A 144,179-nucleotide genomic window follows, 5' to 3' on the forward strand; every position below is an offset into this window, starting at 1 on the left:
TTTATTGACTATAATAGGAGCGGTGTAGTTTTGAAGACTATAATAGGAGTGGTGTTTTGTTGACTATAATAGGAGTTGTGTAGTTTTGAAGACTATAATAGGAACGGTGTAGTTTTATTGACTATAATAGGAGTGGTGTTTTGTTGACTATAATAGGAGCGGTGTAGTTTTGAAGACTATAAAAGGAGCAGTGTTTTGTTGACTATAATAGGAGCAGAGTAGTTTTGAAGAAAAAATATAGCAGCGGTGTTTTTTTTACTATAATAGGAGCAGTGTTTTATTGACTCTAATAGGAGCGGTGTAGTTTTATTGACTATAACAGGAGCGGTGTGGTTTTGAAGACTATAATAGGAGCAGTGTTTTGTTGACTATAATAGGAGCGGTGTAGTTTTGTTGACTCTAATAGGAGCGGTTTTGTTTTATTGACTATAACAGGAGCGGTGTGGTTTTGAAGACTATAATAGGAGCAGTGTTTTGTTGACTATAATAGGAGCAGAGTAGTTTTCAAGACTATAATAAGAGCTGTGTTTTGTTGACTATAATAGGAGTTGTGTAGTTTTGTTGACTATAATAGGAGCGGTGTTGTTTTTTGACTCTAATAGGAGCGGTGTAGTTTTATTGACTATAATAGGAACGGTGTAGTTTTGAAGACTATAATAGGAGCGGAGTAGTTTTGAAGACTATAATAGGTGCAGTGTTTTGTTGACTATAATTGGAGCAGTGTAGTTTTGTTGGCTATAATAGGAGTTGTGTAGTTTTATTGACTCTAATAGGAGTGGTGTTTTGTTGACTATAATAGGAGTTGTGTAGTTTTATTGACTCTAACAGGAGAGGTGCAGTTTTGTTGACCCTAATAGGAGAGGTGTTGTTTTGTTGACTATAATAGGAGCAGAGTAGTTTTAAAGACTATAATAAGAGCTGTGTTTTGTTGACTATAATAGGAGTTGTGTAGTTTTGTTGACTATAATAGGAGCGGTGTAGTTTTATTGGCTCTAATAGGAGCGGTGTAGTTTTAAAGACTATACTAGGAGCTGTGTTTTGTTGACTATTATAGGAGCAGTGTTTTGTTGACTATAATAGGAGTGGTGTTTTGTTGACTATAATAGGAGTTGTGTAGTTTTATTAACTCTAACAGGAGAGGTGCAGTTTTGTTGACCCTAATAGGAGAGGTGTTGTTTTGTTGACTATAATAGGAGCGGTGTAGTTTTGAAGACTATAATAGGAACGGTGTAGTTTTATTGACTATAATAGGAGTGGTGTTTTTTTGACTATAATAGGAGCGGTGTAGTTTTGAAGACTATAATAGGAGCAGTGTTTTGTTGACTATAATAGGAGTAGAGTAGTTTTGAAGAAAAAATATAGCAGCGGTGTTTTTTTTACTATAATAGGAGCAGAGTAGTTTTATTGACCCTAATAGGAGAGGTGTTGTTTTGTTGACTATAATAGGAGCGGTGTAGTTTTGAAGACTATAATAGGAGTGGTGTTTTGTTGACTATAATAGGAGCGGTGTAGTTTTATTGACTCTAATAGCAGAGGTGTTGTTTTGTTGAGTATAATAGAAGCGGTGCAGTTTTATTGACTATAATAGGAGCGGTGTAGTTTTGAAGACTATAATAGGATCGGTGTTGTTTTGTTGACTATAATAGGAGCGGTGTAGTTTTATTGACCCTAATAGGAGAGGTGTTGTTTTGTTGACTCTAATAGGAGCGGTGTAGTTTTGAAGACTATAGAAGGGGTGGTGTTTTGTTGACTATAATAGGAGCGGTGTAGTTTTGAAGACTATAATAGGAGTGGTGTTTTGTTGACTATAATAGGAGTTGTGTAGTTTTGAAGACTATAATAGGAACGGTGTAGTTTTATTGACTATAATAGGAGCGGTGTAGTTTTGAAGACTATAATAGGAGTGGTGTTTTGTTGACTATAATAGGAGTTGTGTAGTTTTGAAGACTATAATAGGAACGGTGTAGTTTTATTGACTATAATAGGAGTGGTGTTTTGTTGACTATAATAGGAGCGGTGTAGTTTTGAAGACTATAAAAGGAGCAGTGTTTTGTTGACTATAATAGGAGCAGAGTAGTTTTGAAGAAAAAATATAGCAGCGGTGTTTTTTTTACTATAATAGGAGCAGTGTTTTATTGACTCTAATAGGAGCGGTGTAGTTTTATTGACTATAACAGGAGCGGTGTGGTTTTGAAGACTATAATAGGAGCAGTGTTTTGTTGACTATAATAGGAGCGGTGTAGTTTTGTTGACTCTAATAGGAGCGGTTTTGTTTTATTGACTATAACAGGAGCGGTGTGGTTTTGAAGACTATAATAGGAGCAGTGTTTTGTTGACTATAATAGGAGCAGAGTAGTTTTCAAGACTATAATAAGAGCTGTGTTTTGTTGACTATAATAGGAGTTGTGTAGTTTTGTTGACTATAATAGGAGCGGTGTTGTTTTTTGACTCTAATAGGAGCGGTGTAGTTTTATTGACTATAATAGGAACGGTGTAGTTTTGAAGACTATAATAGGAGCGGAGTAGTTTTGAAGACTATAATAGGTGCAGTGTTTTGTTGACTATAATTGGAGCAGTGTAGTTTTGTTGGCTATAATAGGAGTTGTGTAGTTTTATTGACTCTAATAGGAGTGGTGTTTTGTTGACTATAATAGGAGTTGTGTAGTTTTATTGACTCTAACAGGAGAGGTGCAGTTTTGTTGACCCTAATAGGAGAGGTGTTGTTTTGTTGACTATAATAGGAGCAGAGTAGTTTTAAAGACTATAATAAGAGCTGTGTTTTGTTGACTATAATAGGAGTTGTGTAGTTTTGTTGACTATAATAGGAGCGGTGTAGTTTTATTGGCTCTAATAGGAGCGGTGTAGTTTTAAAGACTATACTAGGAGCTGTGTTTTGTTGACTATTATAGGAGCAGTGTTTTGTTGACTATAATAGGAGTGGTGTTTTGTTGACTATAATAGGAGTTGTGTAGTTTTATTAACTCTAACAGGAGAGGTGCAGTTTTGTTGACCCTAATAGGAGAGGTGTTGTTTTGTTGACTATAATAGGAGCGGTGTAGTTTTGAAGACTATAATAGGAACGGTGTAGTTTTATTGACTATAATAGGAGTGGTGTTTTTTTGACTATAATAGGAGCGGTGTAGTTTTGAAGACTATAATAGGAGCAGTGTTTTGTTGACTATAATAGGAGTAGAGTAGTTTTGAAGAAAAAATATAGCAGCGGTGTTTTTTTTACTATAATAGGAGCAGAGTAGTTTTGTTGACTATAATAGGAGCGGTGTTTTGTTGACTATAAAGCGGAGCGGTGTAGTTTTGAAGACTATAATAGGAGCTGTGTTTTGTTGACTATAATAGGAGTTGTGTAGTTTTGTTGACTATAATAGGAGCGGTGTTGTTTTTTGACTCTAATAGGAGCGGTGTAGTTTTATTGACTATAATAGGAACGGTGTAGTTTTGAAGACTATAATAGGAGCGGAGTAGTTTTGAAGACTATAATAGGAGCGGTGTTTTGTTGGCTATAATAGGAGTTGTGTAGTTTTCAGGACTATAATAGGAGCGGTGTTTTGTTGACTATAATAGGAGCGGTGTAGTTTTCAGGACTATAATAGGAGCGGTGTTTTGTTGACTATAATAGGAGCGGTGTAGTTTTCAGGACTATAATAGGAGCGGTGTTTTGTTGACTATAATAGGAGCGGTGTAGTTTTCAGGACTATAATAGGAGCGGTGTTTTGTTGACTATAATAGGAGCGGTGTAGTTTTCAGGACTATAATAGGAGCGGTGTTTTGTTGACTATAATAGGAGCGGTGTAGTTTTCAGGACTATAATAGGAGCGGTGTTTTGTTGACTATAATAGGAGCGGTGTTGTTTTTTGACTCTAATAGGAGCGGTGTAGTTTTATTGACTATAATAGGAACGGTGTAGTTTTGAAGACTATAATAGGAGCGGAGTAGTTTTGAAGACTATAATAGGAGCGGTGTTTTGTTGGCTATAATAGGAGTTGTGTAGTTTTATTGACTAACAGGAGAGGTGTAGTTTTGTTGACTATAATAGGAGTGGTGTAGTTTTCAGGACTATAATAGGAGCGGTGTTTTGTTGACTATAATAGGAGCGGTGTAGTTTTCAGGACTATAATAGGAGCGGTGTTTTGTTGACTATAATAGGAGCGGTGTTTTGTTGACTATAATAGGAGCGGTGTAGTTTTGTTGACTCTAATAGAGCAGTGTAGTTTTATTGACTATAATAGAAACGGTGTAGTTTTGAAGACTATAATAGGAGCGGTGATTTGTTGACTATAATAGGAGCGGAGTAGTTTTGTGTAACTATGATAGGAATGGTGTAGTTTTATTGACTCTAATAGGAGCGGTGTAGATTTACCAGATTGAAAATTAATAATACTGATTATCTCTTCATCACGGCACCTGTTAGTGGGTGGGATATATTAGGCAGCAAGTGAACATTTTGTCCTCAAAGTTGATGTGTGCAGGTAAAATGGATGAAGCTTAAAGATTTGAGTTTGACAAGGACCAAATTGTGACGGTTAGACGATTGGGTCAGAGCATCTCCAAAACTGCAGCTCTTGTGGGCTGTTCCCGGTCTGCAGTGGTCAGTCTCTATCAAAAGTGCCCCAAGGAAGGAACAGTGGAGAACCGGCCACAGGGTCATGGGCAGCCAAGGCTCATTGATGCACGTGGGAAGTGAAGGCTGGCCCGTGAGGTCGTATCAAACAGATGAGCTACGGAGCTCAAATTGCTCAAGAAGTTAATGCTGGCTCTGATAGAAAGGTGTCAGAATACACAGAGAATCTCAGTTTGTTGCGTATGGGGCTTAGCTGTAAGCCTGTCAGGGTGCCCATAATGACCCCTGACATAAAAAAAAAACACCAACAAAAGCACCAACAGTGGCACATGAGAATCAGAACTGGACCACGGAGCAATGGAAGAAGGTGGCCTGGTTCTGAGGAATAAAGTGGTTGGCCAGGTGTGTTGCTTACCTGGGAAACACATAGCAGTTTGGGCAATGTTCTGCTGGGAAACCTTGGGTCCTCCATCCATGTGGATGTTACTTCTAGACGTAACTCCTACCTAAGCATTGTTGAGACCATTTTCAGCCTTTCATTGAAACGGTATTCCCTGGTGGCTGTGGCTCTTTCAGCAGATAATGCTCCTGACACAAAGCACGAATGGAATGGTTTGAGGAGCACAACAGCGAGTTTGAGGCGTTGACTTGGGCTTCAAATTCCCCAGATCTCAATCCAATCGAGCATCTGTGGGATGAGCTGAACAAAGAAGTCCAATCCATGGAGGCCCCATTTCACAACTTACAGGACTTAAATGATCTGCTGCTAACATCTTGGTGCCAGATACCACAGCACACCTTCAGGGGTCTAGTAGAGGCCATGCCTCAATGGGTCAGGGCTGCTTGGGGGACCAACACAATATCAGGTCATAATGTTATGGCTGATCGTGTATGTGATCGTGTATGTGTACTTTCAACTGTTATATTCTAGGAGGAACTTAAAACAGCACTGAAGTCCTTGCAAGAGAAACTGAAATGTAAAGAAGAAATGAAAGGAGAGTGCAATAATATTTATCAACACATCAAGGTAAAGATCGTGAATATTTCAAACACCTTGTGAAAAAGAAGTCCTGCTTCTGTCTTTAAAATGTACTAACATTTAAATTATTTAATAAAATCAACCTATTGTGTACATACATGTTTTGCATCGACTTTGCATGCAGTGCGGCGTGAATAGATCGTGATGTGGAGTTTCTTGATTTTTGTTGACTTTATGTGCTGCTGAACTTATTTTTGGTTTGCTTTTAGCAGTTTGTGTTGCTTATTTATTGTGTAATGTTCAGATCTTGATTCTTGTGTTGCAAAATAATGCCACACCTATCAAATATAAATCTCAGCAGCTACTTTCAGTTACTGCTACTGAATCAGCTTCTGATTCTTGAGAAATATTATACTGTTAAATCTTTATGCTGAATTATAAGAAAATTACCCACACTGTTAAACCTTGCTGTAAAAAATGGCCAAATTTGGACAGTAACATACCATTTTCCACAGAGTAAAAAAAAAAAAAGTAATATACCATGGAAATAATGCATTCTGGTTAATGTCATTTTCAAAAAAATAGCCTACAGGAATATATCGTGAGTTAGCACGATAGTGTTAGTCTCTCTGTTTATCCCGAGGTTTATCCCGGATCTGGGCCCTGTCCGGATCGGATGGTGAACCTGCCTGGACATGACCAGCTCATCCTGGAGTGTCTGCTGAGCCGTGTCAAATGAGTGGAGTGTCAATGGAGTTTGGGTTCCTTGCCACTGTTGCCTTTGGCTTGGCTTGCTCAGTTGGGGACACTAAAATTATGATTAAAGTTATTCAACTAATTATACAAATAAAATTTATGAATTAGGTTTTATTTAATTCTATAAACTATAATACTGATATGCCAACATTTTTGCTATATGATAAATTAAAATAAGCTGATAACATCACTGTTTTCTCCAGAACGACTGTACAGCCAAATCTAATTTTGTCGCAATATTATCCTGTTTGACACTGTGAAGCTGCTTTGACACAATCGCGATTGTAAAAGCGCTATATAAATAAAGTTGATTGATTGATTGATTAGCAGCTCTCAAAGTCGACACTCAGAGGCTGTGATATAAATCACACACTATACCTTCATTCACTATTCCCTATCAGTTCACTTATATAGTCCAATTGACAGAGTGATTGAAAAGAAGTGATTGAACAGGAACACCTTACAAGCAGAATCACTGAAACAAGAACAGAAAAAAGAAGATTTTAACAGACTTCTTTCTGTGTTTAATCTTTACTATGGGTCTTTCAATTGTGTGTTTAATGATTATAACATATGTGATTCTACAGCATAATTTCCAACAGTTTCTTTCATTAGTAATTAGAATTTTAAATTCATACTGATCATTTTGAGCTTGTTCGACACTTAGACACACACAGACATCAACAATCAGCATATTAATCTCAACAATGGTAACAATCAAAAGTTTTATGTCAGTCATGCTGGGTGGCTGCATGCATTGCAGCGTGAATACATTATACAGCTGAATGGTCTTTTTTTATTGCCAAAATTGTTGCAATTCCTGATTTGTTTAAAAGTTGCTGTAACTATTTCATTGTGCATGATTCATTTTCTACATCTTTGATAACTGATTGCTGCAGGAGCTCTAGCTGTAGTGGTGATAGTGTAAAATATGAATCTGTTAATAAAGTAATGGTTTAAATAAAGGATTGAACTTAAGATGAGATCAGCTAATCAAAAGACCACCTGATCAATGCATAACAATCACCATTAAAAGATTTTTTTTTTTTTTATCATAACAAATATGGTTTTTCAAAAAAAATTGTTGTTAGAAATTCAAGGGTCAAAAGCTCAAAAAAATTCAAACACTGATCACCAACACGGTGACATCAAACAAACAAACAAACAAAAAATCTATTAACCACATGTCAGAGAACTGCCCTTAATTGTAAAATAATACTCTTTAAATACTTTTTTACAGCAGACTTAAGTACATATTTATATAAATTTCATTTCACACAGTAATTACTTCTTATATATATATATATATATATATATATATATATATATATATATATATATATATATATATATATATATATATATATATATATATATATATATATATGGTAAAGCGTAATGCCGATTGTACTGGCAAGCATTTATGGTAAACTAAAATACACTTTAATGTAATAAATTCACTTTAATACACTTTAATGGAATTTCTAACGCTATGCATTTAAACATATTTGTAATTACACATTTCTAATGATGAAGTTTTAATTAAGAACATTTAAAATATATTAACTTTAAATGTAATATCAACTAACAACACACTACAGTTAAAATTATAATCAAGTACTTTACTGTACACTCTCAGAAAAAAAAGGTACAGTTGAGGTCAAATTGTGTTCCTTGGGGAACAAAACATATACACAATTGGTCCTTAGGGTACAATTATACTATTGTTTTTTTTTCTCTACACTCTCAAAAAAAAAAAAAAAAAGAGTACAAAATTGTACCTTTCAAGGTACAAGTGGCCGTCTCTGGGGCGGTACTCTTAAGGGTACATTTTTGTACCTCTAAACCAGGGGTAGGCAAGTTCAGTCCTAGAGATTTGATGTCCTCCAAAGTTTATCTCCAACAGAGTAAGCCTCCACAGAGTAAAACTCACGGCTCCCAGCATGCATCGCAGCATTAAGTATGTCACCATTGTTGAAACTCATAAGCTGATTCTTGATATCTGTGTGCATCTAAAGAAGCCATAAACAAAATGTAAGAGGGAAAATGTTTAGATGCACACAGCTATCAACAATGGTGATATACTTAATGCTGCAATGCATGCTGGGAGCTGTATGTTTTATACTGTGGTGGCTTAGTAGGGTTGGAGATAAACTCTGGAGGACATCAAATCTCTAGAACTGAACTTGTCCACCCCTAGAGGTACAGCCCCACTGATGGCCACTTGTACCTTAAAAGGTATAATTTTGTAATTGTAATTGTATAATATAATTTTTTTTTTTTTTTTTTTTTGAGTGTGTACGTGTAGAGTTAAACTTCAGTAATACACTATCAGCACATTTTTAAAATATACTTTTACTGTTTGCTGTACACTACAAAATGTATTTTCAGGACAACCAAGCACACTTCTTTTTCACAAGTGACATTTAATCATGGACTTGAATATCATGGAAATGCTGTCATTTGTTGTGTGTTAGTGCAGAGCGGATTGAACTGAATGTGATGTGATTTCAGACTCAAGCTGATCAGACAGAACGTTAGATTAAACACGAGTTTAAGAAGCTTCATCAGTTCCTCATAGATGAAGAAGAAGCTACAATCACTGCACTGAGGGAGAAAGCGGAGAAGAAGAGTGAGAGGATGAAGGACACTTGAGGCGATGAACAGACACATCTTTCACACACAATCAAAGACATTGAAGAAACAATGAAATCAAACTCTAAGGACTCCAAGGACTTTCGTTATTCAACTAAATATACAAATAAAATTAATTAATTATGTCTTATTTAATTCTATAAACTATAATACTGATCTGCCAACACTGTGCTATATGATAAATTAAAATAAGCCGATAACATCATCGTTTCTCCAGAAAGACTGCGCCTTTTTGTTGCAATATTATCCTGTTTGACACTGTGAAGCTGCTTTGAAACAATCAGCATTGTAAAAGCACTATATAAATAAAGCTGATTGATTGATTGACTGTTTGAGAGTTCATGCAGGAATGTATGAGGTCCTCCTGTCCTTCTGAAAGGCGTCTAGAAGTTCTCCAAAGGATTCTGCAGCGCTGAGGCATTCTGAACCTGTACTGACATCTGAATGTTTCTCCAGAGCACAGAGCACAGCCTGATCCAGAGATGTGCGGTGGAGATTTGATTACAGTTTTTCTCAATTGTTTACACACAAATTCTGGTACTTAAGACACAATGACCAGAACATGTAACTCATTCACCAACCTCCTGAACCAATTCTGCTAAACTACAAGCACAGTTCCTGCTTTACACTCAAACTGCAGCTCTTTTTTCAGAACACTACACACAATTCTCTGATTTTGGCACAATTTTAATGCAGAAAATATCTTGTTTTCACAAGGAACACACTGCCATTCAAATATACACACTCTCTCATCACAAGGGCAAACACCCGTCACAGATTTACAATCAGCAATCAGAGCTTTAGCATAAAAGGGCAACAGGTGAGCCAGACCGCAGCAGAAGAGAGGATGCAGCATGGGTATTTATATATATATACATTGTTTTTGCAGGAAAAAAAAAAAATTCCGTGTATTTGTGTGTTCTGAGTATAAAAACAATATTCTCAAATATTTTACAACACACTTATGTTTGTACTGTCTGTAGTAAGTGTAACACTGAACCAAAAAAAGGTCTTAATCATGATGATGACTGGAGAAGTGTTTTACATTCATCATAGTGTTTTACATTGAGCACATCAGTGTTCAGCTGGCTCTTATAAATGTCTACTTATGATGGTTTGTGTGTGTCATTTGAAAACAAAATCCCATTTTGAGAAGAAATAACATTGTTTTGAATGTAAAGTTTCATTTTGCAGGAGAATTGAGGGGTTTGCCCATTGTGTGTGTGTTTTTGGTGTTTTTGTTTTTAGTCTTTCAAAATGTTTAATAAAAAGTTTTTATCTTTATCTTAAGTGAAAATTAAACTCATAGTATAGAGAATTTTGCTTTATAGTAAATTCCGTTGTTAAATTTTGTATATATATACAAAATTTAACAATTTAAGTACAGTGCATCGTAGGCTGTACAATGAACAAATTGTGTGGCCCTGAACTTTGTGCTGAGTAGTACTGATTGCTCAATAGATTTTGACTGGTTGCAGATTTGTTTTAACAAAGATAAATAATTACAGTATATACTCTTGAACAAAATCTTAAGACCATTGCAAGTTTTACACATTTCGCATTTGTGAATCATAGCCGGGTTGTAAGTGCTGATTCAAAATGCCAAAAGAAGAAACAGGAGCAAGAGACAAAAAATAGAGAGTAGGCAAATTTATTGAAAACTGCATTTAAACTGAAACAGGCCGTTCATCAGCTGATCAAAAGTTTAAGACCATAGCCCAAAAATAAACGCACAACAGTACTAAAAGTGTCAAAAAAGGACTCAGTAGTGAGTAGCCCCACTGTTCTTGTTGATCACTTCAAAAACTCGTTTCGGCATGCTTGATGCGACTGTTTCCAGGAGGCTGGTGGGAACGTTGCTCCATGTGGTGAAGATGGCTTCACAAAGGGCATCCACGGTCTGGAACTGATGTCCATTTTTGTAAACTTCCCTTGCCATCCATCCCCAAATGTTCTCAGTGGGATTTAGATCAGGACAACGTTATTCTCCTGGTAGAAGTCCTTCGTCAGGCAGGCTTTGTGAATTGCAACGTTGTCCTGTTGAAAAGACCCAGTCATTACCGCACAGACGGGGGCCCTAGGTCAAGAGGGATGCCCGCTGCAACAGATCCACATAGCCAGTCGCCGTTTGACGCCTCTGCACAACCTGAATGATGCTCCATTTTCCCATTGAAGGAAAAAGCACCCCAGATCATGATGGAGCCTCCTCCACTGTGCCACGTAGAAAACATCTCAGGTGGGATCTCCTTGTCATGCCAGTAACGTTGGAAGCCATCAGGACTGTCCAGGTTAAAAAAAAAATTGTCAGAGAATAAAACTTTCTTCCACTTTTCAATGTCCCATGTTTGGTGCTCCCTTGCAAATTCTAAACGGGCAAGTTTGTGTGGTGGGAGGAGACGTGGCCTTTGGAGTAGTTTTTTGTTCTTGAAGCCATTCTCTAGCAGATGACGTCTTATGGTTATTGGGCTGCAGTCAGCATCAGTAAGGGCCTTAATTTGGGTTGAGGATCGACCTGTGTCTTAACGGACAACCCGTCGGATCCTGCGGCTCAGTGCAGGAGAAATCTTTTTGGGTCTACCACTTGACTTTTTTGTCCCATAACTCTCAGGATTTTTTAAGAAATGTAAAATGACTGTCTTACTGCGTCCAACCTCAGCAGCGATGGCGCGAAAGACCTTGCTTGTGCAGCTCAACAATCCTGCCACGTTCAAAGAGAGAAAGCCTTTTTGCCTTTGCCATCAGGAGATCTTGACAGTATGACTGCTTGAAGGACAATGCCATGAAAGCTATATTTTTGTGCAGATTTGAACTTTTTATGGCTATGGTCTTAAACTTTTGATCAGCTGATGAATGGCCTGTTTCAGTTTAAATGCAGTTTTCAATAAATTGACCACTCTCTATTTTTTGTCTCTTGCTCCTGTTTCTTCTTTTGGCATTTTGAATCAGCACTTACAACCCGGTTTTGATCCACAAGTGCGAAATGTGTAAAACTTGGAATGCATCCCCTGGTCTTAAGATTTTGTTATATATATATATATATATATATATATATATATATATATATATATATATATATATATATATATATATATATATATATATATATATATATATATATATATATATATATATATATATACTGTAATTATTCATCTTTGTTAAAACAAAGAGCAGTCAGTACTACTCAGCACAAAGTTCAGGGCCACACAATGTGTTCATTGTACAGCCTACGATGCACTGTTCTTATATTGGTTGTGGCACATCATTTGAAACAGGTTAAATCAGTGACATTGTGTTCTCCATTTGTATTTGAGTGTTGTCACTTGTGTTTACCGGTATGGATGACGTGTGCATCCATATGAATGTGTCTTGAGAATGAAGATGTGTTTAGAGTTTCGCTGTAAAATCAAAGTGAGATCTGCAAATTGTGTTTTAAGTATTGACAGCAGACTGCACCAAAATGGTTTAAGGTATTGACAACAGACTGCACAATTAGCTAACTAGTTCAGGCAACTGAGAACTTTGTTCATAATTCATAAGCATAATGTCACGAGAACAAGCTTATTAAATGTCAAGTAAAGTCAAGTCAACTTTATATATATAGCGCTTTTACAATGCCGATTGTTTCAAAGCAGCTTCACAGTGTCAAACAGGACAATATTGCAACAAAATCTGATTCGGCTGTACAGTCATTCTGGAGAAAACAGTGATGTTATCAGGTTATTTTATTTATCATACAGCAGCAACAATGTTGGCAGATCAGTATTATAGTTGATCAACCCGTAATTTATTTTATTTGGATGTTTAGTTGAAAACTTAGGTTGAAATTTTAGTGTCCCCAACTGAGCAAGCCAAGCCAAAGGCGACAGTGGCAAGGAACCAAAACTCCATCAGGGCGTGATGGAGAAAAATAAACCTTGGGAGAAACCAGACTCAGTCGGGCCAGTTCTCCTCTGGTCTATTAACACACCGTGTATGATTATTATTCTGGCAACCTTACAGGTCAGAAATCTTATTAGATGTGAATATTCAAAAGTTCTGAGTAACACACAAGAGACGGGTTTATTAAGGATGGCGTGTCGATTACACAAAAATATGAAAATTTGAAATATCGGAGTCGTCATGCCGGAGACGGGTTTATTGAGGATGACGAGCAGTGAGGCAAATTCAGAGGAGACACCAATTGACATGGGCTCAGCAGACACTCCAGGATGAGCTGGTCATGTCCAGGCTCAGGTCCACCATCCGGGATAAACCTCGGGATAAACAGAGAGACTAACATTAGTGTTAGTCTTCTTGTCACTTGTCTTATGATGTAACGAGTACATCAGGTCCCATATGGAAATGTAATATATGTGTATATAAGAAATATCAATATATGCGATATATGTGATACATAAAGTAAAAACATATATGAAACATATTAGAAATTGGAATAATTCCATATATTAACATATATAATATATGGGATACATTTATATGTTTATGTATGTATAATACATATTTTGACATATAGGTCTCATATATGAAATATCCTAATATGCTCATTTAGAGTAAAAACATAAATGCACATATATGCACAGAATCAGAAATTCCATATATTGACATATATCTTTAGTCCACATATATTATATATGTTTAAATTATATATGTGACAAATCACTATCACTGTCAAATGTCGTAGTCTTAAAATATACTATGTATAAAAATACTTATACTAAAAATATTTATAATGTTATTTATTGTCAGGTGAGGCAAGAGATGAAGAAATCAAGGGTGCAGAGGTCAATGGGCTTTTTATTAGACTTCAAAAATAAACAATCGAACCAAACCCCTTCATGCTTGTAACTGGGAAGTGTTCAATTGTCAATTGATTTGAATAATGACAGTTTAAAATGTTCTATGTGTATGTCATAGTAAAGAGATGTGTTTTTAGTCTAGATTTAAACTGACAGAATGTGTTTAGGAGCTAAATAGGAAAAGGATCGACCGCCTGCAGCTGATTTAGATATTCTAGGTATGATCAACTGGCCAGAGTTTAGAGACCGCAATCGACGTGATGGAGTATAATGTGTAAAGAGCTCGCTTAAGTACTGCGGAGCTATACCATTTAGTGCTTTGTAAGTAATAAGCAAGATTTTAAAATAGGGTTTAATAGGGAGCCAGTGCAGTGTTTACAGAACTGGGCTAATAGGATTATCAGAGGCGGACAGTATTGGAGTATTTTTATTTTCTACTCAAGTAAATTTTTATGTATACTTTATCAGTTTTTTTCTTTGGAAAACTTTTACTTCACTACATTACAAAGCTTAATATTTAATTTCATACTATGTTGGAATTAAATAAGTAAATGTTGGAATACTAAGTAAAAATGTAAAACTTTGAGTAGTACAGTACTACATTTTTAATTTAATTAATTATTAAATTATATTTAATATGAAATGTATGGCAGTAAAAAGTACAATATTATGTTTTGGAATGTTGTGAAGTAAAAGTTTTCCAAAGTAAAACACAGATAAAGTACATATACTTGAAAAACTAAATTACTTGAAAAGTAAAAAAAGTTCAATACTGTCCGCCTCTGATGATCATACTTCCTGGTTCTAGTAAGAACTCGAGCTGCTGCGTTTTGGACCAGCTGGAGTTTGTTTATTAAGCGAGCAGGGCAACCACCCAGTAGAGCATTACAATAATCTAGCCTTGAGCTCATGAACGCATGTACTAACTGTTCAGCATTTTGCATTGAAAGCATGTGCCGTAATTTAGATATATTTTTAAGATGCTAGAATGCGGTTTTACAGATGCTAGAAACGTGGCTTTCAAATGAAAGATTGGTATCAGAGAGCACACCCAGGTTCCTCACTGATGAGGAGGGCTTGACAGAGCAGTCAATTTACACAGTATTCTAGGTTATTACTTGTGGAGCTTTTTTGTCAAATAAAAAAATAAAATAAAAATCTGAATTAAGTTGCAGGAAATTACTATTCATGCTATTTTTTATATCAGCTTTGCATTCCGTTAATCTTGTGAATTGGTCATTTACGCAGGGCGTGAAGAAATAGAGCTGAGTATCGTCAGCATAACAATGAAAACTAACGCCATCTCCCAGTGGCAGCATATACAGAGCAACGGTCCTAACACTGAGCCTTGCGGTACCCCAGACTGAACTTGTGATCGGTGTGACATCTCTTCATTTACTGCTACAAACTGATAACGGTCAGATAAGTACGATTTAAACCATGCCATTGCTATTCCTCTAATGCCAACACAGTTTTCTTGTCTATTTAGAAGAATGTTGTGGTCGATAGTATCGAATGCAGCGCTAAGATCGAGTAACACTAATAGAGAGATGCAACCACGATCAGATGATAAGAGTAAATCATTTGTAACTCTAGAGCAGTCTCAGTGCTATGATACGGTCTAAATCCTGACTGGAAAATCTTACAGATACCATTTCTTTCTAAACAGGAACATAATTGTGAAGGCACAGCCCTTTTTTATTTCATATTCATATTCTGTACTTAAACACGTGATTTCAGTTGTGTGTTTGGATTTTGGAGGTATCACACACCCCTAAACTGACAGGAGTGCAGGAACAGTGTTTGCTCACAGCTTCCAAAGATGAAATATGGATTTGTCTTTAGTTTTTATTATTTTTATTCTTTTTATTTTTCCTTTTACTGAAACACTAAAGCATTTTGCCTGTACTGTTGTCTGTACCTCTCACTGAGAGAAAGCACATGTTATCAGTATGTTTTAGGGCTTTATTTGTATAACTGTACAACAGTATAACTGTTAGGACAATTGTATGTACGACAGAATGGGAGAGGGGGAGTGCGGCCTACAAACGCCTTGTGAGACTTGAAGCCGGCTTCTGCTGATGAGACTACAAACTATTTTTCAGTAAAATGTTTTTTAAGTCAAGTCAACTTTATTTATATAGCGTTTTTTACAATGCTGATTGTTATTGCAGGTTGTTATTGCTGGTTGTGATTGCAGCTTCACAGTGTTAACAGGAAAATAATGCAACAAAATATGATTCGGCTGTACAGCCGCTCTGGAGAAATAGCTCATATTATCCAGCTCATTTCAATTGTCATAGCGATATTGTTGGTGACAGAGTAAGGACTTCTTCACTTCACTTCAATTTATTTGTTTATGTCCCCGAAGGGCAATTTGCTTTGCAAAAAGATCAGCACACATACATAAAAAAAACACCTAAAAAATAACACAAGACCACAGCAGCCCGAAAATCCACCTACTCCCCAAAACTTCTCCCATACCAGAATTTAACAAAGAAACCGCAGTAGAAATACATTTGAATGTTTATACCGATTTCTACTAACAGTAAGAAATTTGAATTTAAGTACAGAAGGTAGGAGATTAAATTCAGACTGTAGTGGATGGGAGGAATTCACAACCTGTTTCCGGCGCAATAACTCCGATCTTTCAAGTATTAATTTTCTTGTGTAATCGAAGCGCCATCCTAAAAGAACCCGTCTCTTGTGTGATACTCAAAATGTGGAATATTCCCATCTAATATGATTTATGACTTGCAGGGTTGGCAGAATAATAATTATACACTGTTTAATATTAGGCCAGAGGAGAACTGGCACCCCGACTGAGTCTGGTTTCTCCCAAGGTTTATTTTTCTCCGTCATGCCCTGATGGAGTTTGGGTTCCTTGCCACTGTCGTCTTTAGCTTGGCTTGCTCAGTTGGGGACACAAAAATTAAGATCTGAGTTATTCAACTAAATATACAAAATAAATTGATTAATTAGGTCATATTAAATTCTATAAACTAGCCAAATCAAATTGTGTTGCAATATTGTCCTGTTTAACACTGTGAAGCTGCTTTGAAACAATCATCATTGTAAAAGCGCTGTATAAATAAAGTTGATTGATTGATTAAAATGGATTGGGCTTTCCTTATGACCAAATAAGTCAGTAGGGTGACTCTGATGAGCTCCTATAATTTTACCTCTGGTATTCACTATTTTCACCACCGCACTTCACCACTTAGCTTTAGCACTAAGCATAATATCAGCATATAATGCATAATAATGATACATTAGGAGATGTGTTTTTAGTCTAGATTTAAACTGACAGAGTGTGTCTGCTTCCCGAACAGTGCTAGGCGGCTACGTGATGGAGTATAATGTGTTTAAGCTTGCTTAAATATTGGGGAGCTAAACCATTTAGTGCTTTGTAAGTAATAAGCAGGATTTTAAAATGTATGCAATGTTTAATAGCGAGCCAGTGCAGTGTTGACAGAACTGGACTAATATGATTATACTTCCTGGTTCTAGTAAGAATTTGAGCTGCCGTTTTGGACTAGCTGGAGTTTGTTTATTAAGCGAGCAGGGCAACCACCCAGTAGAGCATCACAATAATAATACATGAGCCTTGAGCTAATGATCTAACTGTTCAGCATTTGTCATTGAACGCATGTGCCACATTTTTAAGATCGTAATTAATTAATTGCACTTCTGACTCTTGGTCTTCCTTCCCACTACTGGTCTTGGGTCATAGACTGTTACCCCTAACAATAGTGTAGTAAAGATAGACTTTAATAGTGATATAAGTGATACATGGATTTTTGTTTAAGATTGTGAGCAAAATTAAGTCGATATATCTAATGTATAAAAATCAAAGTAAAATTCATTAAATTCTCACAATGAAGGTCTCTGCCAATGCTACGGAATAAATCATTAATTGGACAATATGTGAATTTTAAGAAAACAAAAAAGCAATCAGGTGATACTTAGTATATTTAATGTTTATTGATCACATGCTGCAAAAAGCACAATGTAAATAAAGGCTGTTCTCAAAGCACAAGCTATTATTTTTTTGGAGGGAGGTAGACAGAAGAGGAAACACAGGATAGACAGAAGAGCAAACACAATGAGGCTCAGAAGTGGTTACATAAACAGATAGAAACTCATAGATTATGACAGTTATCACAATTCCTCATCTTATTCAGTGCAGCAGTTCTGAGTCACAATATGGCTCTCGCTTACAAAGGCAGATACTAGAAGAAAACAAATTATTCATTAAACATTTCTGTCTCACTTAAACAGGCTCACAAGGCTGAGGCATTTATTCGGTCAAAAATGGTCACAATCTTGAATCTGACTCAAACTCACAGTAAAAGAATTATCAGTATCTATTGTAGGACTTTTGAACAGCAAATGCTACTTCACTGATTACTAGCCTGTCGTTTCAGAACCACATTACATTTGCTAAAGCATTGGAACTGAACTAAGCCCTTAAACATTTTTAACATTCACATCAATTCACATAAAGAAGCTGCACTCAACTCAATAATTCTTCAAAATATTAAAATCAATATTAAATGAAACAACTGGCCATTTGTTTTTTTTGCAGATCAAACACTTGTATAAGAGCACTTTGGACGGGATCAGTGGTTGCACTATTCACACAAAAACATGCTACATAATCACGCCTCACATTAGTTTTTAATGGTTGTCCTGAGCTTCAAAGAAAAAAAGACATACATTTAACATCACAACATATATCAAGCTATGAAAACTATTGGAAAAAACTTTATGGAAATTATAATAAATGAGAGCACACATCAAACACTTAAATAACCAAACAAAAAGCAGACAAAACTATGCAACCCTGACATATTCAATCAGATATGATGCAGCATTTCAACAAACTTGGATTCAAATGAAAAGCTATTGTTTTAAGCATAAAAGCAATAGTTTCACAAGTATTTTCCAACACGCTTATGCTCCTGTATTCAATGGTAAGGCACTTTCTACAGTCTTCAGGTGGAGACGGTTCATCTGGAGTTGTAGTCTGGTGAATACAAACGTAATCGTGGGCTTCCCTTCATGTCTGAAGACGCACTGTTGTTGAAGGGGCTCTCAGTCAGCTTAGCTACACCTGAAAAAACAGCAGGATTTACAATTCAAAGTCAGTAATCGAAATTTACAGGAGGTTACAAATATTCCTAAACATCAGAAGAAATAGTAATAAAAGAAAATGTGGTGAAGTCTATCAGATCAGTTGGCATTTCTGTCTGTGTACAGGTGAATCTGAACAACAAGCGTGATAGATTCTGCTGTCGGATAAAGATGTTGAGTAAGATGTAAAGATGTCAAACTCAGACGTTGCTCTGTCAGTGGATTTAAAGAAACAATGGGTTACTGTTCATACCGTTTCTCTTAAACAGAGGAAGGGCATCCATACCTGGCATTTGCACCAAGTGTGACTATGACAGACAGAACCGCCCATTAGAGTGCATAAAGCACCTGCACATGCTACATTTCCTCAGTGAGCACATTTGTTTCTCAAGCAGCAAGTGATGCAAGCTTGGTTGGATCCCTCTAGTCAATGTTTCAGAGGTTAACAAACAGTAACCTCCCCTTTCATCAACTTCTGTTCGAGATCCACCTAGGGGACATACGGACAGCTCCCCAGTAGCCCATAAACTCACAGCAAGGCTCTGAAAGCCAGAGGATGGTCACCTGGTAAAGGAAATGCCTGATGCTACGTTCACACCGAACGCGAATAGAGCGCCAAAATCACGTTAGACACTAGTTTGACGTGTGAACATTTTGAATCCATCCGCAGCGAATTGGACACGCATAGAAATTAAGCATTTGAAGCGAAATAGACGCAGGGATCATGACGCTCCATGTTCATAAAAAAAATACTAAGCATTAACAGCCACATAAATGTAAATGTAAATGCATTGACGTTAACTGGATTACCTGGATCTTCACTGCATGTATATGTTTATATCCTTAAAAAATATAACGTTTTCAAATTTATATTTTTCAACTTTCAACTTTTTTTTGACACTTCACTTTGCCCTCAGTTAAAATGATTTGGGAGGCAACAATAGACCACAAATCGTCCATTAGATGTACACAAGACAAATTATATCTCATGTTTAACCACTACAGAGCCAGCGGCAAACGGCAGAAGGACTGGCCGAGGAAAGGCTGCTCTCGCCGGGGTTAGCGAGCTCACAACTCCAAAAACACAAGATTTTTTTTTTTTAAATAGGCGCTGTCTTTATAAATAAACCACATATTTTAGCTTGAAACTACATTATCAACTGAAAAGCATTAAAACTACATTTAGTGACAAAATAACAGTATTTTTTAATTATGCAGGGTTTCTCATCACGTCACTTTATCACATGACAGCAGCAAGCAGGCTCCTCATTGGTTAACGAGGCGCGAAATGACTCCAAAGTTCACATTTTCAGGGACATACGGACAGCTTCCTAGTAGCCCATAAACTCACAGTTGCGTCATATTCTCGCGCATGCCTCGAGTTAACGTCAATAACTTAGTGGATAAAGTCGTTATTTAGATTTTTGTGCGCACAAAAACTATTCTTGTCGCATTGTAAAATTATTGTACAGACACTGTAGTGAGATGGACTTTGTAATGTCGTCTTTAGTGCCTTTATGGGTCTTTTTGAAGCCTTTCTCAGCCATCAACTTTCAACAAAAATATCTTCATTTGTGTTCTGAAGATGAACAAAGGTCTTACGGGTGTCCAACGACATGAGGGTGAGTAATTAATGAAATAATTTTCATTTTGGGGTGAACTAACCCTTTAAGCTCACGCAGCCTTTTATTTCAGCCGGCATTTTTAAAAGTCTTTTGCTAGGTTGCGAGTAAATATCAGTCTTGCTCTCTGTCTGATGGCGCGTGTTTGTCTCAGCCATCTCACGGTCAATGTAATAGCTGATGATAATATACATTGTCATTTTAAATCTAGCTTTACAAGTTTCCAGAATACGCTAGTGCTTTTCTGCCTTTTTGTTAATTACCTCTTTATTAAACCAATACATAACCAGCAAAAGCAGCTCAGCTTGAATCTCTTCCATACTTGTTATTAATTTCCCCAAGTATTTTTGTCCTGTAATTTTGGCGGAAAACGAGGCTTCTGTGAGGGAGACCAGACTGCTTTAGCCACAGCATGAACTCTCTATCAATACTGTAGAAAGAGCCAAAGAACCCCTGCTGACAACAATTTCCTTCCAGACCTTTTCTCCAGCTTTTCTGGAGAATGGAGCAGCATTTATTTGTGTTATATTTGGTTACATTATTGCAGGAGTATTTTCCAGATGCATGTACCTGTGGGAGGCGGAGTCTTCTGGATGAATGCAGGATGACTGACATTATCTCTTGGAGAAAACAGCACATGACACACTATAGAAAAATACAGAAAATTGTTGAAATATAAAAAGATATTTAAAACAAAGGAATAATCAGTCATAAAGCCCCTTATCCATGATATTAAAAAGTGTTGCAGGATATGGAAGCATTTACCGATGACGACAACAGCAGTGGCAGCCAAAAGAGCGAATAAAGTGAAGAACATCACTTGATAGGAGTCAATAAACTGCTGAAGAATATTGGGCCCATCTGTTCCATCTACCATACGTGCTACAAGAAAAGGTGAAGCAGCATGCATTTAGGAGCCAAACATTCAAAACAAACAGAAAATATTCAATCCTCATTCTGAATCCTCTGTTAGGACAATCAATTTTAGGGTCTTCTTTGAACCTTGGCCAGATTGGCTAATGTCAATGCATCCAATGCTCCATTTTGCTATTTGCTATCCAGATAAAACCATAATTTACAGGCAAACCATTATCAAATTGCTCACACTTAATTTTTCACAATTTTTCTTACGAACATTATGAAATAGAAACATCTAATTCTCAGACACTTTGGGATGCCAGTAAAAATAAATAGAAGTATTTGTTTTATTACAGTGTAGTATTAGACAGCACTATAATACTATAGTCTCATATTTTGTGCTTAATGCAGCTGCGTTCATAAAGCTGTTTTATAAGAGATGCCGTGGCTGTGGAATGCACGGTCTCAATACTATCTGCAACCACTTACAAAGCATTTAAAGCTGTTGTTGGTTATTTAAAATATCTAAATGGATGAACTAACACCTCAGTTGGAATAATTTATTTAATAAAGTGCTGTCAATCACTGTAAAACTTCACGTCATGTGACACTGTGGCTATGTAAGAGTACTGGCTGTAGTCCTTAGCCTTAATAGCTCCTCTACTGGGCTGTAGTGTTTAGCCTGAATAGCTCCTCTACTGGCTGTAGTGTTTAGCCTGAATAGCTCCTCTACTGACTGTAGTCTTTAGCCTAAATAGCTCCTCTACTGGCTGTAGTCTTTAGTCTAAATAGCTCCTCTACTGGCTGTAGTGTTTAGTCTAAATAGCTCCTCTACTGGCTGTAGTCTTTAGTCTAAATAGCTCCTCTACTGGCTGTAGTCTTTAGTCTAAATAGCTCCTCTACTGGCTGTAGTGTTTAGTCTAAATAGCTCCTCTACTGGCTGTAGTGTTTAGCCTAAATAGCTCCTCAACTGGCTGTAGTCTTTAGCCTAAATAGCTCCTCTACTAGCTGTAGTCTTTAGCCTAAATAGCTCCTCTACTGGCTGTAGTCTTTAGTCTAAATAGCTCCTCTACTGGCTGTAGTCTTTAGCCTAAATAGCTCCTGTAGTCTTTAGCCTAAATAGCTCCTCTACTGGCTGCAGTCTTTAGTCTAAATAGCTCCTCTACTGGCTGTAGTCTTTAGCCTGAATAGCTCCTCTACTGGCTGTAGTCTTTACCCTAAATAGCTCCTCAACTGGCTGTAGTCTTTAGCCTGAATAGCTCCTCTACTGGCTGTAGTCTTTAGCCTAAATAGCTCCTCTACTGGCTGTAGGCTTTAACCTAAATAGCTCCTCTGCTGGCTGTAGACTTTAACCTAAATAGCTCCTCTACTGGCTGTAGTCTTTAGTCTAAATAGCTCCTCTGCTGGCTTTAGGCTTTAACCTAAATAGCTCCACTGCTGGCTGTAGGCTTTAACCTAAATAGCTCCTCTACTGGCTTTAGGCTTTAACCTAAATAGCTCCTCTGCTGGCTGTAGGCTTTAACCTAAATAGCTCCTCTACTGGCTGTAGTCTTTAGTCTAAATAGCTCCTCTACTGGCTGTAGTCTTTAGCCTAAATAGCTCCTCTACTGGCTGTAGTCTTTAGCCTAAATAGCTCCCTCTACTTGCTGTAGTCTTTAGCCTAAATAGCTCCTCTACTGGCTGTAGTCTTTAGTCTAAATAGCTCCCTCTACTGGCTGTAGTCTTTAGCCTAAATAGCTCCCTCTACTGGCTGTAGTCTTTAGCCTAAATAGCTCCTCTACTGGCTGTAGTCTTTAGTCTAAATAGCTCCTCTACTGGCTGTAGTCTTTAGCCTAAATAGCTCCTCTACTGGCTGTAGTCTTTAGTCTAAATAGCTCCCTCTACTGGCTGTAGTCTTTGAGCCTAAATAGCTCCCTCTACTGGCTGTAGTCTTTAGCCTAAATAGCTCCTCTACTGGCTGTAGTCTTTAGTCTAAATAGCTCCCTCTACTGGCTGTAGTCTTTAGCCTAAATAGCTCCTCTACTGGCTGTAGGCTTTGAGCCTAAATATCTCCCTCTACTGGCTGTAGTCTTTAGCCTAAATAGCTCCTCTACTGGCTGTAGTCTTTAGTCTAAATAGCTCCCTCTACTGGCTGTAGTCTTTAGCCTAAATAGCTCCTCTACTGGCTGTAGGCTTTGAGCCTAAATATCTCCCTCTACTGGCTGTAGTCTTTAGTCTAAATAGCTCCTCTACTGGCTGTAGTCTTTGAGCCTAAATATCTCCCTCTACTGGCTGTAGTCTTTAGCCTAAATAGCTCCTCTACTGGCTGTAGTCTTTAGTCTAAATAGCTCCTCTTCTGGCTGTAGTCTTTAGCCTAAATAGCGCCCTCTACTGGCTGTAGAGGCTTAACATCTAAACATCTAATCGGTTTAGTAACCCTTTAACCACAAACAATATTTCTCCCTATCAGACTGATGTGACAGTAGTCTTTAGTCTGTAGTCTTTAGTCTAAATAGCTCCTCTACTGGCTGTAGTCTTTAGCCTAAATGGGGGAGGGGGGGGGGGGCACGATAATTTGAATATACTCATGGGTTTCTACTGATACAAAGCCCCATCTAAACATCTAATCGGTTTAGTAACCCTTTAACCACAAACAATATTTCTCCCTATCAGACTGATGTGAAGGCACCAACCTTGCATAGAAGTGCCGCTGGCTGCTAGATGCATGACAGACACTGGGATAAGCAGCACCTGATCACTAGCCGCGCTGCTTATAGACACAGAGGCAGTCAGAGCTCCCTGCGGGTTCACCACACTAACTGTGTATCTGATATAGCTCGGAAAGCTCTGGGAAACCTCCTTCTGCTCGATCACAACTGCAGGAGAACTGCTCTTCACCTGTCAGAAAGAGCCAATCAGAGTCACATGCATGTTTGGTGAATACAATAATGCTTATTAAAGCAAGTGTATGTAAGATTGTGGCCAAAACTGCAATCCCTTTCAAAAAACTGTAGAGCGGTGTATCCCCATCCCCCTCCCCCAGACTTAAGGTTGCCAGATTGGCTGCAGGATCAGCAGAACGTTTGTAGATCTGCAGCTGTGGTAACTAGAGCAGATCTGGCAACCCGAAACACTACTGACTTCATGATTGGTCGATAGATGAAGGGCGGAGCTTCAGGCCAATGCACAACATGCCAATATTAACATCAGCTGAGGGCTGCAACAACAACTTTTAAATTACAATATCCTGGCCGGACTACTGTTGTCAGTGATATACAGGTCCTTCTCAAAAAATGTGCATATTGTGATAAAGTTCATTATTTTCCATAATGTAATGATAAAAATTAAACTTTCATATATTTTAGATTCATTGCACACCAACTGAAATATTTCAGGTCTTTTATTGTTTTAATACTGAGGAATTTTGGGTTTTCATGAGCTGTATGCCAAAATCATATCTCAAAAAATTAGCATATCATGAAAAGGTTCTCTAAACGAGCTATTAACCTAATCATCTGAATCAACTAATTAACTCTAAACACCTGCAAAAGATTCCTGAGGCTTTTAAAAACTCCAGCCTGGTTCATTACTCAAAACCGCAATCATGGGTAAGACTGCCGACCTGACTGCTGTCCAGAAGGCCATCATTGACACCCTCAAGCGAGAGGGTAAGACACATAAAGACATTTCTGGATGAATAGGCTGTTCCCAGAGTGCTGCATCAAGGCACCTCAGCGGGAAGTCTGTGGGAAGGAAAAAGTGTGGCAAAAAACGCTGCACAACGAGAAGAGGTGAGCGGACCCTGAGGAAGATTGTGGAGAAGGAGCGATTCCAGACCTTGGGGGACCTGCGGAAGCAGTGGACTGAGTCTGGAGTAGAAACATCCAGAGCCACCGTGCACAGGCGTGTGCAGGAAATGGGCTACAGGTGCCGCATTCCCCAGGTCAAGACACTTTTGGGCCACAGAGCAGCAGCACTGAACTGTTGCTCAGTGGTCCAAAGTACTTTTTTCGGATGAAAGCAAATTTTGCATGTCATTCGGAAATCAAGGTGCCAGAGTCTGGAGGAAGACTGGGGAGAAGGAAATGCCAAAATGCCTGAAGTCCAGTGTCAAGTACCCACAGTCAGTGATGGTCTGGGGTGCCATGTCAGCTGCTGGTGTTGGTCCACTGTGTTTTATCAAGGGCAGGGTCAATGCAGCTCGCTATCAGGAGATTTTGCTTCCATCTGCTGAAAAGCTTTATGGAGATGAAGATTTGGTTTTTCAGCACGGCCTGGCACCTGCTCACAATGCCAAAACCACTGGTAAATGGTTTACTGACCATGGTATTACTGTGCTCAATTGGCCTGCCAACTCTCCCGACCTGAACCCCATAGAGAATCTGTGGGATATTGTGAAGAGAACGTTGAGAGACCCAAGACCCAACACTCTGGATGAGCTTAAGGCCGCTATCGAAGCATCCTGGGCCTCCAGAACACCTCAGTAGTGCCACAGGCTGATCGCCTCCATGCCACGCCGCAGTGAAGCAGTCATTTCTGCAAAAGGATTCCCCACCAACTATTGAGTGCATAACTGAACATAATTATTTATTTGAAGGTTTTCTTTTATTGGTCGGATGAAATATGCAAATTTTTTGAGATTTTGGGTTTTCATGAGCTGTATGCCGAAATCATCAGAATTAAAACAATAAAAGACCTGAAATATTTCAGTTGGTGTGCAATGAATCTAAAATATATGAAAGTTAAATTTTTATCATTACATTATGGAAAATAATGAACTTTATCACAATATGCAATTTTTTTGAGAAGGACCTGTATATCACTGACAACAGTAGTCCGGCCAGGATATTGTCATTTAAAAGTTGTTGTTGCAGCCATCAGCTGATGTTAATACTGGCATGTTGTGTATTTGAAATGAACATGATTTCAGAATGTCTAGTGACATATCAGGGCCAGTTTATGATTAATTGAAATACATTTCTTACATCCAGTTCCTTTAACAAAATGATTGTCATTTAACTTTTCAAACACAAATGGCAGAGAGAGACGAAGGTGCAGACATTACATCTAGCTGCTGCAGAGCGCCTGGCGTCCCATAGATGGTCAGATCAGCAGATGTGTGCTGATTACTCAGGATGATGTCCGTTTGATCGGCGTAGATTCCTGGATTGACAGGCAGGCGAGCGCCGATCTGCTGTCCGGTGAAGTGACTGCCCTGCACAACGGCAGACACCTCCACGTCAGTCATAGACATGCTCAACACCTTCACCTGCTGGTCACTCATGGGCTTAAAGCTCAATGCACAGCTGTAGAAACCTGACGTTCACAGAAGACAAAGATGACAGATTTAAAACATTTATTTATTCATTTAAATGCCTGAAGGCCAGTGGGAAAAAAATGCAAAGCTGTATCCGAGAGACCTGTGCTGGTGTCAAATGCGGTGTGAGTGTGGTAGATGTCATGAGCGGAGAAATCCACAGCGCTGCTGGTGAAGTGGAGGCGGCAACTGATGGAGGACTCTGGGTGAAGCAAAGCAACACTGTCTAACTGGGATGAGGAGCAGCTTCCTGTGGACACCAAACAACAGTGAGTGTTATGATGTTGTGAGGAAAAGTATTGTGATCAAATAACGCATTTAAGGAATGTTTACATTTGGCAGACACTTTCAGTTCATTGATAGAATAAAATAATTCAGCTTTTGTGATTCTTAGGAATCAAACCTGACTTAAGTGTTGCTAGTCCCTTCGAAATCAGTTTTTTTATTCCAAATTCTGCGTTTTCTGTGTAAAGTTGAATGGTTGCATTTGAACATTTTAATGATCAAAAAGATATCTAATGAATTTAATTCATAAAACAATAACAGCCTAATTTATCTCTTGAAAACGTAATAAAATAAAATTCAAACAATTCCTTTCATTTTCTGGCAGACAACGTGTTTTATGGTTTAAATAAAAATATTGATTAAAAAAAATGATATTCCTCAAGAAACTATATCATAATTACATTCTACCATACAATAGATACACAAAATAAATATCTGTCATAATTTACGTTAAAGTTCAATTTTATTTTGGTGTTTGGTCATGAAGAGCTTAGCTGTGTATGAAGATAATCCCTCAAATAAAACAGTGAAGTGTTGGTGAAGTGACTCTGAGCAACTCTGGAGATGAACTTCATGTGTTTGTGTCCTCATATATATTGAGATGGCAGAAAAGTGTCACACGTGCTTGAGTTTTTTTGTAGCAGCAAATCAAACTGACAAATGCACAACATGCAAACTTCAGATTTAAATAATTTTGTGGTTAAATATTTAGAGACACGATTTCCATATCACGATTTAAGTGTCCTACTTCTAAATTTTGCCAATTTCCTTGACATCCTATACAGTAAATTGTATTTTTATGACTATGTCTTATTACATGTAGTGTGTGTGTGTGTGTGTGTGTGTGTGTGTGTGTGTGTGTGTGTGTGTGTGTGTGTGTGTGTATATGATGCCACAACAACAATTTGGACTCTTAGGTCACACTTAAATGTTTGACTGTACCTACATTAGATCCAAAATATCAAAGCAAGTGATATCGGTCTTCATTCTTCTGAACTATTTTTGCAACATAGATTTTTTTATATAAAAATAATGATGCATTTGATAACCAAAATACTTAGTTCTAAACTTAATTTTTAACAGTATTCTATCTATTGTTTTATCATTACAAACATCCACAATTGAGAAAATGAAATCACACATTTAGTGTGACTTGCATGTTACTTTTGGGGCCATTATATAATTACAATAATAAAAATATCATATAAGTTGATATAATATTTAATGTTTTTCAAATTATATAGATTTCTGTAGCTAATGAAAATTGCAACAAACAGAGATCAGGTGTTTATTATGACAAGCACGGATTAAGTCTCTCTTGGGCGTGTGAAAACAGTGTGAAAACAGATTTGAATTACGTCATGCACTTAATGCTCTAATCACACTGACCAGAAGGTTAATATGTTAAGGCAGGATACAAACATATCACAAACACAGCACATAAGCATGACCTTCAATGAGCACCAACGTGAGGACTACAGAAATTAAAGGAGTGATCTGTACCAATGAGGTTGCTTCCTGTGTCCCTGGTTGACATCAAGACTTTAGAGTCTCTGTCTTTCTTCACTGAGGGAGTCACGACAGACGTCCGAGTTGCATCTTCAATAAAAACCTAAAGAAAACACAATGTTGTCTACAATTTAATAAGGATCACATATTTAGACCATTTAGACCTTTTCATGATTTTCCCTATTTATATCTTATCAAAATATCTTTAAATTGAAGGAACTCCTTGTGATGAGTTTGGATCTATATGATACTAGCGTACAGGTGCTCACCTCTATGTAAGTGTGGAGTTGGCCTGGTATGTCGTAGAAGACGGTGACTGTGCCCTTGTTTCTGGCCACTGCGGCTCCAGTCCTGGGTTCAACCTCCAGAACAGAACTGGATGATGAGCTCCACACACCTGACGCACCTGACCATGACAACAGGACATTTCTCAGGTTTTCTTCAAGTTTCGGGCTGAAATAAGTATGCCAACAGTTTTTCCCTGTCTAGTTTTTTTTAGAACTCTTTTTTAGGTGTCTTTGTCATCCCTTACCCTCCTGATTAATAATCTGTGCCGAAAAACACACAACATCTCCCACGACCAGCCGCTGGGCTTCTGCTGGATGAATGGCATATTGGACAGGTAGTGCGATGAAATCTGCGAGCCCGGCCTGCTCCGAGTCCCAAACTCCTAGAAGAGTCAGACCCACATTGACCGTCCGTACCATCAGCGTGCCGTTACTCGAACCCTTACCGACCTGCACCAAATCATCCCTGCACACATAATATAGACGGTTAAATTCATAACAAAATAACTCATCCAAAAAATAAGCATAATCATTGATTTAGCTTAATATTCTAGGATAAATATGATGCTTAAATGATCTGCAATTTCCACATTTAATACTGTATAATGTTCTGTTGTTTTATTGACTTTAATAGGAGCGGAGTAGTTTTGAAGACTATAATAGGAGCGCTGTAGTTTTTATTGACTATAATAGGTGCGGTGTAGTTTTATTGTCTATTTTAGGAGCGCTGTAGTTTTATTGACTATAATAGGAGGGGTGAAGTTTTGTTGACTATAATAGGAGCGGTGTAGTTTTGTTGACTATAATAGGAGCGGTGTAGTTTTGAAGACTATAATAGAAGCGGTGTAGTTTTGTTGACTAAAATAGGAGCGGTGTAGTTTTGTTGACTTAAATAGGAGTGGTGTAGTTTTGAAGACTATAATAGGAGCGGTGTTGTTTTATTGACTAAAATAGGAGCTGTGTAGTTTTGTTGACTATAATAGGAGCCGTGTCGTTTTGAAGACTATAATAGGAGCAGAGATTTGTTGACAAATAGGAGTGTTGTTTTATTGACTAAAAAAGGAGCGGTGTAGTTTTGTTGACAAATAGGAGCGGAGTAGTTTTGATGACTATAATAGGAGTGGTGTTGTTTTATTGACTAAAATAGGAGCGGTGTAGTTTTGTTGACTATAATAGGAGCGGTGTAGTTTTGTTGACTTAAATAGGAGCCGTGTCGTTTTGAAGACTATAATAGGAGCAGAGATTTGTTGACAAATAGGAGCGGTGTTGTTTTATTGACTAAAATAGGAGCGGTGTAGTTTTGTTGACAAATAGGAGCGGAGTAGTTTTGATGACTATAATAGGAGTGGTGTTGTTTTATTGACTAAAATAGGAGCGGTGTAGTTTTGTTGACTATAATAGGAGCGGTGTAGTTTTTTGACTAAAATAGGAGCGGTGTAGTTTTGTTGACTATAATAGGAGCGGTGTAGTTTTATTGACTAAAATAGGAGCGGTGTAGTTTTGTTGACTATAATAGGAGCGGTGTAGTTTTGTTGACTTAAATAGGAGCCGTGTCGTTTTGAAGACTATAATAGGAGCAGAGATTTGTTGACAAATAGGAGCGGTGTTGTTTTATTGACTAAAATAGGAGCGGTGTAGTTTTGTTGACAAATAGGAGCGGAGTAGTTTTGATGACTATAATAGGAGTGGTGTTGTTTTATTGACTAAAATAGGAGCGGTGTAGTTTTGTTGACTATAATAGGAGCGGTGTAGTTTTATTGACTAAAATAGGAGCGGTGTAGTTTTGTTGACTATAATAGGAGCGGTGCAGTTTTATTGACTAAAATAGGAGCGGTGTAGTTTTATTGACTAAAATAGGAGCAGTGTAGTTTTGCTGACTATAATAGGAGCGGTGTTTTGTTGACTATAATAGGAGCAGTGTAGTTTTGCTGACTATAATAGGAGCGGTGTTTTGTTGACTATAATAGGAGCAGTGTAGTTTTGCTGACTATAATAGGAGCGGTGTTTTGTTGACTATAAAAGGAGCGGTGCAGTTTTGTTGACTTACATAGGAGTGGTGTAGTTTTGAAGACTATAATAGGAGCGGTGTTGTTTTGTTGACTTACATAGGAGTGGTGTAGTTTTGAAGACTATAATAGGAGCGGTGCAGTTTTGTTGACTTACATAGGAGTGGTGTAGTTTTGAAGACTATAATAGGAGCGGTGTTGTTTTATTGACTAAAATAGGAGCGGTGTAGTTTTGTTGACTATAATAGGAGCGGTGTAGTTTTATTGACTAAAATAGGAGCGGTGTAGTTTTATTGACTAAAATAGGAGCGGTGTAGTTTTATTGACTATAATAGGAGCGGTGTAGTTTTTTTTTACTTAAATAGGAGCCGTGTCGTTTTGAAGACTATAATAGGAGCAGAGATTTTTTGACAAATAGGAGCGGAGTAGTTTTGATGACTATAATAGGAGCAGTGTAGTTTTATTGACTAAAATAGGAGCGGTTGTTGACTATAATAGGAGTGGTGTAGTTTTGAAGATAATAATAGGAGCGGTGTTGTTTTATTGACTAAAATAGGAGCGGTGTAGTTTTGTTGACTATAATAGGAGCGGTGTAGTTTTTTGACTAAAATAGGAGCGGTGTAGTTTTGTTGACTATAATAGGAGCGGTGTAGTTTTATTGACTAAAATAGGAGCGGTGTAGTTTTGTTGACTATAATAGGAGTGGTGAAGTTTTGTTGACTATAATAGGAGCGGTGTAGTTTTGTTGACTATAATAGGAGCGGTGTAGTTTTGTTGACTATAATAGGAGCGGTGTTGTTTTATTGACTAAAATAGGAGCTGTGTAGTTTTGTTGACTATAATAGGAGCCGTGTCGTTTTGATGACTATATTAGGAGCAGTGTAGTTTTATTGACTATAATAGGAGCGGTGTAGTTTTGTTGACTATAATAGGAGCGGTGTTGTTTTATTGACTAAAATAGGAGCGGTGTAGTTTTGTTGACTATAATAGGAGCGGTGTAGTTTTGTTGACTATAATAGGAGCGGTGTCGTTTTTTGACTAAAATAGGAGCGGTGCAGTTTTGTTGACTATAATAGGAGCGGTGTAGTTTTATTGACTAAAATAGGAGTGGTGTTGTTTTGAAGACTAAAATAGGAGCAGTGTAGTTTTGCTGACTATAATAGGAGCGGTGTTTTGTTGACTATAATAGGAGCGGTGTAGTTTTGTTGACTATAATTGGAGTGGTGTAGTTTTATTGACTAAAATAGGAGCAGTGTAGTTTTATTGACTAAAATAGGAGCGGTGTAGTTTTGAAGACTATAATTGGAGCAGCGATTTGTTGAAAAATAGGAGCAGTGTAGTTTTGTTGACTATAATAGGAGTGGTGTAGTTTTATTGACTAAAATAGGAGCGGTGTAGTTTTGTTGACTATAATAGGAGCGGTGTAGTTTTTTTTTTTTACTTAAATAGGTGTGGTGTAGTTTTGAAGACTATAATAGGAGCGGTGTTGTTTGATTGACTATAATAGGAGCGGTGTAGTTTTGAAGACTATAATTGGAGCAGCGATTTGTTGACAAATAGGAGCAGTGTAGTTTTGTTGACTATAATAGGAGTGGTGTAGTTTTATTGACTAAAATAGGAGCGGTGTAGTTTTGTTGACTATAATAGGAGCGGTGTAGTTTTTTTTTTTTACTTAAATAGGTGTGGTGTAGTTTGGTTGACTATAATAGGAGCGGTGTAGTTTTGAAGACTATAATTGGAGCGGTGTAGTTTTGTTGACTTAAATAGGAGAGGTGTAGTTTTGTTGACTATAATAGGAGCGATGTAGTTTTGTTGACTTAAATAGGAGCGGTGTAGTTTTGTTGACTATATTAGGAGCGGTGTAGTTTTGTTGACTATAATAGGAGTGGTGTTTTGTTGACTATAATAGGAGCGGTGTAGTTTAATTGACTAAACTATAATAGGAGCGGTGTTCATTTGAAGACTATAATAGGAGCGTTGTAGTTTTGTTGACTATAATAGGAGCGGTGTATATTTATTGACTATAATAGGAGCGGTGTAGTTTTGTTGACTTAAATAGGAGTGGTGTAGTTTTGAAGATAATAATAGGAGCGTTGTTGTTTTATTGACTAAAATAGGAGCGGTGTAGTTTTGTTGACTATAATTGGAGCGGTGTAGTTTTATTGACTAAAATAGGAGCGGTGTAGTTTTGTTGACTTTAATAGGAGCGGTGTAGTTTTATTGACTAAAATAGGAGTGGTGTAGTTTTATTGACTAAAATAGGAGCGATGTAGTTTTATTGACTAAAATAGGAGCGGTGTAGTTTTATTGACTATAATAGGAGCGGTGTAGTTTTATTGACTAAAATAGGAGTGGTGTAGTTTTATTGACTAAAATAGGAGCGGTGTAGTTTTGTTGACTATAATAGGAGCGGTGCAGTTTTATTGACTAAAATAGGAGCGGTGTAGTTTTATTGAATAAAATAGGAGCAGTGTAGTTTTGTTGACTATAATAGGAGCGGTGTAGTTTTGTTGACTATAATAGGAGCGGTGTAGTTTTGTTGACTATAATAGGAGCGGTGTAGTTTTGTCGCCTATAATAGGAGTGGTGTAGTTTTGTTGACTATAAAAGGAGCGGTGTAGTTTTATTGACTATAATAGGAGCGGTGTAGTTTTGTTGACTTAAATAGGAGTGGTGTAGATTTGAAGACTATAATAGGAGCGGTGTTGTTTTATTGACTAAAATAGGAGCGGTGTAGATTTGAAGACTATAATAGGAGCGGTGTAGTTTGTTTGACTATAATAGGAGAGGTGTTGTTTTATTGACTAAAATAGGAGCAGTGTAGTTTTGTTGACTATAATAGGAGTGGTGTAGTTTTTTTTGACTTAAATAGGAGTGGTGTAGTTTTGAAGACTATAATAGGAGCGGTGTTGTTTGATTGACTAAAATAGGAGCGGTGTAGATTTGTAAACTATAATAGGAGCGGTGTAGTTTTGTTGACTTAAATAGGAGCGGTGTAGTTTTGAAGACTATAATAGGAGCGATGTAGTTTTGTTGACTTAAATAGGAGCGGTGTTGTTTTGTTGACTATAATAGGAGCGGTGTTGTTTTGTTGACTATAATAGGAGCGGTGTAGTTTTGTTGACTATAAAAGGAGCGGTGTTGTTTTGTTGACTATAATAGGAACGGTTTTGTTTTGTTGACTATAATAGGAGCGATGTTGTTTTGTTGACTTTAATAGGAACGGTTTTGTTTTGTTGACTATAATAGGAGCGGTGTAGTTTTGTTGACTATAAAAGGAACGGTGTTGTTTTGTTGACTTTAATAGGAACGGTTTTGTTTTGTTGACTATAATAGGAGCGGTGTAGTTTTGTTGACTATAAAAGGAACAGTGTTATTTTATTGACTATAATAGGAGCGGTGTTTTCTTGACTATAATAGGAGCGGTCTTGAGATGACTAAAATAGGAGCGGTGTAGTTTTGTTGACTATAATAGGAGCGGTGTAGTTTTATTGACTAAAATAGGAACGGTGTAGTTTTGTTGACTATAATTGGAGCGGTGTATTTTTACTGACTATAATAGGAGTGGTGTAGTTTTACTGACTATAATTGGAGCAGTGTATATTTATGAACTATAATAGGAGCGGTGTATATTTGTTAACTATAATAGGAGTGATGTTGTTTTGTAATGATGCTGTCTTGCATCGTTGTGTAAGTGTTTGCAGGTCTCATTTCCTGATTTTGCTGCACCTGTTGGTGGAGAAGCTGAGCATTGAGTTGTGGCTGTGTAAGGTTTCTCCTGTGCTGTCGTGATAATGAACTGTGAAGGTCAGAATGGCTCCCAGCGGGATGGCGGACACAGTCTCTCTGTTAGACGTGTACATCACTGGACTAGTGCTGAGACGTAGGTATGATACGGTCACCACCTTAAACAACAACACAAACACTGCTAATTTTGTATAATTGCTAAAACATTCAGTTAAGATCTACTATGAATTACAAAATATATAAACATATATACAGTAGAGATCAAAATTAGAGAACATACAATTTCCTAAATTTCAAGGTCACTCCTTAGTCCTTTTTAAAAATTATTCTAACAGGAACAGAAGGGCAGTTTGTAAGCATATTTCACAAGTTAAATATATTCTGAAGTACAGTATATGCAATGTAAATAAGACAATTGAAAAATAACAGTGGCCAAAATTAGAGAACACTTTCAGATACATTTAAGCTTTGGGTGTTAATCTGGCACTTGGTGCTAACTTCCGTAATAATCTCACAGACCCTATTTAACTTGAAGCAAACTTTCCAATTTTCAGTGACTTTGCAAGATGGAAATCCACTCTAAGGTTACTGAAACCCTACGACACCAGGTTGTTCAGATGAATGCCAAAGGGATGACCCTTTCAGCTATTGCAAAAAAAGTTGGTCATTCCAAATCTGTAATTTCTAGAATATTGAAGCTTTACAAAGACACTAATTCAAGTACCCAAAAAGGTACGCAAAACCAATGCATGAGAGGACAGGACAATGCGGAGACTTTAAAATGGGGAATCAGTTCAACACTGCAGCTAGAATTACTCGCCAGTTCAGAGCTGAACACAGTAAGTCTCGCCATACAGTGTCTTGTCATTTAAGAGAACGGCTCAGCAGAAATAATCAAAACACTAGACTAACCAGCTGTGGAGCATGTTGTGTGAGCAGAGGAGAACTGGTCAAAAGTTCACTTTAGCAATGAATGCAAGTTCAATGGACCCACTTTAATATTAGGTGGCCACTGCTCTTGATGTACTAACATTTTAATTAATCAGTTGATAATAATGTACTTATTGTGTACATACATGTTTTTACATTGTGCTTACATTAAAAAAATACCTGCATGTAATTACGTCTGTAATTAATTTCTGTAGTTACATTTTTAATTACACAGTTGGCACTTCCCTTACACCTAACCCTACCCTTAAACTTACCCATACCACCACACTGGTCCCTAACTCTACCCGTATCTCACCTCAATATCAACAAGTGCTTTGCACTACAGCATGAACAAAAGTAAGTACATTGTACTTAAGGCCACCTAATATAAAGTGGGGCCAGTTTAATTTATTTGTGTCTGATGGGAAACATTATGTTCGGCATCAAACTGGAAAAAAGATTGAACCCAATGTGCCCAAAGAAGTCAGTGAAAGATGGAGGAGGAAGTGGCATAGTTTTGCGGATGTTTCTGCAGCAGGAGTTGGGCCTGTTATACAGCTACATGGCAGAACCTCAGAACCTGTTTATCAGAACCTCCATCAGCAACATGTGCTTCCTTCACTGCGAGCATCTCCCAATCAGCCCGCAATTTTTATGCAAGACAATGCCCCCGATCACACTGCAAAACGGGTAAAGCAGTTCCTTGAATGTGAGAACATTGAAATAATGAAATGACCGGCCCAGAGTCTGATCTAAACCCCATTGAAAATCTATGTAAAAACATTGGTGACAAAGTTATGGCTAAGAAACCCACTCCAGTTACCGAACTGTGGAAGAGACTGGAAGAAGAGTGGACCGATCACAGCGTAGTAGTGTGAGTATCTACTGATGTCCTGTGGCCGCAAAGCAAGGGCCTCTATACCTCCTACTAATTTTTGACTGCTGTAAGCATCACATTTTAGCTGTAATGTTTTTTTGTGCTGCATTGGTTATTTTGATCTCTGTGTTTTTGACTAAATAAAGGTTTTTGTTGAAGTACCTTGGTATTTTGTAAAACATGCTAGCAGAACAATGGTATACCCACAGCTAATCGTCCTTCAAACTTCAAGCAATGAATGTCAACAATATTTCTGAAAATGTTTCTAAATTGTTCTCTAATTTTGATCTCCACTGTATATATTAGGGATGCCACAATACTCAATATAATATTTAACCGTTCAGTACGGTATTCACGGTTCAATACACGCTTTTTCGGTTTTGCATTTAATTAATTATTTCTATTTCTCTTCGTTTGAAATATTTATCTCAGTTTATTTCAACTCTTTTTGAGTGAGCCTGTCATATATATATATATATATATATATATATATATATATATATATATATATACACACATACACACTATTTCAAATATGTTGAAAAGCACAAACATTTTAAAATAAAACTTACAATAGAGAAAAACTGTTGACTCTCATCTTTAAAAAAAAATGTTTTAATTTGAACGCACCAGCAGATCGCATCCATGTGCAGTGTGAAAGCTCTAACCGGTTAAATGGATAGTTCACCCAAAAAATGAAAATTGTCATCATTTACTCTCCATCAAGTTGTTCCAAACCTTTAAGAATCTATTTGTTCTGCTAAACACAAAAGAAGATATTTGCAAGAATGTTTGTATATAAGCAGATTTTGGGCCCTATTGACTACGATAGTAGGGAAAAATATACTATGGTAGTCAATGGGGGCCAAGATCTTCTTGGACACAAACATTTATCCAAATATCTTCCTTTGTGTTTAGCAGAAGAAAGAATTTTTCATTCAGAAGATTTAATTTTTAAGTGAACTATTCCTTTAACATGGTTATAGAAGAAAAAAAAACGGTGTGTATGTGTATGCGTGAAACAGCCGTTATATGTCTGAGAGTTACCTTCACAGCGATGATGATGGTCTGATTGACACCGAACGTTTCCTGAGAGCTAATCTGTAGGGATGCTGTTCCTGTCAGAGACCCAGATGTCAGATGACCTTTATCATCCACTTGTATGAGAGCAGCTCTGTCCGGACAGTCCAGCACACGGTATGACAGTGACCCCTGTCCATCTCTACAGGAAATAACACACACACATTCACACACTATACAGTTGACAAAGAAATACAAAAAAAAAGACCAGAAAAAACAAATCCAATTTTGTCTGTCAAGTTACTAAATATTATTTAATGTTCAGGTCTGAAGCTCTATGTGGTGATCTGAATTGAAGAACCTGTTAGTTTGGAGCTTCAGCAGGGAGTTTGGGGACATCAGTATCTCCTCTGCTTGAACTTCTGGGTTTAACAACTGCAGTTTCTCATAGACCTGAAATACGATGTATGGTAGAGTCAATCTTTGCTCTCTGTTTAGCAAATGAATGACAGAATGAGTTTGAATCTACCTGAATCTGTATCTCATCATGGAGTTCAATAGCATTGTCCTCTAGATGTCCAGCCAAAGGAACGCTGGCCTTCATCACCACCCTCAATCCAGTGCGGCCTTTACTCCTGCCAAACACACTCATGGCAAAGTTGTGCTCAGCACTGAGCTGTACAGATGCCTGCAGGAGAGATATCACACAAACACTGCTTAAACTGAAGCACAAGTGGAGTGAACTGGAGTGAAGGTTCACCACAGAAATGATAAACAGCTTTTCTTCTGAGGTAAATTATTCTATGATTATTCCTCACCGAGACTCAAAACGATGTAAAGTACATGCACTAAACTTGATGTGTTTATTCAAGTTGATGTGGGCGGGAAAATACTCGCATGGATCGCATCAGTACTTGACTTTCAATAGATCTCCATGGGCGTGGCCGCATTAACACTAATGAAGAGGCTGGCGAACGACTGACATCTCTCTCTTAACAGATTATATAAACAGAGAATGTTTGTTTTCGATTTACAATATTTAACACATGACATTTCATTGTTTCTTCAGACAAAGACCTCATGTTTGTGTGAGAAATAATATTTCTCACACAAACATGAGGTCTTTGTTCATTTTCTGTAAACATGAGTTCAGATTGAAGAGTATCAGAATAGACTTCATTGACAGAGGCTGCATCATGTTTGCTTTATTTTGCAAAAAGCACAACATTTTGTATTTATTGTGACTGTACACAAATAAAAGTAGAACAGTGTATAATGATGTATAAAACTTGCCTGAACGACCAAAATCGACTGAGTATCTCTTTGAGACTAGGGCTGGGTGATAAAATGATTTTTAGCAATTAACAGTGTCGTTTATGTCGATTTGTGTGAATGAAAATCGGTTTTCTCTTAAACACATCCGCCGGCGCTCCCCTCTGGGCTCCCGAAATGGCTCAGCCCTCCCTAGCACATTTGCCATTAGAGATACACAAACAACAAGGACAGTGTCTTACAACATAATTGGTTCGATTTTTCTGAGAACAATTAACAAAGTGTGCAAAGTGCAAAGCGTGTTTGAAGTCTGAATGGAACCGTGCTACCCCGGGTACTCATTTCCTATCCATAACTTGGGTCTAGCTCGAGTTCAAATGCTCTCAAACACTCCTGTTAAAATAATGGAAGCTAACGATACTGCAACATTAATCTCTTACATCCAGTCTGGATTTTGTTGTTTACGATAATTGGGAGAATTCGCAAGTTTCAGACAGAGAGCGCACACTGAACACAACTCTTGGTTTCAGTGATGACTAATCTGAATGCTTCTGATAGGCCATCATGCTCCACAGAAACGCGTGTGATTGGTTATAATGCTCAACGCTGCAAAAGGAAATCTGACGGAATGCAGCAGTCGGGTGGATCGAAGGAACGGAGTATGCTTACAAAGTTTGTTTAACCAATATTATCACTTAAACAGATCTTCTATTACATACATATTTTTAAATAAATTTCTATGACTTTTCCAAAACTTTCTGGTTTATTTGTTTTTCCAAAACTTTTCCAGGCCTGGAAATTACTATTTTAAAATTCCATTACTTTTCCAGGTTTTTCATGACTGTACAAACCCTGTATATAAAATATCGTCAGTATTTGGAAAAATACTGGGATACCAGCACTAATTGTGACTAAATTAAAATCAACACATGAATAGTGAAAACAAGCACTGTGCAACAGAGAAAGAGTTTTATTCTGACCTCTGCATGGCGTGTGTGGACGTCCAGAACGTCCCTCTTAGTTACAGACCAGTGGAAGGTCAGTCCAGGAAGAGCGTTCCCAAAAGAGAAGGGCGTCTGACTGCTGCTCAGGCCCATCACATACACCGGCATCTACAGCAAGAGACCAAATCTCTGTAAAAGTCTAAAATACTCTAGACAAAGGTTTTGAGCAAATCATAATGTGTGCATACCAATGTTCCCGTCTTCATTCTTGTGATGGGAGCTCTGATTCTAATGGCCTTCAGCTGCACCACCTCAACATCAACTTGATCCTGTCAATATAAACAAGATACAAACAGTTAGTAACAAAACTTCTGTCATCAACTTTCAGAAGAAGTCTTTTAGGTGTGGAACAACTTGAGCGAGAGCAACTGATTGAAGTGATATTTGGGTGAACTCTCCCTTTAACTTTTACCACACAGATCAACAAATCTCCACATCTGTTTGTAGAGTAAAGGGGAGAAACAGGAGTGGATATTCAAACCTCTCCCGGCCCACTCCCACACAAAAAAATCCCGTAACATCCTAGGGCTGTGTTGAAAAAAATCGATTCACCAATTCTGAATCGATTTTCATATTAATTTCTAAAGATCGATCCGTGACTCAGACGATCGATTTAATAACAGGCCTACATTTTCCCAGTGAATTTTAATTTCCCTGCGTCATTGAATTCACGCAAGCGCGTGAGGTGGAAGGACATTAAAACAACGAATATGGCAGCTTTGAAAACTCCAGAACCGCCGCGGACAGAGAATACTAGAGTAGGTAAACAAACTCAAGCCGAAGCTCTCGTCACTATACCGCCGCCGTGCTGAAGAAGCGCCGCAGACAGACCGAGTTTTCCCTCACACTTCCTCTTCTCTCGTTACCGAGGCGGACAGAGAATACAAGAGTAAGGTAGACAAGTAAACTCGGGCCGCTGGATATGTCGAGAACGCGGCTTACGTCACAGCCGTTCTCACTGCAGCGCGCGCTTACTGCCAAGGAAGTATAATGGCTGGCTTGTCATGACAGCACGCGCCCTCTCCACAGCGCACAGTTGTTCTTTACAACCATCAATACTCCATTCATTTGCAGTTGAATGTCTATAATAATAGTATCAATATGTTGCATAACTACAGTCCTGTAATATTCAGGTAACAGCTGGAAAAAATGCTTTCTTTAAAAACACTTATCTAAATCTCAAAGATCAGATCGGATCGGATTGAATAATGATAATCGATTCAAGATATTGAGAATCGGAATCGAATCGGTTCTTGAAATTTGAATCGATACCCAGCCCTAACCAATCCCATGAAAAAAACAGGACAATTCCTGTCCCAATCCCAGAAGGATGACTCCCGCTCCCCCCACTTCAGTGTTGTTTTTTTGTCTGGAATCTGTCAGTTGCAGTAAAAGATTCAGTACTGATAAGCGTTGAATAAAAACCCAAAATGTCGTTTTTGTTTAAGATGGCTTTCAATTCAATATAATAATGATGCACACACATTAAATTCCACGTAAATCACCTATGCAAACACAGGCACACGCGTGCACAGTAAATGTCTTGCAGCTTTTGCTTTTTCGCATCTTCTTTTTGGTTACTTCAGACTGCCCTTAAATGTTGTTGAACACACCTGAGGTATCATTTTACCAAAAGTAGTCGTTGCAGCGTAGCTTTCATGTCTGACTCAATTTTGACGATGATTTTCTCAGCTAAAAAGTGCATGGGGAAGCCTCCTTTCACTTTATTAGTGGTTGGCATTGGCCACCAACTGTTACGAGTGTGGAGCACGTAATTCAGTTAACCAGCCACACCAAAGCAAACAGGAGAGCATAAAGAGACAGGGCAACACTAGAATTGAGTTTTAAAATTAAATCATAGTTAATGTATATAAACAGTATATTTGTTTAGATGTTATCATAGTGTTATTACGATTCCCGGTCCCGCTTAGCCTGGATGCCAGCCGAACTTAGCCCCGCCCACAACATTTTTAGGTCGAGCAGTTCGGTCTGGCCTTGCTCCATAGAGGAGTAATTATCCCCGAACAGAAACTGTTCGGACCAATGAGATCATCAGGGTGGGCTTTAGACGATGACGGACAGATGATCAACAGTAACGTAATCATGCACGTCATCAAAGGGGCTTGGGTTATATTTGTTCTAATCCCAAACGGAGAGCTTATTTGTATCTGCATTCACCTTCACTATTTCTCTCAGAAATGATAATCATGTTGGGTAAGTACTCTGTGTATCATTAAATTATTTTATTTTTTTACAACACCGGCAAAGATCGTGTATTCCAGCCTGATTTCAGCGCGTGTGCAGACAGGGTTGCCAAGTTTTTACAACAAAACCTGTCAACTACTAGCCCTAAACAATAGCTTCTCGGGGGGTTCTCCGGGGGGGAAATGGCATTTGAAAAATGTGTCTTATTTTGGCAAGGTAGCTGCTAAAATTCGCACTCATGGGTCTATATATCACATTACAGTCGCTCCAACCCGCATACATAGAAAACAACCCGCGGGGAAAAAAACGCGGACTTGGCAACACAGTGCAGTTGAACTATGTTGACATTTGACAATGCGTTGCTTCGTTGCTCTGATTGGTTGTAGGTCTATCCAATTGATGTCTTTTCTGGTTCGGTTGAAACACGCCCCACAACCACAGCCCAATGAAGCAGTTTCAGACTCATATTCTGACTAGAATTGAGTTTGACCACGTCAGGGACCACTAGGTCCCGCCCACTCCCGGTAAAAAAAATTCCCCTCCCATCTCAATCACGTGATTAATAGTGATTTTGTTTCCCATCCCATTCCCCCAGGATTCCCGAAAAAATGTCAGCCTCTATTGTCGATCCTCACCTTTGACACCACCACTAGTTTGCCTGTTTCTGTGTCGACCGCCTGAACCACGCCGGTTACGGTCATGTTGCCCACCGACAGGCCCTGAACGTGACCCAAGCTGTTGACAGAGGCGATGTCGTCATGGGACAGAGAGAAGAGGATGTTTGACTGAGGCTGCGGTCCGCCCTCTGATGTGATCTACAAAAGAAGAGGTGCAATTCATCCACACATCAGAAGACCAATCATAGACATGCCATTTACATGACAGACACACCTCTTGTCCTAATGAGCCAGATGTGTGCTGTTTGAGGCGGCACATTAAGACAATCGTTAAAGAAACACCTCAAAGTTAAAAGCTGAAATAAGGAGATTATTATTAACTGATTAATTATGGTGACTAAAACACTGAGAGAAATAACAGTTGATAAACCTGCTCAATTATGGCAAAAATCATTATTAACGCTTATTTGTGGTCAATATTAAAATCACGATTATTGTTGGGTGATTTGATCAATCTTTCATAATATGAATCATTCTAAATATCAGTGAAATTGTGCAATTATCAATACTAGTAGTTAAACAGTAAAGAGTCAGTAATACAAAAAGAACAACAAAAAAAACAAATTGCATTTTAAGTGATATTCAGATAAGTAAAAGCCTACTAGAGAATTTAAAGGACCAATCCACTTTTTTGGAAATATACTTTTTTCCCGATCCCCAAGAGTTAGAGAGTTGAGTTTTACCGTTTTCGAATATCTAGGTCTGACGGTAGCACTTTTAGCATAGATCATTGAATCTGATTAGACCGTAAGCATTTTGCTCAAAAATGACCAATATATATTATTCATATATTATAAAACTGGATTCTTCAGTGGTTACATCGTGTACTCAGACCGACGGAAAATGAAAAGATGAAAATGAAAAGTATACTCTCAAATTTGATTGAGAGTATAGTTCCTAGCCATTTCAGCCTAGAAATTTGCAACTTTTAATTTTCCGTCGGTCCTAGTACACGATGTAACCACAGAAGAGTTTTAAATAGGAAAAATATTGAAACTCTTTTTTGAGTGAGATGCTAATGGTCTTATTAGATTCAATGATCTATGCTAAAAGTGCTACCGCCAGACCTAGAGATCGGCTGAATGGATTAAAAAATGGTAAAACTCAACTGTTTAACTTTAGGGGAGTTGGAAAATGAGCCTATTTTCAAAAAAAATGTGGAGGGTTCCTTTAATAATCAAATGTAAAATAACACTGTACATAACACTGCAGTCTTACCACACATATTAACCATAGATTAAACCTTATTTACGCTACTTAAGTTAGTCACAGTCAGTGAGTGATTTTCCTTTGTCCGTTGTTGTTTATTTAGGGGCACGATCGAGATACACCCCTAAAAGGGGGGGTGAAATGCTGTTTCATGCATACTGAGCTTTTTACACTGTTAAAGACTTGGATTCCCATCCTAAACATAGACAAAGTTTCAAAAACTAATGTTGAACGTTTGATGGAGTATTTCTGTGTCAAAAATACTCCTTCCGGTTTCTCACAAGTTTCGGAGTTGTTTTTTTCGAGTATGGGTCGCCTTGATGTCGATAGAACGGAAGGTCCTTGTATGGGCCGTACGGCTCTTCTCCCGGTTTGGTGTGCGCGCACGCGTGACTAGAACGAGAGAGGAAATGCACGCCCATAAACACTTGCTCAGGTGCAGATCCAGTCGTCCGTGAACACTTATGTCGTTATAGTCCGCGCTCCACTTTATTCCTATGGGTGACATCAAGCGACTTCAACGCTTCAGCACAGCATTCGGGGAAGGCAGCGCTGCATTTGAATCGACTTGAACGCAGAAATGATGGGAAGCTTCACAACATCGCTTCAGTCGCGTCTCAAAGTGGATCTCCACGCCACTGCTGTCACAGGACTTCACCAAACCATACCAAAGAAGTCTGTTTTTGACGGAGCGGTCCCAGCGATAAAGGTTCGGTCCTGCTTTGGAAGCAGCCGGTGAGTAAAACTGCTTCAAATGTCTCTGCTGTTAGCTATCGTCGTGTGAGTAAACATCAGTAAACGACACGATCGCGTGCTTCGTCATTCAAATGCGCTAACGGTTACTGCATTGCTGTTCTATGTATAACGTTACACTAGTCTGATGTGCAAAACCATTTTGCTTGCTACTGCTAAGGTTTAGTCGCATACAATAGTCCATAAACCGAATCATGTCCTCATAAACTGCGAGTAAAGACACACAATTGTTAACAGGCCACTAAATACAGTACATACCACAGAGACGGACATCCTGCTGTTGCCGTTTCTCCTGTTCAATTTATTTCAGCCTCCGGATCTGATTCTGGATCATATCTATTAGCTGAATCTGATCAATAGCCATGGTCATTCTTTAGCTCCGCCCACACGATACGCCCCCAGCCGCTCGTTTTTTTCCGGAAAGACTCGGTACAGCCCATATTTCTTTTATAAATATAATAAAACTAAAGACTTTTCGGAGATATGAAGGATGCAATACTACTCTAGCCTAGAACTCTAGATGCAACCTAGCGGCAGCAAATTTAATCTGCCCGCAAGTGTCGTCTAGGAACTCTCAATACCCTTCTGAGCTGTATTCCTCACAATCTGGACGGGCCAATCACGTCGTGTATAGAGTCGGCGGGCGGGGCCATAATGACGACGGCCGAGTTGCGTTTGCGTGCTTCTAGTGAACACAGAAACTGGCGAACAGCGGCGGTCTTTCGAATCAGCTTTGACAGCGACTCTGGTAGACTTGGAGTTAAGCTTTTTCTCTGAGAAAAGAACGGCACTGAAGTAATTTTTAAAAAGGGAAGATGTGTTCGGAGTTTAGCCGACCGGATACGGCGAATGTTTAATCTATCAACAAGCTCTGTTTCACCTTCGTTGCTCTGGTTGGTGTAGCGCTATCCTATCGCGTGCAGAGGGAGTTTGAAAGACAACCGTTTATCCGCCCCTCGGATTGAGCTGTCTATGGTGAGTTTCCAGACCAAACATCTTGATGTGGGTCTGGCTTGTCAGGCTAATAGCTAATACTACTCTATAGGTACTCAAGATTGATATGAGATTGACTGAAACTGAGTGTTTCACCCCCCCTTTAAGAACAATGGATTTTCTTTTAAACTGTAACATATTTAGATATAAGTTCAGCATGTGCAGGATGACGATGCTTCAGCCAATGTGTTATCACAGGAAATAAAGAGAAACATTTGCTAATTTAGTTGTTATAAGTGCAAAATATCAAATATTAAAACAGGGGTAAGTTGGCCCACTACTGGGGTAAGAAGCCCCACCATATGAACTTTTACTGAATGTATAAATTGCTTTTGATATAATTCTTATTAACATGTATATATTTTAAATATATAATGTTTATATATTTTAAATATATATATATATAACGTTTATAAGTGTCTAATGTAAAAAAAATGTAAACTATTGTATTTAAAATTTTATTTTGACAATTTAGTTGATGTAAAGCGATACCAACTCTGGAACATGTTGCCAAATAAGTTTAAATCAATACATGATTCATAGTTTTTTTTTTTACATTGATGGTAAAGCACTGGTTTAATATGCATATTTCAATTTAATAAATGTTTTAACTAGCTATTCATGTTGCCAGGATTGGAAGTATCTCACATTTAGGTATGTATTTGTATATGCTACATTCCCTGAAAGCTTTATTCTATGATAAGCAGCTTTTTTTCCTTTTGTATTTATTTTATTTTTAAAAAAGCCATTCTAGGGAGCTCAGATGTTATACTCTCTATGTGAAATACATATTTTCAAATTTTCAACTGTATATTTTTTTGTTGTACTGTCCCTGTTCAAATAAACAGACAGTCACTGGGTCTCATCACTAATTGTTGTGCATACTGTTCATTTTTATATCCACAGGAGAACATGCGTATGCACAATTTGTTCATAATAAATTTGCAGTATTCAAAATGAGTGACTGCATGCTTGAGGGTAATCATTTGCATCAAATGTATCCAAGCATTCTCAATTTAAGGGTTTTCTGCACAACCTTTGTCATTCTCTGCAAACATATGGCACACAGAAAGATCCTCGAGCAATGCCAAAAGTGCCATCCGCAAAACCAGTCTAAACACAAACACATTTTACACAGACCTCTCATTAGACAGCTGTTTTTACAGAGAAACCTCACAGCTGACATTTTAAACACACCTTTCTAACTGCTTATGTAGAAATATATAGCATAAAAAATCTACACATAAAATTTCATTGTACATTTCTGAGTATGATTTTCGCATGTGTTACTTTTTTGTGTTTTTTTTTTACATTTAGAATACATTTTAGCACAAAAAGTTATGACTAATTAATAATGATTTGTTCATGAAAACACAAATTTCACACACTCACGGTTAGTGTATGAGACCCAATGGCTAGCACATTATTTGTGTATGTATGCAAATCAAAATATTTACTCCAATTTTTTTTATTATTTTTTTATCTTCTTGATTACTTTACTTTGCAATCAGGTTAACAGATTTTTCATCAACCTGAATTATTTAATTCTAAACTAAAAAAAAAAAGGTGTCCATGTAAAAGTAGCTACTTCTGTTTTGTTTTGTGTGTTCAACAGCTCATTTACACATCAGGTCTGAGTGGATTAGACAAGAGGAAAGTAAGTGAAATGTACTGGAATAAATACAAATTTGAGCAAAAGATTTACACACCTGCATCATTGCTCCAACTATTAGAGTGACTTTCCTGGGCAGCAGTCTGAAGGGGGGAAAGACCTAAAGGGCATAAAAACACACATTAGGGAAAACAATTTAATCATCATTAAGGATCTGAGGATACAATTTGAGTTTTCAGTAGCAATTTGTGTGTGTAGCTTCAAGAAACATACGTTTGTGTTTTTTTCTATTTGCTTTATTTCTTTAGCTATTATTTACATTATTTCAGTTATTCAATTATTTATATATCAAGTATTAATCAGTTTTAGCATTTATCATCCATAATCGTTTAACCGGGTTTTTTGTACATTTTATTTTACTTACTATTGTTAATTGAAATGTAATTAGTTTGTCATTTGTATCCTATTGTTTTTATATGCATTTGCTTGAGTATCTTGGTTCATTTGCTGTTTGAAATCAATTAAATCATCGGGCGAAGTGATATAAAACTAATGCGATAATGAAACTGGAACTACTTTAGCCGTGTGTTTACTAGAAAATAATTGCACACCTTAAAACGTTCAGTAATCAGACTCAAATATTCAGCAGCCCTGTAGTATAACTATAAAAGCTAAGCAATCCATTCAAAAAGCTGTAGGTGAGGTCACAGAAGAGACTTACTTCAATTTGCTGGGGTGTAGAGCTGATTTTTCTGCCGTTTTTGTCAATGACAACAGCAGACACACTGGTTTGTCCGATTACCAGACCTTTAACCAGAAATGTAGCTGTATCTTCTTCTGATGAATCGGGCAGAGTTCTGACAAACAACAGAAGTTTATTAGCTTTCACAGAAGCCAGGACATCAAGTAAAGAAGATCTGGAATTGGTTACTCACTGCAGAGATATAATGGACGACGCTGCCCTCAGCTTCAGGTTCATGACAGAGAAATATTTGGACAGGAAAGGCTTCTTGTTTCCATCCAAAACCCGTACATATGCTTTGACTGACTTGCCGATCTCAACCTGAAATGATTGTCATCTAAATTTCACCTCAAAATTGTTTGTTTACAGGTTGTGAAATTCCTGTAACATTTATTTTAAAGTGCCACTGTTATGCTATTTTAAAGTTCCTAATTTTGTTTTGGCGTCTTCTACAACAGGTTTACGTGTATCAAAGTTCAAAAAACACTTTAATTTACTAATATACATTGCTATGATTGGTCTACCGCATACAGCGCATGTTACGAAAGCTAACGGCCATTACTATTACTGCACTTCAGCTCCGTCCGGAGGCTTCCTCAGCAAAATTCCTGACACGGTAAAGACTAACAATGACGTTAAGTTTACCGTATCAATCCGAACGCGAGTTTGATGATGAAACATTGGAAGAATTTATTCAACCAAAACCTCCATCACAACTTGACTTGAGCAGGAAGTTTCTCAGTGATAACCTAACACTGCATAAAAGGAAATATTGGAAAAAACATAATAGGGACACTTTAACACATATAAGTTTTGTTTTTGTTGTTGAGTGGCTGTCACTAACCTTGTCGACCACACGCACATAAACTTCCAGAATATCAGAGATGTGAACTGTAGCCGTAGCGGGGGAAGGGAAGGTCAAACAAAGGTCGTGAACCATCACCTGCAAGACCCCCGCCTGAGCTGGGACAACCTGAGTTACAATCAAATGTGATTAGAATAAAACTGATTTTACAGTGTGCAGAAAAAACAAGTTCTCCAATTTATTTTGTGCAGTCAGCTGTAGTGCTCACTAACAGAACAGTCCACAAATGTCATTGAAGCAATAACAATTAAATCTTTTTTAAAGCATTTTAAAACACAAAGATCAGACGGCAATTTCCAGCATTGAACAACTGAAAATACTTGAAAATGTAAATAATGTGCAGTTTGTCAAATGAATATTCAAGGTTAAACACAAGTTAAGCGTTAATGGCTATTTCACAGGAAATATTAATTAATTCCTCGATTCCTTGATGGAAATATTAAATAATTAAGAGTGACCTCTGACCTGACGCTGTGGGCAGTAGGAGTAGCGTAAGCTTAGGTGAGAGTAGAGCCGGCTGGGCAACAAACTCAAACTCCTCCCACATTTATCTTTAAAAATTCTCTTTTTAGGCTTCTAAAGGGTTTTGCTCTATCCTCTGCCTTCTGATTTGCTCAACGCGTCATGCGTTGGGTCAGAGGTCACAATTCTGCCGTTACCAGAAGCCAGTGATTATTTATAAAGTTATTATTTATAAATATTGCTTATATACATTTCACAGTTACTCTCCAAATTAATAAATAAACTAGTTAAATACAGTATATTTGAAATATTTGTTGTAATGGCATCGATGTAATGGCACTTATACTAATCTGCCTGCATTGACACTATATGATAATTGAACTGAGCTGAATAACATCACGGTTTTCAACAGAGTGACTGTACAGCCGAATCAAATTCTGTTGAATTATTTTCCTGTTTAACACTGTGAAGCTGTGACTGGACTTGACTGATACTTAAACTGCTACTGATAATTTCTTTTAATTTTGATGATTATAATTGACAATTATAACTGTCAGTTATAATCATCAAAATTAAAAGAAATAAACATTTGAAATATATCAGTCTGTGGGTAATGTATGAATAGAATACACAAGTTTCACTTTTTGAATACAATTAGTGAAATAAATCAACTTTTTGATGATATTCTTTTTATATGTCCATCACCTGTATGTGTGTATGTTTGTATATATATATATACACACGCTTTGTTTCATAAGAATAATTACAGGTCTATAATAACGTAAACCGTAAACTCTTTTTCTTGTTAAATAAGGTGATTTGAAACATAGTGCATACAGAATTGAGTTTTCCTGTACTTGAAAGGACAAATACACACAACCCTATCCACCCCTAATGTTTGGTTTGTAGTTTGTTTTTTGTAGTAAACCAAATACCATCAAAACCAAGTGACAGAGCTCATCTTCTATTGAACCTAGAACAGTCCTTTGAAATGTTACCTGAGCAATTCCCTGGGACTCCAGAAACGTGACCTCTGCGATGCCACCAACGCTTGCATTGACGAAGAAATATCCGGAGCCCTGCTGCAGAGTCAGATCCGCCTGCAGAGGAGCATGTGTCAGGCACACTATACAAGCTCTTTCAGACACAATTGTGTGTGTGTGTGTGGGGGGGGGGGTGGTTATTAACATGTAATAAAACATTATTTCATGTTTTTGTGAAATACAAGGACCCACAAAATAATGTAATGACATGGGTATGATGACACCTTCATGAGAGGGTGAAATATGAGGACATTGGCCATGTCCCCACTTTTCAAAATACTTATAAATCATACAGGATGAGTTTTTTTTTTAGAAAGTAAAAATGCAGAATGTTTCCTGTGATGGGTAGGTTTAGGGGTAGTGGCAGTTTAAGGGGATAGAAAATACGGTTTGTACAGTATAAAAACCATTATGACTATGGAATGTCCCCACCTTAATTCAAAACAGTGTGTGTGTGTGTGTGTGTGTGTGTGTCCTTACCGTCACATCGGGATGGTTGTATATGGTGATGGTGTCAGGGGTCACCCTCACATCCTCTACTAACAGAAGGTCAAGCGTGGCCGAGACAGCGGTCAAAGGATCAAACTATCACACACATGTAAACATAACACACATTGATCAGAGCTTCAATTCAGACGGAAGTTAAATAATAAACCAATATGTATGAGTAAAGGGGCAGTGGTCCACCGATATTTTCTGCTGGCCGATATCTCAGAGAGCAGGGCGGCCGAGATAAAGCCAATATATATGATGCCAGACTATTTTATTTGTCAAAAGTAAATATCACAAGCATAATTATTGCTCTTATATTTAGATTTATTTTACGTAATATTTGCTATAACATTTTTTATTTGAATATCGATTCCTTTGAAAAAAAAGTTATTTACCTTAGAGACTAAACCACTTGAAGGGGTATAAGAGTTTATTCACTCCCATAAAGGAGTGTATAAGTGGACCAGAAATTAAGATATTTTGATGAAATTCGAGAGCTCTCTGACCCCTTCTCCATAGACAGCAATTTATGAAAGACAGTAAAAACATCGTTAAAATAGTCCATGTGAGGGCAGTGGCTCAATCTTAATTTCATGAAGCGACGAGAATAATTTTTGTGTGCAAAAAACAAACAAAAATAACTTTATTCAACAATTTCTTCTTGTCTGCGTACATATTAAAAAAGTTTGCTTAGAAAAGCTGAAAAATCTGTTAAACAAACATGGTAAACTAATGAAGAAAAAAATGTGTCTTGGTTCTCAGTCAAAATAAAAGTCCAGCCCACAACTGTCGCCTCTGGCTTGGCTTGCTCAGTTGGGGACACTAAAATTATGAAGTTATTTAACTAAATATACAAATAAAATTAATTAACTAGGTCTTATTTAATTCTATAAACTATAATACTGATCTGCTATCATTGTCGCTATATGATAAATTAAAATAAGCTGATAACATATGGAGCCAGAATGGTGACTTTAAAATTTGGCATCACAAAATAAAATTGTCATTGAAAACAAAAGCAGAACTGAAAAAGGAAACATTGGCATTGAAACGTTTCAATGCCAATACAACTGTTTTCAATGCAAATGTTTCAATGCCAATACAACTGTTTTCAATGCAAATAAGTATTGGCACTGAAAAAATAAAATTATTAAAATATTACAATCGTATTCTTTTATTGAATTGGGATTTATTTGTATTTGTCAATGACAATCTTCAGATTTTTTCTTCATGTCACTCTTTTTCAGTGACAGTTTTTTTTTACAATGTCAGTTTTTTTTCAATGTCACTGATTTTCAGTTTCAACTTTCTGTCACTGTTTTGGCGTGGAGAGGGGCGGGGTCTGAGGGGAGGGGTAAGTAGAGCGTAGTTTGCATATCATTTGCATATAGGTATACTGAAGCCGTCACCAGCTCTGAAGCTGCATGACTAATGTCCAGTTTACCGGGAACTTTAAGTTTAAGTTTAAGTCTTTTTTTTATATTTTTTATCTGCCATTTATATGTTTTCTCGTGCAACCTGGCCGGCTTAGTTAACTTTTAACGGCCTTTATGCTGTTTTGTTTTTTCCGACGTCGACTGGAACATGTAAATTAGCCTACTAACATTAGCCGTGTTGGTTAACTTAACTGTGGTTAATGCGGCTGTGTAAGTTACACTACTGACATCCCCAACCACACACACACACACCGGAGACAGACGTTACTCCTAGGGCCGCAAGTGTGCTTTTATCTGTATTTAATTTAGTTGTGCTGCTGCACAAGACCTCATAAACGTGCTAACGCAAAACGTTCAGCAGTATCACACCAGCACAGCAGAATCCAGTGCCGTCACATGAGCACCATTAAATACAGATAGAAGCACATTCGCGGCCCTAGGAGTTACTGTGTAACGCTGCGTTTAAGCCGACCTAGCGGCTCTCCTGTGTGTGTGTGTGTGTGTGTGTGTGTGTGTGTGTGTGTGTGTGTGTGTGTGTGTGTGTGTGTGTGTGTGTGGTTGGGGATGTCAGTAGTGTTACACAGCCGGCGCCCTGCTGATTATCATGTGTTAACGTCACAGGCTATGTTACTGTTAGCCACTGTTGTGATGTACTCGACAGATATGGAGCCAGAATGGTGACTTTAAAATTTGGCATCACAAATTAAAATTGTCATTGAAAACAAAAGCAGAACTGAAAAAGGAAACATTGGCATTGAAACATTTGCATTGAAAACAGTTGTATTGGCATTGAAACAAGTATTGGCACTGAAAAAATTAAATTATTAAAATATTACAATCGTATTCTTTTATTGAATTGGGATTTATTTGTATTTGTCAATGACAATCTTCAGATTTTTTCTTCATGTCACTCTTTTTCAGTGACAGTTTTTTTTTACAATGTCAGTTTTTTTTCAATGTCACTGATTTTCAGTTTCAACTTTCTGTCACTGTTTTGGCGTGGAGAGGGGCGGGGTCTGAGGGGAGGGGTAAGTAGAGCGTAGTTTGCATATCATTTGCATATAGGTATACTGAACCCGTCACCAGCTCTGAAGCTGCATGACTAATGTCCAGTTTACCGGGAACTTCCAAGCCGCAAGTTTAAGTCTTTTTTTATATTTTTTATCTGCCATTTATATGTTTTCTCGTGCAACCTGGCCGGCTTGGTTAACTTTTAACGGCCGTTATGTTGTTGGAACATATGTCGACTGGAACATGTAAATTAGCCTACTAACATTAGCCGTGTTGGCTAACTTAACTGTGGTTAATGCGGCTGTGTAAGTTACACTACTGACATCCCCAACCACACACACACACCGGAGACAGACGTTACCCCTAGGGCCGCGAGTGTGCTTTTATCTGTATTTAATTTAGTTGCACAAGACCTCATAAACGTGCTAACGCAAAACGTTCAGCAGTATCACACCAGCACAGCAGAATCCAGTGCCGTCACATGAGCACCATTAAATACAGATAGAAGCACATTCGCGGCCCTAGGAGTTACTGTGTAACGCTGCGTTTAAGCCGAACTAGCGGCTCTCCTGTGTGTGTGTGTGTGTGTGTGTGTGTGTGGTTGGGGATGTCAGTAGTGTTACACAGCCGGCGCCCTGCTGATTATCATGTCAGTGTTAACGTCACAGGCTATGTTACTGTTAGCCACTGTTGTGATGTACTCGACAGACACCTAACGTTAATTATTTTTTGGCAAACCGGACTTTTAGCCTTATTCTGTGCATATGGTGACCGGTGTTTATATTTGACCCTGCATTAACCACAGTTAAGTTAGCCAACACGGCGTTAGTAATTTACATGTTTCAGTTGACGTCGGGGGTGGGGGGTGGGGGTGTGTGGGGGTGTGTGGGGGGGGACAGCATAACGGCCGTTAAAAGTTAAGCAAACCGGCCAGGTTGCACGTGAATAAACATGTAAATGGCAGATAAAAAAACAGACTTGCGGCTTGGAAGTTCCCGGTAAACTGGACATCTGTCATGCGGCTTCAGAGCTGGTGACGGGTTCAGCAATGATATGCAAACTACGCTCTACTTACCCCTCCCCTCAGACCCCGCCCCTCTCCACGCCAAAACAGTGACAGAAAGTTGAAACTGAAAATCAGTGACATTGAAAAAAAACTGACATTGTAAAAAAAAACTGTCACTGAAAAAGAGTGACATGAAGAAAAAATCTGAAGATTGTCATTGAAAAATACAAATAAATCCCAATTCAATAAAAGAATACGATTGTAATATTTTAATAATTTAATTTTTTCAGTGCCAATACTTGTTTCAATGCCAATACAACTGTTTTCAATGCAAATGTTTCAATGCCAATGTTTCCTTTTTCAGTTCTGCTTTTGTTTTCAATGACAATTTTAATTTGTGATGCCAAATTTTAAAGTCACCATTCTGGCTCCATAGACAGACACCTAACGTTAATTATTTTTTGCCAAACCGGACTTTTAGCCTTATTCTGTGCATATGGTGACCGGTGTTTATATTTGACCCTGCATTAACCACAGTTAAGTTAGCCAACACGGCGTTAGTAATTTACATGTTTCAGTTGACGTCGGGGGGGGAAAAAAAACAGCATAACGGCCGTTAAAAGTTAAGCAAACCGGCCAGGTTGCACGTGAATAAACATGTAAATGGCAGATAAAAAAAACAGACTTGCGGCTTGGAAGTTCCCGGTAAACTGGACATCTGTCATGCGGCTTTAGAGCTGGTGACGGGTTCAGTATACCTATATGCAAATGATATGCAAACTACGCTCTACTTACCCCTCCCCTCAGACCCCGCCCCTCTCCACGCCAAAACAGTGACAGAAAGTTGAAACTGAAAATCAGTGACATTGAAAAAAAACTGACATTGTAAAAAAAAACTGTCACTGAAAAAGAGTGACATGAAGAAAAAATCTGAAGATTGTCATTGAAAAATACAAATAAATCCCAATTCAATAAAAGAATACGATTGTAATATTTTAATAATTTTATTTTTTCAGTGCCAATACTTGTTTCAATGCCAATAACTGTTTTCAATGCAAATGTTTCAATGCCAATGTTTCCTTTTTCAGTTCTGCTTTTGTTTTCAATGACAATTTTATTTTGTGATGCCAAATTTTAAAGTCACCATTCTGGCTCCATAATAACATCACTGTTTTCTCCAGAACGACTGTACAGCCAAATCTAATTTTGTTGCAATATTATCCTGTTTGACACTGTGAAGCTGCCTTGACACAATCGTCATTGTAAAAGCGCTATATAAATAAAGCTGATTGATTGATTGACAACATTTGATCGCCCAAAGAGAAAAACGGGCCAATGCCTAATATTAGCTGAAATATCTAATGTGTGACTATTAAATGAGTTGCTGCCCAAGAAGAAACTTTCAAATGAACCTAAAGTTTTTCAGTTAGAAAGTACCTGCCAGTCACTGGCTAGATGTTAGAACAGAGCTAGCACTTTGACATTTTTGCTTCCTGTGCTGGTTAGCTTTGTTGTTGGCAACAGTAACTGTAGTGATGCCGTGAGGTGATGTGTGTGGTTAGAGAGAAGTCGGCCATTTCCTGCTGAGGAAACGAAACGGCTCTTCTTCTCCAGAAATGGAGGTTCAAGCCCTCTCTAATCCTCAAGCTGTTGATCGCTCAATCTAAATCAGAGGCTCTGAATATCCCTAGTTTCAGGGTCAACTCTAGCACAGGAACGGACTCTCGTTGTTGACTCTGTTGCTGATATCACGCACATGCTCGCTCAATCACTAATTCCTACATAACACATGGCAGTTTAGTGCACAATATCCAGCATAAGTGAACGAAATGCAGCAAGCATTTCGGACACTGACATATACACTGTGCTGGAGCTGTACATGTAGCTTACTTAAAAATAAAAACAACAGCCATAGTAACTTTACATTGTAATTATACACATTCCTGCCAACTTTGCAATTTCACTGATGTAATATTAATACAATAAATATTACTTTGTTTTACCATGGTTATCTTTTTTTTTTTTTACTTGCCAACAAGAATAAACTCATAAGCAAGCATCATTGTATGTTTTATTCATTATGTTTTATCTTGAACTCTGCTGTCAAAGCAGCTTTTTGCACTAAAACAAGAGATGCCGATGGGTGCTTAGTGCCCTGAACCTCTAAAGCTTTATGTCAAAGGAAAGAATACACATAACAACTGCAATCTTGTATTCTATTCCTGACTATGTTTTGATTTGAAGTTAATAGAGTGATTTATTGTGGATAAAAAACAAACAAAAAGGAACTCACTCCACTCAAAACTGCAGCTGCTTCTAGGTGAGATGTTTGATAGCCGACTGCGGTCACAGTGATGGCTGCAACGCCTGATTCATGATGGACAAGAACCGTCTGATGACCTGCAGAAAACATCACACACACATTATATACATGTATCATTAGGGCTGAGCGGTATGACTGTGTGACATTAGAAATATGTGAACCAGTAGATTAATGTAGAAAAATGGAATTCAGTACCACTGAATTCATTATGATACTACAGAGCATCCGCAAAGTATTCATAGCTTCACTTTTCCTACATTTTATGTTTACAACCTTATTCAAAAATGTATCGAATTAATTATTTTCCTCAAAATTCTACAAACAATATCCAATAAATACAAAGTGAAATAAGTTAGTTTGAAACCTTTGCAAATTGATAAAAAAATAATTTAAAAAAGCTACATAAGTATTCACAGCCTTTGCTCAATATTTTGTTGAAGCACCTTTGGCACCAATTACAGCCTCAAGTCTTTTCGAGTATGCTGCTACAAGTTTGGCACACCAATTTTTGGGCAGTTTCTCCTTTTTTTCCTGGCAGGACCTCTTAAGCTCCATCAGGTTGGACGGGTTGACCCTAGTCTGAGGTCCAGAGCGCTCTGGAGCAGGTTTTCATCAAGGATGTCTCTGCACATTGCTGCATTCATCTTTTCCTTGATCCTGACTGATCTCCCAGTTCCTGCTGCTGATAAACATCCCCACAGCATGATGCTGCCACCACCATGCTTCACTTTAGGTATGGTATTGGCCAGGTGATGAGCAGTGCCTGGTTTCCTTTTGTTTCTCGTGGTCTGAGAGTCTTTTAGACACTAAAAATATGATTAAAGTTATTCAACTCATTATACAAATAAAATGTATGAATTAGGTCTAATTTAATTCTATAAACTATAATACTGATATGCCAACATTGTCGCTATATGATAAAATAAAATAAGCTGATAACATCACTGTTTTCTAAAGAACGACTGTACAGCCAAATCTAATTTTGTCGCAAAATATTATCCTGTTTGACACTGTGAAGCTGCTTTGAAACAATCGTAATTGTAAAAGCGCTATATAAATAAAGTTGATTGATTGATTGATTTTAGGTGCCTTTTGGCAAACTCTAGGCGGTCTGTCATGTGCCTTTTACTGAGGAGTTGCTTCCGTCTGGCCACTCTACCATACAGGCCTGATTGGTGGAGATGGTTGTTCTTCTGGAAGGGTCTCCTCTCTCCACAGAGAAACGCTGGAGCTTTGTCAGATTTATAAAGTCCTGGTGGTTCCAAACTTGCTCATTGGGACCTTCAATGCTGCAAAGATTTTTCTGTACCCTTTTCCAGATCTTTTCCTTGATACAATCCTGTTTCGGAGGTCTACAGACAATTCCTTGGACGTCATGGCTTGGTTTGTGCTCTGACATGCACTTTAGGACCTTATACAGACAGGTGTGCGGACACCAATCAACTTTTAGAAACATCTCAAGGATGATCAGTGGAAGCAGGAGCACCTGAGTGTCATGGCAAAGGCTGTGAATAGTTGTGTGTGTGTTTTTTGTAATTATTATTATTATTTAAATAAATTTGCAAAGATGTCATTATGGGGTGTCGTTTGTAAAATGTTAAGGAAAATAATGAATGTAATCCATTTTGGAATAAGCATGTGGAAAAGTGAAGCGCTGTGAATACTTTCTGGATGCACTGTATATCGGCATGTCAAAATTGACACTATGTACACAATTATGTTTATTCTCATTCTTCAATACTTTTGATACTTTCTCGCAATGTTGTGTTAATATTGTCAACTATTCGTTTCAGCTGTGATCTTATGTATATGTTTCAATGTTTAAATTAATATATTGTGATTAGTGATTGACCTGCATTGTTTTTTCGATGGCCGGTGGCGATATCTTAGACAGCAGGGTGACAATGGCCGATATATAATGTACATAATTTATATTCATTTTAATTCATTTTTAATCAATTAGAAAATGAGAATAAATACATTTTTAAAATAAACATGCTTATACTTTAGATGGCAACTTTAAATTTACAGTATTTTTCACAAATAAAGTAATTGTTTAAAAATCTATGAATAAAAGGAAGTAAACACTGTAGGCTAACAGGGCACTCAGTAATCTGGTACGTTTGTGCACACTGGTATTCATATTTCTTTCAAATACAGACAAGTAGGGCTGGGCGATAAATCGATTTTATGGATTAATTCGAGTTCGTAGTTTCATGTCGATTTTTGTGAATGAAAATCGTTTTTTTTCTTTAAAATCCACCGACGCTCCCTCTGGGCTCCCGTAATGGCTGAGCCCTCCTCCGCGCGTTTGCCAGTGCCACAGAGATACACAAACAACAAGGACAACAACATACCGTGTCATTGGTTCAGTTTTTCACAGAACTATTAACAATCCCCCGCTGCAAAGTGTGTTTGAAGTCTGAACGGAACTGCGCTCATTTGAGCTGCGCGGACAACGAATGCAGCGCGAGCTCATACACGGGCCGATCTCGTGACAGACACGATACACTGCGCTGGAGATCCAGTGAGAGAGCGTTTAAATTCACCACAGAATTAATAACATCGCTACTGTGATCTAGTGGAAGCGTTCGGCGCAGAATCATCTCTTATGAACCACAGATATCAGATCAAACAGAGCTGACATGGAGACAACATGAGCGAAGGTCAGGGGTTTCAGTCACAAATCACCAACATTCACCATGATTTACTGTAGTAAAACCACATGGATTTAATGTTGTTGTCATTATTTATCTTAGGATTCGTACAACCTTTTGAGATTGAAATTCAAGCACTTTCCAATGGTTTCGTACACTTATTTGTACACGTACTGTCTGCACTTATTTCCAGCACTTCAAAGCTCTAAATATCTGAAATATGCTATTTTTAATGTGATGGTTTGTAAAACTAAGAGTTTAAAGGGGTTTTGTGAAAGGAATAGTATTTTAGTTTTTTTAATGTTTAATCCATTTTGTGGCAAACAAGCATTTTTTATTAAAAAAAAGATATGCAGTGCCCACCACTATAACCAGCAGGAGAAGAGCTCTTATTAGCCTTTCCACTCCCTAATATATGGAGAAAAGTATGAAGTCACAAAGTCTCATGAAAAAACTAAATTACACAGAAAGCAAGTAAAGAGCTCATTTTATAATAACTGAAGCTGTCGGTCAGTTCAGTGTGAGAATATTGAAGAACAATGGTAATCTATATTTAATAATAACATTAGCATATTATTAAATAGCATAACATTTACATTTTCCCTATACTTTTTTGCACATTACTGTTGTTAATAAAAGTTAATTTGATTTGCATATCAATTAATAAACCTTTGATATGTATACTGTATATTGCAAAAAATATGGTGCCCATTTATACTGTGGAATGGTCTGGGTTATTCACATGCTGAATGTTTGGCACCCCAGGTAGGCACTCTACCAAGCCGCAAATATTTTACCTAAACAAAATAAAGTTAAAACTTGTTTTTAACAATTTCTTTGTCATGCAGATTGATTTTAAGTAGGAGGAAAAAAAAAAAAAAAAAAATCGATTAAAATCGTAAATCGAATTTTTTGGCAAAAAATCGGGGATTTATTTTTTGGCCATATCGCCCAGCCCTACAGACAAGGCACACATTTTACATACAGCACTGTGTAAAAGACATTAATATGTGAACAGAGAAATTAAATGTTTATTGGATATTCAGATATTTGTTTTAATGATATAGATGCGTATTAGCTGAATGTTGATGGTAAATGAAAAAGTATTATAGCCTATTGTTTGCCTTTCCATTGCTAATAATATAAACACAAACGCCATACTTTTTCACAAACCGTTTTCTTTCTTTTTTTAACAGGTCTATATTATAATGTATTAGATATGAATGTTTAACAGAGGCTGTAAACTAATGAAGACAGAGAGGAATGTGAGTGCCGTGTGATCAGGCACTGGTTTTCAGTGTCAAAATAAAAATCCCATTTCTATCACACTGGTCACTAATTGTGATATATGCTATTTCTCAGTGATTTTTGTCATATTGTCCAGCCCTAATACATTTTTATAATGATCTGAGTATTCATTAATAGGTACCGTGAAGTTTTTTTTGCTTGTTGTCATCCTCATGTACGTGTAGTTCCATGGGCATGGTTGGTTCGATGCTCGCCAGGGAAACTTTGGAGGATTCCCAGATCATGCTCAAAGAGCTGAAGTTATCAAACTTCCTGCCGTGCTGGTCGAAAGCTGCCACATCCAGCTCTGGGTTGTGATAATTTGAAACGGGCACCTACAGAACAAGTACAAATGCTACTGAACTTCCTGTCATTTTAAGACTACAGATACAGATAGTTTGACTGCTCACCACTTGCTTGTTCTGCTGAAGCAGAGGGCAGGACACATCCAGCTGTGGGCTCATGTAAATGGGGGTCAGTGTGAGGCGAGATGGAGGTGCACACACAAATTTCACAACAGCTGGTTCCACAGCTGGGAACGGGTTCGTCATGGTGGGCTGGTTTCCAACAGTCACCGCTAAGACCTAAAAAGACACAATTATGCGAACATTTCAAACATATCAATCCACATTCCTAGTGGACAGTATAAAGCAGTGGTTCTCAAATGGAGGTACGTGAGATTTTAAAACATGGCCTTAAAAAGTAGGATTCATGCAAAAATCCTTTTAAAATAATTATTTAATAATTATTTCAGGAAAATATAAGTATAAGTTCTTAAAATACATTTTATATTCAGTAGGCTATTCAATTTCATTATCCTAAAAACCCAGAATTTCCCCCATACTAGGATGGTTTGACCCAACCTGTTATATGCCACCTGGCATCACCTGTCAATCATTTGGACATCCCCATTCCTAAAATCCTAATAATAGAACTAAATCATAATAATTATTAATGTTAATAAATATATAGGGACTCCACAACAACAACAACATTCAAAATTGTGTTGTTTTTTAATGTTTTTTAATTAAAATATAATAACAAATGTCCCACAAAAGTCTCCAGTTTCCATTTCAGAAATACATCACTGTTTTCACTACATTAGTTTGAATCACTACATTTTAGTGATGAGAAATATTTACAAAACATTTTGTCATGGATTATTATAATTTAAAATATTCTAAATAGTTAATTTTTTTCCAATGTTTGAATTTTGTATATTATTTATTTGATCCAAAGTTTAATAAATCAGACACTGATGGCACAGTACTCAGTTTTAATGCTTACAAAAAGGCTTTGTGCTGGTTAGGGGGTACTTGATTGAAAAAATATTTCATGGGGGTACATATTGTCCCATCACTGAAAAAAGGTTGAGAACCACTGGTCTAAAGGATATAACGGGCGTCTCTACCTGTTCTCCCAGAGCTCTGCATGTGGCTCTGACCAAATGTCTGGAGTAGGATCGTGAGGCAGGTCCGTGCAGAGACAGCGTAACGCTGCTATGGTCCTCAGCGGTCAGGTTTCGGAAGAACCGGGATGGTTCTAGCACCCAGGGCCTGGGGCCTCCTTCAAACAGCATGTCTTTGGAGGAGCCCAACGTCACCACAGCCACAGACACAGGGTCCACCGGCTGCCAAACACAATGAAGCATCTACAGTTCACTGCTCACGGCAACATTGCTCTGCCATCTTTAAACCACAGCATATTAAAACATCTTACCTTGAGAGGCGGGTAGGCAGCAATGGTGATCTTCGCACTGAGGTGAACATTACTATGGGTATAGCTAACCAACAGGTTGGTGTAACCGGGAGTCAAGGCCTTAACACGAACCCCGCTGCAGTGGCCCTGACCTGGAGGAAGTCTACCTGAAGACATTAACACACAAATGCTCAAAAAATACGGCAGACGTAGAACTGTACACAGACTTGGATTAATTACATAACACTACTGTTAAATCTAGGGTTGGGAACCGAAACCATATAACTGGTGCGGAACCGGACAGAATCAGAATGCAGATTTGGGTGCCACTTAAATTTAAACGTGCTTTTGTGATTTGGCTTACACCGAGCCAGAGACAGATGTGCTCAGTTTTCAACCACATAATGTTTATTTTATGTTTCAGCCATTTAAATGCACATAAGTACTGGCAAAAATATATATTTTGTTTGTTAAATACAAACTGATGAAAGGATAACAATCCTTTCAGTTATAATTTGACTATATGTCTTATTTATATCAGATACACATTATATAGTTAATTATATAGTTTACTCTATTCTTCTCCCATTTTTAGCAGTCACTTACTTTCATGCATTTTGTGAGAAGTGAATAAATTCCATTGATGTAAATCCAACAGATACGATTCTCTGAATTGCAGTGCAAACTAACATGGCGGAGCCCATCATGCATTACAGATCAACTAACAAGATCATTATAAAGGGTTTTAAATGAAAAAACACATTCACTTAAAAAAAAAAAAAAAGCCCTTCTTTAAAAAAAAGCATTTCAGGCACTGGTACTAGTACTGGTACTGGTAAAGTATTGATTTTGCACAGGTATCCTAAAAACCCAAATAATACCCAACCCTAGTAAAATCTGCTACTATTAACACAATTAAATCATATTTCTATCGCTTAAATCACACAAATGAAGTATTTGTAATTTGCACCACGCAGTGTTAATTTCGTTGACAAATAATTTGTCGTCATATCTTTCATCAATGGCCAAAAAAGGTTTCACTGATGAAAACGAGACGATATAACTAAATAAAAACCAGTTTTGGATGACAAAAACTATGATGAACTGTTTTTGGTTACACAATAAACTGTATTTAATTTAATTCCCATTTAATTTATAATCAGGAGGAAAGACCAATAACAGTATTTGACACATATAATTCAATAAAGTACCAGGGTTATAATGGTTAACTAAAACCATTAAAAAATATTAATTACTTGAAATTAAATAAATTTTAGCTGAAATCAAATAAAAAAGTAAACTTATTTGAAGCTTTAACTTAACCTGATATACTAATTAAAATAGAAATACAACATTATAAAAACTATATAGATGCTTTTAAAAAACAAACAAAAAAATGAATAGGGCTCTCTTTCGTGTATTTTTGTGCTTTTATGACAATTTATTAAAATTTTAAAACACAATTATGTCAAAATGTCAGATTTGACATGTATTCAAGTAACAGTTGGATATGTAATGCTTAAATGCTAAATTAATGCATTACAATTTAACTTATTAGTTAACAATTAAGACTTATTAGATTTTTAAAGTAAAAAGTGACTTCCATTAGTATAGAAGAAGATACTATGGAAGTCAATGGGGCCCAGGAACTGTTTGGTTACCCACATTCTTCATGGGTTTTGTTCAGAAAAAGACAAATTCAATTTTAAATTTTCAGAATTTTCATTCATCTTGCATGTAACCAAAATCCTTTAAAAGTTGTTTTGGTTACATGCAAGAAACAAAATCCATTCTTTTAACATCAACTCACCCTCCAACAACTGAAAGACGCCGTGACTCTCCATGTCCACCTGCATATCAAAGTGTGAGCAGTCACTGAGCGTCACTCTCTCTCCGCCCAGCTGACCAAAGATTCGCAGAGGCAGATCCAGATTTAAGCCCACACGGGCCTCCACCGCACACGGGCTGAACTCCATCCCCACCGGCTCAATCACATACACCTGCAGGAACAACAGAAAGCAGATCATCTAAGACAAGAGCTCAATAACTCTACGCTCAAATGTCAATCGGTTATATAAAAAATAAAAAAAAATATTAAAAAATGACCAAATCAAGAACAGAAAATACTGTGTATTTGTACTAGGGATGCCACAATTCTCAATATAATATTGAACCATTCGGTACAGCACTCACGGTTCAATACGCGCTTGTAAATTTAGTTTTTTTCGGGTTTTGCATTTATTAATTATTTCTATTTCTCTTCGCTTGAAATATTTCTCTGTTTATTTCGTCTCTGTTTGAGCGCTGATACGAGCAAATATCCAATTATGCACTAAAGTTAGGGGGGTGTTTAGCTGAATTTTAAAGCCTTGCTGGTTAAACATTTCATTTGTTTTACATGTGCTGAGCACTAAAGCCTGTCAAACACACATGATTACTGGATTAAGTCGTCTTACTGCGCTAATACTGTCAACTACACACAAGGTTAACATATATAAACACAGTCGGTTATGTCTAAAATGAAAGTAAAATTGCGTGTCTGTATATGAGATACTAGCAGGTCGTGAACACTTGGCCTTAAAGGGACAGTTCTCCTCTAAAATTATGTTAATAAAACAACAAAAAACAAAGAGAAAATCACTCACTGCTCTTGAATAAATTAATAATACAGTAGCTTTCAATCAAAATATACTGCATATTAAAGACTATGTAGTTTTAATTTTAGCCTACATTTATTCAATTTCATACTTAAATGTTGCTGTACATCTCTGAGCTGCCACTGTAAATCTTTATATATATTTATTTCCAGGAATGTGTACAAGGGTTTTTTTTAAGGTAAAGTTAAGTTTCAAGTCTTTTAAGTAAAATAAAGAAAGAGTATAACAATAAAAACATTTTCTTTTTAACCTCTCTCTGTTCCTGTCGCCTAAGAATAGAATAGCAAAAAAAACGAAACGAAAACCGTGGTTAAAAACCAAGGTATGTATTGAACCGTGGACTAACTGTATTGCTGCATCCCTAATTTGTACAAGCATGGCCGATGGCATCACCTTCATGTCTCCATAGTGCAGTGGATTCCTCACGTCATGGGCATAAATCACACTGACTCCAACGTCCCTGACAGTAGTCATCACTCCTTTCACTGTAACTGTGGCGACTGCTGAGCTAGTGGAGGACCAGCTGAAGTTTCCACTTCCTCCAGTCGCCTGAAACAGACACAACATCACATTAACGAACAGATTCCACAACACATAGAAGACTATATTCAAACTTTATTTGCTCTTATGTGTTATTGAAATTTACAATGCTAAATCGTTACAGGAAGTGTATGTAAGGTTGTGGCCAAAACTGGTACTGCAATCACTTTCAAATGACTATAGAACGGTGTATCCCCATCCCCCTCCCCCTGACTCGAGGTTGCCAGATTGGCTGCAGGAACGTTTGTAGATCTTCAGCTGTGGTCACTAGAGCAGATCTGGCAACCCTGAACACTACTGACTTTGTTATTGGTCGATAGGTGGAGGGCGGAGCTTCAGGCCAAAGCATAACATGTCAATATTAACATCAGCTGAGGGCTGCAACAACAACTTTTAAATGACAATACCCTGACCGGACTACTGTTGTCAGCGATATAAGTATTTGAAATTAACATGATTTCTTAATGTCTAGTGACATATCAGGGCCATTTTATGATTAATTTAAATACATTTCTTACATACAGTTCCTTTAATGTTCATCAAAAAAGAAAAGTAAGCCAGAAGACACCTTGATGGTATACTGGTACGCTCCCTCTTTAGGCTGCCATGGAAATGTAAGGATGGCGGGTTTGAGAACTATAGGGTCATAGATCTCCACATCTTGCTCATTACGCACAGGAACAGAGAGTGCGCGGACACTTCCTGCCTGAAGACACAAATAAGGTTACAATAAACTAGAAAAGTGTCAACAAACAAACACTGAACACTAGGAAAATCCATGTAACTGGAGTAAATTTGATTTTAAAAGCTGAAGAAAACAAATGTTAACCTTGTAATGATTTAAAAAAAACCTACTTGATCAACGACTGCTTTCAGTGTGCCATCAATGACGGTCTGACCGCGTTTCAAAGCCTTCACGTGGTGGTAAGATCCATTAACAGACGATTGCAGAACCTCAAAGTACTCGGGAGGGAACATGGTTTCTATACGGATATTCTGTGAAAATGAGTTTTCCATTTAATTTACACAAAAAAATATAAATTGTAAAAAGAGTTGGTTAATAAAGAACCATCTCATATCTTCAAAAGAACAGAAGCATCACTTCACATTGGTTGGCATTGAAGAAACCACTGTTGTTGTTTTTTATTAAATGTAATAAATGACTTATTACATTACAGTTACTAAAACTTGCTTGCGAAAGATTGGTGGGAAAAGCCTTATTTCCGGGAGCATCAGAGAAACTTACGGTACTAGTAGGTCAAACGAGGCAAAAAAAAAGGGGTTTTTTTAATGCACGGCTAGTTCTTTATTCTGTAGTTGTGTAGTTGTGATAATGAATAAAACATTTATCAACCTTAAAGGGTTAGAACATTTTAATTCTGTCATTTACCCTAATGTCATTCCAAACCCTCAAGACTTTCATTCTCCATCTCCAGGACATGAAGATATTTTTAAGATATGTCCATCCATTTAAAGTCAATGCAACCATGCATCAAAAAGTAAAAAAATTAAATTAAATAAAAACATTGAAAAGTCTTCCGATAACTTAACACAATGAACAGATATAATTTAGAGTTTTATTCACATATTAACATTGATCAGCAAACATACTTAGAGCACATCAAATATGGTAAACGGATGATCAAGCCTGCTTATGTGTCACGCAAGAACAATCTGTTTTTATTTTTGGGTGAACTAATCCTTTAAGCGAGTCCAGTAGTGTTGTCAAAATTACCAACTTTTACACCAAATCAGTACTGAATATTAAAAATGTGATGTTTTGAGCGCTGTTGATTATGAATGGTAAACACCTCTGACTGGCCAGTGTGCTCACACACTCATCGGATGTGCCTGTGATTGGCTCCAATGATCAACACAGAGGATCGTTTGAAAGCACAGGGAAGTGATGCTGAACCAGAAAATGAACTGAGAAAAATATTTCAAACGAAGAGATACTCTTGTGGTCCAGCACAATGTTGGTGTGTCAAAGTGTTTTGAAAGCACAATCAGGCGTCGACCAGCGGATCAGTAGGCTGATAGACGTCTGCTCACTCATTTTAGATAATCTAAGACATATTTGATGATTTATTTGATGTCAGCACAATCACGTTCAGAGGCGTTTACGAGTCCACTCAACAGCGCTCAGTGTCACATTTTTTTAAATTTCAGTACCGACTTTGTATCGTGTTCGGTACTTTTGACAACACTAGGGTGCAGTGATTAAGTAACTTTATATGAACTTTTCAGATACCTCTACTCACAATGAGCAGAAGATGCATTTAATGACACTGAAAAGAATCAAAAACCAAAGGCACATTTTAAAAGTCCAAACAAAACTTACATTAGACAGATAAATCTTGTGGCCTGATTTATCAAACACTTCAATGAAGATCTCATATTTCCTCTGTGTCTCAAGGACCCAGCGATCCTCAGGATGAATCTTGAATGCTAGTAGAGAAGACGATAAAAATGGTTTCAATCAACTATAGTAAATCAACTATACTAAAACATCTTATTCAGTTGCTTATTAATCGATCAACTTAAGATTACAAGTTGTCAAAAATGCTGACATTTTGGGGTGTAACGGTACACAAAACAGGCGGTTTGGTACGTACCTCAGTTTTGAAGTCATGGATCAGTACAGCAGGGGAGAGAAAACTAAATATAAAATCGCTTTATTTCTTTTTATTTAACAGTGGTTTACTGAACAAATTGTGTTCGTCCTTAAATGAATTCAATTATAAATAAAAGATAATAATGCTGTAAACTATAGGGAGCCCTTACTTGCACATTACTGTCCTATTAAAGGACAGAGCCCAAACTATTAGCCTAAATTCAGCTGCTATTTATGTTTAGATATAATAATCAACACTCAAATAAAACATTATATGCAAACATGCAAAGGCAGTTTATGCATTAACTTCTAAATCCAGTTATAAAACTAAGTTTATACTCCAGTTCGTTGTTGAAATATAATCATTTATACAGTGGCTGTCATTTTCATCAAGACATCACTAACAGGTTAGGTAGAATATAATGACTATATAGGCTAATATAGGTCATATATTTAGAGAAAGAGTTGATTTCTGTAGTGAACTAACAGCTGTGGACACTGAATGGCTTCTGAGGTAAATGTGATGATACGGGACATTGTTCTCAAGCTGTTTTATTGACGTCTTTCCACCGATGAAACACTGATTAAGCGATTACACCACATATGATATGTTTCAGTAAGTTGTAATGCATCCTTAACATACCTTCAGATGTTAATTAATGTTTATTATTTAGGAAGAGATGATCTTCCACTCGCTGCCGCTGGAACTGACGCGTCTATACAGTGACCAGTCACGTCACATTAAAGAGCATCAAAACGGCATTTACGGTTTGAGTTTTCGTGATAAAATGGACAGAATACTTAATATGTTGGTGTGAGAACTCAGATTGAAGTGTTCTGCCCGTAAAAAACAAGCCGAATGTTAACTGTTAAAGATTGCATTCGGTACACATGTGCACCATACCAGAAGTGCTGTACCAAAATGGTTCAGTTCGAATACGTGTACTGTTACACCCCTACTGACATTTCTCTCCATGCAAAGCTAATAAAGAAACAAACCCAAGTATCCAGGCTCCACAACATAGATGGTGCTGTTGGGAAGGCGAGAAACGCCCTGCATCCCAAGACCTTGACATTCAGAATGAAGGAAACCTCAGAGTAAAGTAATCAATTCCTGCAAACACAATCAATCATGTCTGAACATAACATCCCTTTCCTTATGAAAGACTCGGTTTTGTTTAGAGCAGTGGTTCCCAAACCTGTCCTGAAGGACCACCAGCCCTGCACATTTTGTATGTATCCCTCATCTAACAAACCTGATTCAGCTTATGAGCTCATTAGTAGAGAATACAAGACTACTGAAATGGGTGTGTCAGATATTGGGAGACATACAAAATGTGCAGGGCTGGTGGTCCTCCAGGACAGGTTTGGGAACCACTGGTTTAGAGGAAACCTCAATGTCTTTTTGAAGACTGGGAAAACAAGTCAGTTTAAAGGTGATGTGAAGGATACTCTTGTGGTCCAGCACAATGTTGGTGTGTCCATGTTGAAGAGCAAGGACTGTTGAGCTGCTCTGGTCCAAGAAAGCGACAGGAGCCTCTGGGTTTCCATTTGGGGTGACTACACTGTTCTGAAGTTGAAGTTCATACTGATCACAGGGCATGGAGAGCTCTGAAATAGAGGAGGACACTCTCGGCTAAAGTATACACAAAACATATCCACTGCTAGAAAACACAACATGGCCAACCCATATGGACATTTTGAGTCCATTAGCTTTTTTCCCAATATTTATATTTAAAACTATAGAGATTATTAAATCCTTATGATTATCCCCTTAAGGGACGCACGCCTCCAACAGTGTGTAGATGGCAATACAGAGGCCAAAGATCAATAGTGCAGCTTTAATTTAAATAATTAAACCCTTTCTTAAATCTTTCTTGGTAATGGATTACTAAACTAAATATAAAATTGCTTTATTTATTTTTATTTAACAGTGGCTTACTGAACAAATTATGTTCATTCTTAAGTTAATTAAATGATAAATAAAAGATAATGCTGTAAACTATAAGGAGCCCTTATTTGCACATTACTGTAATAATAAAGGACAAATCCCAAACTAAATTCAGTTGCTATTTATGTTTAGATATAATAATCAACACTAAAATAACACACTATGTGCAAGGCAGTTGCATTAAAAAAGGCAGTTTTTGCATTAACTTCTAAATCTAATTATAAAACTAAGTTGTTACTCCAGTTTGTTGTTGAAATGCAATCATTTATACACAGTGGCTGTCATTTTCATGACAGATTTATTAAATAATCAAGACATCACTAACAGGTTAGGTAGAATATAATTCATATATAGGCCAATATGGATCAATAGTGCAGCTTTAATTTAAATAATTAAACCCTTTCTTAAATCTTTTTCTCGGTAATGGATTACAGCTCTAAACATAAAAAGCATTGGTTTTGTTCAGAGGAATCTCAAAGTCTTTTTGAAGCCTGGGAAAACAAGTCAGTTTGATGTTTATTTAATTACAGCCTGATTAGTTTGTCATTTGTGGCCAAAAACCTTAAACACACCTATAAATAACCTATAAAGAAAAAAAAACGTATTGATGAATTAATAAATGCTTACCTGTAATCTTTCCTTGACGTATTTTCTGGACTTTGTATTTGATGGAGGTGCCAGCCAGCAGATAAACATCATAAGCAGGACTCAAGAGAATGTTTTCCAGAATCAGCAATCTGACCTCAGCAGCACCAACATCCTGAAGAAGTCAACCAAAGGTATGCCACATTCAGAAACACACACTCAATCATGACAACAGAACTTTTGCTAACATATTCACATGGCCAAAAATCACTTTATATGAAGTATAAAATCAATCACACATGTGATATGGACCTTATAGATTGTCTCTTGTATTTTGGCTTTGAGTTTGGCGTGGCCGGTTTTGATTCCTGAGACTAGGATGATATCTCCCTGATGTCCCACTCGCTCCATCTCAGAGATATACACTGGAGGAGTGTATGCTGACTCCGCAAACCTCAGGACCCTGGAGACCGACATGGCAAAATTACATGTGCAGTCGTGGTAGATGCCATATTTTTTTGTGAATGTTAAATGAGGTTGTGAAGGTTAGATCTAGTCACTTCAAACAAATGGTACTATCTTATGGTTGTCTAATATTTTGTCACAAGGAATGTTTTTTTAAAGATATATCTTAAAACAAACATGCTTAAGACAAATATTCAAACATTAGGGACAAAGCAGGACTAGCAAAAAAAAAAACAGCATAATTCGGTCACAGGAAATGTGTGGTCTTACTGCAGGGTGTTGTATGAATCAGGGAAAGCTGCCATTTCAGCATCCTTCACGATAGTCCACTCGAACAACAGACTGGCTAGAGTACTGAAGGTGTTTCCTGAAGGCAGAATGAGGAACACTTTTACCCAGAATGCACTTCAATGACACATACAATCCTTCTTCACTGTCAGAGTTATCCTGAAAGCTTCAATTCGTTATTATTTCCATGAAATATTAAGAAAATATTATACCAAACTCCAAAAGATTTTATTCTTATCATGATGCTCTCTTTTTCATTATGATATCCAAACAGCTGTATCACCCTGCCCAAAACATGACATCAAAATTACTTTTAGTTTAAAGGGGTGGTTCTGTGGTTTTTTTCCTAGGCTTGGCTGTGTGTATGTGGCGCCGTATAACATGTCTTATTACTTTTTTCTTTTTTTACGCCGTATTTTTCTTATATTCTCCCTTTATTCCACACCACTGTCTCCACTGTCCTTTGAATGGCTCGTTTGCTTCCTGCTTCTATGAAGCCCATCCCTCCGAAAAACGCAATGGTCTTAGACTACCAGGACATCTAGGTCCACAAGTCGAAATGACTGCAGATTACCTAATAGAAGCTCTGCCTTTGCACAGACAGCCTTTTCATTCAAAGCTGTTAAAGAATGGAACAATCTTCCAGATAGTCTGAAATTATCTTCTGATCTGAGGGACTTTTCGCATAATGTTAGAAAGGTATTATTAGATAATCAATTATGTCAGCATTGACTATGTTTATGGTTAGCAAGTTTTTAATGTAGAAATTTTAAAAGGTTTATTGTTAACAGTATGTACGTATAGGGTTAGTTTAGGCTGAAGTATGACTGTAAATGTGGTTGTAAATAGATAGTGAGTTATTGATGTTTAGAAACATATTTTATTGTTTTATCTTCCCAGGGACTGCGGATGGAAATTAGCTGTAGCTAAATCTGGTGTGAAGTATCTTTTCTCTTGTAAGATTAATGTACTTGCACATGGTCCCTGTCAAATAAATAATAAACATAAACATAAACATTGGTTAGATGGCCAAATGTAGTTTGCTGTATTTTTATTGGCTGAAGTGCCAAGCACAGGTTGCTGGAAACGCCACGCCCCTTCCCATTACGGGCAGAAGTCACATCTGCGGAGACTAGCAAGGGTTTATGATGTCACCAACCCAGGAAGAAGCTTGTTGTAGTCCAAACCGGCCATTTTTGTAGGCAATAAACTGCCGTAACTTTAAAAGACAATATTTCCGTTTGCATTGAACTTTCAGCGCTGTAACTTTGCAGATACTGTTTATGCTCAAGCAGCGACATTACACACTAATTTAAGTCAAAAAAGTTAAATTGCATGCAACCACCCCTTTAAGAAATTTAAATAATTTTAGTCAGAGAATGGGTGTATCCAAATCATTATATGTATAAATTACATATACAAGCAATTTTAAAGGGGTGGTTAATAATTATTTCACTTTTTTACCTTTAGTTAGCATGTAATGTTGCGGTTTAAACAAAAATCTGCAAAGTTAAGAAGCTCAAAGTTTAATGCAGAGTGAGATATTTTCTTTTACAGAAATGTATTTTTAAGGACTAAAATAAACGTCTGGTTGGGACTAAACAAGCTTCCTCCCGGGTTAGTGACATAACTAACCCAAAATTAACATAAATCCTGCCCCTGGGAACATGCAACAAAGGAGGCGTGGCCATGATGGGCTGCATTAGAGAAGAAGAAAACTTATGTAATAGTGTCGTTGCTGGGTCGTCAAAATGGTTTGCAGGTCCTCTTTGTTCGGCCTTTCTAGAGACACTAAACTGGCAACAGGTCCAAAAAATGTTATCTACACTGGATGCGTCTCGAGAGGTAAATCTTCAACAATAAACTGATGCCTCGTTCTAGTATGACGCACTGACACGATGGACAAATGCTTTGCAACAGTCACTTTGAGTTCGGACAGCCTTTAGTTTGTTCCGACGCGAGCAACAAACTTATTTTTAATCCCAACAGCGAACTTTGAATGTTGGTGTATTTTTTTAGCGTTTATATGATCAGTGTAAATTATTCTTTGATTAGAGCTTTTATAGTGTTTACCCACATGCTCATTTGGCTACAACCACGCTAAACATGGTTCTGTGTAAACATGGTTCTTTACTGTAGTAAAGCCATGGATTAGTCTTCATAATGGCCTTCATTTATCAAAAGTGCGTACACCAAATTTCCAGCGTACACCTTGCGTACACCCAAACCCACGGTGACTTTGAGATTTATCAATATGGACGTTGGCATACGGCACGCTCAAATCCTACGCCAGCTCAGGAGGTGGTGTACGCACGTTTGAGTTAGTGGGAAAATGTGCAGCAAAACAATTCCTAACACCACAAAACGCACTGACAAGATATGCTATATTATGACCCACTGTAAAAAAACACAACAACAACATTCAGTGTTATGCATATGTATTCCTCCAGTCACGAGCCTGTGCGCTTTATCTGACGTTTCAGGCCTGCCTGGCCCGGCAGCTGCGCACGGACTGGGACTAAAATAATTCAGACTGACAAAATAATAAAAATGACCTTCTTCTTTTAAATAATAATAAAATCAATAAAAACGACATTCTTCTTCTAAATAACAAGCGTCATTAAGAAGAAGAAGAAGAAATGCTAATTGTTTCAAAACGTGCTGTAAAATAATGCACTGTGATGGTAATTTATCATCCAAACAGCTATTTAAACTGCTGGGGTGCACTTCTCAACCCCCACACTATTAACAGTACTCCTAATTTGGGTCCATATTTTGTTTTTGTGGGTGCCTTTATTCCCACTCTTTATACTCTTAGATAAAACGTTTTTTTTTTTTCACTTCCCTGGTGATGGTCTCGATGACGCGCGTCTCAATCATCTCATTAGTTTTATTGAAAAAGGCAGGATTGAACCTCTGATCGACCTGCATCAAATCTTTATGCAATGCGTCTTACCACTACACTACAGCCACTGTAAAGAATTTAGTGAACACAGCATATTTGTGTTTAATGTAAATAATATGGTATCTATCGTTAGGCTGCTCCAGTAAAAAAAAAAAAACGAGAGGCCGTATTTATTTCCTTCCGACGCCCACGTAGAGAGCGTTTGTACTTTTTATAACTAACGTGCATACGTTATCCATATTCATAACGAACTGGACTTTTGATATTTAAATGACATCCATGCAGGTTATTGTAGATTATTGTCAGTGAAGTTATGTTTGCAATACGTATAGTAATTATGTAGAAAACTAGCAATAGCTTGGTGACAATATTAATAATATTTATAAAATAAATATTAGTTGATAAGATTGATACTAAGTAATTTTATTTAGTTTGACATCTTATTGGCTGAGATAAGAAGACTAACCTCTATACTGGGCTCTTTCGATTTTCTTCCTTTCTCTTTTTCTCTTTTTCCGTCCCTGTGCACCCGCGGGTTTAGGCGCCTCATTTTTGATGAACGCACTTGCCTGACCTAACGCCTGAACTAATAATCAATAATCACCATCAATTCAATCCAATAATCAGGTTGATAAGTAATTAAACGTGTGGCTCAGGGGGCGCCCTATGATGATCATGTTTCATGAACATTATGTTGTATTTCGCTTGTTCCGATTATATGCTTAATGGGAAGTAATGGGCGGCACTAGAGCGCGCGCGCGCCCCTAACACAATTGTCGCCTTAGGCGACCGGCTAGCTCGCCTATAGCAAACGCCGGCCCTGCCTATAATTTCCGCGATCACGGAATTGGCATATTAACGCGAAATCTGCATATTAGCGCGGAATCTGGTGTTAACGCAGATTTTCCCGGAATTTTACATATTTCTAATGAAATTCTGTTTTGGGAGGAGAACGTATGTCTGAGGAAAATGCAGACCGGGGAAGCAAATCTTGGCGACACAACCCCTCCCGTCATTTCAGCTCACCCTTCAAATCAATGAAAGCATGGCGAAGTTGGTTTCCACGGCTCTGCTTTCGTCAGCGAAAAAGTTAAGAAAGTCGACGCTAACGGCGGTTTCACACTGCACGCACAGGCAGCGCAGAAGCTTTGTGTATGGAGAGCGGGAGCCACACGCCCGTTGTGTTTATACACAGGCAGCCTTGGTCACGGAACTGCGGCTGATGTATTGCAAATACAGACAAATATAGTCCATTCTGTCCGATTTTTCGTGTTCTGCTCGCCCCGTCTTTCTCGTGCTTTGATTTATGATAGGCACATTAGGCAGCATATCTCTTGCAAATGCGACCGTGTTTCCCTGTTCCAAACAGATATGCATATAACATGCTGTATATGGTTAGTTTACATGATAAAAGTAACCTTAAAGTTAAGATAAGCCTCTAGTTTTAATCATTTAAAGGGGTCTTTGAATTTGGGGAAAAAACTGTGTTGTGTTTTCATGTATTTTATTTTTCACAGCTCTGGATCATAATGGTTATTGTTAAACACACAGAACATTTCACTATGATTTCATGGTGAAATGTGTTGTTTTTTCATGTTCATTTTCAGCTTCAAATGTTTTACTTAATAGTAAAAGATGATTCTTATGAAAAAACATTTAGTTCTTTTAAAAAAAAAAAATTACTTGAAAGAAAAAGCTAATGGAGCACTTTCATTTTAACTTATATAATCGAATATAAATGTATTTTAGCAGAAAGTTTAAAGCTAATAACCATTAATATTTGAAATACCTGAAGTGCAGTGTTATGCTGCATCAAAAAGTAAAAAAAAAGTTTGTGCTAAAAAGTAAATGTGATGTTTGTTACCTCAATAAATTTAAGGTCATTCCTATTTTTTGTTTTATGTTCTATTATATTAACATTAAAAGCACACTTTTTTCACCCAAATAACAGTAAAGGGTAAAAAAAACTGAATTCCCAAAAATTAAAACTGAAAAAATGGAATTTGGGAAAAAATAAAACGGAATTTGGGGAAAAATAAAACAGATTTTATAGGGCCCTACAGATGTACATGATATGTAACATGAACTACTGAGGATTTTTACAATCTTTTTACAAGTCCCATTTAATTTGAAAATGAAACAGGAATAGACAACACAACAAAATTACTTAGGTTTTAAGTTCCAATTACCTAATAAAACAGACAAAGTATTGTTTTTACTTTCCGATACATGCTAAACAAAAACAAAAATTGGCAGTTTCAGGGCTCCAGACAAAAAAAAAATCAATTAATGAGCCATTGCCTCCTATAAGGGAAAAAGTTAGGCCCCAATGTTCTTTTAAAGTACCACAAAAGAATAAACGCGTTTCATTTTTCATGTGCAATTATATGTGCGGTATTACAAAACGTACAAATAACGTGAAGTTCAGACAATAACAGAAAACAGCCAGAATTAAAATATATTGAAAATATGAATCCATTTCAGTATCAATTAAAAGTGAGAAATGGTGCTGATTAGCTGGAGTCCACACTATATGTCTATCTGTTGTGGTTAACCACATTGCGTGCACTTGCCTTCCTGCACTTTAACAGTACCTGGATGTTCATTCCTTGACACATCACAGTCGTTTTTCTCTCTATCTCATGCTGGCACAGCTGTCAGCGGTGTGGCTCGATAGAGATGAGGACTTGATATTTTACGTTTTGACATCCGTTTTTGACGAGTATTTTGGCGCTCAAACTCATTGAGGTTTTTTCCACTGTAACTTTGCTGCCCGTTGTCTACTTTTATTACATCACAACATTATTACAACACAACAAAATTACAACACAACAAAATTACAATACAACAAAATATGTGATGGACTACTCATCACAGAACAAAAGACATGCCATTTTTAATCATAACATGCAAGTTGATATGGTCACAAGTGGCGATCTCAGTGAAATTATCACTCACTGATGAACATTTTTCCCTGCCATTTCCCTGTATGTGTGTGAGATCTGTAAGAGGTGCTCCACTCACCCTCTGAATCGAGCGCGTGAATCTTCAGCTCCAGCGGCGAATCCTCCAAGTGAAGTTCTCGCGTGGTGGACTCAATCTGGATCTCACTGATAACATCCACTATAGCATCACAGCGAAGCACCTGTCCCGTCACTGAACACAGACCAACGGCACACATTTAGAAGGACTGAACTACAGCCATTTTCCACAGATGGACAATTTCTCTGAAACTAAATTTGCTAATAATATGGTCTAACAACAAAAATATGCACTAAGACAAAAATACAATATTTGCATGTTCTCAATATAATGAAAGGTAAGTCAGAGGTGTCAAGGTCAAATGACCATACGCACGTTTTTACGAACAAAGCATGATTTACAATAATTATTATTAAATTTTCTAAATCTATGAAGAAATGTCAGAACAACTGAAACCACATCTGCAAAATCACAACCTCTTAGCTGACTAATCAGAGGTCTGTGATCTGGGTGTCTATTAAATGTGTTTTGAGACTGGCACTTTTGGCTTTACTTAAATGCGTGTCTGTAGAGAGAGCCATGTTTGCTAAGAGTGGCAAAAGGAAAGAGTGTGCGGAAATGCTTTATATGGATTTGCGCTTTATGTAAATTACCATCCTCAGACAGGTGGTTGCTCATTTAGAATACTCCAAATTCATTAATGTTCGAACAAAGTTAAGAACAAATGTTTTTTCTGTGACATAACATGACATTGTTCACTAGCTGTTTTATTGAAGTCTTTTCGCGATTGAAGCACTGATGGGCGATTACATGAGACAAAAAAGGGATTTTGGTAAGTTTTATTGTATCTCTGAATGTTTATTTCACACTGTAACTGGTATTAAAATGGAAATGATCAGCTCATGTGAGCTGCGCTGTCGCTTCTCTTGAACTGAGGCACTATAGTGATCTACCAACATTTCAGTGATTTGGCCTTTCCCGACTAGTTGATACTACTTGACTAGTTTATCCGATCATTTTTTAAATTTGGGTCACACAAACTTACACTGCCCGGTCAAAAAAGTGGCTTTTTGGATTCTCAAAAAGACAAATGCTTACGAGTCAATGATCCTTATTTCAGTGATTATTATGTTTCTAGCATGTTATGTGCAAGGCAACATTTCTTCTAACCATGATCGATGGAGTGTGTAGATTTTCATTTCTTAAACAACCATGTAGGAAGACTCATTACTGCCATATTCCAGGATGACAATGGCTCTTGATGGAAATGAATGCTGGGATGTTAATTTCCATCAAGAGGTGCATCAGTTTTTAGGTCCGGATCTTGTATTGCCAATGCACGAGTCCAGCACTCTGTAAAGTCTCCTCCAGCACACCCCAAAGACTTTCAATGAATTTAAGGTCCAACTCATGTGTGAACATTATTCTTCGTGCACCCTCCCAACCATTCTTTCACATTTGAGCTGATGGATCTTGACATTGTCATCCTGGAATATGGCTGTGATGTGTCTTCCTACATGGCTGTCTAAGAAATGACAAACTAACACTCCATCAATCAGGGTTTGAAGAACTGTTGCCAAACATATAACATGCTTTCGGCCGGGCAATGAATATCATCATTTTAGATTGCTTGTAATACTGCACCCAGGTCATTTTGACAACTTTTATACATTTACGGTGCTTATTTGCATAATTTGTTAAGCTAAAAAACTCCAGTTCACTGTAAGGCCGGAGACACACTGCAAGTGTAGCGTGAGCATCTCGGCTGTGTGGCGTGTTCGTTTTTATTTCAGCTCCCATATTAACAGGTTAGAGCTTGCACTCAGGCGTGGCTCGAAAAACTCAGAAAACGTGTGCATGCTAGAAATAGAAACAACGGCTATTTTTCACGCGACACGCAAACGTGTTGGAAGCGTTTCCAGGCAAAATAGAATAGGAAAAGCTGTTGTGATGTCATTTTGACACGAATACATATTAATAAATGACATTTTGATGTTTGAAAGTCTTTAGGTTTTGACATAAATGCAGATATAACTGTAAATTAAATAAATAATAATTATCGCTTTTCAAATAATGAACGTCAATAAAGAAACAAAATATTCTGTAGCCTATTTTGCCGTCAATACCATAGATATGTATGGTCAATACTGCTGAGTTTTTCTGTATCAGTAGGCTATATATTTATGTTTAACATGAAGTATAGGTCTTCCCTGTACGATAACTAGAAGCAGCATCAGACATGCTCCTGGTTTGCAAACTGCAAAGGCATAGAAAACGGCCCGCGTCTGACAGAAACTCCACAGAAACTCCACGCTCACGCCACACTTGCAGTGTGTCTCCGGCCTAATTGTGAGGGAGATATGGGTTGTTAACTGATATAAGAGTGCATAGCATATTGTCTCTGCAATTATCAGTAATAAGTACACAAACTAACAAGGAACGACAAAGCTACATCAACAATCGCAGAAAGTAATGGGTGACACTCACAGATGTCCTCAGCGAGTATGATGCTGGTGAGCCGGGACGGCTGAGTGGAGCGGGCCTGCAGGACGGCCCTCTGAGAGCACTGCCGCTCATCCACATCCACCGCTTCTATACTGGCCACCTCCGGCCTGTTGGAGGACCTGTGGAAAGCACACACACACACACACACACACATTAACTACTGGCTCATAGGAAGCTCTGGAGAGTGACCTTGGGTTCTAGAAATGTATGCATTTTGACAGGATGTTACAGTGCATTTAGGGCATACATTTCTGTACTGAAAGAAATGTTGGTGCACTGTTGGTGCTTTCGGCGGGGTCAGGGGTCAGCATGGGCACCCTGACTGGTCAGCGGCTATGCCGCCCCATACACACCAAACTGAGATGCTCTGTGTATTCTGACACCTTTCTATCAGAGTCAGCATTAACTTCTGGAGCAGTTTGAGCTCCAGTAGCTCGTCTGTTTGATCGGACCACACACGCCAGCCTTTGCTCCCCACGTGCATCAATGAGCCTTGGCCGCCCATGACCCTGTGGCCGGTTCCCCACTGTTCCTCTTTTGGAGCACTTTTGATAGAGACTGACCACTGCAGACCGGGAACAGCCCACAAGAGCTGCCGTTTTGGAGATGCTCTGACCCAGTCATCTAGCCGTCACAATTTGGCCCTTGTCAAACTCGCTCAAATCCTTACACTGCCCATTTTTCCTGCTTCTAACACATAAACTTTGATGACAAAATGTTCACTTGGTGCTTAATATATCCCCCACCCTCTCTTCATCACAGGTGCTGTGATGAAGAGATAAAATATAAAGATGCACCTCATCTCATATATATATATATATATATATATTATTGACAAAAAAAGTAAGGTAGGTTAGCTTGGCGAAAAATAGTGCTATTGCTATATTTTATTATGTTAAAATAAAAAATACTCTTCACATATGAAAAATTAGACATTTACTTAAAATACTGTATTCTCTACAAAGTATATACATTTAAAACGTGAGATATGCGACTATGGCTGTCAGAACAAACACATCACAACAGCACCACGTGCTTGACCTTTCTGCATTCATTCATCGTTACAGTACATGTGTGCATTGCATATAACGTTAGTTGCTCTTTATCATATCAACCGGGCAAGGTGTTCTCTATTACATTACATTAGAAGTGCATTAGTATTTCTTAACTAATTTACAAATATAAAGCTATATTTAAAGTACTCACCAGCGATAACATCCTTCTGATGCTTCCAGTGTAAAATTGATTTTTGTGCTTCTGGCAAGAGGTAATAAAACTTTAGGTATGTTGAGTTTGGCAGCGTTTGTCAGACTGCAGATGAACGCATGTGTGAGAATAAAGAGCCCCGCGAGAGAACGAGCGCTCACCATCATCACAGATATTTCAAGTTATGGTTATTATGAGAGTATTCGTAGCTACGTTAGATGATGAAATGTGCCGATTTCTCCATCAGCCTCCTGCCTCATCCCTCGCGCGAGCCACTAATCCGATGTGACAGTTTGACAGATGATTATATGCAGTGTTTCTAACGTTAGTCTACAACACGCGCTCGAGCTGCACAGTCACTGTTACTTTCATTATTGCTTCTTTCCAAACTCAGTGGTTAGGATTTTCAAATAAGAACAAAAACACGGATATTAAAAAAACATAAGTCAGTAAAAAAGTCAAAACCGTCAACGACGCAAGCCGCAAATATTATACTTTTTGAATACACATATACGCATGGAAATACCCGCCGAAGGTTACTACTACCGAGGCGGAGCGAGGCATGCTGGGACTTGCTCTCCGTCATTCAAACAAACAGTGACGAGTTTTCTTAAAGGCACAGGCGTTTTTTTGTTTCCGGTATGGTATGTCTGTATAAATATTTGTTTGTATATTGATGGTTTTACATAACCTAGGTTTTACACGTTTGTACCCAAAATTACCTTCAATAAAAAATAAAAATAAAAAGAAATTAAATTAAATTAAATTAAATTAAATTAAATTAAATTAAATTAAATTAAATTAAATTAAATTAAATTAAATTAAATTCATTAAAGTGGATTGTAGTGTTTCTGAACATAATATCCCGCTTGTGTTTCCTAATCGAAATGTAATTGTTGATATACATGAAATAGAGATACAGACACATTTTTAGACAACATGTTTTATTTACGTCAGGTTTCACAGTACAGGGCTTAGATCTATGCTTAGATTAAGCCAAGAGTCGACCTGGGATCAGTTAGGACATTTAAAGGAATAGTTCCCCCCCCCCCCCCCCCCCCCAAAAAAAAAAAAAAAAATTACCCCATGATTTACTTGCCGTCATGCCATCCTTGACGCTGCCATTCACTGCTATTATAAAGATGAAAAGTAAGTAAGTAGGTACATTTTATTTATATAGCACATTTAACCAGCAAAGCTATCCAAAGTGCTGTACATGTAAAGAAAAAAAAGCAGACTAAAACAATAACGATAAAACAACATGAAAAACAATAAATAAATAAATCAAACAAACAGTCAGACAGAAATATAATACTATTCAAATGCTAGGGAAAAAAGATTACATTTTGCTTTAAAAGTAGTAATGGAAGGTGCAAGGCGGATGTCCAGAGGCAATTGATTCCAGCGACAGGTGGCAGCAACAGAAAAAGCTCTGTCTCCCTTAGTTTTTACCCACGAGATTGTGGGATGGATAAAAGAGCCTTGTCTGAAGATCTTAAAGGTCTTCTTACTCCACAGTCGTCATCGAGATCTTTAAGATAGCGAATTTCTTTTACCTTGGGTAAAATTGTCCATTTAAGATAACTACTGTAACTTGATCATCTGTTATCTTTATTTCCGTTGGCTTTTGATATGATAAAATAGTTTTTCTTTAAACACACTTCCAAGTATTTTATTACATTTTCTTTCTCCAAATTTCAATTCACCAATTTTTAATTCAGGAAGTTTAACAGTCACATTTGAATTTGTGAGGATATTTTTAATCATGAATTTTAAGGGAAGTGGAATAGGTTAAATTCTCTATAAGAGCATTTCAAATTAAACTTATTGACAAAGGAATTAAACTGCAACAGACTGCCATTTTTATCCATCAAGTCCGTAACGTATGGAACATTTTTATCCTACCATTCTTGTTTAAATAGTGTCTTTCTGTTAATTAATATGGTTCTATTATTCCACAAGGTGGAACTATGAGGTGTGAAGTTGTGAGTGAACATCATTTTCCAGTATAGCAGTATTTATTTATGGAAGTCAGACAGTTTGATTGGAAGTTTAGTTATTTCAAAGTCACACCTTAACAAAAATTCTAATCCACCAACATTTTGGAAAATATATTTTGGTATGTGAAACCATATGGAAGTTCATACTTCTTTGTCCTGGTCAGCAGCCTTGCAGCTGCATTCTGACCCATCTGGAGTCGTGTACGTGACGACTGAGGAAGACCCGGATACACAGAATTACAGTAATCCAAACGGAAAGTGATAAATGCATGAATAACCTTCTCCAAGTCTTGGAATTATAAAAAAATAAATAAAATAAAAAACGATTTAAGTTTGGAAATGGTTCGCAGTTGATAAAAACTATTCTTAACAAAAGAATTAATGTTTGGATAAGCATAATTCTGAATCCAGAATGACACCAAGGTTCCTAAGGGAAGTGATTACCCAACTCCTTAATAAAACTGCTCCTTAAATTTGGAGGACCAAAAACAAATGTTTCAGTTTTGTCTAAAAAAAAAATTGCCAACCATTCTTTAATGCCAGGGAAGAGCCAGGGCATTTTTTAATATAACTCTGATTGTATTCATCTGAAAGAAGAATGTCATATACACCGGGTGAGTAAATCATGGGGTAATTTTCATTTTTTGGTGAACTATCCCTTTAAGTATAGCTTTTCTTATCATGACTAGGAAAAAAAAAAACTTCATTGGTGTCCATCTTTAAGACAGTAATCCACACCTTTGTTACCACTCAGCTGGATTACTGTAATGCACTGTGGGGGTTTAGTGGGTCTTCTGTCGCCCGTCTCCAGATGGTACAAGACGCTGCAGCGCATCTTTTAACTGAAACATGTAAACACAAGCACATTCCCCCCTAGTTTAGCCTCACTCCATGCCTGCCCATACATTTTAGGATCCACTTTAAGGTGGGATGTTAAAAAGCAAATCCCCATGTTTCATGAACACCGCTCAGTGTCATTAGTGACGACTCCTGAAATTATCACTGAAGTGGAACAAACATTTGAAGTCACTATTATGGTGATCAGTGTTTCCTGTAGCCCTGACCCGTTGTTGATTTGTTATTTTGTCTCTGGCTGTTGTATTAGTGTGTTTACAAAACACACTAACTGTGTCAGAAGAAAAAGGCCTGACTCACATCTGAAGTATAATCACTGCTCAAAAGCATATTTGATCAATTTGTTTAACACTTTCATGCATAGTGGTCACTACAGTGGACATCTGCATTTTTTTGCATATGCATGGGTTTTGATGCATGGTTGCACATTAACCTCTACAGTGGACGTTGCCACCAAGTGGCAAGCCGTTATCCATTTCCCCCCTCCAAATCAAGATGGACAATGGCCAGTCAGAAATGCCAAGTTGCTCCAGAATATCCATCCATTCCTTCTATTCTAGAGAGTCTTGCAGGTAAAACGTTTAGCATCAAGCAATATCTAATGTCATATCACAGTTCAATTTTCCAAGTATTGATTTTAGATTGGGAGAAAAATCTGATTAATCATCTGTCCACTATAGTACACAAACGCTCTATTTCAGCCACAATTCATATTATTACTGTGACTGTTGTTTTTGAAAATACTTAATCTGCAGTAACTTTGTCTGTCCATATATAGACTTCCCTCATCCAATTCAGGAAGTGGACTGCACTTTAAAATGGTGGCGGGGATTCCCCAGAGGGGAAGTGCTTAGGGAAGTTTGTCAGTGTGTGTCTAAAAGTGGAGTGAAACGCAGCCAATAATCAGAATGAACAGATAATAGGGCTATAACAGCTAACTTCTTAACCTGTTAATTCTCAGTAAAAAAAACTTCTGACATCATAAAGTCAAACTGGTTAGTAATAAGTGAAGCTGGAAATGATGTTTTTGGATTTGTTTAATCCTCCTCTGCTAAGATCTTGAGAGATTTAATCTCTTTTATCTTTAAGGTGGCAGGGGGGCAGTTGTAGTTTCTGCACTGTACATTGTAACAAGTTTAGTTTACTTAAAAAAAGTTTGGAAACCGATTGCCTTATTTTTGCAAAGCAAACTTAAAGGGAAAACTGAAGTTAATTTAATATTCAGATAAAAGTAAAGAAAACTAACACCTCCCAAGTAAATTAAGTAATACAAGAATAAATTAAGATTTATTCGTAATAATACTTGAGCTGATCCATTTAACTAACAGTGTTATATTATATTATGCAAACATCTTAAATACTATTATACTCAACATAGTTTTAATCTGTCATTTTCAGCTATGGCAACTTTAAAAAACTATGTGCAATCGGTTTCCAGGTTTTCTTCAAGTAAAGTGAACGTATTTTTAGTAGTTCACCTAGCATGAATGCACTTAACACTCAATTAAGTAAGCTTAATTGCATCAAGTTGTGCTTACTTAAACCATTCAAGTTGTGTCTACATAATTCTATCTGTGAGCTGAGGAAGTGTACTCCCAGAATGCATTGCAGAACGAATAAATTAATCGCAGGGCAATTGTAACTTTGTTTTATTATTTTTGGCTTTATTTGACCATTTTATTTGCTGTATTTTGTCAGTATAACCACAATAATGACAGCATATTAACTTTTAAAGGTTGTATTAAGTGTACAAAAAAATAATAATAAGTGTTTTACCATTGTTGTGTTTTGCATGCTGAATGTTAAAGTCTGTGTGTGACTTAAGCATGGTCATTTGTTAGATATTTTCACAAATATAAAAGCATTATATCAACACAATTAAAAGATTGTCATAAGTGTTAGCAATTAAATGTTAATAGATCATTAACTGGCATTACATTTTTATATATATACATGCATGTATGTATATATATGCGTGTGTGTGTGTGTGTGTGTGTGCGTGCGTGCGTATGTATGTGTATATATATATTGTAAAATCTAACCTCTGTGTCTTAAATCCATTTATAACCAAGATTATTAATAATTCCCTCCAGGCTGGCCTTGTTCCTTCATCTCTAAAAACTGCTGTCATCAGACCACTTCTAAAAAAAAACTACTTTAGACCCAGATGTTATTGACAACTACAGGCCCATCTCCAACCTCTCATACCTCTCTAAGGTGCTGGAAAAAGTTGCTGCTGCACAGCTTCAGGTCCATTTGAAGCATAACAATATTTTTGAGAAATTTCAGTCTGGTTTCCGCTCAGGACACAGCACAGAAACAGCTTTGGTCAGGGTCACAAATGATCTATTGATGGCGGCAGATACTGGTTCCCCATCCCTTCTCATCCTCCTGGACTTAACTGCAGCTTTCGATACAGTTGACCATAACATCCTCCTTCACCGTTTACATTCCACCATCGGTCTCTCTGACTCGGTCCACAAGGTTTTCTTCTTATCTCACTGGGAGAACTGAATATGTTGCGTTAGGAGAAGCTACATCCCTGTCACACAATGTCACCTGCGGTGTCCCTCAAGGCTCAGTGCTCGTTCCCCACATAGCAACATTGTGTCGGCCCAGATCTGGCCCTCATCTTGCACATGTGGAATAAGGATCTGGCCCACATGCTGCGATGAATTATGGCCCTTGAGTGGCCCACTCCTGTTTGCCAGATCTGGGCCACAAGCAGGCCATAACAATGCCACATGTCAGCCAAGAGCAAAGAAATAAACCCGAACTGGACCTTATCTGAGTCACAAAATCTGTGTATAATAAATATGGAGTCATTTCAGCATTAATAAGCCTGTTAACAAGCAGAATTAAAAGTAGAGGAAAGTAGGAAAGTAGAGGACAGAAAAAAAGACGAGCAGGAACACAAGAACTACAACTGACTTCAGCCACAGCTTTAGATGAAATCAACTGAAGATAAAAGAAGACATTAAATCTCTGAAGATCTCAGCAGAGGATTAAACAACTCCACAAACAGCATTACCAGCTTCACCCATTACTAACCAGACTGACTTTATTTCTGTCAGATGACTACAGAAGCTCTTATTGAGAATTAACAGAGGTTTAACTCTAATGTGTTTCATTTGAAGTCACCATAACGGTGATCAGTGTTTCCATTAGTTGGGCTCTTTACTCTTATTATACATTTGTCTGTTTTTGGCTGCTGAGAAAGTCTACAGCAGCAACAGAACCTAAAACAAACTGACATCATTAAAACATTTTGCTTTATGATGAAAGCAATATTGTTGCTTTCACAACAAATTAACTGTTTTAAAAAACACAATTGCTTAAATCACAAACTGACCTCAGTAGCCAAGAGGCAAACTGCCCAACTAAAGGAAACACTGATCACCATAATGGTGACCAAACATTTCAAGAAAACAGCAACATCTTTCCTTCAGTGATTCTGCTCATTATCATCAGGTGTCATTAATAATCAAGCAATCATCACACAATTAATCACTTAAGTGTCTTATTAACTCTAACACTGCTTCAGTGTTACTTTAACACCCTGCTGGTGGTTCCCATATAAACACCGACCGGTGTTAATTCAAAACCGTGGAATTTACTGTGTAGTTCCAAAAAAGGATGGAGGGTTGCGCCCCATATTAAAGCTTCGTCGTCTGAATTGTACAGTCAGGAAACTAAAATTCAAGATGCTGACGCTAAGTCAGATTGTGACCCAAATCAGATCTGAGGATTGGTTTGTCACGATAGATCTGAAGGACGCATACTTCCATGTCTCCATCCTTCCTCAACACAGGAAGTTCCTGAGGTTCGCTTTCGGGGGCAAAGCGTACCAGTATCGGGTTCTTCCATTTGGTCTAGCTCTCTCACCCCGCACGTTCACGAAATGCATAGATGCAGCTCTGGCCCCGGTCAGGCTGCAGGGCATACGCATTCTGAACTATATAGACGACTGGCTGATTCTGGCACAGTCGCAGGAGATGGCGGTTCGGCATCGAGATGTCGTCCTCGCACATATTCAAAAGTTGGGGTTGAGGATGAACGCGAAGAAGAGTGTGCTTTCTCCAGTACAGAGGACCACTTTTCTAGGCGTGGTTTGGGATTCTGTAGCAATGCGGGCAGTGCTTTCACCCACGCGCATTGCTGCGATTCTGTCAGCTGTAATGAGAGTAAAACTATGCCAGTCATTCACTGTCAAGCAGTTTCAAAAGTTGGTGGGGTTAATGGCAGCGGCGTCCAACGTGATTCCTTTTGGCCTGCTGTACATGAGGCCCTTACAGTGGCTCAGGACCAGAGGGTTTTCCCCGAGGGGGAACCCTTTTCGTATGATCAAGATCACGTGGCGGTGTCTCCGCGCCTTGGTCATATGGAAGGAAGCCTGGTTCCTGTCCCAGGGTCCGGTGTTGGGGGCACAATGTCGTCGAGTCACCCTGACGACGGATGCCTCTCTCACGGGCTGGGGAGTGGTAATGGAAGGCCGCTCAGCCCAGGGTCTGTGAGGGGACCATCATCTTTCGTGGCACATCAACTGCCTGGAGATGATGGCAGTCTTCAATGCATTGAAGTTCTTCCTCCCGGACCTTAGGGGCCATCATGTGTTGGTCCGTACGGACAACACATCGGTGGTTTCCTATGTAAATCGTCAGGGCGGTCTGCGTTCACGCCCACTGTGCAAGCTGGCGCACCAGATCCTCCTGTGGTCTCTGGGGAAGTTACTCTCCTTGAGAGCAATCTTTATCCCGGGGGCCCAGAATATAGGAGCGGACATCCTGTCAAGACAGGGGCTGAGGCCAGGGGAATGGAGACTTCACCCCGAGGTGGTGAAGCTCATTTGGGAAATTTATGGCCAGGCGGAGGTGGATCTGTTTGCGTCTCAGAATACGGCGCACTGTCCACTCTGGTTCTCTTTGACACATCCAGCTCCTCTGGGACTGGATGCCATGGTGCAGATGTGGCCAAGGCGGCGTCTGTACACATTTCCCCCAGTTGTTCTGCTCCAGGGAGTTCTGGAGAAAGTTCGCCGCAAAGGGATAAGTCTACTGCCAGTAGCTCCTTACTGGCCGAGCAGGATTTGGTTCTTGAACCTTGTAACACTGCTCGATGGCTCACCTTGGAAGATTCCCATCAGGAGGGAACTTCTATCTCAGGCGGAAGGCTCAATATTTCACCCCCGCCCAGAAATGTGGAACCTGTGGGTTTGGCCGCTGAGGGGGCTGAGCTCATAGAGTCTGGTCTCTCTACCAAGGTAGTGGAGACCATTCTTAGCTCCAGAGCTCCATCCACGAGGAGACTATATGCCCTGAAGTGGAGGTTGTTCACTTCTTGGTGTCAAGAACGACAGTTAGATCCAGTCAACTGCCCTGTTGGTTCAGTGCTAGATTTTCTACAAGATCGTTTCTCTTCCGGGTTAACCCCTTCTACACTAAATGTGTATATGTCAGCCATATCAGCTTACCATGCCCTTGTGGATGGTATCACTGTGGGGAGGAACCCGTTGGTAACTCGTTTCCTTCGTGGCACTAAGAGGCTGAGGCCTGCGGTGCGCACTAGAGTTCCTTCTTGGGATTTGGCTATAGTGTTGGAAGGTTTATCTGCGGCTCCGTTCGAGCCACTTGACATTATCTCAGAAAAGTTTCTGACTCTGAAAACCATCTTCCTTCTTGCCATCTCTTCTATTAAGAGAGGAGGAGACCTTCAGGCCTTATCAATATCTCCTTCGTGCTTGGAGTTTGCACTAGGGATGGTTAAAGCTTTCCTTTACCCTAGATTAGGGTATGTTCCGAAGGTGTTAACCAATTTTCCACGGCCTATGGCCAAGCTCTCTGTCCTCCTCCATTTTTTAATCCAGACCAGGAAAGATTGAACCTTGTATGTCCAGTGCGAGCACTCGATGCTTATGTCCACAGAGCTGCCCTGTGGAGGAAAGCAGATCAATTGTTTGTTTGTTTTGGACATCATAACAGGGGTCTCCCTGTGTCCAAACATACAATGAGCAAGTGGATAGTCGAGGCTATCTCACTGGCTTATGGGTCTTCTGATCAGCAGTGTCGATTAGCTGTCAGAGCCCACTCTACTCGGAGTATGGCGGCCTCTAAGGCCTTGGTATCAGGGGTTTCCCTCAACGAAGTCTGCGACGCGGCCAGTTGGTCCTCGCCTCTCACTTTTGTGAGATACTATGATCTTGACCTGGAGTGTGCTCCAGGTTTTTTAATGCTCCTGTCTTGAATGTGCCACAGTTTCACAAGACAGGCATTTGGTATTACTGCGTTTTGGTATTTCGTTCCCAAATCTGTCCCTAGTGGACGCAGTGTGAAGTTCCCTCGAAAGGGAAAGTCTCAGGTTATATCTATAACCATAGTTCACTGAGAAGGGAACGAAACACTGCGTCCCTTTGCCATACTCCCTGCATCCCTGTGATCCCTTGCTTCGGCAGTTTTGCTGAGGTCTGATCGGATCGGAGGTATATTAATCCTTTCCTGGTTGTGTCGTCACCTGCCCGTGACGTTCACGTTTGCCCTTGGCTGAGTTGAAATACATGCATCAGATGCTATCACGCTGGGAGCGTTCCTAAAGCTGTCCCTAGTGGACGCAGTGTTTCGTTCCCTTGGAAACTATGGTTCTAGTTATAACCTGAGACGATTTTTATGATTTTTTGAAAATTGGACTGTAAGTGCTTGAATGAATTTTGGGAAGAGTTTGACTGTACTTTTCTCCAAAAGTATACAGTAGAATGACTTGTAAATAAATACAGTAATAGTCAGGGTCGCTCTGAACAAATATCAAATGACAGAAAGGGAAAACCGGACACAGTGTAAGTTTTTGAATAGACACATTTTTTGCAGTTTGACTGCACTTTTCTCCAAAACTATACAGTAAAATGACGTGTAAATACACACAGTAATAGTCAGGGTCACTTTGAACAAATATCAAATGACAAAATGAGCAAACCTATAAAGGAAAGATTTTATGAATTGTTGAAAATTGGACAGTACAAGTGCTTGAATGAATTTTGGGACAAATTTGACTGTACTTTTCTCCAAAATTGTACAGTAAAATTACTTGTAAATAAATGAAGAAATGACTTGTACATAAATAAAGTAATAGTCAGGGTCACTCTAAACAAATATCAAATGACAGAATGAGCAAACCTATAAAGGAAATATTTTTAAGCATTTTTGAAAATTGGACTGTAAGTGCTTAAATGAATTTTGGGGAGAGTTTGACTGCACTTTTCTCCAAAACTATACAGAAAAATGACTTGTACATAAATACAGTAATAGTCAGGGTCACTCTGATCAAATATCAATTGACTGAATGAGCAAACCTTTAAAGGAAAGATTTTTATGAATTTTTGAAAATTGGACAGTGTTTGAATTCACTTTGATTTTTGGACAAGTTTGACTGCACTTTTCTCCAAAAATATACAGTAAAATGACTTGTAAATAAATACAGTAATAGTCAGGGTCACTCTGAACAAATATCAAATGACAGAATGGGCAAACCTATAAAGGAAATATTTTTATCAATTTTGGAAAATTGGAAAGGGCAAGTGCTTGAATTAATTTTTGGGGCACATTTGACTGTACTTTTCTCCAAAACTATACAGTAAAATGACTTGTAAATAAATACAGTAATAGTCAGGGTCACTTTGAACAAATATCAAATGATCGAATGGGCAAAGCTATAAAGGAAATATTTTTATGAATTTTTGAAAATTGGACACAGTGTTTGAATAGACATATTTTTTGCAGTTTGACTGCACTTTTCTCTAAAACTATACAGTAAAATGACGTGTAAATAAATACAGTAATAGTCAGGGTCACTTTGAACAAATATCAAATGACAGAATGAGCAAAACTATAAAGGAAAGATTTTTTATGAATTTTTGAAAATTGGACAGTGTTTGAATAGACATATTTTTTGCAGTTTGATTGCCCTTTTCTCCAAAAGTATACAGTAAAATGACTTGTACATAAATACAGTAATAGTCAGGGTCACTTTGAACAAATATCAAATGACAGAATGAGCAAACCTCTGAAGTAAATATTTTTATGAATTTTGAAAATTGGACTGTAAGTGCTTTAATGAATTTTGGGGAGAGTTTGACAGCCCTTTTCTCCAAAACTATACAGTAAAATGACTTGTACATAAATATAGTAATAGCCAGGGTCACTCTGAACAAATCTCAAATGACAGAATGAGCAAACCTATAAAGGAAATATTTTTATGATTTTTTGGACAGTGCAAGTGCTTGAATGAATTTTGGGGAGTTCCCTTTATCGAGGGAACTTCCCACTGCGTTGGAACGACGAAATGGGGATGCTCCCTAGACATCAGCAACTCTGAAGTCTGAATAGAAACTAGACCAATCCGATTGGCGTGCGTGATGACGTCATTGTGACGGCGCACCCGGAAGTATAAAAGGGGAGCCGGCGCATAATGGCGGCAGTCTTTGCTCTTCAGCAGGCGCTCTGTGTTACATTGTCTGTCTATTTACTGTTGTTTTGTCCAGTTGCGATTGAGTGTGTGTTTGAACTAGTTTAAAAAGTGAGAATGGAGAGAGAGTTTAAGCAGCGTGTGCATCCTTGCCCTCGTTACATCTCGGGCTCGGATACACACATGCTTTGTGTGCAGTGTCTGGGTGTTCAGCACGCTCGGGCGGCTCTCGAAGGAGCCGCCTGTGAATACTGCGAGCGGCTGACACTCAGATTGCTCCGCTCTCGGCTGGCCGTGTTCGATGAAACCGGCCAGCCTCGTGAGCCCCGTGGTTCTGGACCCGCGGTCGCTGATGCGGCTCGGCGTCGCAGATCATGGGGCTCACAGCGGGACTTGTCAGAGGGTTTTGGGACTGCTGCGGCACTTTCCCAATCCTCCTCTGACAGTTCTGATGATCTTCCTCCCCGTGTGGAAGCCCGCTCTGCGGCATCTTCCCCCGGGGTGGAGGGTCAGATGCTCGTTCTCTCCGGTTCTGAGGAACCGGAGGGCGCGGGCATCGAGGCGGGGGATCAAGCGGGAAATTGTACGTTTCATCCGCCCGCCCATGAGGAGCTGGTTAAGGTGTTGACCCGGGCGGTGGCCAAATTAAAGATCGAGTGGCCACAAGAAGGTGTGCAGATCGTGGAGGAAGCCCTACTCCTCGTGTGTTTCCAATCCCCCGGTGTTGGATTATTCCAATGTTCTGGGGGCACGCGAGGCGGGCTATGGGGCGATGCCGCGGGTGGAGGATGCTCTCGCGAGCTATCTTTCGCCCGAATCGGCATTGTTCCTGAAAGCTCCGGTGCTGCCCACCAAGCCCTGTCGTGACACCTCGGCTTTGGTGGGCAAGGCTTATATGGCGGCTGGGCTGGCTGGTAGTTCCCTGCACACCCTTTCCATTCTGCAGGCCTACCAGGCTGACCTCCTGAAGGAGTTGGACGAGGGGGAAGGTCCCTCTCCGGAGGACATTTTAGAGCTGCGGAAGGCCGCAGATTTGTCTCTCCGCATTACCAAGGAGACGGCCCGTGCCATCGGCCGCTCCTTAGCTGGCATGGTAACTGTGGAGAGGCATCTCTGGCTGAATTTGTCGGGGATAAAGGAGAAGGATAGACCGTTTCTCCTTGACTCCCCGATCTTGCCTTCTGGTTTGTTTGGGGACGCGGTTAACATCGTGGTCTCCAGACACCAGGAGGCGAAGAAACAGTCAGCGGCCTTCCAGCAATTCCTCCCTCGCCGCTCTAAACCAGGGAAGGCTGGCCCTAGCGGGCAGCCTCAGCCGTCTGCCAGCTCCTCGCATCGGCAGATTCAGAAGACGAGCGTCGCCTCTAGAGCCCCTCCTCCGGGAGCTTGGCAACAGAGGCGGCACTCTCACCAGCAGCCATCCGCTCCTAAGGCCGATCTACGAACGTCCTTCAGGCGCGGAAGGCTGCCGGGAAGAAGTCCTAGCCGCGGCAGGGCTTCTAAGGGCGGTCCCTCCCACGAAGAGACAACCGAGGTTGTTTTCTTCGTGGCGCCCTGGGGAAATCGATGTGGTAATCCCGCCATCTATGACGCGTTGGGCCACATCGGTTTCCCCCGAACGCATGCTGCCCCAACCGCCTCTGGAAAGACCTGCGGTGGGACAGCTCGCGCGTCCGCACATAGAGACTCATTCCCAGCTTCTCCCTGCCGGTCAGCCGCTTCAGGGGGTTGGGGACGAGCCTCGTGTAACACCCGACGCCAGCCTCGAGAGGCTGGTTCCCTTAGTAGATTATCTTGGCGCATGTAAATGCCTTCCGAGTATTTCTACATGGGTCCTGCGTACTGTAGAGACAGGTTACAGACTGCAGTTCGGTCACCCTCCTCCGAAATTCAGGGGGTTGAACTGGACTGCAGTGGTACCAGAGCAGGCTCGGGTAATGGAGCTAGAAGTAAAATCCTTACTGGCGAAGGAAGCCATAGAACAGGTTCCTCCGCTGGAAAGGGAGTCCGGGTTCTACAGCTGGTACTTTATAGTTCCCAAAAAGGATGGGGGGTTACGTTCAATTCTAGATCTGCGGCATTTGAATCGGTCTCAAAGGAGGTTCAAATTCAAAATGCTCACGATCCCCACCATCGTGAGTCAGATCCAGTCCGAGGACTGGTTCGTCACGATAGATCTAAGGGACGCATATTTCCATATCCCCATCCTTCTGTGTCACAGGAAGTACCTGAGGTTCGCTTTCGGGGGCGAAGCATACCAATATCGAGTACTTCCCTTCGGCCTAGCCCTCTCCCCACGCACATTCACGAAGTGCATGGATGCAGCTCTAGCTCCAATGAGGCTTCTGGGCATCTGTGTACTGAATTACATCGACGACTGGCTCATATTGGCCCAGTCGTACGATATGGCAGTTCGGCATCGAGATGTCGTTCTGGCCCATATAAAGTGCTTGGGGCTGAGACTCAACACGAAGAAGAGCGTATTGACGCCATCCCAGAGGATTACGTTCCTAGGGATAGTATGGGATTCGACTACGATGCGGGCACAATTGTCTCCGAGTCGAGACCGTACGGGCGATGGTCTCGGGAATACGGCTAGGCCACAGCATCACTTTGAAGCACTTTCAGAGAGTGCTTCAAAGTGATGCTGTGGCCTAGCCGTATTCCCGAGACCATCGCCCGTACGACTGGGCCAATATGAGCCAGTCGTCGATGTAATTCAGTACACAGATGCCCAGAAGCCTCATTGGAGCTAGAGCTGCATCCATGCACTTCGTGAATGTGCGTGGGGAGAGGGCTAGGCCGAAGGGAAGTACTCGATATTGGTATGCTTCGCCCCCGAAAGCGAACCTCAGGTACTTCCTGTGACACAGAAGGATGGGGATATGGAAATATGCGTCCCTTAGATCTATCGTGACGAACCAGTCCTCGGACTGGATCTGACTCACGATGGTGGGGATCGTGAGCATTTTGAATCTGAACCTCCTTTGAGACCGATTCAAATGCCGCAGATCTAGAATTGAACGTAACCCCCCATCCTTTTTGGGAACTATAAAGGACCAGCTGTAGAACCCGGACTCCCTTTCCAGCGGAGGAACCTGTTCTATGGCTTCCTTCGCCAGTAAGGATTTTACTTCTAGCTCCATTACCCGAGCCTGCTCTGGTACCACTGCAGTCCAGTTCAACCCCCTGAATTTCGGAGGAGGGTGACCGAACTGCAGTCTGTAACCTGTCTCTACAGTACGCAGGACCCATGTAGAAATACTCGGAAGGCATTTCCATGCGCCAAGATAATCTACTAAGGGAACCAGCCTCTCGAGGCTGGCGTCGGGTGTTACACGAGGCTCGTCCCCAACCCCCTGAAGCGGCTGACCGGCAGGGAGAAGCTGGGAATGAGTCTCTATGTGCGGACGCGCGAGCTGTCCCACCGCAGGTCTTTCCAGAGGCGGTTGGGGCAGCATGCGTTCGGGGGAAACCGATGTGGCCCAACGCGTCATAGATGGCGGGATTACCACATCGATTTCCCCAGGGCGCCACGAAGAAAACAACCTCGGTTGTCTCTTCGTGGGAGGGACCGCCCTTAGAAGCCCTGCCGCGGCTAGGACTTCTTCCCGGCAGCCTTCCGCGCCTGAAGGACGTTCGTAGATCGGCCTTAGGAGCGGATGGCTGCTGGTGAGAGCGCCGCCTCTGTTGCCAAGCTCCCGGAGGAGGGGCTCTAGAGGCGACGCTCGTCTTCTGAATCTGCCGATGCGAGGAGCTGGCAGACGGCTGAGGCTGCCCGCTAGGGCCAGCCTTCCCTGGTTTAGAGCGGCGAGGGAGGAATTGCTGGAAGGCCGCTGACTGTTTCTTCGCCTCCTGGTGTCTGGAGACCACGATGTTAACCGCGTCCCCAAACAAACCAGAAGGCAAGATCGGGGAGTCAAGGAGAAACGGTCTATCCTTCTCCTTTATCCCCGACAAATTCAGCCAGAGATGCCTCTCCACAAGTTACCATGCCAGCTAAGGAGCGGCCGATGGCACGGGCCGTCTCCTTGGTAATGCGGAGAGACAAATCTGCGGCCTTCCGCAGCTCTAAAATGTCCTCCGGAGAGGGACCTTCCCCCTCGTCCAACTCCTTCAGGAGGTCAGCCTGGTAGGCCTGCAGAATGGAAAGGGTGTGCAGGGAACTACCAGCCCGCCCAGCCGCCATATAAGCCTTGCCCACCAAAGCCGAGGTGTCACGACAGGGCTTGGTGGGCAGCACCGGAGCTTTCAGGAACAATGCCGATTCGGGCGAAAGATAGCTCGCGAGAGCATCCTCCACCCGCGGCATCGCCCCATAGCCCGCCTCGCGTGCCCCCAGAACATTGGAATAATCCAACACCGGGGGATTGGAAACACGCGAGGAGTAGGGCTTCCTCCACGATCTGCACACCTTCTTGTGGCCACTCGATCTTTAATTTGGCCACCGCCCGGGTCAACACCTTAACCAGCTCCTCATGGGCGGGCGGATGAAACGTACAATTTCCCGCTTGATCCCCCGCCTCGATGCCCGCGCCCTCCGGTTCCTCAGAACCGGAGAGAACGAGCATCTGACCCTCCACCCCGGGGGAAGATGCCGCAGAGCGGGCTTCCACACGGGGAGGAAGATCATCAGAACTGTCAGAGGAGGATTGGGAAAGTGCCGCAGCAGTCCCAAAACCCTCTGACAAGTCCCGCTGTGAGCCCCATGATCTGCGACGCCGAGCCTGGGGCACATGGCGGCAGCGTCCAACGTGATACCGTTCGGCCTGCTGCACATGAGACCCCTCCAGTGGTGGCTAAAAACCAAGGGGTTTTCCCCCAGAGGGAATCCGTTCCGTATGATCAGGGTAACGCGCAGATGCCTTCGTTCCCTAGTCATATGGAAGAAACCTTGGCGCCCCGTTGGCCGACCCGAGTTTGGTTCTCAGACATCATAGCTCTGCTGGCAGGTCACCCGTGGCAGATTCCTCTGAGGAGGGATCTCCTGTCTCAGGCGGTGGGCACAATATTTCACCCCGGCCAGAGATTTGGAACCTTTGGGTCTGGTACCTAGAGGCTGGCCTGTCGGCAGAGGTGGTAGAGACCCTACTCAGCTCCAGGGCTCCGTCTACTAGGAGACTGTACAGCCTCAAGTGGAATGTCTTTTCCACTTGTTGCAGAGAACGTGAGGTGGACCCAGTTAACTGCCCGGTGGCTTCAGTGCTGGAGTTCCTCCCAGATCGTTTCTCTGCGGGTCTGACCCCGTCCACACTCAAGGTGTACCTGGCTGCCATTGCGGCTTTCCACACACCTCTGGGTGATGGGCCTCTGGGTAGGCACCAGCTGTTTGTACAGTTCCTTCGTGGGGCTCGGAGGATGAGGCCTGTGGCTCAGTCCAGAGTTCCTACATGGGACTTGGCAGTGGTTCTTGGAGGGTTGGCTGAGGCCCCCTTCGAGCCACTGGAGCTGGCAGAACCGAAACACCTGACTTTTAAAGTAGCTTTTCTCCTTGCTATTACCTCTCTTAGGAGAGTGGGAGATCTCCAGGCCTTGGCGGTAACGCCAACTTGCCTGGAGTTTGCCCCGGGTGGAGTAAAGGCTATTTTACATCCTAGGCCGGGTTACGTACCTAAGGTCCCATCAAGGGTGGTCAGGTCTTTGGTTCTGCAGGCGTTTCATCCCCCCGCCTCACGTGGCGGCGGAAGAAGGGAGGCTTCACCTACTCTGCCCGGTGAGGGCGCTAAGAGTTTATTTGGAGAAGTCTGCTCAGTGGAGGAGATCTCAGCAGCTGTTAGTGTGTTTTGGTTCACCCAAGAAAGGGTTGCCTGCTTCTACTCAGACAATCAGTAATTGGATTGTCCAGGCAATAACCATGACCTATCGGGTGCACAGTTTGCCTTCATCCTTGGCCGTGAGGGCTCATTCCACCAGAGGCATGGCCTCTTCAGTGGCCCTCCTTTCTGGGGTCCCCTTGCAGGATATCTGTGAGGCGGCTGGGTGGGCCACCCCGCACACCTTTATCAGATTTTACAGCCTGGATCTCCCTGCGACGCCTGGCGCTAGGGTGCTCCAGTCCTAGTTGTGCCCGGTCCCCGGCTTCACACTAGGGCAGGCGCTACCTTCGTGTGGCCTAGTGGGTACTCTCCTGGACTCCGGCAGCGCCATCAGCCTCGTACAGGCGGCCATCCTGCCGCCGCGAGGAGATTCGAAGACCTCCGTCCCCATTGTGTGTGTGCACGGCGATACCTGAGAAGTCCCCGCACGTCGCGTGTCCATCGAGGCCGCCTCGGGCACCTGGGCCATCGAAGTTGGAATCGTCAAGGTTCTGCCGGTCCCTGTGTTGCTCGGAAGGGACTGGCCGGGGTTTGACCGTCTCCTCACCGCCACCACTCAGCCTGTCAGCCAGCCCGAGAGCCGCCCAAAGCGCCGGACTGCGCGGAGACCCAGATGGCGTCCTGTGCTGCTGGCTTCCGACAGCCCCCGAGACGGTGAGTCCACCCCCCAAGCTGCTAACCTATTCTATGATCTCTTCCAGCAGGTCTCGGGGGCCGGGGCGTTCGCCCGCGAGCAGCACGAGGACGACCGTCTGAAGCACTGCTGGGCTCAAGTACGGTTCGCGGAGGGGAAGGACCTACAGCCCGCGCCGCACCCTACGCCCCACTTCAAAATTGAACAAGGCCTGCTCTACTGTGTCGCTCAGCGAAGGAGGGAAGAAAAAAACCTGCTCGTCGTGCCCCGAAGCAAGACCGAGGCAGTGATGGAGATTGCCCACGCACACCCCATGGCAGGCCACCTCGGGGCTCAGAATACCATCCAACGGATCCGAGATCACTTCCACTGGCCCGGCCTGGAGGCCGAGGTGAAGCGCTTCTGCCAAGCCTGCCCCACCTGCCAGCGGACATCGCCACGAGTTCCTCCCCCCAGCCCGCTGATTCCGCTGCCCATCATAGAGGTGCCCTTCGAGCGAATCGGAATGGATCTGGTGGGACCGCTGCCGAAGTCCGCCCGGGGGTTCGAACACATCCTCGTCATCATGGACTATGCCACCCGCTACCCAGAGGCCATTCCCCTCTGGAAAGCCACCACCAAGGCCATCGCCCAGGAGCTCTTCCTTCTGTGTAGCCGGGTGGGCATCCCCGCCCAGATTCTGACTGACCAGGGCACCCCGTTCATGTCCCGGATGATGGCCGATCTCTGCAGGCTCCTGAAGGTCCAACAGCTCCGCACAACGGTGTACCACCCCCAGACCGACGGCCTCGTCGAGCGGTTTAACCAAACGCTCAAGCAGATGCTGCGGCGGGTGGCCGCCGAAGACCCGCGGGACTGGGACAAGATGCTTTCCACACACCTCTTTGAGCTCCTCTTCGGCCGGCAACCCCGTGGACTGCTCGACGTGGTCAAGGAGGCCTGGGAGCAACAACCGGGGGTACACCGTTCCACCATCGAACACGTGCGACAGATGCGTGACAGGATCGACCGCGTGATGCCCATCGTCCGGGAGCACCTGGCCAAAGCCTAGCAGGCCCAGCGGAGGCACTTCGACCGGGCCGCCCAGCCCCGAGAGTTCCAGTGCGGGGACCACGTCTTGGTCCTAGTCCCGACAGCCGCCTGTAAATTCTTGGCCACCTGGCAGGGTCCCTTCACAGTCGCCGAGAAGGTCGGCCCCGTCACCTACCGGGTCCGGCAGCCTGGGAAGAGGAGAGCCGACCAGCTGTACCACATCAACCTCCTGAAACGCTGGGTCGGGACCGGGCCCCAGCTCTCCGCGTTCTCGGAACCCCCGCCGGTGATGGTAGACATGGACCCCCAGCTGTCCGCGGCCCAAAAGTCGGAGTTGCAGCACCTGGTCAGTCAGTTTTCTGCGGTGTTCTCCCCTCGCCCCGGGCGGACTCATGTCCTGGAGCACGACGTCCGGACGGCCCCAGGAGTCGTCGTTCGGCAGCGGCCCTACCGTGTTCCGGAGGCTCGGCGACACGCCATCGAGGCAGAGGTACAGGAGATGCTGAGGTTAGGGGTCATCGAACCATCACGCAGCCCGTGGTCCAGCCCGATTGTGATGGTCCCAAAGCCCGATGGCACCTTCCGCTTCTGCAACGACTTCCACCGGCTCAACGAGGTCTCGGAGTTCGACGGCTATCCCATGCCCCACGTAGATGAGCTGCTGGACCGCCTGGGGAGGGTGCGGTACATCTCCACCCTCGACCTCACGAAAGGGTATTGGCAGGTACCCCTCTCCAGTCAGGCCAAGCCAAAGACAGCCTTCTCCACTCCGAGCAGCCACTGGCAATACCGCGTCCTCCCTTTCGGCCTGCACGGAGCACCCGCCACCTTCCAGCGGCTCATGGACATCCTGCTCCGACCCCACCAAGCCTACGCGGCGGCCTACTTGGATGACGTGGTGGTACACTCCGAGACCTGGGAGGACCACCTGGACCGGCTGCGGAAGGTGCTGTCGGAGTTACGTCGGGCTGGGCTGACCGCCAACCCCCTGGAAATGCCACCTAGGACTTGCAGAAGCCAAGTACCTCGGCTACCAGGTGGGACGGGGCCTGATCCGACCCCAGGAGAAGAAGGTCTCGGCGATTCTCTCCGCTCCCCGTCCCACCACAAAGACGCAGGTACGAGCCTTTTTGGGGTTGGCGGGTTACTATCGGTGCTTTATCCCTGACTTCTCCTCCTTAGCCTCTCCCCTGACAGACCTGACCAGGAAGAGGCAGCCAGAGAAGATCCTGTGGAGCACCGAGGCGGAGGCGGCGTTCCACCGCATCAAGTCGGCCCTCACCTCGGCCCCGGTCCTACGAGCGCCCGACTTCGATAGCCCCTTCCTGCTGCAGACGGACGCCTCCGACACCGGGTTGGGAGCCGTCCTTTCCCAGGTCACCAACGGCAAGGAACACCCGGTGATCTACATCAGCCGAAAGCTGACCCCAGCAGAACAGCGCTACGCAACCGTGGAACGGGAGGCGTTGGCCGTCAAGTGGGCAGTCCTGGAGCTCCGGTATTACCTCCTGGGCCGCCACTTCACCCTGACCACGCACCACTTCAATGGATGGCCCGGGCCAAGAAGACGAATGCCAGGGTGACGCGGTGGTTCCTGGCGCTCCAGGACTTCAACTTCACCGTCCAACATCGTGCCGGGACGGCCAACGCCAACGCCGATGGTCTTTCCCGGATGTGGTCAGCTTTCGCAGGTCTGTCAGGCTCCAGTCCCCCCCCCCCCCCCCCCCCCAGTTTCCCCGCTTCTCCGCAGGACCAGGACGTCGCTTAGGGGGGGGGAGTGTGACAAGTGTCCCGAGCGCTCATCACCCCAGCGTCGCCCTGGAAACAATGCGAGCACACCTGCACCCGCTCATCACAGGCTGAGCCGTCACACCTGCAGCTCATCAGCGGGCAGCTTTATAAGCCTGCCCGCCGCCCAGAGAGGTGAGAGATGTCTCCAGAAGACTCGGCTAACTGTTGTCTCCATTTCCCCTCCAGAAAGCAGCGTGTGACGGCCAGCACTCACTCTGAGCACGGATCCAGATCACCGCGAGCACTGAGGACGAGAGAGAGAGAGAGACCACACCGAGCACGGAGCACCCCACTCGACGCACTTTCACTTTCACTTTTGACAATAAATCCACCCTTCGGGGAAATTCACCTGCCCTCCTGTGTCGTGTACTTCTTCACCCCGTCACAATATATAGAAAGTTAAAGTTCAAAGACTCTGGTAAAAATAAATTCAAAACTTCATTCTTAAACTACGTATGAAACAACAGAATGAGTCTTTTGGTATGCATAGAAAGTTCAAGTTCACAGAATCCAGGCTCAGATGTTTCTAAAGATCTAAATTTCAAGTTCAAAGACTCTGATAAAAAAAAAGTTCAAAAGTTTATCCTTGATGTACTTATGAAACAATTAGAAGGAATCTATTAGTATGAAGAGAAAGTTCAAGTTCATAGAATCCAGGGTTAGAATTTTTCTTCAAAAAGTCACATTTGGACTTTTGATAAAAGATCAGTGTGGTGTGACAGGCAGCGGGGCGAGGGACCGCAAGAGTGGGCCGGTGATTAATGTTGACAAGTGCCAGCTGCGTGGCACACCGGTCTCGTCTCGCGGCCATATGACGGGAGCATAAAAGGAGGAACAAGAGCTGCGGAAGACGAGAGAGGACCAGGCCTGGATTTTATGTTATGTTTTGTTTTACGTGTTATTATGTGTTTGTGGGCAGTCGTCCGTGAGGGGCTGCCCACGTTTTATTTTGTGTGTCTGCGGGCAGTCGTCCGTGAGGGGCTGCCCGCGGTTTTACTTTCATTTTGTTTATTTATGTTGAATTAAAGTGTTGTTGAACGTTCGCCAGTTCCCGCCTCCTTCCTTCCCATCTACAAACTTCATTACAATCAGAAAGTCATAAGTTACTGATGAAACATCCAAAGTATATACATGTGTATAAATTCTGTATAAAAATGTAAAGACTCTTTGGCTAGTAATGTTCAAAATGTCCCTCTTGAACTGCGATGAAACACTGAAGAAGTCTGTGAGTCTGTGCTTTAACATTCATACATTCAGATATTACATTAGCCACAAAAAGGTTCCATATTTAACTACTGAACATATTTATGGCCATTTAATACCAGATGGTTTCTAGACAATATATTGTAAAAACAAACCAAAAAAAAAAACCTTCTGTGGATTTGTATTTGGTCAGAAATATATCCTCTAGGTCAAATATGGATTTCTTTCGAGGGCAATGCATATAAGAACTCGTTGTAGATTGAAGAGATTAGGGCTTTTGCCCTGCATTGCATAAAAATGCGCTGCATCAATGAGAGTACCTTTGCATAGCATAGCATAGGACTTAAGAATTAGCGCTTTTCCATTGCGTATAATATTTCGCTGTGCAATGAAGAGATTGGTGCTTTAGCATTGCATTGTATTGCATACGAAAAAACTTGTGCATTGAAGAAATTTGCATGCATTGTATACAAAAACCTTTTATGCATTGAAGAAATTTGTATTTTTGCATTGCATGGCATTTAAGTCACTGTGCAATGAGAGTAAGTGTTTTTGCATGGCATTGAATATGGAAAAACTTGTGCAATGAGATTGGTGCTTCTGCATTGCGTTGCATACAAAAAAAACTTGTTCAATGAGGAGATTGGCTTTTGTATTGCACTGCATAGATCTCATGCAATGAAGATATTAGCGCTTTTCCATTGCATATAATATTTCGCTGTGCAGTGAAGAGATAAGTGCTATTTCATTGCATTGCATTTCATACAAAAAAACTCATGCATAGAAGACATTCGCTTGCATTTCATACGAAAAACCTTTTCTGCATTGAAAATGTCTCAGGTTATAACTATAACCATAATTCCCTGAGAAGGGAACGAAACACTGCGTCCACTAGGGACAGCTTTGGGAACGCTCCCAGCGTCTGATGCATGTATGTCAACTCAGCCAATGGCAAACGTGAACGTCACGGGCGGGTGACGTCACGCCCAGGAAAGGATAAATACACCTCCGATCCGATCAGACCTCAGCAAAACTGCCGAAGCAAGGGATCACAGGGATGCAGGGAGTATGGCAAAGGGACGCAGTGTTTCGTTCCCTTCTCAGGGAACTATGGTTATAGTTATAACCTGAGACGTTCCCTTTCGAGGGAACTTCACACAGCGTCCACTAGGGACAGCTTTGGGAACGAAATACCAAAACGCCATAATACCAAATGCCTGTCGTGTAAAACTGTGGCACATTCAAGACAGGAGCACTGAAAAACCTGGAGCACACTCCAGGTCAAGATCATAGTATCTCACAAACGTGAGAGGCGAGGACCAACCGCCCGCATCGCAGACTTCTTTGAGGGAAACCCCTGATACCAAGGCCTTAGAGGCCACCATATTCCTAGTAGAGTGGGCTCTGACAGCTAATGGACACTGCTAATAAGAAGACCCATAAGCCAGTGAGATAGCCTCGACTATCCACTTGCTCATTGTATGTTTGGACGCAGGGACCCCCTGTTATGAGGTCCAAAACAAACCAACAATTCATCTGCTTTCCTCCACAGGGCAGCTCTGTGGACATAAGCATCCAGTGCTCGCACTGGACATACAAGGTTCAATCTTTCCTGGTCTGGATTAACAAATGGAGGAGGACAGAGAGCTTGCAGCACTATAGGCCGTGGAACATTGGTTAATACCTTCGGAACATACCCTAATATAGGGTAAAGGAAAGCTTTAACCATCCTTGGTGCAAACTCCAAGCACGAAGGTGATATTGATAAGGCCTGAAGGTCTCCTACTCTCTTAATAGAGAGAGATATTTGGCCCAAATATCGACCAAAAATCGTCGAGCCCCACAAACACCAAAGCCTGTGGGCCCAGCTCGTCCTCGCCCTCCTCCTGTGAGATTTCTTCGGTCACAACGCCAGGGCGCACACCCTCCTCCATCTGTTGTAGATGAACCAAAAACAACTGATTCCAGCTCTCAGTGATGTGTTTTGGGTCCCCGCTATGATAACAGTAACTTTATCAAATGTTTACAAAACAAGGGGGAACCCAGTGTGCCTGCCTCTATCTCTATATCTGTTCTGTTACGTGAAAGAAAGTCTAAGGCCTTGTCAGGCCGTTTAATAAACCAATATAATCTGCTGCCTGTTACCTGCCAAAATAGGATTAATGTGGAGAAAAAAATTATTACTGTTAAGTTAGCGCTTTTAAACATCCGTTCACTTAAGAACAAATCATTTCTAGTCAATGACCTAATAACCACTAACAACCTAGATTTTCTGCTTTTAAATTAAACGTGCCTAGAAGAAAACTGTAGTGCAACAGTCCTCAATGAAGCAGCCCCTCCTAACTTTACTTTTATGAGTGTCTGCAGAGCTGTTAGGAGAGGTGGGGGTGTTGCTGCTCTTTTTAAAGATTTCTTTCAATGTAAGCAAGTATCATTTGGTGACTATTTGTCTCTAGAATATCTGGGTATTGTGTTAAAAGGTTCTCCACGCATCCTGCTTATCATAATTTATAGGCCTCCGAAATACTCTGCAGGCTTCACTGAGGACTTTACAGAACTGTTATCAATAATTTCCTCAGAGTTTGACTGTTTTGCTATTGCTGGGGATTTTAACATTCACATAGACCAGGGGTATTCAATTAAAATTCTAAGAGGTCCAGTTAGAAAAAAAATCAGCAACCAAAGGTCCGCAACATCACAATGACTAACTTGTGTTATCATTCAGGGCCACAGCCTAGTAGCTGTATGAAAATATGTAAGTAGCCTAGTCAAGAGACGATGAAAGTATATTTAATAATATTTCAACAATATTTATTGTCTGTTTATTTATTGAGCTGTAGGGAAATAATAAGTACTCTAATAATAAATGATCAATTTAAATAAAATAAAGGCTGCATTTAAAAATAAATTATAAATAAACATAACAACAGAGTGCATCTCAAAATAAAGTGCTTAATTTTTAGAAAAATTAAATAAAAAGTATAGATTGAGTTTCCCTTTTACTTTTTAGTTAACTCTCTTTCACATCTTAAGTTTAAACACATTTTCAAAATAAACAATTTCAACACATTAACAATTGAACAGCTTTAACACCTTTTTTCTTTCTACTTCTCTTTTCATATTTGCTTGATTTTTACACACTTCTTCTTTTTGTTTTCCCTCAAATAAGGTTTCAGCTACCGCACTCATGCACTCCTTGACAACCCCTCCATCAGTAAATGTTTTTTTTTATGTTTGCCCAAAATCCAAGCAATTTTAAGGTAACATTCGTTAGCACGTTGTTGGGCAGTGAATGAATGTGTTAGGATTCTGCTTGATCGATCATATTGGGCTTTTAGATCGTTTATTTTCTGTGCCCTCAGTGCGGATTTAAGTGGGTATGTTTGGTCAAAAGATTTGTGCTAGTGGCGCTTCACATTGCCGCTTTTAATAATCGCGACAGTCTCGGAACATATGAGACATACCGGTTTGGAACTGCCCATGGGAAGAATGAACATGTAAGAATCTGTCCATTCTTGATTAAAAGATCTGTTTTCGCTGTCCACTTTCCTTTTTTTAGAGCACGCCATGTGAAACGTCTCTCTTTTGTCTCGTCTCTCCCTGTGTGTGTGTGTGTGTGTGTGTGTGTGTGTGTGTGTGTGTGTGTGTGTGTGTGTGTGTGTGTGTGTGTGTGTGTGTGTGTGTGTGTGTCTCGCTGTCTGACTCGAGTAGCATCACGTGACATGATTTACAACACATACTATTGGTCTGTAAGTTTCCTGGGCCGCACTAAACCAGTAGGCTACCATAGATGCTAGAAAAACTGCGCGGATTAAAGTAGAAACGCTCCATCAAAAGTAAATATTTTTTAAATAATTTATGGGTTATTGGTCCGGGTCCGGACAGAACGGCGGCTGGGTCCGGATCCGGACCGCGGTCCGCCTATTAGTGACCTCTGACATAGACAATATTGAATCCAGTACAACAAAAGAGCTCATGACTGTTCTTAACACTTTTGATTTGACACAGAATGTAAATAAACCCACACACAATCGTGGACACACTCTAGATTTGCTTATCAGTAAGGGTCTAAACATTTCATCAATTGTTATTAAGGATGTGGCACTGTCTGATCATTTCTGTATTTTCTTTGATATATTAATCTCTCCTGCCATTGAAGCTAGATCTGTCTCTGTCAAAAAGAGAAGCTTAAATGAGAACACTAATGTGCTGTTTATGAAGGCTTTATCTCTAACACCAAGCATATCTGCAGACTCTGTTGATTTTCTCCTTGACTCCTTTAACTCAAAGTATAAGAGTGTAATTGATGATATTGCTCCTCTAAAAGTCAGGAAAAAGAGTATCAAACAAAAAGCACCTTGGAGAACAATGCAGAAAATCTGAACGCATGTGGCGGAAGACAAAACTTGTAGTCCATTATAACATCTATAAAGACACCCTTCATGCTTTCAATGTTGAACTAGGCAAAGCTAGACAGACCTTCTTCTCAAATATTATAAACAGAAACATAAACAACACGCGCACTCTTTTTGCTACTGTCGAGAGACTAACAAACCCCGCGAGTCAGACTCCTAGTGAAATGCTCTCAGACAGTAAATGCAGTGAGTTTGCTTCCTACTTCTCCGAGAAAATCAATAATATCAGAAAGGCGATCAGCACATTCTCTAGTTGCTCTGGGGTCAGTCAGATCATACCAAACCCTCGGAAAATTACCATGTCAGATTTCGACGCTATTGACTGTAAAATTTTAGAAGACACAGTACAGCATCTTAAAACATCAAACTGTGCACTAAACACACTCCCCACTTCTTTCTTCAAAAGTGTGTTTAACTGTTTAGAAGCAGATCTCCTAGAAGTGGTAAACTCCTCACTTCTCTATGGGACTTTTCCAACCGCCCTTAAAACTGCAATAGTTAAGCCTCTTCTGAAAAAGAGAAATCTGGATAACTCCATACTGAGCAACTACAGACCAATCTCAAATCTCCCCTTCATAGGCAAAATCATTGAAAAAGTTGTTTTCAATCAGTTGAACAAATTCTTAAACTCAAACGGATTCTTTGACAATTTTCAATCTGGTGTCCGTCCACATCACAGTACAGAGACAGCGCTCATAAAGATTATAAATGATATTCGCTTAAACACTGATACAGGCAAAACATCAATTCTGGTACAACTGGATCTCAGTGCTGCATTCGACACTGTTGACCACACCATACTTCTAGACAGGCTGGAAAACTGGGTTGGGCTTTCTGGAATGGTCCTCAAATGGTTCAGGACATACTAAGAAGGGAGAGGTTATTATGTGAGTATAGGAGACCATAAGTCTGAGTGGACATCCATGACATGCGGAGTCCCACAAGGGTCCATTCTTGCACCACTCCTGTTTAACCTGTATATGCTGCCACTGAGCCAAATAATGAAAAATAACAATATTGCTTACCACAACTATGCTGATGACACCCAGCTCTACTTAGCACTATCACTTAATGACTACAGCCCCATTGACTCCCTGTGCAAATGCATTGATGAAGTTAACAACTGGATGTGCCGAAACTATCTTCAGTTAAACAAAGATAAAACCGAAATCACTACATTTGGAAACAAAGATGAAATTCTCAAGGTGAACTTGAGGCTAAAGGCCTGATAACAAAAAATCAAGCCAGGAATCTTGGAGTGATTTTAGAGTCAGACCTGAGTTTCAGTAGTCATGTCAAAGCAATAACTAAATCAGCATACTATCATCTGAAAAATATTGCAAGGATTAGATGTTTTGTCTCTAGGCAAGACTTAGAGAAACTCGTTCATGCTTTCATCACCAGTAGGGTGGATAACCATGGCCATATGGCTTCGATTCCGGAGAGGGAGCCTGAGAAACGGCTACCACATCCAAGGAAGGCAGCAGGCACGCAAATTACCCATTTCCGGCACGGAGAGGTAGTGAGGTATCTGATATTAAAGAGAAAGAAAGGGCTTTTCTCCTTGATGCACCAGTTGAACAAACTGGTCTGTTCGGCGACGCTGTAAATTAAGTCGTCGACAGATTTCAAGAGAGTAAAAAACAAGCGGAGGCTTTTAAAAAATATTTCCCGCGCCACCACCAACCCTCTGGGGCTGCTGGGCGTGAGCAGCCACAGCCGTCTAGCTCTTCATACAGGCAGCAGCAAAAAGAGAGTGTTGCATCTCGTGCTCCACCTCAGAGATACGGTGGGCCAGGTCGGCACTCTCAACCGAAGCCTTCTAAGCCGAAGACCGACCTGAGGGTCGTGCTTCAGGCGAGGAAGGCTTCAGGCCAAAAGAGTTACAATAAAACAATATAGTAAATTGACTTGTAAATAAATACAGTAATAGTCAGAGTCACTCTGAACAAATTTCAAATGACGGAATGAGCAAACCTATAAAGGGAATATTTTTGTGATTTTTTTGAAAATTGGACAGTGTTTGAATTCAATTAGATTTTTGGGGCAAGTTTGACTGTACTTTTCTCCAAAACTATCCAGTAAAATTACTTGTACCTAAATACAGTAATAATCAGGGTCACGCTAAATAAATATCAAATGACAGAATGAGCAAAGCTATAAAGGAAATATTTTAATGATTTTTTTGAAAATTGGACAGTGTTTGAATTCACTTTGATTTTTGGGCAAGTTTGACTGTACTTTTCTCCAAAACTATACAGTAAAATGACTTGTAAAGAAATACAGTAATAGTCGGGACACTCTAAACAAATATCAATTGACAGAATGAGCAAACCTATAAAGGAAAGATTTGTATGAATTTTGACAATTGGGCTGTAAGTGCTTGAATGATGAATTTGGGGCAAGTTTGACTGTACTTTTCTCCAAAACTATACTGTAAAATGACTTGTACATAAATACAGTAATAGTCAGGGTCACTTTGAACAAATTTCAAATGACGGAATGAGCAAACAAATAAAGTAAATATTTTTATGATTTTTTTGAAAATTGGACAGTGTTTGAATTCACTTTGATTTTTGAGCAAGTTTGACTGTACTTTTCTCCAAAACTATACAGTAAAATGACTTGTAAAGAAATACAGTAATAGTCGGGACACTCTAAACAAATATCAATTGACAGAATGAGCAAACCTATAAAGGAAAGATTTGTATGAATTTTGACAATTGGGCTGTAAGTGCTTGAATGATGAATTTGGGGCAAGTTTGACTGTACTTTTCTCCAAAACTATCCAGTAAAATGACTTGTACCTAAATACAGTAATAGTCATGGTCACTTTGAACAAATATCAAATGACAGAATGAGCAAAGCTATAAAGGAAATATTTTTATGATTTTTTAGAAAATTGGACAGTGTTTGAATTCAATTCAATTTTTGGGCAAGTTTTTTTGTACTTTTCTCCAAAACTATACAGTAAAATGACTTGTAAAGAAATACAGTAATAGTCGGGACACTCTAAACAAATATCAATTGACAGAATAAGCAAACCTATAAAGGAAAGATTTGTATGAATTTTGACAATTGGGCTGTAAGTGCTTGAATGATGAATTTGGGGCAAGTTTGACTGTACTTTTCTCCAAAACTATCCAGTAAAATTACTTGTACCTAAATACAGTAATAATCAGGGTCACGCTAAATAAATATCAAATGACAGAATGAGCAAAGCTATAAAGGAAATATTTTAATGATTTTTTTGAAAATTGGACAGTGTTTGAATTCACTTTGATTTTTGGGCAAGTTTGACTGTACTTTTCTCCAAAACTATACAGTACAATGACTTGTACATAAATACAGAAATAGTCAGGGTCACTCTGAACAAATATCAAATGACAGAATGAGCAAATCTATAAAGGAAAGATTTTTATGAATTTTGACAATTGGGCTGTAAGTCAGAATGAGCAAACCTATACAGGAAAGAGATTTTTATGATTTTTTGAAAATTGGACTGTAAGTGCTTGAATTCAATTTTGGGGCAAATTTGACTGTACTTTTCTCCAAAACTATAGAGTAAAAAAACTTGTAAATAAATACAGTAATAGTCAGGGTCACTCTGAACAATTTTCAAATGACGGAATGAGAAAACCTATAAAGGAAAGATTTTTATGAATTTTGACAATTGGGCTGTAAGTTCTTGAATGATGAATTTTGGGGCAAGTTTGACTGTACTTTTCTCCAAAACTATACAGTAAAATGACTTGTAAATAAATACAGTAATAGTCAGGGTCACTCTGAACAAATTTCAAATGACAGAATGAGCAAACCTATACAGGAAAGAGATTTTTATGATTTTTTGAAAATTGGACTGTAAGTGCTTGAATTCATTTTGGGGCAAATTTGACTGTACTTTTCTCCAAAACTATACAGTAAAATGACTTGTAAAGAAATACAGTAATAGTCAGAGTCACTCTGAACAAACTTCAAATGACGGAATGAGCAAACCTATAAAGGGAATATTTTTGTGATTTTTTTGAAAATTGGACAGTGTTTGAATTCAATTAGATTTTTGGGCAAGTTTGACTGTACTTTTCTCCAAAACTATCCAGTAAAATTACTTGTACATAAATACAGTAATAATCAGGGTCACGCTAAATAAATATCAAATGACAGAATGAGCAAACATATAAAGTAAATATTTTAATGATTTTTTTGAAAATTGGACAGTGTTTGATATCAATTAGATTTTGGGGAATTTTGACTGTACTTTTCTCCAAAACTATTCAGTAAAATGACTTGGACATAAATACAGTAATAGTCAGGGTCACTCTGAACAAATATCAAATGAAAGAATTAGCAAACCTATAAAGGAAAAAATTTTATGAATTTTGACAATTGGACAGTGTTTGAATTGAATTAGATTTTTGGGCACGTTTTACTGTACTTTTCTCCAAAACTATACAGTACAATGACTTGTACATAAATACAGTAATAGTCAGGGTCACTCTGAACAAATATCAAATAACAGAATGAGCAAACCTATAAAGGAAAGTTTTTTTTAATTTTGACATTTGGGCTGTAAGTACTTGAATGATGAATTTTGGGGCATGTTTGACTGTACTTTTCTCCAAAACTATACAGTAAAATTACTTGTAAATAAATACCGTAATAGTCAGGGTCACTTTGAACAAATATCAAATGACAGAATGAGCAAACCTATAAAGGAAATATTTTTTATGATTGTTTGAAAATTGGGTTGTAAGTGCTTGAATGATGAATTTTGGGTAAAGTTTGACTGTTATTTCTCCAAAACTATACAGTAATATGACTTAACTTGATTTTTTTGAAAATTGGACAGTGTTTGAATTCAATTCGATTTTTGGGCAAGTTTTTTTGTACTTTTCTCCAAAACTATACAGTAAAATGACTTGTAAAGAAATACAGTAATAGTCGGGACACTCTAAACAAATATCAATTGACAGAATGAGCAAACCTATAAAGGAAAGATTTGTATGAATTTTTGACAATTGGGCTGTAGGTGCTTGAATGAATTTTGGGGCGAATTTGACTGTACTTTTCTCCAAAACTATACAGTAAAATGACTTGTAAATAAATACAGTAATAGTCAGGGTCACTCTGAACAAATTTCAAATGACGGAATGAGCAAACATATAAAGTAAATATTTTTATGATTTTTTGAGTGTTTGAATTCACTTTGATTTTTGGGCAGGTTTGACTGTACTTTTCTCCAAAACTATACGGTAAAAAGACTTGGAAATAAATAAAGAAATAGTCAGGGTCACTCTGAACAAATATCAAATGACAGAATGAGCAAACATATAAAGTAAATATTTTTATAATTTTTTGAAAATTGGACAGTGTTGAATTCAGTTAGATTTTTGGGCAAGTTTTACTGTACTTTTCTCCAAAACTATAAAGTAAAATGACTTGTAAAGAAATACAGTAATAGTCAGGGTCACTCTGAACAAATTTCAAATGACGGAATGAGCAAACCTATAAAGGAAATATTTTTATGATTTTTTGAAAATTGGACAGTGTTTGAATTCACTTTGATTTTTGGAGAAGTTTGACGGTACTTTTCTCCAAAACTATACAGTAAAATGACTTGTAAATAAGAACATTGATAGTCAGGGTCACTTTGAACAAATATCAAATGATAGAATGTGCAAACCTATAAAGGAAAGATTTTTATGAATTTTGACAATTGTGCTGTAAGTGCTTGAATGATGAATTTTGGGGCAAATTTTACTGTTTTTTTCTCTAAAACTATACAGTAAAATTACTTGTAAAGAAAAACAGTAATAGTCAGGGTTACTCTAAACAAATTTCAAATGATGGAATGAGCAAACCTATATAGGAAATATTTTTAGGATTTTTTTGAAAATTTGAGTGTTTGAATTCACTTAGATTTTTGGGCAAGTTTGACTGTACTTTTCTCCAAAACTATACAGTAAAAATACTTGTAAATAAATACAGTAACAGTCAGGGTCACTTTGAACAAATATCAAATGACAGAATGAGCAAACCTATAAAGGAAAGATTTTTATGAATTTTGACAATTGGGTTGTTAGTGCTTGAGTGTTGAATTTTGAGGCTAGTTTGACTGTTATTTCTCCAAAACTATACAGTAAAATGACTTGTAAATAAATACAGTAATAGTCATGGTAACTTTGAACAAATATCTAATGACAGAATGAGCAAGCTTATAAAAGAAATATTTTTATGTTTTTTTTGAAAATTGGACAGTGTTTGAATTCAATTAGATTTTTGGGCAAGTTTTTCTTTACTTCTCTCCAAAACTATACAGTAAAATGACTTGTACATAAATACAATAATAGAGAGGGTCACTCTGAACAAATATCAAATGACAGAATGATCAAACCTATGCAGGAAATATTTTTATGATTTTTTTGAAAATTGGACAGTGTTTGAATTCAATTAGATTTTGGGGCAAGTTTTACTGTACTTTTCTCCAAAACTATACAGTAAAATGACTTGTAAAGAAAAACAGTAATAGTCAGGGTCACTCTGAACAAATTGCAAATTGCGGTATGAGCAGACCTATAAAGGAAATAATTTTATGGTTTTTTGAAAATTGGATAGTGTTTGAATTCATTTTGATTTTTGGGCAAGTTCGACTGTACTTTTCTCCAAAACTATACAGTAAAATGACTTGTAAATAAATACAGTAACAGTCAGAGTCACTCTGAACAAATTTCAAATGACGGAATGAGCAAACCTATAAAGGGAATATTTTTGTGATTTTTTTGAAAATTGGACAGTGTTTGAATTCAATTAGATTTTTGGGGCAAGTTTGACTGTACTTTTCTCCAAAACTATCCAGTAAAATTACTTGTACCTAAATACAGTAATAATCAGGGTCACGCTAAATAAATATCAAATGACAGAATGAGCAAAGCTATAAAGGAAATATTTTAATGATTTTTTTGAAAATTGGACAGTGTTTGAATTCACTTTGATTTTTGGGCAAGTTTGACTGTACTTTTCTCCAAAACTATACAGTAAAATGACTTGTAAAGAAATACAGTAATAGTCGGGACACTCTAAACAAATATCAATTGACAGAATGAGCAAACCTATAAAGGAAAGATTTGTATGAATTTTGACAATTGGGCTGTAAGTGCTTGAATGATGAATTTGGGGCAAGTTTGACTGTACTTTTCTCCAAAACTATACTGTAAAATGACTTGTACATAAATACAGTAATAGTCAGGGTCACTTTGAACAAATTTCAAATGACGGAATGAGCAAACAAATAAAGTAAATATTTTTATGATTTTTTTGAAAATTGGACAGTGTTTGAATTCACTTTGATTTTTGAGCAAGTTTGACTGTACTTTTCTCCAAAACTATACAGTAAAATGACTTGTAAAGAAATACAGTAATAGTCGGGACACTCTAAACAAATATCAATTGACAGAATGAGCAAACCTATAAAGGAAAGATTTGTATGAATTTTGACAATTGGGCTGTAAGTGCTTGAATGATGAATTTGGGGCAAGTTTGACTGTACTTTTCTCCAAAACTATCCAGTAAAATGACTTGTACCTAAATACAGTAATAGTCATGGTCACTTTGAACAAATATCAAATGACAGAATGAGCAAAGCTATAAAGGAAATATTTTTATGATTTTTTTGAAAATTGGACAGTGTTTGAATTCAATTCAATTTTTGGGCAAGTTTTTTTGTACTTTTCTCCAAAACTATACAGTAAAATGACTTGTAAAGAAATACAGTAATAGTCGGGACACTCTAAACAAATATCAATTGACAGAATGAGCAAACCTATAAAGGAAAGATTTGTGTGAATTTTGACAATTGGGCTGTAAGTGCTTGAATGATGAATTTGGGGCAAGTTTGACTGTACTTTTCTCCAAAACTATCCAGTAAAATTACTTGTACCTAAATACAGTAATAATCAGGGTCACGCTAAATAAATATCAAATGACAGAATGAGCAAAGCTATAAAGGAAATATTTTAATGATTTTTTTGAAAATTGGACAGTGTTTTAATTCACTTTGATTTTTGGGCAAGTTTGACTGTACTTTTCTCCAAAACTATACAGTAAAATGACTTGTAAAGAAATACAGTAATAGTCGGGACACTCTAAACAAATATCAATTGACAGAATGAGCAAACCTATAAAGGAAAAATTTGTATGAATTTTGACAATTGGGCTGTAAATGCTTGAATGATGAATTTGGGGCAAGTTTGACTGTACTTTTCTCCAAAACTATCCATTAAAATGACTTGTACCTAAATACAGTAATAGTCATGGTCACTTTGAACAAATATCAAATGACAGAATGAGCAAAGCTATAAAGGAAATATTTTAATGATTTTTTTGAAAATTGGACAGTGTTTGAATTCACTTTGATTTTTGGGCAAGTTTGACTGTACTTTTCTCCAAAACTATACAGTAAAATGACTTGTAAAGAAATACAGTAATAGTCGGGACACTCTAAACAAATATCAATTGACAGAATGAGCAAACCTATAAAGGAAAGATTTGTATGAATTTTGACAATTGGGCTGTAAGTGCTTGAATGATGAATTTGGGGCAAGTTTGACTGTACTTTTCTCCAAAACTATCCATTAAAATGACTTGTACCTAAATACAGTAATAGTCATGGTCACTTTGAACAAATATCAAATGACAGAATGAGCAAAGCTATAAAGGAAATATTTTTATGATTTTTTTGAAAATTGGACAGTGTTTGAATTCAATTCAATTTTTGGGCAAGTTTTTTTGTACTTTTCTCCAAAACTATACAGTAAAATGACTTGTAAAGAAATACAGTAATAGTCGGGACACTCTAAACAAATATCAATTGACAGAATGAGCAAACCTATAAAGGAAAGATTTGTATGAATTTTGACAATTGGGCTGTAAGTGCTTGAATGATGAATTTGGGGCAAGTTTGACTGTACTTTTCTCCAAAACTATCCAGTAAAATTACTTGTACCTAAATACAGTAATAATCAGGGTCACGCTAAATAAATATCAAATGACAGAATGAGCAAAGCTATAAAGGAAATATTTTAATGATTTTTTTGAAAATTGGACAGTGTTTGAATTCACTTTGATTTTTGAGCAAGTTTGACTGTACTTTTCTCCAAAACTATACAGTACAATGACTTGTACATAAATACAGAAATAGTCAGGGTCACTCTGAACAAATATCAAATGACAGAATGAGCAAATCTATAAAGGAAAGATTTTTATGAATTTTGACAATTGGGCTGTAAGTCAGAATGAGCAAACCTATACAGGAAAGAGATTTTTATGATTTTTTGAAAATTGGACTGTAAGTGCTTGAATTCAATTTTGGGGCAAATTTGACTGTACTTTTCTCCAAAACTATAGAGTAAAAAAACTTGTAAATAAATACAGTAATAGTCAGGGTCACTCTGAACAATTTTCAAATGACGGAATGAGAAAACCTATAAAGGAAAGATTTTTATGAATTTTGACAATTGGGCTGTAAGTTCTTGAATGATGAATTTTGGGGCAAGTTTGACTGTACTTTTCTCCAAAACTATACAGTAAAATGACTTGTAAATAAAGACAGTAATAGTCAGGGTCACTCTGAACAAATTTCAAATGACAGAATGAGCAAACCTATACAGGAAAGAGATTTTTATGATTTTTTGAAGATTGGACTGTAAGTGCTTGAATTCATTTTGGGGCAAATTTGACTGTACTTTTCTCCAAAACTATACAGTAAAATGACTTGTAAAGAAATACAGTAATAGTCAGAGTCACTCTGAACAAACTTCAAATGACGGAATGAGCAAACCTATAAAGGGAATATTTTTGTGATTTTTTTGAAAATTGGACAGTGTTTGAATTCAATTAGATTTTTTGGCAAGTTTGACTGTACTTTTCTCCAAAACTATCCAGTAAAATTACTTGTACATAAATACAGTAATAATCAGGGTCACGCTAAATAAATATCAAATGACAGAATGAGCAAACATATAAAGTAAATATTTTAATGATTTTTTTGAAAATTGGACAGTGTTTGAAATCAATTAGATTTTGGGGAATTTTGACTGTACTTTTCTCCAAAACTATTCAGTAAAATGACTTGGACATAAATACAGTAATAGTCAGGGTCACTCTGAACAAATATCAAATGAAAGAATTAGCAAACCTATAAAGGAAACATTTTTATGAATTTTGACAATTGGACAGTGTTTGAATTGAATTAGATTTTTGGGCAAGTTTTACTGTACTTTTCTCCAAAACTATACAGTACAATGACTTGTACATAAATACAGTAATAGTCAGGGTCACTCTGAACAAATATCAAATAACAGAATGAGCAAACCTATAAAGGAAAGATTTTTATTAATTTTGACATTTGGGCTGTAAGTACTTGAATGATGAATTTTGGGGCATGTTTGACTGTACTTTTCTCCAAAACTATACAGTAAAATTACTTGTAAATAAATACCGTAATAGTCAGGGTCACTTTGAACAAATATCAAATGACAGAATGAGCAAACCTATAAAGGAAATATTTTTTATGATTGTTTGAAAATTGGGTTGTAAGTGCTTGAATGATGAATTTTGGGTAAAGTTTGACTGTTATTTCTCCAAAACTATACAGTAAAATGACTTAACTTGATTTTTTTGAAAATTGGACAGTGTTTGAATTCAATTCGATTTTTGGGCAAGTTTTTTTGTACTTTTCTCCAAAACTATACAGTAAAATGACTTGTAAAGAAATACAGTAATAGTCGGGACACTCTAAACAAATATCAATTGACAGAATTAGCAAACCTATAAAGGAAAGATTTGTATGAATTTTTGACAATTGGGCTGTAGGTGCTTGAATGAATTTTGGGGCGAATTTGACTGTACTTTTCTCCAAAACTATACAGTAAAATGACTTGTAAATAAATACAGTAATAGTCAGGGTCACTCTGAACAAATTTCAAATGACGGAATGAGCAAACATATAAAGTAAATATTTTTATGATTTTTTGAGTGTTTGAATTCACTTTGATTTTTGGGCAGGTTTGACTGTACTTTTCTCCAAAACTATACGGTAAAAAGACTTGGAAATAAATAAAGAAATAGTCAGGGTCACTCTGAACAAATATCAAATGACAGAATGAGCAAACATATAAAGTAAATATTTTTATAATTTTTTGAAAATTGGACAGTGTTGAATTCAGTTAGATTTTTGGGCAAGTTTTACTGTACTTTTCTCCAAAACTATAAAGTAAAATGACTTGTAAAGAAATACAGTAATAGTCAGGGTCACTCTGAACAAATTTCAAATGACGGAATGAGCAAACCTATAAAGGAAATATTTTTATGATTTTTTGAAAATTGGACAGTGTTTGAATTCACTTTGATTTTTGGACAAGTTTGACTGTACTTTTCTCCAAAACTATACAGTAAAATGACTTGTAAATAAATACATTGATAGTCAGGGTCACTTTGAACAAATATCAAATGACAGAATGAGCAAACCTATAAAGGAAAGATTTTTATGAATTTTGATAATTGTGCTGTAAGTGCTTGAATGATGAATTTTGGGGCAAATTTTACTGTTCCCTTTCAGTCGGTCACGTTCGACGTACGTCAGAACTGAACCGACGAATGGGATCTTACTTTAGAGACCAATCCTACTTCGAGCATCTAACAACGAGCCAATGAAATTTGGCATGCGATCACGCATTCCACGCTCCGCCCCGCAGCGCGGGTATAAATAGGAAGTGGAATGGTAGATCAGCGCTTTCTACTTCGGAGCCGAACAGTTTCATTTGCTGTTTCTACGAAGAGCTTTCTGACTACGAGTCAAATTCCTGTGAACGAGAGTTTGCCAGTGCGGGTGATACGGCGCGTCAGCGAGAGACCGTCCACATCAGTGACTGAGTGTACAAAGAGCTGTTGGTTCGCTGAGCGTTTCCTTGCATTACACTACATTACAGTTGGTTCGCTGGGCGCTACACACATATCACTGAGAGCTCACGCAGGCTTGCACTATCGAACTGCGTGGAGCCGCGGTCATCTCCCTGAGTGCTTCAGCACTAAAAGAGCAACTTCCATTCACAAAAGAGCAACACGGTTTGACCCTGCGTCTTTTTCAAGATGTCATTCAAGCCGTGTGTTTCTGGGTGCGGTCGATTTCTGTCTCCGCTTGACTGACACGTTCGTTGTCTCTCGTGTCTGGGCGCACAGCACGCTGAGGCTGCGTTCGTGGATGAGACATGTTCCCATTGCGGGAATATGTCCATTGCAGTGTTGCGGTCCCGTCTCCAATACCTCAGAAGAGGTGGAACACCATCGTCCATCCCCCGATCTAGTGGTCCTCCAGCTGCAAAGCAGAGGGCTACTACTTTGGCTGATGACCTTGGTGGGGACCTGAGGGTGTCGGTCAGGGTAAACCCGACGGGTCTGACGGCTCCTCGGGCCCCTCCCCCCTCCACTGTACCGGTGGAGCTTCTGGAAGGGCGCGCTGACCTCCCACGTGGAGCGCCAGTCGTCTCTTTTGGGGCTCCGGCGGAGGACCAGATGTCGGTTGCTGCATCGGGGGATGAGCTAATGGGTTCCGAGGATGAAGACTCGGCTGCGTTGCCCCCTTCGGGTGTGACAGCGTTGCCCGAGTCTGACCCGGAACTTACGGCTATGCTTGCCCGGGCCGCCGCAGGTGTCGGGCTTGAGTGGAACCCTCCACCACGTCCCGAACCTTCGCGGCTGGATGATTGGTTTCTCGGGACGGGTCGCGCTGGTTCTCAGCGTCCCGCCCCGGTGCCTTTCTTCCCGGAAGTGCATCAGGAGCTCACGAAGTCCTGGGTGGCGCCGTACAGCGCACGCCAGCGATCGACTGACTCCTCCATCCTCACCACTCTCGATGGTGGTGCAGCTAAGGGTTACGAGGGGATCCCTCCAGTCGAGCGGTCGGTTGCGATGCACCTGTGTCCTAAGACCGCTGCGGACTGGAGGCACGCCCCGCGTCTCCCCTCCCGGGCGTGTAAGTTCTCGTCCGGCTTGACGGGCAAGGCTTACTCAGCCTGCGGAGAAGCTGCATCAGCTTTGCACGCCATGGCGCTCCTGCAGGTCCACCAGGCCAAAGCGCTCATGGAACTGCACGAGGGTGGTTCCGACCAGGCAGTTATGCAGGAACTGCGAGCCGCGACGGACCTCGCCCTCCGGGCGACGAAAGTCACGGCCCGCTCCCTGGGTCGGGCGATGTCCACCTTGGTGGTCCAGGAACGCCACCTGTGGCTGAACCTGACAGACATGCGGGACTCGGACAAGGTTCGGTTTCTAAACGCCCCTGTCTGTCAGGCCGGCCTCTTCGGCGACGCCATCGAGGACTTTGCCCAGCAGTTCTCGGTGGCCAAGAAGCAGACGGAGGCCATCAAAAACATCCTGCCCCGGCGGCCCGCTGCTGCCTCCACCCAGCCGCCCGGGGCAGCCCCCCAGTCTGCTCGTTGCCGAGGGCGTCCTCCAGCGTCCGCCTCCGCCCCTGCCAAGCCCAAGCAGCAGCCTCCACCCGCGAAGCAGGGCGCCGGACGCAAGGGGGCCGCCCAACCCGTCCAAGGGCCCGCCAAACCTGCCGGCAAGCGTAAGGGGAAGCGGCCCTGAGACGGGCAGCCCAGGGAGAAGAGGAGCTGCTCTGAGGGAGATGATGTCCGCATCCCTCCCACCCGCGAGGAGTGTGAGTTCTGGGAACCAGGTCCGGTTGGGCCAATACGGCGCAACTAACAAGACCTGCTCCTCGTCCTCCCTGACCTTGCACAGAGTCTGTGCAAGAAGGCTCACTGGGGGAAACGCATACTTGTGTAGGTCCCGGGGCCAGCTGTGCGCCAGTGCATCTGTGCCGAGGGTACCCCCGGTCAGGGAATAGTACCACTGGCAATGGGTCGAGTCCGGAGAGGCAAACAGGTCGACCTGTGCGGCTCCGAACTGGTCCCATATCAGCTGGACCGCCTGGGGGTGGAGTCGCCACTCTCCCGGAGGTGTCGACTGACGAGAGAGCTCGTCGGCTGTCTGGTTCAGCACACCAGGGACATGAATGGCCCGAAGCGACCTCAGCTGCTTCTGACTCCACAGGAGGAGGTGGCGGGCGAGTTGGAGCAGACGACGGGAGCGTAGACCACCCTGACGGTTGATGTACGCAACGGCCGTGGTGCTGTCCGTACGGACCAGTACATGCTTGCCACGCAGCGGCCCCTTGAGGCGGCGGAGTGCCAGATGTACTGCCAGTAACTCGAGGCAATTGATATGCCAATGCAATTGCGGCCCCGTCCACAGACCAGCAACTGCATGCCCGTTGTACGTGGCCCCCCAGCCTGTGGTGGAGGCATCCGTGAATAGCACAGCATGCCTGGACACTTGTTCTAGGGGCACCCCGGCCCGGAGAAACGAAGTGCTGGACCACGGGACGCGGAGGTTCTAGATGGACTACCACAAGCTGTCGTAGATACCATCGCTTCAGCTAGAGCCCCCTCTACGAGGCGCCTCTATGCTCTGAAGTGGAACCTGTTCGTTGAGTGGTGCGCTTCCCGCCGGGAAGACCCCCGAAGGTGTTCGATCAGTGTCATGCTTTCCTTCCTGCAAGATGGGTTGGAGAGAAGGCTGTCTCCCTCCACCCTCAAGGTATATGCTGCAGCAATAGCAGCGTACCATGATGTAGTAGAAGGTAAGTCCGTGGGGAAGCACGACCTAATCGTCAGGTTCCTCAGAGGTGCGAGGAGATTAAATCCTCCTCGTCCATCCTCGATACCCTCTTGGGACTTAGCTCTAGTGCTCCGAGCACTTCAGAGCCCTCCCTTCGAGCCTTTGGCGTCTTGTTGCCTTGTTGCCCTTCCAGCCCTGGCTTTGCTGTGTCCGGTCCGCGCTCTTCGCGCTTACGTTGACCGGACCCAAAGCCTTCGGACCTCAGAGCAACTCTTCGTCTGTTACGGAGGCCAGCAGAAGGGAAAGGCTGTCTCCAAGCAGAGGTTAGCCCACTGGATAGTGGATGCTATAGTCTTGGCCTACCAGTCCCAAGACGTGCCTTGCCCGTTCGGTGTAAGAGCTCACTCCACTCGGAGTGTTGCTTCTTCCTGGGCGCTGGCTCAAGGCGCCTCGCTGACAGACATATGTAGAGCTGCGGGCTGGGCGACACCTAACACGTTTGCTAGATTCTATAGCTTACGTGTAGAGCCGGTATCTTCCCGCATCCTCGCCCCCAGGGGCCAGGAGCGCTAAGTGCCCGTTCTAAGTGTCGGCTTGCGAAACGCCACTCCCGCCCTCTGGGCCGGATACGTGCGTCTATTGTCTCCAGTTGTGTTCCCCGGGAAACCGGCTAACCCTGTCGAGCTCCTCCGTCACCCCTCCGGTGTCAGACGTTGCGGACCGTCTGTCGCCAGGCCTGCACCCGTATGCTTGTGAAACGTGGCTGTAGGCTGGGTTCCATATGTAGCGGTTCCCTCACGGCAACCCCATATGTGTATTCTTCCACGGTATCAGCTACCCTTCGGGCTAGCCCCGTGTCTTTCCCTCGACAGAGCCCGCTCTGTCGTCTCTGGGCGTGTTCTTTCCCCCCTTCAATCAGGCTGGAACCACCCCAGAGACTGCCATATGTTGCACTACCCTGCCAGGTTAGTCCTTATGTGTACTCTGCCACCTCTCCTTCTCTGAAGGACGTGGCCCCGCAGCGTACCCTCTCTCTCAAGAACGAGGTAGGCACGCTTTCCCAGCGTTATCCAATAGTCATTCTGAGTGGGTCTTGCAGAAACAGCAGTGACTGTACTCCCTGCTTGGAGCCCTGACTTCCGTACCATACTAGACGGTGCAGTGCGCTCAAGCAGGACGCTGGAAGGGCCAGCATCCTGGCGTTTTCCATAGGGATCCCATTCGTCGGTTCAGTTCTGACGTACGTCGAACGTGACCGACTGAAAGGGAACGTCTCGGTTACGTATGTAACCCTCGTTCCCTGAAGGAGGGAACGGAGACGTACGTCCCGTCGCCAGATGCTGTGCTTCCGCTGGGAGTCCGGTCACCTTTCGGCTCCTCAGTAGGAAAAGCGCTGATCTACCATTCCACTTCCTATTTATACCCGCGCTGCGGGGCGGAGCGTGGAATGCGTGATCGCATGCCAAATTTCATTGGCTCGTTGTTAGATGCTCGAAGTAGGATTGGTCTCTAAAGTAAGATCCCATTCGTCGGTTCAGTTCTGACGTACGTCTCCGTTCCCTCCTTCAGGGAACGAGGGTTACATACGTAACCGAGACGTTTTTTGTTCTTTAAAACTATACAGTAAAATGACTTGTAAAGAAAAACAGTAATAGTCAGGGTTACTCTAAACAAATTTCAAATGATGGAATGAGCAAACCTATATAGGAAATATTTTTAGGATTTTTTTGAAAATTTGAGTGTTTGAATTCACTTTGATTTTTGGGCAAGTTTGACTGTACTTTTCTCCAAAACTATACAGTAAAATTACTTGTAAATAAATACAGTAACAGTCAGGGTCACTTTGAACAAATATCAAATGACAGAATGAGCAAACCTATAAAGGAAAGATTTTTATGAATTTTGACAATTGGGTTGTAAGTGCTTGAGTGTTGAATTTTGAGGCTAGTTTGACTGTTATTTCTCCAAAACTATACAGTAAAATGACTTGTAAATAAATACAGTAATAGTCATGGTAACTTTGAACAAATATCTAATGACAGAATGAGCAAGCTTATAAAAGAAATATTTTTATGTTTTTTTTGAAAAGCAGTAATAGTCAGGGTCACTCTGAACAAATTGCAAATTGCGGTATGAGCAAACCTATAAAGGAAATAATTTTATGATTTTTTGAAAATTGGATAGTGTTTGAATTCATTTTGATTTTTGGGCAAGTTCGACTGTACTTTTCTCCAAAACTATACAGTAAAATGACTTGTAAATAAATACAGTAACAGTCAGAGTCACTCTGAACAAATTTCAAATGACGGAATGAGCAAACCTATAAAGGGAATATTTTTGTGATTTTTTTGAAAATTGGACAGTGTTTGAATTCAATTAGATTTTTGGGGCAAGTTTGACTGTACTTTTCTCCAAAACTATCCATTAAAATTACTTGTACCTAAATACAGTAATAATCAGGGTCACGCTAAATAAATATCAAATGACAGAATGAGCAAAGCTATAAAGGAAATATTTTAATGATTTTTTTGAAAATTGGACAGTGTTTGAATTCACTTTGATTTTTGGGCAAGTTTGACTGTACTTTTCTCCAAAACTATACAGTAAAATGACTTGTAAAGAAATACAGTAATAGTCGGGACACTCTAAACAAATATCAATTGACAGAATGAGCAAACCTATAAAGGAAAGATTTGTATGAGTTTTGACAATTGGGCTGTAAGTGCTTGAATGATGAATTTGGGGCAAGTTTGACTGTACTTTTCTCCAAAACTATACTGTAAAATGACTTGTACATAAATACAGTAATAGTCAGGGTCACTTTGAACAAATTTCAAATGACGGAATGAGCAAACAAATAAAGTAAATATTTTTATGATTTTTTTGAAAATTGGACAGTGTTTGAATTCACTTTGATTTTTGAGCAAGTTTGACTGTACTTTTCTCCAAAACTATACAGTAAAATGACTTGTAAAGAAATACAGTAATAGTCGGGACACTCTAAACAAATATCAATTGACAGAATGAGCAAACCTATAAAGGAAAGATTTGTATGAATTTTGACAATTGGGCTGTAAGTGCTTGAATGATGAATTTGGGGCAAGTTTGACTGTACTTTTCTCCAAAACTATCCAGTAAAATGACTTGTACCTAAATACAGTAATAGTCATGGTCACTTTGAACAAATATCAAATGACAGAATGAGCAAAGCTATAAAGGAAATATTTTTATGATTTTTTTGAAAATTGGACAGTGTTTGAATTCAATTCAATTTTTGGGCAAGTTTTTTTGTACTTTTCTCCAAAACTATACAGTAAAATGACTTGTAAAGAAATACAGTAATAGTCGGGACACTCTAAACAAATATCAATTGACAGAATGAGCAAACCTATAAAGGAAAGATTTGTATGAATTTTGACAATTGGGCTGTAAGTGCTTGAATGATGAATTTGGGGCAAGTTTGACTGTACTTTTCTCCAAAACTATCCAGTAAAATTACTTGTACCTAAATACAGTAATAATCAGGGTCACGCTAAATAAATATCAAATGACAGAATGAGCAAAGCTATAAAGGAAATATTTTAATGATTTTTTTGAAAATTGGACAGTGTTTGAATTCACTTTGATTTTTGGGCAAGTTTGACTGTACTTTTCTCCAAAACTATACAGTAAAATGACTTGTAAAGAAATATAGTAATAGTCGGGACACTCTAAACAAATATCAATTGACAGAATGAGCAAACCTATAAAGGAAAGATTTGTATGAATTTTGACAATTGGGCTGTAAGTGCTTGAATGATGAATTTGGGGCAAGTTTGACTGTACTTTTCTCCAAAACTATCCATTAAAATGACTTGTACCTAAATACAGTAATAGTCATGGTCACTTTGAACAAATATCAAATGACAGAATGAGCAAAGCTATAAAGGAAATATTTTTATGATTTTTTTTGAAAATTGGACAGTGTTTGAATTCAATTCAATTTTTGGGCAAGTTTTTTTGTACTTTTCTCCAAAACTATACAGTAAAATGACTTGTAAAGAAATACAGTAATAGTCGGGACACTCTAAACAAATATCAATTGACAGAATGAGCAAACCTATAAAGGAAAGATTTGTATGAATTTTGACAATTGGGCTGTAAGTGCTTGAATGATGAATTTGGGGCAAGTTTGACTGTACTTTTCTCCAAAACTATCCAGTAAAATTACTTGTACCTAAATACAGTAATAATCAGGGTCACGCTAAATAAATATCAAATGACAGAATGAGCAAAGCTATAAAGGAAATATTTTAATGATTTTTTTGAAAATTGGACAGTGTTTGAATTCACTTTGATTTTTGGGCAAGTTTGACTGTACTTTTCTCCAAAACTATACAGTACAATGACTTGTACATAAATACAGAAATAGTCAGGGTCACTCTGAACAAATATCAAATGACAGAATGAGCAAATCTATAAAGGAAAGATTTTTATGAATTTTGACAATTGGGCTGTAAGTCAGAATGAGCAAACCTATACAGGAAAGAGATTTTTATGATTTTTTGAAAATTGGACTGTAAGTGCTTGAATTCAATTTTGGGGCAAATTTGACTGTACTTTTCTCCAAAACTATACAGTAAAAAAACTTGTAAATAAATACAGTAATAGTCAGGGTCACTCTGAACAAATATCTAATGACAGAATGAGCAAGCTTATAAAATAAATATTTTTATGTTTTTTTTGAAAATTGGACAGTGTTTGAATTCAATTAGATTTTTGGGCAAGTTTTTCTTTACTTCTCTCCAAAACTATACAGTAAAATGACTTGTACATAAATACAGTAATAGTCAGGGTCACTCTGAACAAATATCAAATGACAGAATGATCAAACCTATGCAGGAAATATTTTTATGATTTTTTTGAAAATTGGACAGTGTTTGAATTCAATTAGATTTTGGGGCAAGTTTTACTGTACTTTTCTCCAAAACTATACAGTAAAATGACTTGTAAAGAAAAACAGTAATAGTCAGGGTAACTCTGAACAAATTGCAAATTGCGGTATGAGCAAACCTATAAAGGAAATAATTTTATAAATTTTTTGAAAATTGGATAGTGTTTGAATTCATTTTGATTTTTGGGCAAGTTCGACTGTACTTTTCTCCAAAACTATACAGTAAAATGACTTGTAAAGAAATACAGTAATAGTCGGGACACTCTAAACAAATATCAATTGACAGAATGAGCAAACCTATAAAGGAACGATTTGTATGAATTTTGACAATTGGGCTGTAAGTGCTTGAATGATGAATTTGGGGCAAGTTTGACTGTACTTTTCTCCAAAACTATCCAGTAAAATGACTTGTACCTAAATACAGTAATAGTCATGGTCACTTTGAACAAATATCAAATGACAGAATGAGCAAAGCTATAAAGGAAATATTTTTATGATTTTTTTGAAAATTGGACAGTGTTTGAATTCAATTCAATTTTTGGGCAAGTTTTTTTGTACTTTTCTCCAAAACTATACAGTAAAATGACTTGTAAAGAAATACAGTAATAGTCGGGACACTCTAAACAAATATCAATTGACAGAATGAGCAAACCTATAAAGGAAAGATTTGTATGAATTTTGACAATTGGGCTGTAAGTGCTTGAATGATGAATTTGGGGCAAGTTTGACTGTACTTTTCTCCAAAACTATCCAGTAAAATTACTTGTACCTAAATACAGTAATAATCAGGGTCACGCTAAATAAATATCAAATGACAGAATGAGCAAAGCTATAAAGGAAATATTTTAATGATTTTTTTGAAAATTGGACAGTGTTTGAATTCACTTTGATTTTTGGGCAAGTTTGACTGTACTTTTCTCCAAAACTATACAGTACAATGACTTGTACATAAATACAGAAATAGTCAGGGTCACTCTGAACAAATATCAAATGACAGAATGAGCAAATCTATAAAGGAAAGATTTTTATGAATTTTGACAATTGGGCTGTAAGTCAGAATGAGCAAACCTATACAGGAAAGAGATTTTTATGATTTTTTGAAAATTGGACTGTAAGTGCTTGAATTCATTTTGGGGCAAATTTGACTGTACTTTTCTCCAAAACTATACAGTAAAATGACTTGTAAAGAAATACAGTAATAGTCAGAGTCACTCTGAACAAACTTCAAATGACGGAATGAGCAAACCTATAAAGGGAATATTTTTGTGATTTTTTTGAAAATTGGACAGTGTTTGAATTATATTAGATTTTTGGGCAAGTTTGACTGTACTTTTCTCCAAAACTATCCAGTAAAATTACTTGTACATAAATACAGTAATAATCAGGGTCACGTTAAATAAATATCAAATGACAGAATGAGCAAACATATAAAGTAAATATTTTAATGATTTTTTTGAAAATTGGACAGTGTTTGAAATCAATTAGATTTTGGGGAAGTTTGACTGTACTTTTCTCCAAAACTATTCAGTAAAATGACTTGGACATAAATACAGTAATAGTCAGGGTCACTCTGAACAAATATCAAATGAAAGAATTTGCAAACCTATAAAGGAAACATTTTTATGAATTTTGACAATTGGACAGTGTTTGAATTGAATTAGATTTTTGGGCAAGTTTTACTGTACTTTTCTCCAAAACTATACAGTACAATGACTTGTACATAAATACAGTAATAGTCAGGGTCACTCTGAACAAATATCAAATAACAGAATGAGCAAACCTATAAAGGAAAGATTTTTATTAATTTTGACATTTGGGCTGTAAGTACTTGAATGATGAATTTTGGGGCATGTTTGACTGTACTTTTCTCCAAAACTATACAGTAAAATTACTTGTAAATAAATACCGTAATAGTCAGGGTCACTTTGAACAAATATCAAATGACAGAATGAGCAAACCTATAAAGGAAATATTTTTTATGATTGTTTGAAAATTGGGTTGTAAGTGCTTGAATGATGAATTTTGGGTAAAGTTTGACTGTTATTTCTCCAAAACTATACAGTAAAATGACTTAACTTGATTTTTTTGAAAATTGGACAGTGTTTGAATTCAATTCGATTTTTGGGCAAGTTTTTTTGTACTTTTCTCCAAAACTATACAGTAAAATGACTTGTAAAGAAATACAGTAATAGTCGGGACACTCTAAACAAATATCAATTGACAGAATGAGCAAACCTATAAAGGAAAGATTTGTATGAATTTTTGACAATTGGGCTGTAGGTGCTTGAATGAATTTTGGGGCGAATTTGACTGTACTTTTCTCCAAAACTATACAGTAAAATGACTTGTAAATAAATACAGTAATAGTCAGGGTCACTCTGAACAAATTTCAAATGACGGAATGAGCAAACATATAAAGTAAATATTTTTATGATTTTTTGAGTGTTTGAATTCACTTTGATTTTTGGGCAGGTTTGACTGTACTTTTCTCCAAAACTATACGGTAAAAAGACTTGGAAATAAATAAAGAAATAGTCAGGGTCACTCTGAACAAATATCAAATGACGGAATGAGCAAACATATAAAGTAAATATTTTTATAATTTTTTGAAAATTGGACAGTGTTGAATTCAGTTAGATTTTTGGGCAAGTTTTACTGTACTTTTCTCCAAAACTATAAAGTAAAATGACTTGTAAAGAAATACAGTAATAGTCAGGGTCACTCTGAACAAATTTCAAATGACGGAATGACCAAACCTATAAAGGAAATATTTTAAAGATTTTTTGAAAATTGGACAGTGTTTGAATTCACTTTGATTTTTGGACAAGTTTGACTGTACTTTTCTCCAAAACTATACAGTAAAATGACTTGTAAATAAATACATTGATAGTCAGGGTCACTTTGAACAAATATCAAATGACAGAATGAGCAAACCTATAAAGGAAAGATTTTTATGAATTTTGAAAATTGTGCTGTAAGTGCTTGAATGATGAATTTTGGGGCAAATTTTACTGTTTTTTTCTCTAAAACTATACAGTAAAATGACTTGTAAAGAAAAACAGTAATAGTCAGGGTTACTCTAAACAAATTTCAAATGATGGAATGAGCAAACCTATATAGGAAATATTTTTAGGATTTTTTTGAAAATTTGAGTGTTTGAATTCACTTTGATTTTTGGGCAAGTTTGACTGTACTTTTCTCCAAAACTATACAGTAAAATTACTTGTAAATAAATACAGTAACAGTCAGGGTCACTTTGAACAAATATCAAATGACAGAATGAGCAAACCTATAAAGGAAAGATTTTTATGAATTTTGACAATTGGGTTGTAAGTGCTTGAGTGTTGAATTTTGAGGCTAGTTTGACTGTTATTTCTCCAAAACTATACAGTAAAATGACTTGTAAATAAATACAGTAATAGTCATGGTAACTTTGAACAAATATCTAATGACAGAATGAGCAAGCTTATAAAAGAAATATTTTTATGTTTTTTTTGAAAATTGGACAGTGTTTGAATTCAATTAGAATTTTGGGCAAGTTTTTCTTTACTTCTCTCCAAAACTATACAGTAAAATGACTTGTACATAAATACAATAATAGAGAGGGTCACTCTGAACAAATATCAAATGACAGAATGATCAAACCTATGCAGGAAATATTTTTATGATTTTTTTGAAAATTGGACAGTGTTTGAATTCAATTAGATTTTGGGGCAAGTTTTACTGTACTTTTCTCCAAAACTATACAGTAAAATGAATTGTAAAGAAAAACAGTAATAGTCAGGGTCACTCTGAACAAATTGCAAATTGCGGTATGAGCAAACCTATAAAGGAAATAATTTTATGATTTTTTGAAAATTGGATAGTGTTTGAATTCATTTTGATTTTTGGGCAAGTTCGACTGTACTTTTCTCCAAAACTATACAGTAAAATGACTTGTAAATAAATACAGTAACAGTCAGAGTCACTCTGAACAAATTTCAAATGACGGAATGAGCAAACCTATAAAGGGAATATTTTTGTGATTTTTTTGAAAATTGGACAGTGTTTGAATTCAATTAGATTTTTGGGGCAAGTTTGACTGTACTTTTCTCCAAAACTATCCAGTAAAATTACTTGTACCTAAATACAGTAATAATCAGGGTCACGCTAAATAAATATCAAATGACAGAATGAGCAAAGCTATAAAGGAAATATTTTAATGATTTTTTTGAAAATTGGACAGTGTTTGAATTCACTTTGATTTTTGGGCAAGTTTGACTGTACTTTTCTCCAAAACTATACAGTAAAATGACTTGTAAAGAAATACAGTAATAGTCGGGACACTCTAAACAAATATCAATTGACAGAATGAGCAAACCTATAAAGGAAAGATTTGTATGAATTTTGACAATTGGGCTGTAAGTGCTTGAATGATGAATTTGGGGCAAGTTTGACTGTACTTTTCTCCAAAACTATACTGTAAAATGACTTGTACATAAATACAGTAATAGTCAGGGTCACTTTGAACAGATTTCAAATGACGGAATGAGCAAACAAATAAAGTAAATATTTTTATGATTTTTTTGAAAATTGGACAGTGTTTGAATTCACTTTGATTTTTGAGCAAGTTTGACTGTACTTTTCTCCAAAACTATAAAGTAAAATGACTTGTAAAGAAATGCATTAATAGTCAGGGTCACTCTGAACAAATATCAAATGACAGAATGAGCATACCTATAAAGTAAATATTTTTATGATTTTTTGAAAATTGGACAGTGTTTGAATTCAGTTTGATTTTTGAGCAAGTTTGACTGTACTTTTCTCCAAAACTATACAGTAAAATGACTTGTAAATAAATGCATTGATAGTCAGGGTCACTTTGAACAAATATCAAATGACAGAATGAGCAAACCTATAAAGGAAAGATTTTTATGAATTTTGAAAATTGTGCTGTAAGTGCTTGAATGATGAATTTTGGGGCCAATTTTACTGTTTTTTTCTCTAAAACTATACAGTAAAATGACTTGTAAAGAAAAACAGTAATAGTCAGGGTTACTCTAAACAAATTTCAAATGATGGAATGAGCAAACCTATATAGGAAATATTTTTAGGATTTTTTTGAAAATTTGAGTGTTTGAATTCACTTTGATTTTTGGGCAAGTTTGACTGTACTTTTCTCCAAAACTATACAGTAAAATTACTTGTAAATAAATACAGTAACAGTCAGGGTCACTTTGAACAAATATCAAATGACGGAATGAGTAAACATATAAAGTAAATATTTTTATGATTTTTTGAAAATTGGACAGTGTTTGAATTCAGTTAAGGTTTTTGGGCAAGTTTTTCTTTACTTCTCTCCAAAACTATACAGTAAAATGACTTGTAAAGAAATACAGTAATAGTCAGGGTCACTCTGAACAAATTTCAAATGACAGAATGATCAAACCTATGCATGAAATATTTTTATGATTTTTTGAAAATTGGACAGTGTTTGAATTCACTTTGATTTTTGGACAAGTTTGACTGTACTTTTCTCCAAATCATATCATATCATATTTTCATAATCATATTTTTATGATTTTTTTTTTGAAAATTGGACAGTGTTCAACTTGATTTTTTTGGCAAGTTTGACTGTACTTTTCTCCAAAACTATACAGTAAAATGACTTGTAAATAAATACAGTAATAGACAGGGTCACTTTGAAGAAATATCACATGACAGAATGAGCAAACATATAAAGCAAATATGTTTATGATTTTTTGAAAATTTGACAGTGTTTGAATTCAATTATATTTTTGGGAGAGTTTTACTGTACTTTTCTCCAAAACTATAAAGTAAAATGACTTTTAAAGAAATGCATTAATAGTCAGGGTCACTCTGAACAAATTTCAAATGACGGAATGAGCAAACCTATAAAATAAATATTTTTATGATTTTTTTGAAAATTGGACAGTGTTTGAATTCAACTTGATTTTTGGGCAGGTTTGACTGTACTTTTCTCAAAAACTATACAGTAAAAATACTTGTAAATAAATACAGTAACAGTCAGGGTCACTTTGAACAAATATCAAATGACAGAATGAGTAAACCTATAAAGGAAATATTTTTTATGAATTTTGACAATTGGGTTGTAAGTGCTTGAATGATGAATTTTGGGGCAAGTTTGACTGTTATTTCTCCAAAACTATACAGTAAAATGACTTGTAAATAAATACAGTAATAGTCATGGTCACTTTGAACAAATATCAACTGACAGAATGAGCAAACCTTTAAAATAAATATTTTTATGATTTTTTTGAAAATTGGACATTGTATGAATTCAACTTGATTTTTGGGCAAGTTTGACTGTACATTTCTCCAAAACTATAAAGTAAAATGACTTTTAAAGAAACGCATTAATAGTCAGGGTCACTCTGAGCAAATATCAAATGACAGAATGAGCAAACCTATGAAGGAAAGATTTTTATGATTTTTTTGAAAATTGGACAGTGTTTGAATTCAATTAGATTTTGGGGCAAGTTTGACTGTACTTTTCTCCAAAACTATACAGTACAATGACTTGTACATAAATACAGTAATGGTCAGGGTCACTCTGAACAAATATCAAATGACGGAATGAGCAAACATATAAAGTAAATATTTTTATGATTTTTTGAAAATTGGACAGTGTTTGAATTCAATTCGATTTTTAGGGCAGGTTTGACTGTACTTTTCTCAAAAACTATACAGTAAAATGACTTGTAAATAAATACAGTAATAGTCAGGGTCACTCTGAACAAATATCAAATGACAGAATGAGCAAACATATAAAGTAAATATTTTTATGATTTTTTGAAAATTGGACAGTGTTTGAATTCAGTTAGATTTTTGGGCAAGTTTTACTGTACTTTTCTCCAAAACTATAAAGTAAAATGACTTGCAAAGAAATACAGTAATAGTCAGGGTCACTCTGAACAAATTTCAAATCACGGAATGAGCAAACCTATAAAGGAAATATTTTTATGATTTTTTGAAAATTGGACAGTGTTTGAATTCACTTTGATTTTTGGACAAGTTTGACTGTACTTTTCTCCAAAACTATACAGTAAAATGACTTGTAAATAAATACAGTAATAGACAGGGTCACTTTGAAAAAATATCACATGATACAATGAGCATACCTATAAAGTAAATATTTTTATGATTTTTTGAAAACTGGACAGTGTTTGAATTCAATTAGATTTTGGGGAAAGTTTTACTGTACTTTTCTCCAAAACTATAAAGTAAAATGACTTGTAATAAAAAATACAGTAATAGACAGGGTCACTCTGAACAATTTTCAAATGACGGTATGAGCAAACCTATAAAATAAATATTTTTATGATTTTTTTTTGAAAATTGGACAGTGTTTGAATTCAACTTTATTTTTGTGCAAGTTTGACTGTACTTTTCTCCAAAACTATAAAGTAAAATGACTTGTAAAGAAATACAGCAATAGTGAGGGTTAGTCTGAACAAATTTCAAATGATGGTATGAGCAAACCTATAAAGGAAATAATTTTATGATTTTTTGAAAATTGGACAGTGTTTGAATTCAATTAGATTTTGGGGCAAGTTTGACTGTACTTTTCTCCAAAACTATACAGTACAATGACTTGTACATAAATACAGTAATAGTCAGGGTCACTCTGAACAAATATCAAATTACAGATTGAGCAAACCTATAAAGGAAAGATTTTTAGGGTATTTGACAATTGGGCTGTAAGTGCTTGAATGAATTTTGTGGGCACGTTTGACTGTACTTTTCTCCAAAACTATACAGTAAAATGACTTGTAAAGAAATACAGTACTAGTCAGGGTCACTTTGAACAAATATCAAATGACAGAATGAGCAAACCTATAAAGGAAAGATTTTTATGAATTTTGACAATTGGGCTGTAAGTGCTTGAATGAATTTTGGGGCACGTTTGACTGTACATTTCTTAAGAGTCAGGGTCAATCTGAACAAATTTCAAATGACGGAATGAGCAAACATATAAAGTAAATATTTTTATGATTTTTTGAGTGTTTGAATTCACTTTGATTTTTGGGCAGGTTTGACTGTACTTTTCTCAAAAACTATACAGTAAAAAGACTTGGAAATAAATAAAGAAATAGTCAGGGTCACTCTGAACAAATATCAAATGACGGAATGAGCAAACATATAAAGGAAAGATTTTTATGAATTTTGACAATTGGGCTGTAAGTGCTTGAATGAATTTTGGGGCACGTTTGACTGTACTTTTCTCCAAAACTATACAGTAAAATGACTTGTAAATAAATACAATAATAGTCAGGGTCACTTTGAACAAATATCAAATGACAGAATGAGCAAACCTATAAAGGAAAGATTTTTATGAATTTTGACAATTGGGCTGTAAGTGCTTGAATGAATTTTGGGGCACGTTTGACTGTACTTTTCTCCAAAACTATACAGTAAAATGACTTGTAAATAAATACAGTAATAGTCAAGGTCACTTTGAACAAATATCAAATGACAGAATGAGCATACCTATAAAGTAAATATTTTTATGATTTTTTTGAAAATTGGACAGTGTTTGAATTCAATTAGATTTTGGGGCAAGTTTTACTGTACTTTTCTCCAAAATTATGAAGTAAAATGACTTGTAATGAAATACAGTAATAGTCAGGGTCACTCTGAACAAATTTCAAATGACGGTATGAGCAAACCTATAAAAAAAATATTTTTATGATTTTTTTGAAAATTGGACAGTGTTTGAATTCAACTTGATTTTTTTGCAAGTTTGACTGTACTTTTCTCCAATACTATAAAGTAAAATGACTTGTAAAGAAATACAGTAATAGTCAGGGTTACTCTGATCAAATTTCAAATGACGGTATGAGCAAACCTATAAAGGAAATAATTTTATGATTTTTTGAAAATTGGACAGTGTTTGAATTCAATTAGATTTTGGGCCAAGTTTGACTGTACTTTTCTCCAAAACTATACAGTACAATGACTTGTACATAAATACAGTAATAGTCAGGGTCACTCTGAACAAATATCAAATTACAGAATGAGCAAACCTATAAAGGAAAGATTTTTATGAATTTTGACAATTGGGCTGTAAGTGCTTGAATGAATTTTGGGGCACGTTTGACTGTACTTTTCTCCAAAACTATACAGTAAAATGACTTGTAAATAAATACAGTAATAGTCAGGGTCACTTTGAACAAATATCAAATGACAGAATGAGCATACCTATAAAGTAAATATTTTTATGATTTTTTTGAAAATTGGACAGTGTTTGAATTCAATTAGATTTTGGGGCAAGTTTTACTGTACTTTTCTCCAAAATTATAAAGTAAAATGACTTGTAATGAAATACAGTAATAGTCAGGGTCACTCTGAAAAAATTTCAAATGACGGTATGAGCAAACCTATAAAATAAATATTTTTATGATTTTTTTGAAAATTGGACTGTGTTTGAGTTCAACTTGATTTTTGTGCAAGTTTGACTGTACTTTTCTCCAATACTATAAAGTAAAATGACTTGTAAAGAAATACAGTAATAGTCAGGGTTACTCTGATCAAATTTCAAATGACGGTATGAGCAAACCTATAAAGTAAATATTTTTATGATTTTTTGAGTGTTTGAATTCACTTTGATTTTTGGGCAGGTTTGACTGTACTTTTCTCATAAACTATACAGTAAAATGACTTGTAAATAAATACAGTAATAGTCAGGGTCACTTTGAACAAATATCAAATGACAGAATGAGCAAACCTATAAAGGAAAGATTTTTATGAATTTTGACAATTGGGCTGTAAGTGCTTGAATGAATTTTGGGGCACGTTTGACTGTACTTTTCTCCAAAACTATACAGTAAAATGACTTGTAAATAAATACAGTAATAGTCAGGGTCACTTTGAACAAATATCAAATGACAGAATGAGCAAACCTATAAAGGAAAGATTTTTATGAATTTTGACAATTGGGCTGTAAGTGCTTGAATGAATTTTGGGGCACGTTTGACTGTACTTTTCTCCAAAACTATACAGTAAAATGACTTGTAAATAAATACAATAATAGTCAGGGTCACTTTGAACAAATATCAAATGACAGAATGAGCAAACCTATAAAGGAAAGATTTTTATGAATTTTGACAATTGGGCTGTAAGTGCTTGAATGAATTTTGGGGCACGTTTGACTGTACTTTTCTCCAAAATTATAAAGTAAAATGACTTGTAATGAAATACAGTAATAGTCAGGGTCACTCTGAACAAATTTCAAACGACGGTATGAGCAAACCTATAAAATAAATATTTTTATGATTTCTTTGAAAATTGGACAGTGTTTGAATTCAACTTGATTTTTGTGCAAGTTTGACTGTACTTTTCTCCAATACTTTAAAGTAAAATGACTTGTAAAGAAATACAGTAATAGTCAGGGTTACTCTGATCAAATTTCAAATGACGGTATGAGCAAACCTATAAAGGAAATAATTTTATGATTTTTTGAAAATTGGACAGTGTTTGAATTCAATTAGATTTTGGGCCAAGTTTGACTGTACTTTTCTCCAAAACTATACAGTACAATGACTTGTACATAAATACAGTAATAGTCAGGGTCACTCTGAACAAATATCAAATTACAGAATGAGCAAACCTATAAAGGAAAGATTTTTATGAATTTTGACAATTGGGCTGTAAGTGCTTGAATGAATTTTGGGGCACGTTTGACTGTACTTTTCTCCAAAACTATACAGTAAAATGACTTGTAAAGAAATACAGTAATAGTCAGGGTCACTTTGAACAAATATCAAATGACAGAATGAGCAAACCTATAAAGGAAAGATTTTTATGAATTTTGACAATTGGGCTGTAAGTGCTTGAATGAATTTTGGGGCACGTTTGACTGTACTTTTCTCCAAAACTATACAGTAAAATGACTTGTAAATAAATACAGTAATAGTCAGGGTCACTTTGAACAAATATCAAATGACAGAATGAGCAAACCTATAAAGGAAAGATTTTTATGAATTTTGACAATTGGGCTGTAAGTGCTTGAATGAATTTTGGGGCACGTTTGACTGTACTTTTCTCCAAAACTATACAGTAAAATGACTTGTAAATAAATACAATAATAGTCAGGGTCACTTTGAACAAATATCAAATGACAGAATGAGCAAACCTATAAAGGAAAGATTTTTATGAATTTTGACAATTGGGCTGTAAGTGCTTGAATGAATTTTGGGGCACGTTTGACTGTACTTTTCTCCAAAATTATAAAGTAAAATGACTTGTAATGAAATACAGTAATAGTCAGGGTCACTCTGAACAAATTTCAAACGACGGTATGAGCAAACCTATAAAATAAATATTTTTATGATTTCTTTGAAAATTGGACAGTGTTTGAATTCAACTTGATTTTTGTGCAAGTTTGACTGTACTTTTCTCCAATACTTTAAAGTAAAATGACTTGTAAAGAAATACAGTAATAGTCAGGGTTACTCTGATCAAATTTCAAATGACGGTATGAGCAAACCTATAAAGGAAATAATTTTATGATTTTTTGAAAATTGGACAGTGTTTGAATTCAATTAGATTTTGGGCCAAGTTTGACTGTACTTTTCTCCAAAACTATACAGTACAATGACTTGTACATAAATACAGTAATAGTCAGGGTCACTCTGAACAAATATCAAATTACAGAATGAGCAAACCTATAAAGGAAAGATTTTTATGAATTTTGACAATTGGGCTGTAAGTGCTTGAATGAATTTTGGGGCACGTTTGACTGTACTTTTCTCCAAAACTATACAGTAAAATGACTTGTAAAGAAATACAGTAATAGTCAGGGTCACTTTGAACAAATATCAAATGACAGAATGAGCATACCTATAAAGTAAATATTTTTATGATTTTTTTGAAAATTGGACAGTGTTTGAATTCAATTAGATTTTGGGGCAAGTTTTACTGTACTTTTCTCCAAAATTATAAAGTAAAATGACTTGTAAATAAATACAGTAATAGTCAGGGTCACTCTGAACAAATTTCAAATGACGGTATGAGCAAACCTATAAAATAAATATTTTTATGATTTTTTTGAAAATTGGACAGTGTTTGAATTCAACTTGATTTTTGTGCAAGTTTGACTGTACTTTTCTCCAATACTATAAAGTAAAATGACTTGTAAAGAAATACAGTAATAGTCAGGGTTACTCTGATCAAATTTCAAATGACGGTATGAGCAAACCTATAAAGGAAATAATTTTATGATTTTTTGAAAATTGGACAGTGTTTGAATTCAATTAGATTTTCGGCCAAGTTTGACTGTACTTTTCTCCAAAACTATACAGTACAATGACTTGTACATAAATACAGTAATAGTCAGGGTCACTCTGAACAAATATCAAATTACAGAATGAGCAAACCTATAAAGGAAAGATTTTTATGAATTTTTACAATTGGGCTGTAAGTGCTTGAATGAATTTTGGGGCACGTTTGACTGTACTTTTCTCCAAAACTATACAGTAAAATGACTTGTAAATAAATACAGTAATAGTCAGGGTCACTTTGAACAAATATCAAATGACAGAATGAGCATACCTATAAAGTAAATATTTTTATGATTTTTTTGAAAATTGGACAGTGTTTGAATTCAATTAGATTTTGGGGCAAGTTTTACTGTACTTTTCTCCAAAATTATAAAGTAAAATGACTTGTAATGAAATACAGTAATAGTCAGGGTCACTCTGAAAAAATTTCAAATGACGGTATGAGCAAACCTATAAAATAAATATTTTTATGATTTTTTTGAAAATTGGACTGTGTTTGAATTCAACTTGATTTTTGTGCAAGTTTGACTGTACTTTTCTCCAATACTATAAAGTAAAATGACTTGTAAAGAAATACAGTAATAGTCAGGGTTACTCTGATCAAATTTCAAATGACGGTATGAGCAAACCTATAAAGTAAATATTTTTATGATTTTTTGAGTGTTTGAATTCACTTTGATTTTTGGGCAGGTTTGACTGTACTTTTCTCATAAACTATACAGTAAAAAGACTTGGAAATAAAGAAATAGTCAGGGTCACTCTGAACAAATATCAAATGACGGAATGAGCAAACATATAAAGTAAATATTTTTATGATTTTTTGAAAATTGGACAGTGTTTGAATTCAGTTAGATTTTTGGGCAAGTTTTACTGTACTTTTCTCCAAAACTATAAAGTAAAATGACTTGTAAAGAAATACAGTAATAGTCAGGGTCACTCTGAACAAATTTCAAATGACGGAATGAGCAAACCTATAAAGGAAATATTTTTATGATTTTTTGAAAATTGGACAGTGTTTGAATTCACTTTGATTTTTGGACAAGTTTGACTGTACTTTTCTCCAAAACTATACAGTAAAATGACTTGTAAATAAATACAGTAATAGTCAGGGTCACTTTGAACAAATATCAAATGACAGAATGAGCAAACCTATAAAGGAAAGATTTTTATGAATTTTGACAATTGGGCTGTAAGTGCTTGAATGAATTTTGGGGCACGTTTGACTGTACATTTCTTAAGAGTCAGGGTCAATCTGAACAAATTTCAAATGACGGAATGAGCAAACATATAAAGTAAATATTTTTATGATTTTTTGAGTGTTTGAATTCACTTTGATTTTTGGGCAGGTTTGACTGTACTTTTCTCAAAAACTATACAGTAAAAAGACTTGGAAATAAATAAAGAAATAGTCAGGGTCACTCTGAACAAATATCAAATGACGGAATGAGCAAACATATAAAGTAAATATTTTTATGATTTTTTGAAAATTGGACAGTGTTTGAATTTTGTTAGATTTTTGGGCAAGTTTTACTGTACTTTTCTCCAAAACTATAAAGTAAAATGACTTGTAAAGAAATACAGTAATAGTCAGGGTCACTCTGAACAAATTTCAAATTACGGAATGAGCAAACCTATAAAGGAAATATTTTTATGATTTTTTGAAAATTGGACAGTGTTTGAATTCACTTTGATTTTTGAACAAGTTTGACTGTACTTTTCTCCAAAACTATAAAGTAAAATGACTTGTAAAGAAATACAGTAATAGTCAGGGTTACTCTGAACAAATTTCAAATGACGGCGGTATGAGCAAACCTATAAAGGAAATAATTTTATGATTTTTTGAAAATTGGACAGTGTTTGAATTCAATTAGATTTTGGGGCAAGTTTGACTGCACTTTTCTCCAAAACTATACAGTACAATGACTTGTACATAAATACAGTAATAGTCAGGGTCACTCTGAACAAATATCAAATTACAGAATGAGCAAACCTATAAAGGAAAGATTTTTTATGAATTTTGACAATTGGGCTGTAAGTGCTTGAATGAATTTTGGGGCACGTTTGACTGTACTTTTCTCCAAAACTATACAGTAAAATGACTTGTAAATAAATACAGTAATAGTCAGGGTCACTTTGAACAAATATCAAATGACAGAATGAGCATACCTATAAAGTAAATATTTTTATGATTTTTTTGAAAATTGGACAGTGTTTGAATTCAATTAGATTTTGGGGCAAGTTTTACTGTACTTTTCTCCAAAATTATAAAGTAAAATGACTTGTAATGAAATACAGTAATAGTCAGGGTCACTCTGAACAAATTTCAAATGACGGTATGAGCAAACCTATAAAATAAATATTTTTATGATTTTTTTGAAAATTGGACAGTGTTTGAATTCAACTTGATTTTTGTGCAAGTTTGACTGTACTTTTCTCCAATACTATAAAGTAAAATGACTTGTAAAGAAATACAGTAATAGTCAGGGTTACTCTGATCAAATTTCAAATGACGGTATGAGCAAACCTATAAAGGAAATAATTTTATGATTTTTTGAAAATTGGACAGTGTTTGAATTCAATTAGATTTTGGGCCAAGTTTGACTGTACTTTTCTCCAAAACTATACAGTACAATGACTTGTACATAAATACAGTAATAGTCAGGGTCACTCTGAACAAATATCAAATTACAGAATGAGCAAACCTATAAAGGAAAGATTTTTATGAATTTTGACAATTGGGCTGTAAGTGCTTGAATGAATTTTGGGGCACGTTTGACTGTACTTTTCTCCAAAACTATACAGTAAAATGACTTGTAAATAAATACAGTAATAGTCAGGGTCACTTTGAACAAATATCAAATGACAGAATGAGCATACCTATAAAGTAAATATTTTTATGATTTTTTTGAAAATTGGACAGTGTTTGAATTCAATTAGATTTTGGGGCAAGTTTTACTGTACTTTTCTCCAATACTATAAAGTAAAATGACTTGTAAAGAAATACAGTAATAGTCAGGGTTACTCTGATCAAATTTCAAATGACGGTATGAGCAAACCTATAAAGTAAATATTTTTATGATTTTTTGAGTGTTTGAATTCACTTTGATTTTTGGGCAGGTTTGACTGTACTTTTCTCATAAACTATACAGTAAAAAGACTTGGAAATAAATAAAGAAATAGTCAGGGTCACTCTGAACAAATATCAAATGACGGAATGAGCAAACATATAAAGTAAATATTTTTATGATTTTTTGAAAATTGGACAGTGTTTGAATTCAGTTAGATTTTTGGGCAAGTTTTACTGTACTTTTCTCCAAAACTATAAAGTAAAATGACTTGTAAAGAAATACAGTAATAGTCAGGGTCACTCTGAACAAATTTCAAATGACGGAATGAGCAAACCTATAAAGGAAATATTTTTATGATTTTTTGAAAATTGGACAGTGTTTGAATTCACTTTGATTTTTGGACAAGTTTGACTGTACTTTTCTCCAAAACTATACAGTAAAATGACTTGTAAATAAATACAGTAATAGTCAGGGTCACTTTGAACAAATATCAAATGACAGAATGAGCAAACCTATAAAGGAAAGATTTTTATGAATTTTGACAATTGGGCTGTAAGTGCTTGAATGAATTTTGGGGCACGTTTGACTGTACATTTCTTAAGAGTCAGGGTCAATCTGAACAAATTTCAAATGACGGAATGAGCAAACATATAAAGTAAATATTTTTATGATTTTTTGAGTGTTTGAATTCACTTTGATTTTTGGGCAGGTTTGACTGTACTTTTCTCAAAAACTATACAGTAAAAAGACTTGGAAATAAATAAAGAAATAGTCAGGGTCACTCTGAACAAATATCAAATGACGGAATGAGCAAACCTATAAAGGAAATAATTTTATGATTTTTTGAAAATTGGACAGTGTTTGAATTCAATTAGATTTTGGGGCAAGTTTGACTGTAATTTTCTCCAAAACTATAAAGTAAAATGACTTGTAAAGAAATACAGTAATAGTCAGGGTCACTCTGAACAAATTTCAAATGACGGAATGAGCAAACCTATAAAGGAAATAATTTTATGATTTTTTGAAAATTGGACAGTGTTTGAATTCAATTAGATTTTGGGGCAAGTTTGACTGCACTTTTCTCCAAAACTATACAGTACAATGACTTGTACATAAATACAGTAATAGTCAGGGTCACTCTGAACAAATATCAAATTACAGAATGAGCAAACCTATAAAGGAAAGATTTTTATGAATTTTGACAATTGGGTTGTAAGTGCTTGAATGAATTTTGGGGCACGTTTGACTGTACTTTTCTCCAAAACTATACAGTAAAATGACTTGTAAATAAATACAGTAATAGTCAGGGTTACTCTGATCAAATTTCAAATGACGGTATGAGCAAACCTATAAAGTAAATATTTTTATGATTTTTTGAGTGTTTGAATTCACTTTGATTTTTGGGCAGGTTTGACTGTACTTTTCTCAAAAACTATACAGTAAAAAGACTTGGAAATAAATAAAGAAATAGTCAGGGTCACTCTGAACAAATATCAAATGACGGAATGAGCAAACCTATGAAGTAAATATTTTTATGATTTTTTGAAAATTGGACAGTGTTTGAATTCAGTTAGATTTTTGGGCAAGTTTGACTGTACTTTTCTCAAAAACTATACAGTAAAAAGACTTGGAAATAAATAAAGAAATAGTCAGGGTCACTCTGAACAAATATCAAATGACGGAATGAGCAAACCTATAAAGGAAATAATTTTATGATTTTTTGAAAATTGGACAGTGTTTGAATTCAATTAGATTTTGGGGCAAGTTTGACTGTAATTTTCTCCAAAACTATAAAGTAAAATGACTTGTAAAGAAATACAGTAATAGTCAGGGTCACTCTGAACAAATTTCAAATGACGGAATGAGCAAACCTATAAAGGAAATAATTTTATGATTTTTTGAAAATTGGACAGTGTTTGAATTCAATTAGATTTTGGGGCAAGTTTGACTGCACTTTTCTCCAAAACTATACAGTACAATGACTTGTACATAAATACAGTAATAGTCAGGGTCACTCTGAACAAATATCAAATTACAGAATGAGCAAACCTATAAAGGAAAGATTTTTATGAATTTTGACAATTGGGTTGTAAGTGCTTGAATGAATTTTGGGGCACGTTTGACTGTACTTTTCTCCAAAACTATACAGTAAAATGACTTGTAAATAAATACAGTAATAGTCAGGGTTACTCTGATCAAATTTCAAATGACGGTATG

General features: G+C 38.4%; 1 protein-coding gene across 1 annotated transcript; it reads right to left on the bottom strand.

Moving 5' to 3' along the window:
• Positions 1-17,727: 17,727 nt before the first annotated feature.
• Positions 17,728-81,359, bottom strand: nup210 (nucleoporin 210). Its single transcript, XM_067446984.1, has 40 exons — positions 80,784-81,359; positions 79,560-79,696; positions 77,115-77,246; positions 71,168-71,264; positions 70,745-70,895; positions 70,475-70,607; positions 69,349-69,507; positions 68,896-68,964; positions 67,624-67,730; positions 66,138-66,278; positions 65,851-65,988; positions 65,136-65,291; positions 63,896-64,085; positions 62,107-62,252; positions 61,799-62,017; positions 60,798-60,971; positions 60,530-60,722; positions 56,414-56,520; positions 50,656-50,760; positions 50,131-50,232; positions 48,650-48,778; positions 47,999-48,126; positions 47,785-47,920; positions 47,161-47,223; positions 42,455-42,634; positions 39,803-39,883; positions 39,591-39,722; positions 37,868-38,026; positions 37,700-37,791; positions 37,366-37,540; positions 34,494-34,669; positions 29,004-29,224; positions 28,741-28,877; positions 28,466-28,574; positions 26,781-26,927; positions 26,426-26,676; positions 24,054-24,258; positions 21,289-21,405; positions 21,094-21,168; positions 17,728-18,881 (listed from the first exon to the last, which is right to left on the bottom strand). The coding sequence occupies exons 1-40, from the start codon at positions 80,948-80,950 to the stop codon at positions 18,778-18,780; spliced, it is 5,640 nt and encodes a 1,879-aa protein (XP_067303085.1). The 5' UTR covers positions 80,951-81,359; the 3' UTR covers positions 17,728-18,777.
• Between the last annotated feature and the right edge of the window lie 62,820 nt (positions 81,360-144,179).

This window comes from Pseudorasbora parva, chromosome 6, assembly GCF_024679245.1.
Source record: "Pseudorasbora parva isolate DD20220531a chromosome 6, ASM2467924v1, whole genome shotgun sequence".
NCBI classification, from domain to species: Eukaryota; Metazoa; Chordata; class Actinopteri; order Cypriniformes; family Gobionidae; genus Pseudorasbora; species Pseudorasbora parva.

What these genes read in the sequence shown, in the direction of transcription:
- nup210 (XM_067446984.1), bottom strand. Translation starts at nt 80,950, where the DNA reads ATGATGGTGAGCGCTCGTTCTCTCGCGGGGCTCTTTATTCTCACACAT. An exon ending in GATTCATACAACACCCTGCA is followed by an intron (nt 70,896 to 71,167) that starts GTAAGACCACAC and finishes GTCGGTCTCCAG; the next exon opens with GGTCCTGAGGTTTGCGGAGT. An exon ending in TCGTCCATTATATCTCTGCA is followed by an intron (nt 47,921 to 47,998) that starts GTGAGTAACCAA and finishes GTTGTTTGTCAG; the next exon opens with AACTCTGCCCGATTCATCAG.